The sequence below is a fragment of the Phaenicophaeus curvirostris genome, chromosome 8 (genome assembly GCF_032191515.1).
Source record: "Phaenicophaeus curvirostris isolate KB17595 chromosome 8, BPBGC_Pcur_1.0, whole genome shotgun sequence".
In the NCBI taxonomy this organism is placed as follows: domain Eukaryota; kingdom Metazoa; phylum Chordata; class Aves; order Cuculiformes; family Cuculidae; genus Phaenicophaeus; species Phaenicophaeus curvirostris.
This window is the reverse complement of record NC_091399.1, coordinates 16,461,335-16,599,920: the sequence shown is the minus strand read 5'-3', so window position 1 is coordinate 16,599,920 and position 138,586 is coordinate 16,461,335. Positions and strand designations below refer to the sequence as shown.

Genomic DNA, 138,586 nt, shown 5'->3' with positions numbered 1-138,586 from the left:
GTGGAGATGGAGAAGGCTCAACTGAAGCGGGACATGGACCAGCTCAAACGGGATCAAGAGGAGGTGCGGCTGCAGGAGGTCTCCTTCCAGCAGGATCTGGAGAGCCTTCAGACATCCCAGAAGGCAGTGGAGATGGAGAAGGCTCAACTGAAGCGGGACATGGACCAGCTGGAAGAGGATCAAGAGGAGCTGCAGCTGCAGGAGGTCTCCTTCCAGCAGGATCTGGAGAGCCTTCAGACATCCCAGAAGGCAGTGGAGATGGAGAAGGCTCAACTGAAGCGGGACATGGACCAGCTGGAAGAGGATCAAGAGGAGCTGCGGCTGCAGAAGGTCTCCTTCCAGATTTATCTGGAGAGTCTTCAGACATCCCAGGAGGCAGTGGAGATGGAGAAGGCTCAACTGAAGCGGGACATGGACCAGCTCAAACGGGATCAAGAGGAGGTGCGGCTGCAGGAGGTCTCCTTCCAGCAGGATCTGGAGAGCCTTCAGACATCCCAGAAGGCAGTGGAGATGGAGAAGGCTCAACTGAAGCGGGACATGGACCAGCTGGAAGAGGATCAAGAGGAGCTGCAGCTGCAGGAGGTCTCCTTCCAGCAGGATCTGGAGAGCCTTCAGACATCCCAGAAGGCAGTGGAGATGGAGAAGGCTCAACTGAAGCGGGACATGGACCAGCTGGAAGAGGATCAAGAGGAGCTGCGGCTGCAGAAGGTCTCCTTCCAGATTTATCTGGAGAGTCTTCAGACATCCCAGGAGGCAGTGGAGATGGAGAAGGCTCAACTGAAGCGGGACATGGACCAGCTCAAACGGGATCAAGAGGAGCTGCGGCTGCAGAAGGTCTCCTTCCAGCAGGATCTGGAGAGTCTTCAGACATCCCAGGAGGCAGTGGAGATGGAGAAGGCTCAACTGAAGCGGGACATGGACCAGCTCAAACGGGATCAAGAGGAGCTGCGGCTGCAGGAGGTCTCCTTCCAGCAGGATCTGGAGAGCCTTCAGACATCCCAGGAGGCAGTGGAGATGGAGAAGGCTCAAGTGAAGCGGGACGTGGACCAGCTGGAAGAGGATCAAGAGGAGCTGCGGCTGCAGAAGGTCTCCTTCCAGCAGGATCTGGAGAGCCTTCGTACATCCCAGAAGGCAGTTGAGATGGAGAAGGCTCAATTGAAGCTGGACATGGACCAGCTGGAACAGGATCAAGAGGAGCTGCGGCTGCAGAAGGTCTCCTTCCAGCAGGATCTGGAGAGTCTTCAGACATCCCAGGAGGCAGTGGAGATGGAGAAGGCTCAACTGAAGCGGGACATGGACCAGCTGGAAGAGGATCAAGAGGAGGTGCGGCTGCAGAAGGTCTCCTTCCAGCAGGATCTGGAGAGCCTTCAGACATCCCAGGAGGCAGTGGAGATGGAGAAGGCTCAATTGAAGCTGGACATGGACCAGCTGACAGGATCAAGAGGAGCTGCAGCTGCAGGAGGTCTCCTTCCAGCAGGATCTGGAGAGCCTTCAGACATCCCAGGAGGCAGTGGAGATGGAGAAGGCTCAACTGAAGCGGGACATGGACCAGCTCAAACAGGATCAAGAGGAGCTGCGGCTGCAGAAGGTCTCCTTCCAGCAGGATCTGGAGAGCCTTCAGACATCCCAGGAGGCAGTGGAGATGGAGAAGGCTCAACTGAAGCGGGACATGGACCAGCTGGAACAGGATCAAGAGGAGCTGCGGCTGCAGAAGGTCTCCTTCCAGCAGGATCTGGAGAGCCTTCAGACATCCCAGGAGGCAGTGGAGATGGAGAAGGCTCAACTGAAGCGGGACATGGACCAGCTGGAAGAGGATCAAGAGGAGCTGCGGCTGCAGAAGGTCTCCTTCCAGCAGGATCTGGAGAGCCTTCAGACATCCCAGAAGGCAGTGGAGATGGAGAAGGCTCAAGTGAAGCTGGACATGGACCAGCTGACAGGATCAAGAGGAGCTGCAGCTGCAGGAGGTCTCCTTCCAGCAGGATCTGGAGAGTCTTCAGACATCCCAGGAGGCAGTGGAGATGGAGAAGGCTCAATTGAAGCGGGACGTGGACCAGCTGGAAGAGGATCAAGAGGAGCTGCGGCTGCAGAAGGTCTCCTTCCAGCAGGATCTGGAGAGCCTTCAGACATCCCAGGAGGCAGTGGAGATGGAGAAGGCTCAACTGAAGCTGGACATGGACCAGCTGACAGGATCAAGAGGAGCTGCAGCTGCAGGAGGTCTCCTTCCAGCAGGATCTGGAGAGCCTTCGTACATCCCAGGAGGCAGTGGAGATGGAGAAGGCTCAACTGAAGCGGGACATGGACCAGCTCAAACGGGATCAAGAGGAGCTGCGGCTGCAGAAGGTCTCCTTCCACCAGGATCTGGAGAGCCTTCAGACATCCCAGGAGGCAGTGGAGATGGAGAAGGCTCAACTGAAGCGGGACATGGACCAGCTCAAACGGGATCAAGAGGAGGTGCGGCTGCAGGAGGTCTCCTTCCAGCAGGATCTGGAGAGCCTTCAGACATCCCAGAAGGCAGTGGAGATGGAGAAGGCTCAATTGAAGCTGGACATGGACCAGCTGGAACAGGATCAAGAGGAGCTGCGGCTGCAGAAGGTCTCCTTCCAGATTTATCTGGAGAGCCTTCAGACATCCCAGAAGGCAGTGGAGATGGAGAAGGCTCAGCTGAAGCGGGACATGGACCAGCTGGAACAGGATCAAGAGGAGGTGCGGCTGCAGAAGGTCTCCTTCCAGCAGGATCTGGAGAGCCTTCGTACATCCCAGGAGGCAGTGGAGATGGAGAAGGCTCAACTGAAGCGGGACATGGACCAGCTGGAAGAGGATCAAGAGGAGGTGCGGCTGCAGAAGGTCTCCTTCCAGCAGGATCTGGAGAGCCTTCAGACATCCCAGGAGGCAGTGGAGATGGAGAAGGCTCAACTGAAGCGGGACATGGACCAGCTCAAACGGGATCAAGAGGAGGTGCGGCTGCAGGAGGTCTCCTTCCAGCAGGATCTGGAGAGCCTTCAGACATCCCAGAAGGCAGTGGAGATGGAGAAGGCTCAGCTGAAGTGGGACATGGACCAGCTGGAACAGGATCAAGAGGAGCTGCGGCTGCAGAAGGTCTCCTTCCAGCAGGATCTGGAGAGTCTTCAGACATCCCAGGAGGCAGTGGAGATGGAGAAGGCTCAACTGAAGCGGGACATGGACCAGCTGGAAGAGGATCAAGAGGAGCTGCGGCTGTAGAAGGTCTCCTTCCAGCAGGATCTGGAGAGCCTTCAGACATCCCAGGAGGCAGTGGAGATGGAGAAGGCTCAACTGAAGCAGGACATGGACCAGCTCAAACGGGATCAAGAGGAGCTGCGGCTGCAGAAGGTCTCCTTCCAGCAGGATCTGGAGAGTCTTCAGACATCCCAGGAGGCAGTGGAGATGGAGAAGGCTCAACTGAAGCGGGACATGGACCAGCTCAAACGGGATCAAGAGGAGCTGCGGCTGCAGGAGGTCTCCTTCCAGCAGGATCTGGAGAGCCTTCAGACATCCCAGGAGGCAGTGGAGATGGAGAAGGCTCAAGTGAAGCGGGACGTGGACCAGCTGGAAGAGGATCAAGAGGAGCTGCGGCTGCAGAAGGTCTCCTTCCAGCAGGATCTGGAGAGCCTTCGTACATCCCAGAAGGCAGTTGAGATGGAGAAGGCTCAATTGAAGCTGGACATGGACCAGCTGGAACAGGATCAAGAGGAGGTGCGGCTGCAGAAGGTCTCCTTCCAGCAGGATCTGGAGAGCCTTCAGACATCCCAGGAGGCAGTGGAGATGGAGAAGGCTCAACTGAAGCGGGACATGGACCAGCTCAAACGGGATCAAGAGGAGGTGCGGCTGCAGAAGGTCTCCTTCCAGCAGGATCTGGAGAGTCTTCAGACATCCCAGGAGGCAGTGGAGATGGAGAAGGCTCAACTGAAGCGGGGCATGGACCAGCTCAAACGGGATCAAGAGGAGGTGCGGCTGCAGAAGGTCTCCTTCCAGCAGGATCTGGAGAGCCTTCAGACATCCCAGGAGGCAGTGGAGATGGAGAAGGCTCAACTGAAGCGGGACATGGACCAGCTGGAAGAGGATCAAGAGGAGGTGCGGCTGCAGAAGGTCTCCTTCCAGCAGGATCTGGAGAGCCTTCAGACATCCCAGGAGGCAGTGGAGATGGAGAAGGCTCAATTGAAGCTGGACATGGACCAGCTGACAGGATCAAGAGGAGCTGCAGCTGCAGGAGGTCTCCTTCCAGCAGGATCTGGAGAGCCTTCAGACATCCCAGGAGGCAGTGGAGATGGAGAAGGCTCAACTGAAGCGGGACATGGACCAGCTCAAACAGGATCAAGAGGAGCTGCGGCTGCAGAAGGTCTCCTTCCAGCAGGATCTGGAGAGCCTTCAGACATCCCAGGAGGCAGTGGAGATGGAGAAGGCTCAAGTGAAGCTGGACATGGACCAGCTGACAGGATCAAGAGGAGCTGCAGCTGCAGGAGGTCTCCTTCCAGCAGGATCTGGAGAGTCTTCAGACATCCCAGGAGGCAGTGGAGATGGAGAAGGCTCAATTGAAGCGGGACGTGGACCAGCTGGAAGAGGATCAAGAGGAGCTGCGGCTGCAGAAGGTCTCCTTCCAGCAGGATCTGGAGAGCCTTCAGACATCCCAGGAGGCAGTGGAGATGGAGAAGGCTCAACTGAAGCTGGACATGGACCAGCTGACAGGATCAAGAGGAGCTGCAGCTGCAGGAGGTCTCCTTCCAGCAGGATCTGGAGAGCCTTCGTACATCCCAGGAGGCAGTGGAGATGGAGAAGGCTCAAGTGAAGCGGGACATGGACCAGCTCAAACGGGATCAAGAGGAGCTGCGGGTGCAGGAGGTCTCCTTCCAGCAGGATCTGGAGAGCCTTCAGACATCCCAGGAGGCAGTGGAGATGGAGAAGGCTCAACTGAAGCGGGACAAGGACCAGCTCAAACGGGATCAAGAGGAGCTGCGGCTGCAGAAGGTCTCCTTCCACCAGGATCTGGAGAGCCTTCAGACATCCCAGGAGGCAGTGGAGATGGAGAAGGCTCAATTGAAGCTGGACATGGACCAGCTGGAACAGGATCAAGAGGAGCTGCGGCTGCAGAAGGTCTCCTTCCAGATTTATCTGGAGAGTCTTCAGACATCCCAGGAGGCAGTGGAGATGGAGAAGGCTCAACTGAAGCGGGACATGGACCAGCTGGAAGAGGATCAAGAGGAGCTGCGGCTGCAGAAGGTCTCCTTCCAGCAGGATCTGGAGAGCCTTCAGACATCCCAGGAGGCAGTGGAGATGGAGAAGGCTCAACTGAAGCGGGACATGGACCAGCTGGAAGAGGATCAAGAGGAGCTGCAGCTGCAGAAGGTCTCCTTCCAGCAGGATCTGGAGAGCCTTCAGACATCCCAGGAGGCGGTGGAGATGGAGAAGGCTCAATTGAAGCGGGACGTGGACCAGCTGGAAGAGGATGAAGAGGAGCTGCGGCTGTAGAAGGTCTCCTTCCAGCAGGATCTGGAGAGCCTTCAGACATCCCAGGAGGCAGTGGAGATGGAGAAGGCTCAACTGAAGCAGGACATGGACCAGCTCAAACGGGATCAAGAGGAGCTGCGGCTGCAGAAGGTCTCCTTCCAGCAGGATCTGGAGAGTCTTCAGACATCCCAGGAGGCAGTGGAGATGGAGAAGGCTCAACTGAAGCGGGACATGGACCAGCTCAAACGGGATCAAGAGGAGCTGCGGCTGCAGGAGGTCTCCTTCCAGCAGGATCTGGAGAGCCTTCAGACATCCCAGGAGGCAGTGGAGATGGAGAAGGCTCAAGTGAAGCGGGACGTGGACCAGCTGGAAGAGGATCAAGAGGAGCTGCGGCTGCAGAAGGTCTCCTTCCAGCAGGATCTGGAGAGCCTTCGTACATCCCAGAAGGCAGTTGAGATGGAGAAGGCTCAATTGAAGCTGGACATGGACCAGCTGGAACAGGATCAAGAGGACGTGCGGCTGCAGAAGGTCTCCTTCCAGCAGGATCTGGAGAGCCTTCAGACATCCCAGGAGGCAGTGGAGATGGAGAAGGCTCAACTGAAGCGGGACATGGACCAGCTCAAACGGGATCAAGAGGAGGTGCGGCTGCAGAAGGTCTCCTTCCAGCAGGATCTGGAGAGCCTTCAGACATCCCAGGAGGCAGTGGAGATGGAGAAGGCTCAATTGAAGCGGGACGTGGACCAGCTGGAAGAGGATCAAGAGGAGCTGCGGCTGCAGAAGGTCTCCTTCCAGCAGGATCTGGAGAGCCTTCAGACATCCCAGGAGGCAGTGGAGATGGAGAAGGCTCAAGTGAAGCGGGACAAGGACCAGCTCAAACGGGATGAAGAGGAGGTGCGGCTGCAGAAGGTCTCCTTCCAGCAGGATCTGGAGAGCCTTCAGACATCCCAGAAGGCAGTGGAGATGGAGAAGGCTCAATTGAAGCTGGACATGGACCAGCTGACAGGATCAAGAGGAGCTGCAGCTGCAGAAGGTCTCCTTCCAGATTGATCTGGAGAGCCTTCAGACATCCCAGGAGGCAGTGGAGATGGAGAAGGCTCAATTGAAGCGGGACGTGGACCAGCTGGAAGAGGATCAAGAGGAGCTGCGGCTGTAGGAGGTCTCCTTCCAGCAGGATCTGGAGAGCCTTCAGACATCCCAGGAGGCAGTGGAGATGGAGAAGGCTCAGCTGAAGCGGGACATGGTCCAGCTGGAAGAGGATCAAGAGGAGCTGCGGCTGCCGAAGGTCTCCTTCCAGCAGGATCTGGAGAGCCTTCAGACATCCCAGGAGGCAGTGGAGATGGAGAAGGCTCAACTGAAGCGGGACATGGACCAGCTCAAACGGGATCAAGAGGAGCTGCGGCTGCAGAAGGTCTCCTTCCAGCAGGATCTGGAGAGCCTTCAGACATCCCAGGAGGCAGTGGAGATGGAGAAGGCTCAACTGAAGCTGGACATGGACCAGCTGGAACAGGATCAAGAGGACGTGCGGCTGCAGAAGGTCTCCTTCCAGCAGGATCTGGAGAGCCTTCAGACATCCCAGGAGGCAGTGGAGATGGAGAAGGCTCAATTGAAGCGGGACATGGACCAGCTGGAAGAGGATGAAGAGGAGCTGCGGCTGCAGAAGGTCTCCTTCCAGCAGGATCTGGAGAGCCTTCGTACATCCCAGAAGGCAGTGGAGATGGAGAAGGCTCAACTGAAGCGGGACATGGACCAGCTCAAACAGGATCAAGAGGAGCTGCGGCTGCAGGAGGTCTCCTTCCAGCAGGATCTGGAGAGCCTTCAGACATCCCAGGAGGCAGTGGAGATGGAGAAGGCTCAACTGAAGCGGGACATGGACCAGCTCAAACGGGATCAAGAGGAGGTGCGGCTGCAGAAGGTCTCCTTCCAGCAGGATCTGGAGAGCCTTCAGACATCCCAAAAGGCAGTGGAGATGGAGAAGGCTCAGCTGAAGCGGGACATGGACCAGCTGGAACAGGATCAAGAGGAGCTGCGGCTGCAGAAGGTCTCCTTCCAGTAGGATCTGGAGAGCCTTCAGACATCCCAGGAGGCAGTGGAGATGGAGAAGGCTCAAGTGAAGCGGGACATGGACCAGCTCAAACAGGATCAAGAGGAGCTGCGGCTGCAGAAGGTCTCCTTCCAGCAGGATCTGGAGAGCCTTCAGACATCCCAGGAGGCAGTGGAGATGGAGAAGGCTCAGCTGAAGCGGGACATGGACCAGCTGGAAGAGGATCAAGAGGAGCTGCGGCTGCAGAAGGTCTCCTTCCAGTAGGATCTGGAGAGCCTTCAGACATCCCAGGAGGCAGTGGAGATGGAGAAGGCTCAACTGAAGCGGGACATGGACCAGCTCAAACAGGATCAAGAGGAGCTGCGGCTGCAGAAGGTCTCCTTCCAGCAGGATCTGGAGAGCCTTCAGACATCCCAGGAGGCAGTGGAGATGGAGAAGGCTGAAGTGAAGCGGGACATGGACCAGCTCAAACGGGATCAAGAGGAGCTGCGGCTGCAGAAGGTCTCCTTCCAGCAGGATCTGGAGAGCCTTCAGACATCCCAGGAGGCAGTGGAGATGGAGAAGGCTCAGCTGAAGCTGGACATGGACCAGCTGACAGGATCAAGAGGAGCTTCAGCTGCAGGAGGTCTCCTTCCAGCAGGATCTGGAGAGCCTTCAGACATCCCAGGTGGCAGTGGAGATGGAGAAGGCTCAACTGAAGCGGGACATGGACCAGCTCAAACAGGATCAAGAGGAGCTGCGGCTGCAGAAGGTCTCCTTCCAGATTGATCTGGAGAGCCTTCAGACATCCCAGGAGGCAGTGGAGATGGAGAAGGCTCAACTGAAGCGGGACATGGACCAGCTGCAACAGGATCAAGAGGAGCTGCAGCTGCAGGAGGTCTCCTTCCAGCAGGATCTGGAGAGTCTTCAGACATCCCAGGAGGCAGTGGAGATGGAGAAGGCTCAACTGAAGCGGGACATGGACCAGCTGGAAGAGGATCAAGAGGAGCTGCGGCTGCAGAAGGTCTCCTTCCAGCAGGATCTGGAGAGCCTTCAGACATCCCAGGAGGCAGTGGAGATGGAGAAGGCTCAACTGAAGCGGGACATGGACCAGCTCAAACGGGATCAAGAGGAGGTGCGGCTGCAGAAGGTCTCCTTCCAGCAGGATCTGGAGAGCCTTCAGACATCCCAGGAGGCAGTGGAGATGGAGAAGGCTCAACTGAAGCGGGACATGGACCAGCTGACAGGATCAAGAGGAGCTGCAGCTGCAGGAGGTCTCCTTCCAGCAGGATCTGGAGAGCCTTCAGACATCCCAGGAGGCAGTGGAGATGGAGAAGGCTCAAGTGAAGCGGGACGTGGACCAGCTGGAAGAGGATCAAGAGGAGCTGCGGCTGCAGAAGGTCTCCTTCCAGATTGATCTGGAGAGTCTTCAGACATCCCAGGAGGCAGTGGAGATGGAGAAGGCTCAGCTGAAGCGGGACATGGACCAGCTGGAACAGGATCAAGAGGAGGTGCGGCTGCAGAAGGTCTCCTTCCAGCAGGATCTGGAGAGCCTTCAGACATCCCAGGAGGCAGTGGAGATGGAGAAGGCTCAACTGAAGCGGGACATGGACCAGCTGGAAGAGGATCAAGAGGAGCTGCGGCTGCAGAAGGTCTCCTTCCAGCAGGATCTGGAGAGCCTTCAGACATCCCAGGAGGCAGTGGAGATGGAGAAGGCTCAATTGAAGCTGGACATGGACCAGCTGACAGGATCAAGAGGAGCTGCAGCTGCAGGAGGTCTCCTTCCAGCAGGATCTGGAGAGCCTTCAGACATCCCAGGAGGCAGTGGAGATGGAGAAGGCTCAACTGAAGCGGGACGTGGACCAGCTGGAAGAGGATCAAGAGGAGCTGCGGCTGCAGGAGGTCTCCTTCCAGCAGGATCTGGAGAGCCTTCAGACATCCCAGGAGGCAGTGGAGATGGAGAAGGCTCAACTGAAGCGGGACATGGACCAGCTGGAACAGGATCAAGAGGAGCTGCGGCTGCAGAAGGTCTCCTTCCAGCAGGATCTGGAGAGCCTTCAGACATCCCAGGAGGCAGTGGAGATGGAGAAGGCTCAACTGAAGCGGGACATGGACCAGCTGGAAGAGGATCAAGAGGAGCTGCGGCTGCAGAAGGTCTCCTTCCAGCAGGATCTGGAGAGCCTTCAGACATCCCAGGAGGCAGCGGAGATGGAGAAGGCTCAACTGAAGCGGGACATGGACCAGCTCAAACGGGATCAAGAGGAGGTGCGGCTGCAGAAGGTCTCCTTCCAGCAGGATCTGGAGAGCCTTCAGACATCCCAGGAGGCAGTGGAGATGGAGAAGGCTCAACTGAAGCTGGACATGGACCAGCTGACAGGATCAAGAGGAGCTTCAGCTGCAGGAGGTCTCCTTCCAGCAGGATCTGGAGAGCCTTCAGACATCCCAGGAGGCAGTGGAGATGGAGAAGGCTCAAGTGAAGCGGGACGTGGACCAGCTGGAAGAGGATCAAGAGGAGCTGCGGCTGCAGGAGGTCTCCTTACAGCAGGATCTGGAGAGCCTTCAGACATCCCAGGAGGCAGTGGAGATGGAGAAGGCTCAACTGAAGCGGGACATGGACCAGCTGGAAGAGGATCAAGAGGAGCTGCGGCTGCAGAAGGTCTCCTTCCAGCAGGATCTGGAGAGCCTTCAGACATCCCAGGAGGCAGTGGAGATGGAGAAGGCTCAATTGAAGCTGGACGTGGACCAGCTGGAAGAGGATCAAGAGGAGCTGCGGCTGCAGAAGGTCTCCTTCCAGCAGGATCTGGAGAGCCTTCAGACATCCCAGGAGGCAGTGGAGATGGAGAAGGCTCAATTGAAGCGGGACGTGGACCAGCTGGAAGAGGATCAAGAGGAGCTGCGGCTGCAGAAGGTCTCCTTCCAGATTGATCTGGAGAGTCTTCAGACATCCCAGGAGGCAGTGGAGATGGAGAAGGCTCAATTGAAGCGGGACGTGGACCAGCTGGAAGAGGATCAAGAGGAGCTGCGGCTGCAGAAGGTCTCCTTCCAGATTGATCTGGAGAGCCTTCAGACATCCCAGGAGGCAGTGGAGATGGAGAAGGCTCAGCTGAAGCGGGACATGGACCAGCTGGAACAGGATCAAGAGGAGCTGCGGCTGCAGGAGGTCTCCTTCCAGCAGGATCTGGAGAGCCTTCGTACATCCCAGGAGGCAGTGGAGATGGAGAAGGCTCAACTGAAGCGGGACGTGGACCAGCTGGAAGAGGATCAAGAGGAGGTTCGGCTGCAGAAGGTCTCCTTCCAGCAGGATCTGGAGAGCCTTCAGACATCCCAGGAGGCAGTGGAGATGGAGAAGGCTCAATTGAAGCGGGACGTGGACCAGCTGGAAGAGGATCAAGAGGAGCTGCGGCTGCAGAAGGTCTCCTTCCAGATTGATCTGGAGAGCCTTCAGACATCCCAGGAGGCAGTGGAGATGGAGAAGGCTCAGCTGAAGCGGGACATGGACCAGCTGGAACAGGATCAAGAGGACGTGCGGCTGCAGAAGGTCTCCTTCCAGCAGGATCTGGAGAGCCTTCAGACATCCCAGGAGGCAGTGGAGATGGAGAAGGCTCAATTGAAGCGGGACGTGGACCAGCTGGAAGAGGATCAAGAGGAGGTGCGGCTGCAGAAGGTCTCCTTCCAGCAGGATCTGGAGAGCCTTCAGACATCCCAGAAGGCAGTGGAGATGGAGAAGGCTCAATTGAAGCTGGACATGGACCAGCTGACAGGATCAAGAGGAGCTGCAGCTGCAGGAGGTCTCCTTCCAGCAGGATCTGGAGAGCCTTCAGACATCCCAGAAGGCAGTGGAGATGGAGAAGGCTCAATTGAAGCTGGACATGGACCAGCTGGAACAGGATCAAGAGGAGCTGCGGCTGCAGAAGGTCTCCTTCCAGCAGGATCTGGAGAGTCTTCAGACATCCCAGGAGGCAGTGGAGATGGAGAAGGCTCAATTGAAGCGGGACGTGGACCAGCTGGAACAGGATCAAGAGGAGCTGCGGCTGCAGGAGGTCTCCTTCCAGCAGGATCTGGAGAGCCTTCAGACATCCCAGGAGGCAGTGGAGATGGAGAAGGCTCAACTGAAGCGGGACATGGACCAGCTCAAACGGGATCAAGAGGAGCTGCGGCTGCAGAAGGTCTCCTTCCAGCAGGATCTGGAGAGCCTTCAGACATCCCAGGAGGCAGTGGAGATGGAGAAGGCTCAACTGAAGCGGGACATGGACCAGCTCAAACGGGATCAAGAGGAGGTGCGGCTGCAGAAGGTCTCCTTCCAGCAGGATCTGGAGAGCCTTCAGACATCCCAGGAGGCAGTGGAGATGGAGAAGGCTCAATTGAAGCGGGACGTGGACCAGCTGGAAGAGGATCAAGAGGAGGTGCGGCTGCAGAAGCTCTCCTTCCAGCAGGATCTGGAGAGTCTTCAGACATCCCAGAAGGCAGTGGAGATGGAGAAGGCTCAATTGAAGCTGGACATGGACCAGCTGACAGGATCAAGAGGAGCTGCAGCTGCAGAAGGTCTCCTTCCAGATTTATCTGGAGAGTCTTCAGACATCCCAGGAGGCAGTGGAGATGGAGAAGGCTCAACTGAAGCGGGACATGGACCAGCTGGAAGAGGATCAAGAGGAGCTGCGGCTGCAGAAGGTCTCCTTCCAGATTTATCTGGAGAGTCTTCAGACATCCCAGGAGGCAGTGGAGATGGAGAAGGCTCAACTGAAGCTGGACATGGACCAGCTGGAACAGGATCAAGAGGAGCTGCGGCTGCAGAAGGTCTCCTTCCAGCAGGATCTGGAGAGCCTTCAGACATCCCAGGAGGCAGTGGAGATGGAGAAGGCTCAGCTGAAGCTGGACATGGACCAGCTGGAACAGGATCAAGAGGATCTTCAGCTGCAGGAGGTCTCCTTCCAGCAGGATCTGGAGAGCCTTCAGACATCCCAGGAGGCAGTGGAGATGGAGAAGGCTCAACTGAAGCGGGACGTGGACCAGCTGGAAGAGGATCAAGAGGAGCTGCGGCTGCAGAAGGTCTCCTTCCAGCAGGATCTGGAGAGCCTTCGTACATCCCAGGAGGCAGTGGAGATGGAGAAGGCTCAGCTGAAGCGGGACATGGACCAGCTGGAACAGGATCAAGAGGAGCTGCGGCTGCAGAAGGTCTCCTTCCAGCAGGATCTGGAGAGCCTTCAGACATCCCAGGAGGCAGTGGAGATGGAGAAGGCTCAATTGAAGCGGGACGTGGACCAGCTGGAAGAGGATCAAGAGGAGCTGCGGCTGCAGAAGGTCTCCTTCCAGCAGGATCTGGAGAGCCTTCAGACATCCCAGGAGGCAGTGGAGATGGAGAAGGCTCAACTGAAGCGGGACATGGACCAGCTCAAACGGGATCAAGAGGAGGTGCGGCTGCAGAAGGTCTCCTTCCAGCAGGACCTGGAGAGCCTTCAGACATCCCAGAAGGCAGTGGAGATGGAGAAGGCTCAACTGAAGCGGGACATGGACCAGCTGGAACAGGATCAAGAGGAGCTGCGGCTGCAGAAGGTCTCCTTCCAGCAGGATCTGGAGAGCCTTCAGACATCCCAGGAGGCAGTGGAGATGGAGAAGGCTCAACTGAAGCTGGACATGGACCAGCTGGAACAGGATCAAGAGGAGCTGCGGCTGCAGAAGGTCTCCTTCCAGCAGGATCTGGAGAGCCTTCAGACATCCCAGGAGGCAGTGGAGATGGAGAAGGCTCAACTGAAGCTGGACATGGACCAGCTGACAGGATCAAGAGGAGCTTCAGCTCCAGGAGGTCTCCTTCCAGCAGGATCTGGAGAGTCTTCAGACATCCCAGGAGGCAGTGGAGATGGAGAAGGCTCAACTGAAGCGGGACATGGACCAGCTCAAACAGGATCAAGAGGAGCTGCAGCTGCAGGAGGTCTCCTTCCAGCAGGATCTGGAGAGCCTTCAGACATCCCAGGAGGCAGTGGAGATGGAGAAGGCTCAACTGAAGCGGGACATGGACCAGCTGGAACAGGATCAAGAGGAGCTGCGGCTGCAGGAGGTCTCCTTCCAGCAGGATCTGGAGAGCCTTCGTACATCCCAGGAGGCAGTGGAGATGGAGAAGGCTCAACTGAAGCGGGACGTGGACCAGCTGGAAGAGGATCAAGAGGAGGTTCGGCTGCAGAAGGTCTCCTTCCAGCAGGATCTGGAGAGCCTTCAGACATCCCAGGAGGCAGTGGAGATGGAGAAGGCTCAATTGAAGCGGGACGTGGACCAGCTGGAAGAGGATCAAGAGGAGCTGCGGCTGCAGAAGGTCTCCTTCCAGATTGATCTGGAGAGCCTTCAGACATCCCAGGAGGCAGTGGAGATGGAGAAGGCTCAGCTGAAGCGGGACATGGACCAGCTGGAACAGGATCAAGAGGACGTGCGGCTGCAGAAGGTCTCCTTCCAGCAGGATCTGGAGAGCCTTCAGACATCCCAGGAGGCAGTGGAGATGGAGAAGGCTCAATTGAAGCGGGACGTGGACCAGCTGGAAGAGGATCAAGAGGAGGTGCGGCTGCAGAAGGTCTCCTTCCAGCAGGATCTGGAGAGCCTTCAGACATCCCAGAAGGCAGTGGAGATGGAGAAGGCTCAATTGAAGCTGGACATGGACCAGCTGACAGGATCAAGAGGAGCTGCAGCTGCAGGAGGTCTCCTTCCAGCAGGATCTGGAGAGCCTTCAGACATCCCAGAAGGCAGTGGAGATGGAGAAGGCTCAATTGAAGCTGGACATGGACCAGCTGGAACAGGATCAAGAGGAGCTGCGGCTGCAGAAGGTCTCCTTCCAGCAGGATCTGGAGAGTCTTCAGACATCCCAGGAGGCAGTGGAGATGGAGAAGGCTCAATTGAAGCGGGACGTGGACCAGCTGGAACAGGATCAAGAGGAGCTGCGGCTGCAGGAGGTCTCCTTCCAGCAGGATCTGGAGAGCCTTCAGACATCCCAGGAGGCAGTGGAGATGGAGAAGGCTCAACTGAAGCGGGACATGGACCAGCTCAAACGGGATCAAGAGGAGCTGCGGCTGCAGAAGGTCTCCTTCCAGCAGGATCTGGAGAGCCTTCAGACATCCCAGGAGGCAGTGGAGATGGAGAAGGCTCAACTGAAGCGGGACATGGACCAGCTCAAACGGGATCAAGAGGAGGTGCGGCTGCAGAAGGTCTCCTTCCAGCAGGATCTGGAGAGCCTTCAGACATCCCAGGAGGCAGTGGAGATGGAGAAGGCTCAATTGAAGCGGGACGTGGACCAGCTGGAAGAGGATCAAGAGGAGGTGCGGCTGCAGAAGCTCTCCTTCCAGCAGGATCTGGAGAGTCTTCAGACATCCCAGAAGGCAGTGGAGATGGAGAAGGCTCAATTGAAGCTGGACATGGACCAGCTGACAGGATCAAGAGGAGCTGCAGCTGCAGAAGGTCTCCTTCCAGATTTATCTGGAGAGTCTTCAGACATCCCAGGAGGCAGTGGAGATGGAGAAGGCTCAACTGAAGCGGGACATGGACCAGCTGGAAGAGGATCAAGAGGAGCTGCGGCTGCAGAAGGTCTCCTTCCAGATTTATCTGGAGAGTCTTCAGACATCCCAGGAGGCAGTGGAGATGGAGAAGGCTCAACTGAAGCTGGACATGGACCAGCTGGAACAGGATCAAGAGGAGCTGCGGCTGCAGAAGGTCTCCTTCCAGCAGGATCTGGAGAGCCTTCAGACATCCCAGGAGGCAGTGGAGATGGAGAAGGCTCAGCTGAAGCTGGACATGGACCAGCTGGAACAGGATCAAGAGGATCTTCAGCTGCAGGAGGTCTCCTTCCAGCAGGATCTGGAGAGCCTTCAGACATCCCAGGAGGCAGTGGAGATGGAGAAGGCTCAACTGAAGCGGGACGTGGACCAGCTGGAAGAGGATCAAGAGGAGCTGCGGCTGCAGAAGGTCTCCTTCCAGCAGGATCTGGAGAGCCTTCGTACATCCCAGGAGGCAGTGGAGATGGAGAAGGCTCAGCTGAAGCGGGACATGGACCAGCTGGAACAGGATCAAGAGGAGCTGCGGCTGCAGAAGGTCTCCTTCCAGCAGGATCTGGAGAGCCTTCAGACATCCCAGGAGGCAGTGGAGATGGAGAAGGCTCAATTGAAGCGGGACGTGGACCAGCTGGAAGAGGATCAAGAGGAGCTGCGGCTGCAGAAGGTCTCCTTCCAGCAGGATCTGGAGAGCCTTCAGACATCCCAGGAGGCAGTGGAGATGGAGAAGGCTCAACTGAAGCGGGACATGGACCAGCTCAAACGGGATCAAGAGGAGGTGCGGCTGCAGAAGGTCTCCTTCCAGCAGGACCTGGAGAGCCTTCAGACATCCCAGAAGGCAGTGGAGATGGAGAAGGCTCAACTGAAGCGGGACATGGACCAGCTGGAACAGGATCAAGAGGAGCTGCGGCTGCAGAAGGTCTCCTTCCAGCAGGATCTGGAGAGCCTTCAGACATCCCAGGAGGCAGTGGAGATGGAGAAGGCTCAACTGAAGCTGGACATGGACCAGCTGGAACAGGATCAAGAGGAGCTGCGGCTGCAGAAGGTCTCCTTCCAGCAGGATCTGGAGAGCCTTCAGACATCCCAGGAGGCAGTGGAGATGGAGAAGGCTCAACTGAAGCTGGACATGGACCAGCTGACAGGATCAAGAGGAGCTTCAGCTCCAGGAGGTCTCCTTCCAGCAGGATCTGGAGAGTCTTCAGACATCCCAGGAGGCAGTGGAGATGGAGAAGGCTCAACTGAAGCGGGACATGGACCAGCTCAAACAGGATCAAGAGGAGCTGCAGCTGCAGGAGGTCTCCTTCCAGCAGGATCTGGAGAGCCTTCAGACATCCCAGGAGGCAGTGGAGATGGAGAAGGCTCAACTGAAGCGGGACATGGACCAGCTGGAAGAGGATCAAGAGGAGCTGCGGCTGCAGAAGGTCTCCTTCCAGCAGGATCTGGAGAGTCTTCAGACATCCCAGGAGGCAGTGGAGATGGAGAAGGCTCAATTGAAGCGGGACGTGGACCAGCTGGAAGAGGATGAAGAGGAGCTGCGGCTGTAGAAGGTCTCCTTCCAGCAGGATCTGGAGAGCCTTCAGACATCCCAGAAGGCAGTGGAGATGGAGAAGGCTCAACTGAAGCGGGACATGGACCAGCTCAAACGGGATCAAGAGGAGCTGCGGCTGCAGAAGGTCTCCTTCCAGCAGGATCTGGAGAGCCTTCAGACATCCCAGGAGGCAGTGGAGATGGAGAAGGCTCAATTGAAGCGGGACGTGGACCAGCTGGAACAGGATCAAGAGGAGCTGCGGCTGCAGAAGGTCTCCTTCCAGCAGGATCTGGAGAGCCTTCAGACATCCCAGAAGGCAGTGGAGATGGAGAAGGCTCAACTGAAGCGGGACATGGACCAGCTGGAAGAGGATCAAGAGGAGCTGCGGCTGCAGAAGGTCTCCTTCCAGCAGGATCTGGAGAGCCTTCAGACATCCCAGGAGGCAGTGGAGATGGAGAAGGCTCAAGTGAAGCGGGACATGGACCAGCTCAAACGGGATCAAGAGGAGGTGCGGCTGCAGAAGGTCTCCTTCCAGCAGGATCTGGAGAGCCTTCAGACATCCCAGGAGGCAGTGGAGATGGAGAAGGCTCAATTGAAGCGGGACGTGGACCAGCTGGAAGAGGATCAAGAGGAGCTGCGGCTGTAGAAGGTCTCCTTCCAGCAGGATCTGGAGAGCCTTCAGACATCCCAGAAGGCAGTGGAGATGGAGAAGGCTCAACTGAAGCGGGACATGGACCAGCTGGAAGAGGATCAAGAGGAGCTGCGGCTGCAGGAGGTCTCCTTCCAGCAGGATCTGGAGAGTCTTCAGACATCCCAGGAGGCAGTGGAGATGGAGAAGGCTCAACTGAAGCGGGACGTGGACCAGCTGGAAGAGGATCAAGAGGAGCTGCGGCTGCAGAAGGTCTCCTTCCAGATTGATCTGGAGAGCCTTCGTACATCCCAGGAGGCAGTGGAGATGGAGAAGGCTCAACTGAAGCGGGACATGGACCAGCTCAAACAGGATCAAGAGGAGCTTCAGCTGCAGGAGGTCTCCTTCCAGCAGGATCTGGAGAGCCTTCAGACATCCCAGGAGGCAGTGGAGATGGAGAAGGCTCAACTGAAGCGGGACATGGACCAGCTGGAAGAGGATCAAGAGGAGGTGCGGCTGCAGAAGGTCTCCTTCCAGCAGGATCTGGAGAGCCTTCAGACATCCCAGAAGGAAGTGGAGATGGAGAAGGCTCAATTGAAGCTGGACATGGACCAGCTGGAACAGGATCAAGAGGAGCTGCGGCTGCAGAAGGTCTCCTTCCAGCAGGATCTGGAGAGTCTTCAGACATCCCAGGAGGCAGTGGAGATGGAGAAGGCTCAACTGAAGCGGGACATGGACCAGCTCAAACGGGATCAAGAGGAGGTGCGGCTGCAGAAGGTCTCCTTCCAGCAGGATCTGGAGAGCCTTCAGACATCCCAGGAGGCAGTGGAGATGGAGAAGGCTCAACTGAAGCGGGGCATGGACCAGCTGGAAGAGGATCAAGAGGAGCTGCGGCTGCAGAAGGTCTCCTTCCAGATTGATCTGGAGAGCCTTCAGACATCCCAGGAGGCAGTGGAGATGGAGAAGGCTCAATTGAAGCGGGACGTGGACCAGCTGGAAGAGGATCAAGAGGAGCTGCGGCTGCAGAAGGTCTCCTTCCAGCAGGATCTGGAGAGCCTTCAGACATCCCAGGAGGCAGTGGAGATGGAGAAGGCTCAACTGAAGCTGGACATGGACCAGCTGACAGGATCAAGAGGAGCTTCAGCTGCAGGAGGTCTCCTTCCAGCAGGATCTGGAGAGCCTTCAGACATCCCAGAAGGCAGTGGAGATGGAGAAGGCTCAATTGAAGCGGGACGTGGACCAGCTGCAAGAGGATCAAGAGGAGCTGCGGCTGCAGAAGGTCTCCTTCCAGATTGATCTGGAGAGTCTTCAGACATCCCAGGAGGCAGTGGAGATGGAGAAGGCTCAACTGAAGCGGGGCATGGACCAGCTGGAAGAGGATCAAGAGGAGCTGCGGCTGCAGAAGGTCTCCTTCCAGATTGATCTGGAGAGCCTTCAGACATCCCAGGAGGCAGTGGAGATGGAGAAGGCTCAATTGAAGCGGGACGTGGACCAGCTGGAAGAGGATCAAGAGGAGCTGCGGCTGCAGAAGGTCTCCTTCCAGCAGGATCTGGAGAGCCTTCAGACATCCCAGGAGGCAGTGGAGATGGAGAAGGCTCAACTGAAGCTGGACATGGACCAGCTGACAGGATCAAGAGGAGCTTCAGCTGCAGGAGGTCTCCTTCCAGCAGGATCTGGAGAGCCTTCAGACATCCCAGGAGGCAGTGGAGATGGAGAAGGCTCAATTGAAGCGGGACGTGGACCAGCTGCAAGAGGATCAAGAGGAGCTGCGGCTGCAGAAGGTCTCCTTCCAGATTGATCTGGAGAGTCTTCAGACATCCCAGGAGGCAGTGGAGATGGAGAAGGCTCAACTGAAGCGGGACATGGACCAGCTCAAACGGGATCAAGAGGAGGTGCGGCTGCAGAAGGTCTCCTTCCAGCAGGATCTGGAGAGCCTTCAGACATCCCAGGAGGCAGTGGAGATGGAGAAGGCTCAACTGAAGCGGGACGTGGACCAGCTGGAAGAGGATCAAGAGGAGCTGCGGCTGCAGGAGGTCTCCTTCCAGCAGGATCTGGAGAGCCTTCAGACATCCCAGGAGGCAGTGGAGATGGAGAAGGCTCAATTGAAGCGGGACGTGGACCAGCTGGAAGAGGATCAAGAGGAGGTGCGGCTGCAGAAGGTCTCCTTCCAGCAGGATCTGGAGAGCCTTCAGACATCCCAGGAGGCAGTGGAGATGGAGAAGGCTCAATTGAAGCGGGACGTGGACCAGCTGGAAGAGGATCAAGAGGAGCTGCGGCTGCAGAAGGTCTCCTTCCAGATTGATCTGGAGAGTCTTCAGACATCCCAGGAGGCAGTGGAGATGGAGAAGGCTCAACTGAAGCGGGACATGGACCAGCTCAAACAGGATCAAGAGGAGGTGCGGCTGCAGAAGGTCTCCTTCCAGCAGGATCTGGAGAGCCTTCAGACATCCCAGGAGGCAGTGGAGATGGAGAAGGCTCAATTGAAGCTGGACATGGACCAGCTGACAGGATCAAGAGGAGCTGCAGCTGCAGGAGGTCTCCTTCCAGCAGGATCTGGAGAGCCTTCAGACATCCCAGGAGGCAGTGGAGATGGAGAAGGCTCAACTGAAGCGGGACATGGACCAGCTCAAACGGGATCAAGAGGAGCTGCGGCTGCAGAAGGTCTCCTTCCAGCAGGATCTGGAGAGTTTTCAGACATCCCAGGAGGCAGTGGAGATGGAGAAGGCTCAACTGAAGCGGGACGTGGACCAGCTGGAAGAGGATCAAGAGGAGGTGCGGCTGCAGAAGGTCTCCTTCCAGCGGGATCTGGAGAGTCTTCAGACATCCCAGAAGGCAGTGGAGATGGAGAAGGCTCAATTGAAGCTGGACATGGACCAGCTGACAGGATCAAGAGGAGGTGCGGCTGCAGAAGGTCTCCTTCCAGATTGATCTGGAGAGCCTTCAGACATCCCAGGAGGCAGTGGAGATGGAGAAGGCTCAGCTGAAGCGGGACATGGACCAGCTGGAACAGGATCAAGAGGAGCTGCGGCTGCAGAAGGTCTCCTTCCAGCAGGATCTGGAGAGCCTTCAGACATCCCAGGAGGCAGTGGAGATGGAGAAGGCTCAAGTGAAGCGGGACGTGGACCAGCTGCAACAGGATCAAGAGGAGCTGCGGCTGCAGAAGGTCTCCTTCCAGATTTATCTGGAGAGTCTTCAGACATCCCAGGAGGCAGTGGAGATGGAGAAGGCTCAACTGAAGCTGGACATGGACCAGCTGGAAGAGGATCAAGAGGAGCTGCGGCTGCAGAAGGTCTCCTTCCAGCAGGATCTGGAGAGCCTTCAGACATCCCAGGAGGCAGTGGAGATGGAGAAGGCTCAACTGAAGCTGGACATGGACCAGCTGACAGGATCAAGAGGATCTTCAGCTGCAGGAGGTCTCCTTCCAGCAGGATCTGGAGAGCCTTCAGACATCCCAGGAGGCAGTGGAGATGGAGAAGGCTCAATTGAAGCGGGACGTGGACCAGCTGGAAGAGGATCAAGAGGAGCTGCGGCTGCAGAAGGTCTCCTTCCAGATTGATCTGGAGAGCCTTCAGACATCCCAGGAGGCAGTGGAGATGGAGAAGGCTCAGCTGAAGCGGGACATGGACCAGCTGGAACAGGATCAAGAGGAGCTGCGGCTGCAGGAGGTCTCCTTCCAGCAGGATCTGGAGAGTCTTCAGACATCCCAGGAGGCAGTGGAGATGGAGAAGGCTCAACTGAAGCGGGACGTGGACCAGCTGGAAGAGGATCAAGAGGAGGTGCGGCTGCAGAAGGTCTCCTTCCAGCAGGATCTGGAGAGCCTTCAGACATCCCAGGAGGCAGTGGAGATGGAGAAGGCTCAATTGAAGCGGGACGTGGACCAGCTGACAGGATCAAGAGGATCTTCAGCTGCAGGAGGTCTCCTTCCAGCAGGATCTGGAGAGTCTTCAGACATCCCAGAAGGCAGTGGAGATGGAGAAGGCTCAATTGAAGCTGGACATGGACCAGCTGACAGGATCAAGAGGATCTTCAGCTGCAGGAGGTCTCCTTCCAGCAGGATCTGGAGAGCCTTCAGACATCCCAGGAGGCAGTGGAGATGGAGAAGGCTCAAGTGAAGCGGGACGTGGACCAGCTGGAAGAGGATCAAGAGGAGCTGCGGCTGCAGAAGGTCTCCTTCCAGCAGGATCTGGAGAGCCTTCGTACATCCCAGGAGGCAGTGGAGATGGAGAAGGCTCAGCTGAAGCGGGACATGGACCAGCTGGAACAGGATCAAGAGGAGCTGCGGCTGCAGAAGGTCTCCTTCCAGCAGGATCTGGAGAGCCTTCAGACATCCCAGGAGGCAGTGGAGATGGAGAAGGCTCAACTGAAGCGGGACATGGACCAGCTTAAAAAGGATCAAGAGGAGCTGCGGCTGCAGAAGGTCTCCTTCCAGCAGGATCTGGAGAGTCTTCAGACATCCCAGGAGGCAGTGGAGATGGAGAAGGCTCAATTGAAGCGGGACGTGGACCAGCTGGAAGAGGATCAAGAGGAGCTGCGGCTGCAGAATGTCTCCTTCCAGCAGGATCTGGAGAGCCTTCAGACATCCCAGGAGGCAGTGGAGATGGAGAAGGCTCAACTGAAGCGGGACATGGACCAGCTGGAACAGGATCAAGAGGAGCTGCGGCTGCAGAAGGTCTCCTTCCAGATTGATCTGGAGAGCCTTCAGACATCCCAGGAGGCAGTGGAGATGGAGAAGGCTCAACTGAAGCGGGACATGGACCAGCTGGAACAGGATCAAGAGGAGCTGCGGCTGCAGAAGGTCTCCTTCCAGCAGGATCTGGAGAGCCTTCAGACATCCCAGGAGGCAGTGGAGATGGAGAAGGCTCAACTGAAGCTGGACATGGACCAGCTGACAGGATCAAGAGGAGCTTCAGCTCCAGGAGGTCTCCTTCCAGCAGGATCTGGAGAGCCTTCAGACATCCCAGGAGGCAGTGGAGATGGAGAAGGCTCAACTGAAGCGGGACATGGACCAGCTGGAAGAGGATCAAGAGGAGCTGCGGCTGCAGAAGGTCTCCTTCCAGCAGGATCTGGAGAGTCTTCAGACATCCCAGGAGGCAGTGGAGATGGAGAAGGCTCAATTGAAGCGGGACGTGGACCAGCTGGAAGAGGATGAAGAGGAGCTGCGGCTGTAGAAGGTCTCCTTCCAGCAGGATCTGGAGAGCCTTCAGACATCCCAGAAGGCAGTGGAGATGGAGAAGGCTCAACTGAAGCGGGACATGGACCAGCTCAAACGGGATCAAGAGGAGGTGCGGCTGCAGAAGGTCTCCTTCCAGATTGATCTGGAGAGCCTTCAGACATCCCAGGAGGCAGTGGAGATGGAGAAGGCTCAATTGAAGCGGGACGTGGACCAGCTGGAAGAGGATCAAGAGGAGCTGCGGCTGCAGAAGGTCTCCTTCCAGCAGGATCTGGAGAGCCTTCGTACATCCCAGGAGGCAGTGGAGATGGAGAAGGCTCAGCTGAAGCGGGACATGGACCAGCTGGAAGAGGATCAAGAGGAGCTGCGGCTGCAGAAGGTCTCCTTCCAGCAGGATCTGGAGAGCCTTCAGACATCCCAGAAGGCAGTGGAGATGGAGAAGGCTCAACTGAAGCGGGACATGGACCAGCTCAAACAGGATCAAGAGGAGCTGCAGCTGCAGGAGGTCTCCTTCCAGCAGGATCTGGAGAGCCTTCGTACATCCCAGGAGGCAGTGGAGATGGAGAAGGCTCAGCTGAAGCTGGACATGGACCAGCTGACAGGATCAAGAGGAGCTTCAGCTGCAGGAGGTCTCCTTCCAGCAGGATCTGGAGAGCCTTCAGACATCCCAGGAGGCAGTGGAGATGGAGAAGGCTCAACTGAAGCGGGACATGGACCAGCTGGAAGAGGATCAAGAGGAGCTGCGGCTGCAGGAGGTCTCCTTCCAGCAGGATCTGGAGAGCCTTCAGACATCCCAGGAGGCAGTGGAGATGGAGAAGGCTCAACTGAAGCGGGACATGGACCAGCTGGAAGAGGATCAAGAGGAGGTGCGGCTGCAGAAGGTCTCCTTCCAGCAGGATCTGGAGAGTCTTCAGACATCCCAGGAGGCAGTGGAGATGGAGAAGGCTCAACTGAAGCGGGACGTGGACCAGCTGGAAGAGCATCAAGAGGAGGTGCGGCTGCAGAAGGTCTCCTTCCAGCAGGACCTGGAGAGCCTTCAGACATCCCAGAAGGAAGTGGAGATGGAGAAGGCTCAATTGAAGCTGGACATGGACCAGCTGGAACAGGATCAAGAGGAGCTGCGGCTGCAGAAGGTCTCCTTCCAGCAGGATCTGGAGAGTCTTCAGACATCCCAGGAGGCAGTGGAGATGGAGAAGGCTCAACTGAAGCGGGACATGGACCAGCTCAAACGGGATCAAGAGGAGGTGCGGCTGCAGAAGGTCTCCTTCCAGATTGATCTGGAGAGTCTTCAGACATCCCAGGAGGCAGTGGAGATGGAGAAGGCTCAAGTGAAGCTGGACATGGACCAGCTCAAACGGGATCAAGAGGAGGTGCGGCTGCAGAAGGTCTCCTTCCAGATTGATCTGGAGAGTCTTCAGACATCCCAGGAGGCAGTGGAGATGGAGAAGGCTCAGCTGAAGCTGGACATGGACCAGCTGGAAGAGGATCAAGAGGAGCTGCGGCTGCAGAAGGTCTCCTTCCAGCAGGATCTGGAGAGCCTTCAGACATCCCAGGAGGCAGTGGAGATGGAGAAGGCTCAACTGAAGCGGGGCATGGACCAGCTGGAAGAGGATCAAGAGGAGCTGCGGCTGCAGAAGGTCTCCTTCCAGATTGATCTGGAGAGCCTTCAGACATCCCAGGAGGCAGTGGAGATGGAGAAGGCTCAACTGAAGCGGGACGTGGACCAGCTGGAAGAGGATCAAGAGGAGCTGCGGCTGCAGAAGGTCTCCTTCCAGCAGGATCTGGAGAGCCTTCAGACATCCCAGGAGGCAGTGGAGATGGAGAAGGCTCAATTGAAGCGGGACGTGGACCAGCTGGAAGAGGATCAAGAGGAGCTGCGGCTGCAGAAGGTCTCCTTCCAGCAGGATCTGGAGAGCCTTCGTACATCCCAGGAGGCAGTGGAGATGGAGAAGGCTCAAGTGAAGCTGGACATGGACCAGCTCAAACGGGATCAAGAGGAGGTGCGGCTGCAGAAGGTCTCCTTCCAGATTGATCTGGAGAGTCTTCAGACATCCCAGGAGGCAGTGGAGATGGAGAAGGCTCAGCTGAAGCTGGACATGGACCAGCTAGAAGAGGATCAAGAGGAGGTGCGGCTGCAGAAGGTCTCCTTCCAGCAGGATCTGGAGAGCCTTCAGACATCCCAGGAGGCAGTGGAGATGGAGAAGGCTCAACTGAAGCGGGACATGGACCAGCTTGAACAGGATCAAGAGGAGGTGCGGCTGCAGAAGGTCTCCTTCCAGCAGGATCTGGAGAGCCTTCAGACATCCCAGGAGGCAGTGGAGATGGAGAAGGCTCAACTGAAGCGGGACGTGGACCAGCTCAAACGGGATCAAGAGGAGCTGCAGCTGCAGGAGGTCTCCTTCCAGCAGGATCTGGAGAGCCTTCAGACATCCCAGAAGGCAGTGGAGATGGAGAAGGCTCAGCTGAAGCGGGACATGGACCAGCTGGAACAGGATCAAGAGGAGGTGCGGCTGCAGAAGGTCTCCTTCCAGCAGGATCTGGAGAGCCTTCAGACATCCCAGAAGGCAGTGGAGATGGAGAAGGCTCAATTGAAGCGGGACATGGACCAGCTGGAACAGGATCAAGAGGAGCTGCGGCTGCAGAAGGTCTCCTTCCAGATTGATCTGGAGAGCCTTCAGACATCCCAGGAGGCAGTGGAGATGGAGAAGGCTCAGCTGAAGCGGGACATGGACCAGCTGCAACAGGATCAAGAGGAGGTGCGGCTGCAGAAGGTCTCCTTCCAGCAGGATCTGGAGAATCTTCAGACATCCCAGGAGGCAGTGGAGATGGAGAAGGCTCAACTGAAGCGGGACATGGACCAGCTCAAACGGGATCAAGAGGAGCTGCGGCTGCAGAAGGTCTCCTTCCAGCAGGATCTGGAGAGCCTTCAGACATCCCAGGAGGCAGTGGAGATGGAGAAGGCTCAATTGAAGCTGGACATGGACCAGCTGGAAGAGGATCAAGAGGAGCTGCGGCTGCAGAAGGTCTCCTTCCAGGTTGATCTAGAGAGTCTTCAGACATCCCAGGAGGCAGTGGAGATGGAGAAGGCTCAACTGAAGCGGGACATGGACCAGCTGCAACAGGATCAAGAGGAGGTGCGGCTGCAGAAGGTCTCCTTCCAGCAGGATCTGGAGAGCCTTCAGACATCCCAGGAGGCAGTGGAGATGGAGAAGGCTCAACTGAAGCGGGACATGGACCAGCTTGAACAGGATCAAGAGGAGCTGGAGCTGCAGAAGGTCTCCTTCCATGAGGAGAACTATTAGACATTCTCGGGGCCTGAAAGGGTCAAAGACAGAATAATGAAAGCCAAGAGCCTGGAGAGCAATATTCTGTCTGGCCTGAAAGGGTCAGGAACAGAATATCATGCCAACAACAAAGCTGCTCCTCCTGACAGGGAGGATGTGGACTATCAGGGCTCTTGGCAACATGCTTAGTTTCTCATCATTCCAGGGCCCGAGTTAAATATATTTCAAGAACACCTGCAGGTCTAAGATAAGACCAGCACAAACAGAAGAATGTGTGAATCCTTGAACAGACACGTAGTCCCTCACTTGTAGAACTTGCAGAACTTGTATTCTCACAGTAAGAATAGCCGTAATGTAAACAGCGCACTCAAGCTTGGTAGAAACTGACAAGCTCTCCCAGGAGAGTATAAAAACTCTGGTTGAGGAATAAAGAATTGCTACTTGCCACCAGAGCAGTAGTCCGTCTAGTCTCTCTAAGACGTCCCTGTGAGCTGGTCTCTGTCATTTGGTGCCGAAACCCGGGATACTCGGTTGCTAAAGGACAGGACGTCGCTCGCCTTCACGAGCCGCGGTTGGTAAGTTGGAATCAAGGGCGAGGACAAGGGATTTTGAAGCAGACGAAAGAAAAGAGAAAGAGAGAGAAGAATAGAAAGAAAGAGAAAAGGAAAAAAAGAGAAGAATAATAGAAAGAAAGAGAAAAGGAGAAAAAAAAAAGAGAGAGAAGAATAGAAAAAAAAAAAGAAAGAAGGTAATTTCTTTGAGTAATGAACGTAACATTTTTGCAAGTATGTTAAAGTCCCTGCTTTGTGCTAGGGGGGTAAAAGTTACAAGAAAACAAGTTGATCATTTTTTAGATTTCATACAAGAAGTTTGTCCATGGTTTCCTAAAGACGGTACAATTAATCTTGAAACTTGGAATAAGGTAGGAGATAAGATTCAAAGCTATTATACTAGTCATGGGCCTGAAAAGGTCCCTATTGATGCCTTCACCTTGTGGTCTCTGGTTAAAGAATGTTTAAGAGGAGACACAGGTGATGAAAAGTGGGTAAGAGAAACGCGCTCCTCCATTAAACGACTGTATCCTTCGCTTCCCCGTTCTAAATCTCTGGATGCTTTTCCTTCTTCGCCCCCCACCCCCCCCAGGGTCCCGGAGCTCCGCTCCAGCCGCTCACCACCACCACTGCCGCCACGAAACCAAGTGGTGCTGCAATCGTCTGCACTTCACACAATACCACGGAACATAAACGGACCATTGGGGGGTGGCTTTACTAACTTGTAATTAGAATGATTGTCAATAATTCGATTGGGAATCTTTGTTTTACCTGGGGTCATTGATGCCGGCTGTACTGGAACGATTCAAGCAAGAGTATGGATGCTGTCTCCACTAGTGTTATGAACACCATTTCCACTAGTATTAATACCAACAAACAGCCGGATAGTGTATTTAATTTTGTTCAAAGCAGCTGTGTTCCAAGCTGACTCTGTAGAGCGTGGCTCACAAAGATTTGAGTCCATTAGAATCCCTGAAATACATTTGGCTTAGTCCCTATAAACTCAGCCTCTTATGCTGAAGTGTAGTGTAACCCTTAGTTGTGCACGTTCCACTAATCTTGTGGGGGAGAGATGTGTTAAATGCAATGGGAATAGACATTGGAATTATGAACAAGTGAAAAATTGGGGACATGTCAAAATTTAGTGGAAGAGCAAATAGATCACGGGCATACAGTCCCATTTAATAGTCCTTGGAACATACCCGTATTTGTAATAAAAAAGAAATCTAGAAAATGGCATTTATTACATGACTTTTCTAGACAAACTACAACAGACCCTAGATAAGCAAGCAGACAATATCACCGCTAGATAAGTGTTGCTTAAACGATCAGCCTAAAAGAATGCAAAGATGGACTTAGTGCATTGTTAATTGCATTATCACCTGTTACAAAGATTGCTTGTTTTACCAGAATTGACTGATGCTGACTTTATGAGAGTGATGCAAGTAATAGCTTGATTGCCTATGCCTCCTGACTTTATATCAAAGGGCACTAGAATCATTCAACTGATTTGTTTTTCAGCAGTTGTACCCCATGAAGAGACAGAGGCTGTGGTTCAACTGACCAGTCCGTGATTCTATCAATACAGAAACTACAAAAGAGTACCATAAGTGAAATATTTGTTAGACAATCGACATAAGCCTTATTAGATAATGCATCTACGTAATTTAAGTGTTGTATGTTCCCGGTACCGTGTGTAATTTAAACATCCGTAACATGGAAAAATTGTGGATCCAATAGTAATAACCAACATTGTATGACTGTACTCGGCTAGCTGAGAAATGAACGGGTGTGAGTGTGTGTGTTTGAAGCGCTTCAAACGTTTGTAAGACTTAAAAATTGTTTTTGATTAACCTTGAAAATATATCTCTGGGACCTTTCAATCTCAAATGTCCACTAAGCCGGCAAACAGGTAGATTTACCTGGAGATCTTTGGAATGAAAGGCTTCAGAAGGAAAAGTTTTAAAATACCTAGTAAAAGAAAAAAGTTTTAAAATGCCTAGCAAAACGTGCAGCTGTATGTGTGTGAGTGCCCCCCCACCCCCCGCCCCCCCCCCCTTCTCTTTCCTTTCTAAGTTTTTTTTTCTTTCAGCTTTGCAGCAGTCTAAAGGAGTTAACGGTGTTATCTTTCTAGGAAAATGTTGTGAGAACGCTCTGCATTCCACTGTTGCTCTTCAGCAATTGCTGGGTCCTAGTGCAGACAACCTTTAGAGATAATTGAGGCAATAATAGATGAAAATTCAAAAGCTTCATTACAAATTATTGAGTGGATATTTTGCCACATTAACCCCAAAAACTATATTCACTAAAATTGAAATGATTATAATGATAATAACTAAAGGAAGAAAAAGAAGTGTTCAGTTATTAGGCCAAGGCTCAACAATCATTTATATCCCAATGATAAATGAATATGCTAAGTGCTGCATAGCAAATATTTTGAATTTATAAGTAGATCTAATAGATTATCCAGAAAGTATTGACATCCATTTACCCAGTCATGGCATTATTGAACCATCTACTTCTCCATGGACTTCTCCTATATTTGTAGTGAAAAAGAAAACAGGTAAATGGAGATTATTGCAAGATCTTCGGGCAGTAAATAAGACCATGCATCCTATGGGTGCTCTGCAACCTGGGCTACCTAGCCCTATGGCAATACCACCAAATTATCAGAAAATAATAATTGATTTAAAGGACTGTTTTTATACAATATTGTTAGATCCCGATGATTACCAGAGATTTGCTTTTAGTGTTCCTTCTGTCAATTACAGTGAACCTATGGACCGATATCAATGGAAAGTTTTACCTCAAGGTATGCCTAATAGTCCCACTTTATGTCAGAAATTTGTAAACAAAAGTCTTGAACAAACTAGATTGTGTTTTCCAACATTAATTTGCATTCATTATATGGATGATATTTTGTTGGCTGCTGAATCTGTGGAATTACTGACAGCAGCCTATTCTCATATGGAACAACAATTAGAGCGAAATGGGCTGAAGATAGCCCAAGATAAAATACAGCGAACTTTTCCTTTTAAATACCTAGGATTTCAATTGTATCCTAAGTATTTTGCACCACAGAAAATTGCTCTTTCAGTACAACATCTAACAACCTTGAATGATTTCCAAAAACTTTTAGGTGACATTAATTGGATACGGCCGTTTCTGAAACTCACCACTTCTGACCTCAGCCCTTTATTTAAGATATTGGAAGGAAACCCTGACCCTAATTCCCCTCGTGGCTTGACTGAGGAAGCCTCTCAAGCCTTGACAAAAGTAGAAAAGGCCATGACAGATGCGAGATCAAATTACGCTGACATAAATAAGCCTTGGGAATTAACTATTCTTCCCACTAAATTATCCCCTACAGGAGTATTGTATCAGGATGGAATCCTCTGTTGGATTCATGGCCGTCATGGTCAGAATGTTGTCTTAAAATCATACCCCCGTAAAGTTGCAGAGTGTGTGCAACAAGGTCGAAAATTAAGTATAACTTATCTTGGAAAAGAGCCAGTAAAAATAATCTTGCCTTATAAACCTGATCAAATTACATGGTTGCTCAATATGATGGATGACTTTGCCTTATCCCTTGCAAATTTTCCAGGAGAAATATCTAACAAGTACCCATTAAACAAATTACTCAGTTTTGCAACATATCACTCTATTGTTTTTCCCAAAATTGTAAAACAAGCACCTTTACAGGATGCTTTGACTGTATATACTGACGGATCTTCAAATGGTCGTGCTGTACTATTACCACCACCTGATCATTTTGTTTGGATTTTACAGGATGTTTCTGCACAAATGGCTGAACTACATGCTGTTTACCAGGCATTACTGAAATATGCGCAACCTTTGAACATTATTACTGATAGTTTGTATATTGTACAGGCTCTGTGTATGCTTGAAACAGTACCAATGATACATTCTAAGGTAACTTTCATTCAACAGCATTTAAGTCTTATACAGTCCCTGTTGCTGCAAAGGGCCTGCCCGGTTTTTGTGGGGCACATTCGTAGTCATTCTAATCTGCCTGGTCCTATGGCACAAGGCAATCAATTAGCTGATGATCTGACAAAACCACAAATATACAATATATGTAAGGCTAAACAACTCCATGAATTACATCACTTATCTGCCCGTACCTTAAGAAAAATGTGTAATATTACACGAGAACAAGCACGATTGATCGTTAAAGATTGCTCCTCTTGTGCTCCATTACTGCCTGCCCCTCACTACGGCGTTAACCCTAGAGGCTTGTTGCCTAATGATTTATGGCAAATGGACGCTACTCATATTCCAGCTTTTGGGAAACTTTCGTATGTTCATGTCACCATAGACACTTTTTCACATTTTTCCGTTGCACCTGCTCTGTCAGGGGAGAAATTATCGCACGTATGTACACATTTACTTCATTGCTTTAGTGTTATGGGGATTCCGAAAACGATAAAAACTGACAACGGCCCTGCCTACATTAGTCAAGGATTCAAAACCTTTTGTCAACAATTTTCTATTCAACACAAGACAGGCATTCCGTATAACCCGCAAGGACAAGGTATAGTTGAGAAATACAATCACCTTCTAAAAACTCAAATTAATAAACTAAAAAGGGGGACATGGGGAATAAAGGATACCCCATTTTCCTTATTATCGCATGCCTTATTTGTTCTGAATTTTTTTACATTGGACGAAGATGGTCAGTCTGCTGCTGACAGACATTGGGATTATAAAAATAACAATAAGCCTGAGATATATTGGAAAGATCCAACGGATGGAAAAATACGTGGTCCTGATCCGGTACTAATCTGGGGCAGAGGGTATGTTTGTGTATTTCCAACAGATGAAACCTCACCCCGGTGGATTCCAGAACGGTGCGTCCGACATGCCAAAAACAAAAATGGGAAAGCTGCGGAGACGAATGCAAAGACTGTCGTTGAGCAGAGACTGGGAGACGAGGATCCGGTTGGTAGCAATGCTGCTGAGCACCCTATGGCTGATACAACACGGATGTAAGGCAGAAACCTATTGGGCTTTTGTCCCCAATCCTCCTGTTATCCATCCAGTCACATGGGAAGAACCAGTGGACATACCTGTATACAGTAATCAGACTATATTTATGGGACAATATTCTGATAAACATATTATGGCCTTTACAGCAAACTTTAACTTTTCTGGAAAAATAGATGGAAATCCAATGTGTTTTCAGACTAATCGTACTGAGTTATTGTGTGAAGAAGTGATTGTTCAGCATGATTGGGATACTAATATGTTGGCAGGGATTCATTGGGCTTTAGATTTTTATTATCCAAATCTTACGAATGGAAGTAAAGGTTCTGGAGTACCCCCGACGCATATTCCCCCATGCCGAAATTTATCTCCTCCACAGATGGATTTTGCACCATCTTGGAGAGTGTGTCACACTAATGAAACAACGTGTTCAAATACATCTCTATGTGACTGGAATATAATTAATAAACAATTGCGGCCAATAAATTTAGTTTCTGGAATATGGACAAAAAATAATCGTACATTCTATTCTAATTTATGGAAGGCTGTTGCCGCCATGGGAAAAGTTAAGGCAAAAAAACTAAATATTACATGGACTCAAATAGAATCGGTATGGGCAATGAGAGAGACACAAAATGTCACTGAGTTTTATATGCGGGCTTGTGTTCCAGAACCTTATGCGTTCCTAAGTGGAATGTTGACCATTATTAATAATACAGTTAATTGTACCAACTGTCAAATTTCCAATTGCATGAACAGCACTAGTGATCCTTTCTTATTGGTAAAACAGCCTGATTATGTAGATTTACCTGTCAATCTATCGCAAAACTGGTATGCGGATAGAGGATCAGAAATATTGGAAAAGGCAACGCAGCAACTCATGCACCGGCATAAGAGAATGATTGGACTAATAATAGCAGGAATTGCAGCCTTAATTACTGCTATTACTGTAACAACAGTAGCCTCCATTTCTATGACCACAAGTATTCAAACAGCCACGTATGTCAATGAGCTATCAATAAACATATCAAAGGCATTCCAAAATCAAATCAATAGGGATGAGAAAATTGAACTACGTTTGAATTCGCTTAAAGACACTGTTGATATTATGGGGAGACAATTGCAGATTTTAGCAACTCGAGAATCCCTTTTGTGCCATGCAAAGTATCGTACTATTTGTGTAACTCCAGTGAAATATAATTGCACTGTATTCTCATGTCAGAAAGTCCAAAGTCACTTACAAGGCATTTGGGATAATGCCAACACTTCTTTGAACCTGGACGAATTGAGGCAACATATTCAAGATATGTTAAATTCTCATAAGATAGATCTATCTGTAGCTGAACAGACAGAAACTTTTGTCAATGCTTTAAAATCTGCTTTTCCGTCTTTTGAATCTTTCAAACAAGGGATTTATGGCCTGATTATAATTGCTGTTGTAATCTTGTTGGGACTACTTGTCTGTCCATATGTACTAAGACTTATCATAAAACAATTCCGACAAGTAATAGTAGATTTGAGAAAAATTAAATTGGAACATATTAGAGACAAGCCAATACCACTTTCAATTTAACAAACAAGAAAGGGTGGAATGAGGAGAACTAATAAACATTCTGGGGGCCTGAAAGGGTCAAAGACAGAATAATGAAAGCCAAGAGCCTGGAGAGCAATATTCTGTCTGGCCTGAAAGGGTCAGGAACAGAATATCATGCCAACAACAAAGCTGCTCCTCCTGACAGGGAGGATGTGGACTATCAGGGCTCTTGGCAACATGCTTAGTTTCTCATCATTCCAGGGCCCGAGTTAAATATATTTCAAGAACACCTGCAGGTCTAAGATAAGACCAGCACAAACAGAAGAATGTGTGAATCCTTGAACAGACACGTAGTCCCTCACTTGTAGAACTTGCAGAACTTGTATTCTCACAGTAAGAATAGCCGTAATGTAAACAGCGCACTCAAGCTTGGTAGAAACTGACAAGCTCTTCCAGGAGAGTATAAAAACTCTGGTTGAGGAATAAAGAATTGCTACTTGCCACCAGAGCAGTAGTCCGTCTAGTCTCTCTAAGACGTCCCTGTGAGCTGGTCTCCGTCAGATTCTTTATAGATCTCATTCAATATCTGTACCACGGGATTCCCGATGCTTCGTAGGTGTGGCATCCCGATCCATCAACAATTCAGAGCATCCTTCTCTCGGGGAAGGAGATTTCCTTTGGCAAGTTCTCAGCATCACCACGGACTGAGGCCACAGCTGGGATACAACCACCTCTCCTAAGAGCAAGGAGCGTGTGGAGCATCCGTGAAGTCAAAAATCAAAAAACCATTTCCCCACACAACGTCAAAACTGCTTGTGCACTGAGGGAGTGAGGGATAGGTAGCCCACTTCCCTCTCCTAAACTTAGAAGACATATAGCACAACGCCACACTCTAACGCAGTGCTTCAGAACAACAACCAAGAGCAATAAATCAGTACCAAATCAAACTGTTTTCCTGAAACATTAAACATTTCTGAACAAAGAAAATAACAGCGTGGTCATACCGGTGGCCTTTGCTACTCCAGGCAGCCTTCCTTGGCAGTTGCTCAGCCTTCTTCCCCTCTTCTCAAGTTCTTTCTCAGGCCGGGGAACCACTGCAAGTAGGAACCGCAAGTGGCTAAGCGAGCAGCTGGGAACAAGGCAGCTAGCGTGACAGGAGGGACAAGCAGTTTCAGAGACGGCGCTTGGTCACACAGCCCGCTGGCACCGCACAGGCCAACCTCGGCACTTCTGGGCAAGTCTGTTCCTCACTTCCTCTTTCCCTGCATAAGGAGGAACACAGAAAAGAAAGACGGCATCAACAATGGCAACTCTCAGAGCTCCACTTTAGACTGATGTCCCTTTTGCCTAGACCTTACCGGGTCACGGCGAGAGGGCTTTCTACTGCACATCTCTTCGGTGAGCCCAACGCAGTATAATCTGAGAGCCTCTCTCCCTCTCCTCCCAGTGCTGCTACTCAATTCACATCTGATTTCCCATCCGTTTCCCCGAGGGGGGAAGTCACATGTGAATTGAGTAGCTCCTGCCCAGAGAACCGGGCCTCCACTCCACAGAGAGCGCAGACAGATCTGTTCCGAGGCACAAACAACAGGCGCCGCCTTTGGCAAGTCAACTGGCCTTGTAAAATGGGCAAAGCTCATACAGGTTGGTGGATCCTTTCATCATTTGGAAGATGAACACCCACACAGGGACCTTACAAAGTTAAAAAACTGCTTTTGTCCCTTACCTCTGGCAGTCAGAGATTCAGTATGAAATGAACACGGGCTAGCATGGAGAAACAGACTTCTGCACGAAAACAGCCTGAAGTCTAGAAAAGACAGCAAAAATCAGAGAAATAACCCTCAATGCACTTGTTCCCACGAAAGACCAAACCGATGCATTGCACCTGGTTATTTACTATCGTCGTATCTCCACCCCACAGGAACACCAACGTTTCCACCTGTTCTAGCAAAACAGCAGCACTAGTCCCAAGGTGCCCAACAGCGACTGCAAGAGTCGCAGCACAGTTACAGGCTGCTCAGTTTTCTGCTGTGTTCAAAGTTTACCGACAAATCTATTCGTACTGTTATGGTCGTCCAGCATAAATGGCGCTGCCATAAGTAGAACAGCGGGATGCAGAGCAAGACGTTGGGCCTCGTTGGGAAATCTTTCTGTCCGATCAGGGTCATCTTGGCTCATTCCTCTTGGTTGCCTGGAGCAGGTATAAATGTCTTCCACCGACTTGAAGAAGACAACTGGTATTGAGGACTCTTCAAGAGAGGGAAGTGTCTGCAAAGGTATATCAAAAACTCATGAGAAGGCACGATTAGTACATTCGCTTCATCGGCTGCCCTGGTCTGTATCCTCTCTCAATTGGAAGGAGAGCAACTGGATAATTTAAAAACAAAACACCAGTAATTACTAACAACTTTGGCCAAAGGGCAGCTCTCCTGCACAGCAAGCTGGAAAGAGGGACACATTAGCACAAGATACAAATCACCATGTCTTAGCAAAGAGCGAACAGCTGGCTCACCTCTCGGCAGCCCCACGCAGAACAAATTATGGCAGCAGAGGGAGTTTCTGCAAGGGAGCGGGAACAGAGTCAGAGGCCGTCGCTCTGCATTTCTGCTCAAATTAAGCAAGTTCCAGGGACGATTACCCACCTTTCGGCCACAGACAGGTAATACAGCCAATGTTTGTATTTGTTAACGCAGCCCGGACGAGAAAAATAGCGAAACAACAGACAAGCAACTATTCCCCTTGCACAAGTACGGCTGTTCAAAAATCCGGTACTTGCTCTCTAGGCTTCTTCTGTTGTCAAGGCAGCAGAAGAGAGCCATCCATCCTCACAAGGGGTGAATCGCCATTCAAAGCTGCTTCACACTTGGGTGGAAGTGTGTTCAGAGGATTAGCCCACAACAAAACAATTGTTTTCACAAAAAAAAAAAAGGATTTAAACAACATAAACTGGCCTCCCCAGGGGACCACAAGGTGCTCCTGAAGCAGCACGGAGAGCTACACGGCTGGGCAGCAGAAATTCTGCGCTGATAGGACACCCATACAGAATAACCTGGGTGAGAGGTGAATCCAATTAACCAACCGGACTCTGCTCGATACCCACCAGCCCACTGTAAAATCCCCACCTGACATGCAGTAAAAATAAAAACTGTTAGGACAAGAGTTTAAAAAAAAAAAAAAAAGAACCAAACAGATGTAAAAGATGACTATCACCTCCTCTTGCCACCCATGCTATCCTCACTGGGACAGGCAGCATCACTGCCGCTCCACAGCAAAGCAGAAACAGACAGGGTGCAAGGGTGGACGCTAAAAATGTCTGTTAGCACACAAGAGGCAGATGAGAGCAGGTACCCTAGAGAGTGTTTGAGGAGCAGGGAGTAGCCAGGCCTTCTCTGGTCCAGTTAGCAAATCCCTATGCTTTGGAACTCGCCGTTTAATACTTGTGGGGAAGTACTTAAGTCAGCTCACAAGGACCCTATTGCTATCTGCTCATCTGCCTACTTCTCATCTCACCTCATCGTACTTTCTCCCCACGCTTCCTAGGAGAGGTTTTCCCTCCTCTCTCGTTCTCTCAAGGTCCCTTTCCAGCTTGCTTTCCCTCCATCCCCTTCAGGTAACATCTCCCAGCGCCACCAGTTCTTCCAGCTCTGCTTTAGACTATCTGAGAGCCAACTTCCCCCTCGTCCTTCTACAAAGCGCTTTGTCTCAGTCACTCTCAATCTCCAGATGGGTAAGGAGCTGCGGATATCCAAAACCTTGCAGGCACACTCCCATTTCCAGCTCTATAACACCTTCTGTGACTCGACAAACCCTGAGTGACACCGGCTCCCTGCTGAACCCAAAGGAGAGCGCAGGCCAAAGGCCATGCTGCAGGCCCGGCCAGACTCATTACCATTATCATTAACCACTATTTAAGCAGTAAAGTTGTGTTACTGGTGCCACACAATGCCTCAAAGCACAGCCCAAAATGCCACCCTCTCAAACCCATCCCCCTAACCCAGGGGGGACCTCTGAGTGATCCAGGAAAACCCCACAATGACTCCCAGTAACCCTCAGGACTGTGCATGAAAGAGAAAGAAGAGTAGTCTGCTTCCCACCACACCTCAATGCACCAGCAGAGCACTAGTCGAGCACCCAGAAACAACAGCAAGGAGGAAAACACAGCCCCGAGGCCATGCCAGACGCTTTAAAAAAAACAAAACAAAAACCACAGGTCAAAGCAATTCACACAACCTAAAACCAAGAATAACCCTCCTCAACTGCAATAGCTCTGCTCAGGGCTCTCACCTTAGCCTCTGTGATGAGCTCTGGAGGACTTTCTTTTGTATCCTCCTGTGCAGGTTCAGGGTCTCGGTCCGTTGTGCTTTGCACACTGGCTTCATCCAAAGCTGGCCACACATCCCCCTCTAACTCCTCCTCAGCAGAGAGGTGCCACTGCCAAGGAGACGGACAAAGCAAGGAAAGCTACTGACTCCCACTTTCATTTCTGTACTCCACAGGAAAACTTACCACCTGGAAAGGACAGTTTTATCTGAGCAATCTTTTCTGGTTATTGCTTGCTGCCTTCTGAGGAATTTCACCATGGAGAAGTGCCTTCACACAGCACAGCTGAGACAACTCGGCGTCCAGCCATTTCGCACTTAAGGGCAGAGGAGGGGGTCGAGTTAATCCTGACAAGGCAAATCTAGGATTGGACAACACAAAGGGAGTTCCCCACTGCCAAAGAGGAGTTCCCAGAAAACGCTAGCCGAGCAGTACCAAGAGTCAGACGTATTTCATCCCAGTTCTAAACACTTTGAGCAATTATTAGAGTTGATACTGATGGTGACATCGGTGATGCACCGAGGAGGAGAGGAATCGTTTCGAGCAACTAAACAGAATAGCAGAAAAGAGAGGATTACTGTTCCTGGAAAAGGATTCTAAGACCCTTCAAAACAGAAGAAAACCTGAAGGCACTTAACATTCCTCTAGTCTCCAAATTGCCAGCTCTGTCTGACGTTTACACACATGGATCTTGCTGCACTTAACCAGATTTTACCATAAAAATCACAATAAACTCAGATTTGCAGAGTCTCGGTCACATTCATTTCTCCCACATAAAGACGATGTTTGGGACCTTCAGTTCAGATGATGTATTGACAGTGCAAGCCCACCAATATCCAACACGTGCAGCTTATAGTTTCCCTAGCCCAGACACACAGTTGGCTAAAATAAAACCTGGCTAAAATGACCGCTTTACAAGTTACCGACACTACAGTAACTCTTACGTTTTTACGTTTCAGAGGAATGTCAGAAAAACAGCCCTGGAGCCGGCCCACTGCTGAACACTTCAACAGCTGACAGTTACTTGGCGTCAGTAGTAAAATGTGTCATGAAAAAACTACAATTTAAATCACACAAAAGTAGAGAGAGTGACCTGTAAAACAATACCCCTGGTGTTTCTAACGGTACCGTGCTAGACTGCGCCCAAGACCTGGATTTTACTCCCTGCTTAACCCCTCTGTTCATCATTCTTTTTCATCCATTAAATAATAGCAAAGGGCTCCTCTCTTCAACCTGCTCTGAAATCAAAGGCGTACAGCAGTATCCAGACCTGGGTATCGGTCGCTTTTAGAGTTAACTTTTAAAAAAAACTCCAGTCGTGTACAACTTTAACCCCTGTAACAACCAAGACTGCAAATGGATTCCTTTCGGAGAAGTTTAAAATGAGCAAGACCCTTAAGGCAAACAAGACATCACTAGTTCTTCTGCTCCTTTCCCACACGTAAATGACACCCCGAGTTATTACACATCCTTTGCCAAACCCCAGAGACACTAGAGGAGACCACACCACCTCTTGGCTCCTGGGGTGCAAACTAGGAAACTGCTAAGTCAAACTGATCTCAGGGATCTGGTACTGGTCTGAGTTCTTGGAGTCCATTCTCCCTCTAACTCAAAAACGATGGTGCGTATGGAAGGTTGGAGAACTCACTGAGCACAGACTCCCTGACGTCTGCAAAGGGATCAGAGGTCAAGCAGCGACGGACGTATTTATGGTCCACGTGTAATTGTTGTTACGTCACGGTTCTGCTTGCTTTTTATAAAAGCAAAGGAAAAAAAACCACTCCACAAGACACTGCATAGGACTAAGCCAACACATCTACTGATCCCTGGAGCCAATTCCACTGAACGATAGTCACACCGCAGCCAAACTCTCACCTGTTCCCACAGTTCATCCTCATCCAGCTTCGAGCTTGCTATGTCACTATTTACGTTCAAAGATTCCTGCTGCGAGCGAAGGTGTGGCTCCACGGGTTCAGCATTCTCCTGCTTTCTGCTGGGCTCAAGATACAAGGCTGAAGGATTCACTTCCTCAAATCCCTACGAACAAATAAAACCCCAACAGCTGAGTCAAGAAAAGTAAGTTGTCACCACCATAAAGAATAAAAAGAATTCTAATGGGTTTTACAAAGAAGCACACCACCCACAAGTGAGCTCTGAACTCTTGGAGAAATTGTCTTACTAAGAAAATCAACTCCCTCCAGCAATAAAATCACCCAGCAATAGCCCCCTACCCGCTAAATGGAACACACACACGCAAAAAGACAATTATTGGATTTAATCCTGCCAAAATACGCATTCTGCATCTGCTAAACGAAACAACAGATACAAGCACTCCGCGCTGCAAAGCCTGACTTTCTGCTGAGATACAAAACTGTTGCAGCACCTTTCTAAAGGTTTTCGTATCCACAGACTTCTTGCTGAAACGGAGCTGAGACATTCAGGCAACACTGATGGGCCTAAATCATAAATGCTCTCTGTGCTGGCTCACAGCTTCAATCTCTGCTCAAGGCACAACATGCAATCTACCCTGGTTACACCGTCCAGCACTATACACGTCACTGGCAAAGAAAGAGACTTTGTAAGCCAAGACCATATCTATAATTCAGTTTAACGGCACAACCAATCTCCGGGGCCTAGAGCAGGAAAGGCCAAAATTATTTATTTAACTACCCTGTTCTTCACTCAACTGCCCGTGCCTCTGGCTAGCAGAAAAAATGGATATCAGACTGGATATCAGACAAAAAAAATTTCACAGAAAGGGTCATCGGGCACTGGTAGAGGCTGCCCAGGGAGGTGGTTGAGTCACTGTCCCTGGAGGTGTTTAAAAGACAGGCAGACAAGGTGCTCAGGGACACGGTTTAGCGGCAGATAGGAATGGTTGGACTCTACCATCCAACCTGGCAATTCTACGATTCTATGCAGCGCTACTTGAAGCCAGACAGTAACATCTAATGGACTTGCTCTCATGGTCTGGATGACTCGGAGGCCTCAACTTATGACTAACAAAACCTACCGGAATTAACAATGTTTAGAAAAGTTACAAATACAACTCCTCAATTCCATCCCAGCTTGGCCTCATGTTCAGAACATCTATTTTCCTTTTCGGCAATATTAACAAGCTAATCCACTTTAAAAATCCGTACCAAAACCTTCTAATCCACTCTTAGAAGTCAGGATGAAAAGAGTTTGTTCTGCTAAACCAGAACATCTCTGCTGTATCATCGAATTCCACCTTAACCAAAAAGAAAGCCGTCACCATAGACACCGTGGGATACAGCCCCAAAACAGTAAATTGCAGGGAAGCAGGGAATACCGGTTTTGCTCTTCACAAAACTACTTGCTTCAAGGTAAAGATCTCTCCACTACAGGCACCCAACCAATCCTTTCCCTGCCTTTCCTGTCAGAAGCACACGCCTCCCTCCTGACCTGGGAAGGAACGTTCTTCCCACAGATGTCAGCACATCCCCTACTGCTCAAGACAGCGTGGAAGTAGATATCGTCCTTAGTGGCTGCGTCACACAGGAAGAGATGACAAATGCCATTCACATATTCATCCACGACGCCCACAAGTAGCTTGGAATCACACAGCTTCTTGAATAGGAGAATCGCATCATTGGACCGTGAACCCTGAAGAAGAAACAAGAATGTTGAGTTACTATAAACAGATCAACATCCAACGCCCGAGATTTGTCCTTGTGAGAACTTGTCAAGAAGGCAGTGAAGCCAGGTCAGGCTAGGGACAAATACAGGGAAGTCAGGCAGACAAGCTTCCCAGCACTGAAGTAAATCAAACTACCCCAAGGCCGCAGTGCTAGGCACACTGGGAAGCCCTTTCACCCTAAACGTCTGTTTTCAAACACGGTTCAATGGTGTTCACCGCTCATTTTTACCACAACTGCCTAAAATATTGTTGCGTCTTTCTTTTTTAATTTCTGGAATCACATAATTAGAGACTTTAAAAGTGTCAGGTTTTGGAAACTGCTAAGCTTCACTGCAAAGAAAATTGTGATTCTTTAACCCTCAAAAAAACAGAGGAAATAACTTTTTTAAAATAATGTCTTTACAACGCAGAAGAATCAACCGTGCTCATGCGCCTTCCTTCAGAGACTGTATTTCTCAGGTGTCTCGACCAAGAGGCTTCCCAGCACAGAGGAACTTGTTTTATGACCTCTATAATCCTACAGATCACTCATCCTGCCACTTACTTGTTTGAGGACATCACCCATATCTAGTGCTTGTCCTTCCACTGGCTCTGACTTCTCTTCTGCCGGCAGGTGAAACCACTTGGCATCACGGATGGGTTCCAAAGGAGGCATCTCAATTGCAGGTGCAGCTGTAAAGAGAGTTTACTTGTTATTCTTTATTTACATATTAAGCAGAAGGAGAATACACCTGGCCATGAAAGCGTACAAGTACTAGTGCCATTTTCCTCATCTCTTGTAGCACCCACAGTCACGGGGATTTGCTTGAGAGGCATCCTTCGCCGTACTAATAAATTCAAGCAAAATAAAACACACTTGCTCTTGCAAGCATGACAAGGGCTAAATAAATTCCTAGAACGATGCTAAGAAAAGTCAGGCATTTGGCAGGAACCTTATGCAATCCTCTGCTTTCTCTCATAGTTGTTAGGGGAACGCTGAGGATATCTACAGGCTCTTCTTCAGAGAAGCAGTATAGCTATGCCTTTCAGATTAGTGCTTCAGCCTCAAAAAGCGCATCTGGAAGGCTTTACCAGCCTGCGGAGCCGACGTGCCAGAGATCCTTCTAGTTTTATTACCTGTTGCCTGGAATTACTAGAAATTCCAGTCCTATACACGCATTCAGAAAGGGCCTTAACATCCCTTCTTTCACCTCGCACTGAAAAACAGTGGCAAACCGTAGAAAACTTCCAGTTAAGCTCTCTGCTACCACAACAACACCCTTCTAACAGCTGCTTCTACAGTACCTCGCAGCCCTTCTGCGCTAAAGCCTAGGGAAACCAGGACTACGACAGCTACTGGAAAGGCAGCAACATCACTTGAAACACAGCTGCTTGGCAGCTACATACTTCCAGTTAAATAATACCCTCCCTCACCTTCTGGCACCTCTTTGTGCGCCCCACCGTGCGGCACCTCTTCCTTCGCTGTCTCACCTTCCAGCTACTTCCTCAGGGTCAGCAAGGAACCTGCTTTTGTCTGCTCAACAACAATGATATCGGACACACTTTCAAGGACTTGAAATAGAGACAAATCCGTATCGCCTATACTGGAACGGCCGGCCAAAGCGTCTGCGATAGGCCCTCTCAAAGTTCCTGAGCAGAAGTGGTGAGGAACTCAGCAGATCCTGCAGCTCAGCCTTCCCAGTCGCTGCCAGGACAGGAGCACTGGCTTTGTGAGGGAGACACTTTGTGTTCCTAGAGGGAAAAGCAGCACGTGCCTTCACAGCATCATTCTTTCGTGACTTAACACTTTCCTCCTGCCTGGCAACCAGTTTTGCAATACCTTTGGTGGTCTCATCTGCAATGGCTACCAAAGAAAGAAAGAAAGAAAGAAAGAAAGAAAGAAATTATGAGATTACCAAGACAGCAAACTACTGAAAGCTTTATACAAGCAAAGGTCCTCCTCTTTCCTATTCTCCCCACCCTCTTCAGAAGCAGGCGTGTCTTTCAAAACCAATCACACTAGATCGCATTTCCAACAGGGTAACTTTTACTCTCCCTTTGTGAACTGAAATGAACCAGATGAAACAGCCAAGAACCAACCTGCACCCTCATCCCTAGAAATCCAGATCCAAGCAGAAAGGCGCGTCCAATTCTTGGATACAGGATCACAAAAGGAAACTCATCTGCTGCAAGTTTTGTTGGGAAAATGATAAAAGTTCTTTGATACAGACTGAACTTCCTATAGAAACGTTACTGCACTTTCTAAACCAAGAGCAGAGTGCAAAATGTACAAAAAGAACTGGAAGCCTCTGTTATTTTCCAGGAGGAAGGAGGAGAAAAGTACAAAAAGGCAGATTAAGACACAGTAAAAAACATCAACGGCAAAAAAATTAAACAGAGCTATATGAGAAAAAGAGTGACAGAGATACGTGACCTACAGCTCTGGCAATTCATTCTGCACCTCCTGGTTTTAGAGCATCGCTTCATACCAGTATGAGGTTCCAAACAACTCCTCCACTTTTACGGAAATAAAACCTCACCTTTGAGGATAAACGTGCCTTTCTCCTGAGGACAGATTCTGACAACGTCAGGCATTTTTGCCACCAGCTCCAAGGTGGATTGGAAGCCCAGGTCACATAGAGGGAGAGGTTTGCCCATCATGGCCATGTACTCCCCTCTCCAGCTGTGCTGGGGTTAAACCCTCTTTATCGGTAATAAGCAGCGACCTCACCTCCTTCTTCCAGGCGTGGGGTCTCCTTGCTCTGTCCTACGTGCTCCCTTGCCCCCCACAGAACTCCATGCATCTCTAATTCCGGGAAGGCGGATGCACCCTCGCCCCTCACAGACCATGAAGAACCTTCCCTGTACCCCCAAGCGCTCCCCTACTCACCACAGAGCTCCCTGGGCCCCTAATTCCCTCCTTCTCCTCCTCCTCCGCGAGGGCGGAGCCGCCGCCCTCTGGCGGGAAAATGGCGGGGTGGGGGAGGAGGAGGCGGGAATTTTCCCCTGTTGGAGCAGCCCCTGCGGGTCAGTGGCACCTGAGCCCCCCTTCTGAGGGGGGAAAGGCAGAGCCCGAGGGCCAAAAAGCACCAGCTGTGCTTCCCCGCTGGGCTCCACGTGCCCCCTTGCCCCTCGCACAGCTCCCTGCATCCCTAATCCCAGGCATGGGGAGGCCCCCCGTCTCCCTCACACAGCTCCCTGCATCCCTAATTCCAGCCCCACATGCTCCCTTGCCCCTCACAGAGCTCCCTGCATCCCTAATTCCAGCCCCACGTGCTCCCTTGCCCCTCACAGAGCTCCCTGCATCCCTAATCCCAGGCATGGGGAGTGCCCCCTGTCCCCCTCACACAGCTCCCTGCATCCCTAATCCCAGGCATGAGGAGTCCCCCCTGTCCCCCTCACACAGCTCCCTGCATCCCTAATCCCAGGCATGGGGAGTGCCCCCTGTCCCCCTCACACAGCTCCCTGCATCCCTAATCCCAGGCATGAGGAGTCCCCCCTGTCCCCCTCACACAGCTCCCTGCATCCCTAATCCCAGGCATGGGGAGTGCCCCCTGTCCCCCTCACACAGCTCCCTGCATCCCTAATCCCAGGCACGAGGAGTCCCTCCTGTCCCCCTCACAGAGCTCCCTGCATCCCTAATTCCAGCCCCACGTGCTCCCTTGCCCCTCACAGAGCTCCCTGCATCCCTAATTCCAGCCCCACATGCTCCCTTGCCCCTCACAGAGCTCCCTGTACCCCTAAACTCGGGCATGGGCATTCTCTGCCCCTCAGAGAGACCCCCCTACCCTTAATCCCAGGCGTGGGGTCTCCTTGCTCTGTCCTACGTGCTCCCTTGCCCCCCACAGAACTCCATGCATCTCTAATTCCAGGAAGGGGGAGGAACCCTCGCCCCTCACAGACCATGAAGAACCTTCCCTGTACCCCCAAGCGCTCCCCTACTCACCACAGAGCTCCCTGGGCCCCTAATTCCCTCCTTCTCCTCCTCCTCCGCGAGGGCGGAGCCGCCGCCTCCTGGCGGGAAAGTGGCGGGGTGGGGGAGGAGGAGGCGGGAATTTTCCCCTGTTGGAGCAGCCCCTGCGGGTCAGTGGCACCTGAGCCCCCCTTCTGAGGGGGGAAAGGCAGAGCCCGAGGGCCAAAAAGCACCAGCTGTGCTTCCCCGCTGGGCTCCACGTGCCCCCTTGCCCCTCGCAGAGCTCCCTGCATCCCTAATCCCAGGCATGAGGAGTCCCCCCTGTCCCCCTCGCACAGCTCCCTGCCTCCCTAATCCCAGGCATGAGGAGTCCCCCCTGTCCCCCTCACACAGCTCCCTGCATCCCTAATTCCAGCCCCACATGCTCCCTTGCCCCTCGCAGAGCTCCCTGCATCCCTAATCCCAGGCATGGGGAGTCCCCCCCACACAGCTCCCTGCATCCCTAATCCCAGGCACGAGGAGTCCCTCCTGTCCCCCTCACACAGCTCCCTGCATCCCTAATCCCAGGCACGAGGAGTCCCCCCTGTCCCCCTCACACAGCTCCCTGCATCCCTAATCCCAGGCACGAGGAGTCCCTCCTGTCCCCCTCACACAGCTCCCTGCATCCCTAATCCCAGGCACGAGGAGTTCCCCCTGTCCCCCTCACAGAGCTCCCTGCATCCCTAATTCCAGCCCCACGTGCTCCCTTGCCCCCCACAGAACTCCATGCATCCATAATTCCAGGAAGGGGGATGCACCCTCGCCCCTCACAGACCATGAAGAACCTTCCCTGTACCCCCAAGCGCTCCCCTACTCACCACAGAGCTCCCTGGGCCCCTAATTCCCTCCTTCTCCTCCTCCTCCGCGAGGGCGGAGCCGCCGCCTCCAGGCGGGAAAATGGCGGGGTGGGGGAGGAGGAGGCGGGAATTTTCCCCTGTTGGAGCAGCCCCTGCGGGTCAGTGGCACCTGAGCCCCCCTTCTGAGGGGGGAAAGGCAGAGCCCGAGGGCCAAAAAGCACCAGCTGTGCTTCCCCGCTGGGCTCCACGTGCCCCCTTGCCCCTCACACAGCTCCCTGCATCCCTAATCCCAGGCATGGGGAGTCCCCCCTGTCCCCCTCGCACAGCTCCCTGCATCCCTAATCCCAGGCATGGGGAGTCCCCCCTGTCCCCCTCACACAGCTCCCTGCATCCCTAATCCCAGGCATGAGGAGTCCCCCCTGTCCCCCTCACACAGCTCCCTGCATCCCTAATTCCAGCCCCACATGCTCCCTTGCCCCTCGCAGAGCTCCCTGCATCCCTAATCCCAGGCATGGGGAGTCCCCCCCACACAGCTCCCTGCATCCCTAATCCCAGGCACGAGGAGTCCCCCCTGTCCCCCTCACACAGCTCCCTGCATCCCTAATCCCAGGCATGAGGAGTCCCCCCTGTCCCCCTCACACAGCTCCCTGCATCCCTAATTCCAGCCCCACGTGCTCCCTTGCCCCTCACAGAGCTCCCTGCATCCCTAATTCCAGCCCCACATGCTCCCTTGCCCCTCACAGAGCTCCCTACACCCCTAAACCCGGGCATGGGGATTCCCTGCCCCTCAGAGAGACCCCCCTGCCCTTAATCCCAGGCGTGGGGTCTCCTTGCTCTGTCCTACGTGCTCCCTTGACCCCCACAGAACTCCATGCATCCATAATTCCAGGAAGGGGGATGCACCCTCGCCCCTCACAGACCATGAAGAACCTTCCCTGTACCCCCAAGCGCTCCCCTACTCACCACAGAGCTCCCTGAGCCCCTAATTCCCTCCTTCTCCTCCTCCTCCGCGAGGGCGGAGCCGCCGCCTCCAGGCGGGAAAATGGCGGGGTGGGGGAGGAGGAGGCGGGAATTTTCCCCTGTTGGAGCAGCCCCTGCGGGTCAGTGGCACCTGAGCCCCCCTTCTGAGGGGGGAAAGGCAGAGCCCGAGGGCCAAAAAGCACCAGCTGTGCTTCCCCGCTGGGCTCCACGTGCCCCCTGTCCCCCTCGCACAGCTCCCTGCATCCCTAATCCCAGGCATGGGGAGTCCCCCCTGTCCCCCTCGCACAGCTCCCTGCCTCCCTAATCCCAGGCATGGGGAGTCCCCCCTGTGTCCCAAGTGGGAAACACTCATTCACTGGTAAAACCTTGAAAAGGATCAAGTCTTTGAGGCAAAGTCAATAACATTTTTGTTTTCCAGTTCGGTGCTGAATTGGATGCCCTTCTAGAAAAAGGCCTCACGCTTTACAAAAGTAGTGGGTATATATACTAGTTTTAGGCAAAGAATAGTGTAAATCCTCAAAGAATGAAACGGAGGCAATGGCATTGCTGGACAGTGAGCAGCAAGAGGGAGGTATGCATCGGGCTGCATCCGAAGCAGTGTGGCCAGCAGGACAAAGAAAGGGATTCTGCCCCTCTGTTCCTCTCTGGTCAGACCTCATCTGGGGTATTATGTCCAGTTCTGGAATCCCCAACAGAAGAAGGAGATGGAGCTGTTGGAACAGGCCCGGAGGAGGCTCCAGAGATGATCCGAGGGCTGGAGCACCTCCCATGCGAGGACAGGCTGAGAGAGTTGGGGTTGTTCAGCTTGGAGAAGAGAAGGCTCCAAGGAGATCTTATAGTGACCTTCCAGTACCTGAAGGGGCTCCAAGAAAGCCGGGGAGGGGCTGTTCACAAAGGCTTGTGGTGACAGGACGAGGGGCAATGGGGATAAACTGGAGAGGGGCAGATTTGGACTAGACACTAGGAAGAATTTCTTCACCATGGGAGTGCTGAGGCCCTGGCCCAGGTTGCCCCGGGAAGCTGTGGCTGCCCCATCCCTGGAGGTGTCCAAGGCCAGGCTGGATGGGGCTTGGGCAGCCTGAGCCAGTGGGATGTCCCTGCCCAGGGCAGGGGCTGGAATTGGGTCATGTTTAAGGTCCCTTCCAACCCAAACTGTTCGATGATTCTATGATTTTATTCTCCATGGAAGGGCCTCCAGTCCCTCACAGTATTGTCAGCTCCTGTTCTTATGCCTTCTGGATAAATTCTGCTGGGAAATGCCCAGAGCCCAGAGGTTTCCCATTTTGGTTTCACTCTGCCAGCCTTGCCCAGCGCTCTGTCTCCACAATCGTATTTCTTTCCCGAGCGCTGGATCGCTGACTGCAGCGTTTGTAGGGAGGCATCGTGGCCTGGCTGCTGAAGCTCCTTTCCAACTTAGCTCCCTGCTCGTTTGCTCCGTGATCCTTCACGATGCTCTTCAACTCCAGCCTCGACTTCCACTAGTTTTGAGATTTGACAGCATAAGCCTCCCCGGGGGGAGACAGAGGAGGCAGGGAGCACAGTGCGCTCGGGTCTGTCCCCGCAGAGCATGGGGGCTCAGTCACTGGGGAGTTGTCCTCTTCTCTCTTCTGGGGGAGACCTGAAGCAGCCGGTCGCCAGCACAGACCATCCCGGGGGCAGGGAGCCCTCAGCATCCAGAGCACTCACAGAACGAAGGGGAAATTGGCTCAGGCATCAGGGTGAGGTGAAAAGTGAGGAGTACCCTGGTGATCAGTGTCTAGGGATCCCTGGAGCTCTGCTGGGAGAGCAGACGGAATTCCCAGAGCCTGTTGATGCAAACAGAAATCCCTGAAGGCATTTATCAACTTGAACCTTCCTGTAACCTTCCCTGTGACCGTTTGACCGTGGTTTCTGTTTCTCCTTCTAGGGAACAGCCCAGGGTCTGTAAAATGCGTTTCTACTTCCACGATGTTGTACTCGATGCCATCCCTGCATCGGTGGGGCTTCTTGGCTGCTGCTGGAGCTATTCCCGGAGAAAGAAGCAGGCAAAGAGTCATGCCAAAAGAGCAATAGCCCCTAAAGCAGAGAATCAAGAGGAAGTGACTAAGAGGAATTCATCCCCTGAACCAGCAGCAGGCGTTGCACAGCGCCTGCCACTCTCCTCAGAAGAGAGAAGCCAAGAGAAGGAAACCTCGACCTCCCTGCTGTCAGCAGAATCAATGGTGCCCGGTTCCCTCAGAGAGAAGAGGAGAGACGAACTTGAAATACGGCAGAAGGAGCTAGAGGTGAAGGAGGCCCACCTTGCCCAGGAAAACGAGGAGCTCCAGAGAATGTGGCAAGATCTCAAAAAGCATCAAGAGGAGCTGCAGCTGCAGAAGGTCTCCTTCCAGCAGGATCTGGAGAGCCTTCATACATCCCAGGAGACAGTGGAGATGGAGAAGGCTCAAGTGAAGCGGGACATGGACCAGCTGAAAAAGGATCAAGAGCAGCTGCAGCTGCAGAAGGTCTCCTTCCAGCGAGATCTGGAGAGCCTTCGTACATCCCAGGAGGCAGTGGAGATGGAGAAGGCTCTACTGAAGTGGGACATGGACCAGCTCAAATGGGATCAAGAGCAGCTGCAGCTGCAGAAGGTCTCCTTCCAGCGGGATCTGGAGAGCCTTCATACGGCCCAGGAGGACCTGAAGAGGGACAAGGAGCAATTCAGGCTTGACATGGAGCGATTCCTTCAAGCACTTCAGGCGCTTGACCAGAGGCAGGTAAATGCTGCTCAGGGCTGGGCTGCTGGGGACACCTGCCCCGCAGGGAACTCCTGGGTGCTCCTGCTCCATCTGCACGCCAGCAGCGATCGACTGGCACCCGCCCGGCCCCAGACAGTTGGGGGCTGCTCTTCCCGGCTCTTCCCTCACAGACTCTGCTCGCTGTGTTTCTCAGCAAGCTGAGGGTTTGGGGTTTATGCCTGTGCACACTCTGGCTGAGGAGAGCAAGCGTTCGCTGCCAAAACGTGGGATCAATGGGATCCTCAAGCCGGTTGTTGAATTGGTTTTTTGCTTTGTACCTTACTCCTTCGGAATGGAATTGGCTTAGAGCTGTAGCAAACTTAGTGAAGAGCTGTAGGATCGTAGCCTGGATCTGCTTTGGGCGCGTGGCTGGACTCCTTGTGGGGCTCAGCAGGGAGCTCTGGGAAGCAAAGCCTCAGAGCAGGGCTGCCTCCCTCCCAGCCGCTTCTTGAGGAGGCCAGAAGTTTCTCGAGTGCCCGGTGAAGCTGTTGCAGCATCGAGCCGCCGCAGCCATGGGGGGGGCAGGGATCCTGTGGGTCTTTTCTAACCTCGTGATTCTGTGATTCACACAGGACGTGGCGGAGGAGCCTCAGGATCGAGTGGTTGCAGATGAAGAGGACTCCCTTGCCAGCACCGACTACCAAATGTGTGAGGCACTGCGGATGCTGCTCACCAAGATCAGGAATGCCTACTCCTGCCTGGCCCAGGAAAACGCTCACCTCCGTAGGCAGGTGGGTTTGACAGAAGAGCTTCAAGGGGAAAATGCTGCCCTGAAAAGGAAACTCGAACAAGTGGCAGAGGTGCTGGAAGAGGTCGAGAACAACCTGAAAGACACAAGACAAGCAGTAGAAAGGAGAAGAGAGCTGGAGAAGGAGCATGAGGAGATCAAATCCATGCTCCTGAGGCGAATGTTTGAGGAGGGCTCAGACAGAAGAACGCAGGGAGCAGAAAAGACCCCTGCAAATGGTGCAAGAGAAGCTGACTGAACTGAAGGGTCGCTTTCTGAAGCATGAAGAACAATGCCAGCAGTTCTTTCAGGAACTGGGAGAGCTGGAATAATAAGGACCCAACCCTACCGTTTCCAGGCCACCCCAGCTGGGCACGTGCAGCTGAGTTTGGGCACGTGAAGCAAGAATTCCTTCTCCACCCATCAGCAATAAATACAGTGACCACATTCACTGGAGGTTCAGTGCCCCTAGGTGGAAGCTCACTAGAAATAGTGGAAACAACAGAAAAGTTTTGGCAGGTGGGCAGCCTCGAAGAAAAGTGCTCCAGCCCTCAGATCATCTCCGTGGCCTCCTCTGCACTCGCTCCAACAGCTCCATATGCTTCCTGTGCTGAGGGCTCCAGGACTGGACGCAGGGCTCCAGTTGAGTAGAATTCCTGGAGAAGTCATAGAATCATAGAATGACGAGGTTGGAAGAGACCCACCAGATCATCGAGTCCAACCATTCCTATCAAACACTAAACCATGCCCCTTAGCACCTCATCCACCCGTGCCTTAAACACCTCCAGGGAAGGTGACTCAACCCCCTCCCTGGGCAGCCTGTTCCAGTGCCCAGTGACCCTTCCTGTGAAAAATTTTTTCCTAATGTCCACCCTGACCCTCCCCTGGTGGAGCTTGAGGCCATTCCCTCTCGTCCTGTCACTTGGGAGAAGAGCCCAGCACCCTCCTCTCCACAACGTCCTTTCAGGTAGTTGGAGAGAGCAATGAGGTCTCCCCTCAGCCTCCTCTTCTCCAGGCTAAAAGCCCCCACCTCTCTCAGCCCCTTCCCCAGCGTCGTTGCTCTTCTCTGGACTCGCTCCAGAGCCTCAACATCCTTCTTGTGGTGAGGGGCCAGGGCTGAACACAGGATTCGAGGAGCGGTCTCACCAGGGCCGAGTCCAGAGGGAGAAGAACCTCCCTGGACCTGCTGGCCACACCGTTTCTGACACAAGCCAAGATGCCATTGGCCTTCTTGGCCGCCTGGGCCCCTGCTGGCTCCTGTTCAGTCCCTGTCAACCAACACCCCCAGAGTCTCCAGATGCGGAGACTCTGTGCCGCTGGACACCTAAGGATTAGGGAGAGCCCGGTGTGCACAGCAGCTCCCAGAAGCCGGTCGATGCCTCCAAATGCGGAGCCTCTGTGCCGCTGTTCCCCTGCCCAGGGCTCTCCAGCCGAGTCGACTCACCCAGAGCCTGTCCCTCACCTGCCGCAGGGCTCGGAGCCTTTCCACTGAGGCTCAGGATCTTTGCCTCTTCCACATCGAAGCCGTTCAGCCTCACTGCCCAGGCTTTCTGGCGCGCCTGTCAAGGCAGGTCGAACAGGACAGGTGACCCCAAAGCGACCAACGGAGGATTCCATCCCATCTACGTCACCCTCGCTTTGAAACCCAAAGACCACGAGGGTCGGCCCCCTCCTCTGTGACGGCCGCTGAGGACCTCGCCTCTCTGTTTGCCCCCGACCCTGGACCCGCGTGTTCCTGACTCCAGTTCCTGAGCTCAGCTCCCTCCTGGCTGTGGAGCCATTCCCTCGATTCTGCTCTGCAGGATCTGTGGTGACGTTGAGTCATCGAGGGCGCGATCTCAGATATTTGTGTATATATATATTACCACTCCTAATAAGATCAATAACCGTTATTATTATTATTATTATTATTTTAATTAAAGCTGCGGTTTTAGTTTCCAACTCACAAGTCTCTTTCCTCTCATTTCCCTTTCCCCCTTTCCAGGGGTGTGGGGAGTGGAGGGATTTGGGAGCACAACTGCACGGTTTTAGCTGCTGAAATCAGCCGGGCTGGGGCTAACCCGTGACACAGCTCCAAGGGTTTTTTCCTCAGACACCAGCAAGCTCTCCTGCTCACATCTGAGCACAGAAGAGCGGCCAGGTCAGCGTCTCACGGCCAGCGGACAAAGCCACAGCCACAAGGAACCAAATGCTTCCTACAGAGATTTCAGAACCCAGCAGACACGTTCCAGAGCGGCTCCCCACGCAGACATTGTGCTGGAACAGCTCCCGCCAGCAGTGTCCCTGGGCACAGGCTCACAGCCTAGGAGCTCTGTACCCTGGGCTGATGAGGCTTTAAAACGGAGCAAAGCTGTGTTTGGCTCCCACAAGGGCCAGAGGCTCTTCCCAGGGACACGTCCCTACAGAACAGCTTCACTCAGGGTCCCGCGTCCCCGTTCCATTCCCAGGCCCTACAGCTCCAACCTCATCCCCGGCTCCTCAAGGGCAGAGCTGGAGGCAGCGGCGCTCGGGGCTGTCAGCCTCACGCAACCACGCGACACAACTTACAGTTTGCTTCCCTGGGAAAGGCCGCGAGGGCGTTTGGGAGGGAGCAGCGCAGTCCCTGCAACTCAGCAACACGCTCACCTTCTTGGTGGGTGACACCAAGGCAGGGTCCTGCTCTTGGCTCAGGAGGAACTTGGCCACCTCCATCCTCAGAGCGCGACGGCTGGGAATGTAGCGATCTGGCCGAGCGGTCGTTTGGCTCCTCTGCATTTTGGATCCTCGTTTACCTGCACTCGCACGCATCAATATTGTCTGACAGCTACGCAAGAGCCCAGAGGAGAGCCCTCCCGAGGCAGCCAAGCCGGCGCTTTGCCACATCCCCCCTCGTAGACAAGCGGGACTCCCAGCGCTCCCAGTGAATTCTTTTACTAGGGGGCAATACATCTCCTCCCAAAAAGGAGGATTTTTTTGTTTTTGCAAAAGGGACTTCAAGGTTGCATGAGAACGCTCAATGATTGCCTGACCCGTTGGAGAATGTGGGATACCCGTAGTATGACGGATTCCCCATTGAACACAAAAACGTTTAAATTTTTGAGAGACATAAGCTGGCCCATTATCTGTTTTTAGCATTTGAGGTACCCCTAATGCCATTATAGCAGCATACATGTGTTTAATTACGTGTTTTGCAGATTCCCCGGTCTGTGCCGTGGCCCATATGGCCATAGAAAAAGTATCTACTGAGACATGCACATATTTCAATCGCCCAGACTCTGGAATATGGGTCACTTCCATTTGCCATAATTGTAAGGCTTGAAGCCCTCTGGAGTTTATTCCAAATCCTAACCCCATACCTTGTTTTTGACAATCTGGACAAGAATTGATTATACCTTGTGCATCAGACAGAGGAATATTAAATTGTCGTTATTAGGTTGATGGCTTCGTATATGAGTAATAAAATACTTATGCTCTCGTTGTTCCAACAGGTACAGCAATTGTAACAGTAAAGCATACAAAACCGCATTTTTAACTTCTATCATAGCCCGTTCTATTCTACAAACAGTACCTACAACATATAATGAATCAGAAACTATATTAATAGGCTGTGATGTATATTGTTGAAATACCCAAACCACTGCTCGTAGCTCCATAGTTTGTAATGAATCACCCGGCTGTGTAAATATTAACTTCTGGTTCCATTGTCCTCGCTTTTGCCAGGTAATAGCAGCCCTACCAGATTTCTTTCCTGCATCTGTAAAAAATGTAATGCCTTTCACTGGCGTTTCAGATCGCATCGGTATCTGTTCAAAGGTTTGTTTTGCATCAAAGGAATCAATTTGCTAATCGGGTATGCGTTGTTGATTTCTCCCATAAAATCTGCTAATGCAATCCTAATAGGTTCTGAATGTTCCATAAGCCAATCCAAATATCCCTTATTAATTGGCAGGTAAATTCGTGAAGGTTCAGTCCCAGACAATTCCAAACATCTTTTCCTGCCCTTCATAATCAATTGACCAAACAGCTCAAGTCTAGTGGTTATAGTATTTTTCGGTTGATACGGTAAAAATATCCATTCTATGATTTGAAACTTTTGTTCTGTCTGTCCCAAAAGACATAATGGGTGTTTCCGTTCCTGGCCAGAATTAATCAAAATTAATTCTAAAGGTTTATCTGCTATATAACGGACAACATTAGCTGTTAAGATTTTTTCCACTATTTTATCCAATGCTCTTTTCTGATTACTATTTAAATGCCGTTTATCATTTGTTGAACAAGTGGTTCCCAATAAATCCATTAATGGTTGAAGAGCATCATTTGTAATCCCTGTCAGTGATCGAACCCACTGGATATCTCCCATTAATTTTTGGACATCAGTTAATGTTTTTATGTTAGTATGTATAGTCACTTTCTGGGGTCTCACTGCATTATTGGTTATCTGCCACCCCAAGTAATTCCATGGAGATGATTTTTGTATTTTTTCCGAAGCTATTTTCAAACCCTTTTGCTCCAACATATATACCAAATCTGTTCATACTTGATCTATTTCCAATTGCTCCCCAGCTACTAGTATATCATCCATATAATGATACACTAATAAAAAGGGATATTTTTGCCTAAAAGGTTGCAAAGCCCAAGCAACAAAATTTTGACATATCATTGGAGAATTTTTCATACCTTGGGGCAATACTACCCATTGAAAACGTTTTGCAGGCTCCTGCTTGTTAATAGCCGGAACCGAGAAGGCAAATTTTTCTGAATCTTCTGGATGTAATGGGATTGTGAAAAAACAATCTTTCAAGTCCACTATAAACAAATCTCAGTCTTTGGGTATCATTACTGGAGATGGCAAACCAGGTTGTAACGCTCCCATATCCTGCATAACAGCATTAACGGCTCTAAGATCATGTAACAGACGCCATCTTCCCGACTTTTTCGGAATAGTAAAAATTGGGGCATTCCATGGGCTAGTTGAAGGCACTATGTGTCCTGCCTTTAATTGCTCATCAACTAATTGTTTCACTATTTGCAGCCTATCATGAGATAGCGGCCACTGAGCTACCCACACAGGGGACTTAACAAGCCATGTGAGCTTTAATAGGGGCTTGTCCGGCTGCTCATCAGTGGTCGCTCCCCAAAATTTGATACCAATCGGGCTCCCATTTGAGATAACACATCTCGACCTAATAATGCTACCGGCAAGTTGATTACATATGATCGTGTTGAAACTGACGTCCCATCTTTAAAATAAAATGCAATTTTATCCCGAGCTATCATTGTAGTTTGCATTCCCCCCACACCCACTATATTAGTCGCAGCAGGAACCAAATGCCATTGTTGAGGCCACAAATGCAAGGGAATTAAAGTAACATCAGCTCCAGTATCCACTAAGAAAATCAGAGAGACCGAAGAACCATTAGGATGTTTTAACAACACTTTTTCTTCTGGTTTTCCTTTTGAAATATCTATTGCCAATAAAACTTGAGGAAGCCCTGTAGAACCAAATCCCTTATCCTCTCTCTGATTAGGCATAACATTCGGTACCTGAGCTTGAAACGGAACTAATTGAGCTATCTTTGTACCTTTCAAAATAGTTACCGGTGGGGTTAAGGTGTATACCATAATTTTTATGACTCCAGTATAATCTGAGTCAATCAATCCAGGAACGACAAAAGTTCCCCTCTGAGATACAGAAGATCGCCCAATTCATAAAGCACTCAGTCCATGCCCCAATGGTCCTTTTTCTGTTGAATCTCTCAATACCCCACCTGAAGTGGTCAGCACCGTATCTATTGCTGTTGCCAGGCCCACTCCTGCTCCTGCTCCATCTGCACGCCAGCAGCGATCGACTGGCACCCGCCCGGCCCCAGACAGTTGGGGGCTGCTGTTCCCGGCTCTTCCCTCACAGACTCTGCTCGCTGTGTTTCTCAGCAAGCTGAGGGTTTGGGGTTTATGCCTGTGCACACTCTGGCTGAGGAGAGCAAGCGTTCGCTGCCAAAACGTGGGATCAATGGGATCCTCAAGCCGGTTGTTGAATTGGTTTTTTGCTTTGTACCTTACTCCTTCGGAATGGAATTGGCTTAGAGCTGTAGCAAACTTAGTGAAGAGCTGTAGGATCGTAGCCTGGATCTGCTTTGGGCGCGTGGCTGGACTCCTTGTGGGGCTCAGCAGGGAGCTCTGGGAAGCAAAGCCTCAGAGCAGGGCTGCCTCCCTCCGAGCCACTTCTTGAGGAGGCCAGAAGTTTCCCGAGTGCCCGGTGAAGCTGTTGCAGCATCGAGCCGCCGCAGCCATGGGAGGGGCAGGGATCCTGTGGGTCTTTTCTAACCTCGTGATTTCTGTGATTCACACACTCCTGCACTGCTGGTTGTAGCGGTGGCGCAGCGGTCCGAACACCCTGAGGTGTCCCTTGCATTTGTGTCGGCGCGCGGGGGGATCGTCCTGCGCTCATCAATCGCTTTCCTGAATTTCTACAAGCTGCAGTAGTGTGGAGAGAACTCAGACAATTACTGCACCGTTTTCTGTTGAATTTAAATTGTCGGCGCAGAGCACGGCATCGGCTGTAAAAATGGCCAGCTTTACCACAATTAAAACACGTTTTGTCCCGTTTATCATATTTCTCATTTTTTTCTTTTAGTGAAGTTCTAATAGCTGCAGCCATAACCGTAGCCTGATCTTGCACAGCCACTCTTTCCATAGCCTCTAAATATTGTGCAGTAGTTGCCTGTTTCGGCAGGGTAGCCAAAATTCGCTTAGTTTTTTCATTAGCATTATCAAAAGCCAACATGTCTAACATTTTTGGTTTCATTTCCCCTGACAATTCCGGATTTCTATCTATAGCAATATGCAATCGATCCACAAATTGCGCAAATGGTTCAGCCGGTCCTTGCCGAATTAACGTAAAGGGTGGACTCGGCTTCTCCTCTTTTACACTGTAAAGCGCTCTCTGGGCCAAAACTGCAACAAGCTCCAAAACTTCGTTACTCAAATTAGCTTGCCAATCAGTTCTACTACAAAGTCCTGCACCCATTAACATTTGAGTTTGAACACCATAAAGTGGATCCCCTTGCTGGCGTACTTTTGCCGCTTCCTGAGCACACAGATGTTCCCAAGCTTGATAAAAGGCAAGGCGCTGAGATGGGGATAATAGTAACAGAACTAGTTGCCGAATATCTGCAGGACAAAGGGTATGACCCGTAAATGTAAAATCTAATAAACCCTGTGTAAATGGTGATTGCAAACCATATTGCGTACAAGCAGCCTTGACTTCTTTTAGTAATTTCCAATCGAATGGTTCCCATTCACTCGCCCCTGTCTGTGTATTTAACAATACAGGATACGCTTCCACAGTTACCCCTTCTAGAACCGTGTCCCTAATTACCCCCTGCGAACGCGCTCCCGGCCCCCGCCACCTGGTCCCCCCAGTCCCGGTATCAAACCCCATCGGTGGCAGAGCCGGGGCAGTCGGGTCAGGCCGTGGCTGCATTCCTGGGCGATCGGGAGGTGGTTCAGGTGGAGGGCTCTCCTTTTCCTGGCGAAGTCGAATTTCTTCCAGCTTTGCCAGCAGTTTACCAAATTCTTGTCTGAAATTGGAGCACTCAGGAGAGGGCGACACAGGATGTTCAGAGTCCTCACTAAACGAATCCTCTAAGGAATTAATTGAAGGACTTTCTGGAGGAGGAGGCCAAGGAGGACCTTTACGTCCCTCACCTTCGGTAGCGTGAACCTCCTCATGTTCTTCCACTGGGGGAAATGGAGGAGAAGGCCAATCTTTGGAAGGTGGTGGTGGTGGTGGTGCCTACGTGGGTAAATTACTTTCACGGAACGATAATGCAGATGCAAATGAACCACCACTGTTCTCTTGATTCCTATGCAGAGCAGCATAAGCCGATGCCGCAACTTCTCGCTTGACTTTCATATCACACAACGTCTCTTTAACTAACCGCCAAAGAGTAAGACACCGCCAAAGGCTCTTATTTCCTTTCGAGCATTCATCAAACAGTCTCTGTCCCATTCTCTCCCAATTTCTTCCTCGAACAGGGCAGTGGTCGTTGTAACAACACCGCTTTGATGAGCCCATGTTAACATAGACTGCAAGGCAGCTTTTCCGTGAGTAATTCCTCTCACGGAGAGCACATGTTGGAGGAGCTTCTGCACAGATTCTGTCCGCGCCTGCCCCATCTCCTCCCCGGCTGCTCGCCTGGCCAGTGGCGAGTTTCCTCAATTCTTTAAGCTGCGCAGCCCTTGAAAATTTTTTCCCGAGTGCCGGGGACAGCACTCACCTACGGCCGGCTTTTCCATACCCTCTGCCGCGTCTTCAGTCGTTCAAGGCACCTTCGGCAGGCCGCCTGAGGGCCCCTGTTCGGGCGCCATTTGACGGAAGAAAATACAGGACGACACACACCGATCAATGTGATCCAAGTGAAGCCGTTTTATTTAGGGTTCGTTCTGCTTTTACAAACTTGTTTAACTTTAGCCGCCTTCAACAGTTACCTTCCTAATTTGCATAACACAACAGAGTCGTTGTAACCTTTTATAACCTTGAGGACCCTGGCTATGGCTTCCCAGCTCCTCTCAGCCACAGTGCTTGGGCTGCTCACTGTATGTTGCTACCCAACACTGCACGTCTCCCACTTAGATCTTCTCCAGCTCTTCCCTTCTTGCCCCTTTGCCTTTGGAGCTCTCTGCAGAGCCAGCAGGTCTGGAGGGAGGTTCACATCCCAAGAACCTGCGTGATCACTCTAGCTCTACAGCACCAGGAGGCTGTGAGGCTGGCTGGGGTCTCCCGTGTCTCACCCCAAGGAAAACTGTGTCTGTGCCAGGCGGGTGCGATGGCACTCACCGTGCGGAGTTATTCTGTGGCCGTACAGGGTCAAAGAGCCCACAGCTTTCCAGCCCTTCCCCTTCCATAATCCATACCTCCCTCTTGCTGCTCACTGTCCAGCAATGCCATTGCCTCCGTTTCATTCTTTGAGGATTTACACTATTCTTTGCCTAAAACTAGTATATATACCCACTGCTTTTGTAAAGCGTGAGGCCTTTTCCTAGAAGGGCATCCAATTCAGCGCCAAATTGTAAAACAAAAATGTTATTGCCTTTGCCTCAAAGACTTGATCCTTTTCAAGGTTTTACCAGTGAATGAGTGTTTCCCACTTGGGACACAGGGGGTGCTAGGAAAGTTACACTTAAAGTAGGATAAACACTGATCATCGACTAATCAAGAACTAAGACTGAATGTAAAATTGCATGATTCTGTTGATTCTTAACGTATCCTAGCAACAGACCCCGAGGTACTTGCTCAAAGGACCTCATGCAACAAATAGGATCCAGGTGTGCTTAGGAAAAGTACGTATTAACTACCCTACCCAAGTAGAACATACACCTGCAACAGCCAGAAGACCATCATAAATCTTGTGAAAGACAGAAGAATAGGTTTCAGGAGGCAAGAAAGATATGCCTGAGCGGTCAAGTGGAGATAAGTGCGGGTCCAGCCAAGAAAAACCGACGAGTTTGCCAAAAGAACAAGAAGTAATAAAGACAATGCGAGGAAGACTACTTACTTCATCTGAGGAAGACTACTTACTTCATCAGGACGACCACCAGAGGGGGGCTACACAGGCGCAATAGAGACTGATGTCGCAATAAGGCGATGAAGTAACCTACCTATGCATATGTATTAGATAATGAAGTAACCTGTTGAATATACAATAGATTGCAAAACTTTTAGAGAATAAAAAGCGGACGCGATGTGACGGTCTTTGGAACCAGATCTGGGTGCGTACCCCTGGTTCCCGGGGCCTCGAAATAAAGCACCACATATAACCTCCTAGTGTGGTTATGTGTTTGTTATTCTGCTAACAGGGGGATTAGGGATGCAGGGAGCTCTGCGAGGGGCAAGGGGGCACGTAGGACAGAGCAAGGAGACCCCGCGCCTGGAAGAAGGAGGTGAGGTCGCTGCTTATTACCGATAAAGAGGGTTTAACCCCAGCACAGCTGGAGAGGGGAGTACATGGCCATGATGGGCAAACCTCTCCCTCTACGTGACCTGGGCTTCCAATCCACCTTGGAGCTGGTGGCAAAAATGCCTGACGTTGTCTGAATCTGTCCTCAGGAGAAAGGCACGTTTATCCTCAAAGGTGAGGTTTTATTTCCGTAAAAGTGGAGGAGTTGTTTGGAACCTCATACTGGTATGAAGCGATGCTCTAAAACCAGGAGGTGCAGAATGAGTTGCCAGAGCTGTAGGTCACGTATCTCTGTCACTCTTTTTCTCATACAGCTCTGTTTAATTTTTTTGCCGTTGATGTTTCTTACTGTGTCTTAATCTGCCTTTTTGTACTTTTCTCCTCCTTCCTCCTGGAAAATAACAGAGGCTTCCAGTTCTTTTTGTACATTTTGCACTCTGCTCTTGGTTTAGAAAGTGCAGTAACGTTTCTATAGGAAGTTCAGTCTGTATCAAAGAACTTTTATCATTTTCCCAACAAAACTTGCAGCAGATGAGTTTCCTTTTGTGATCCTGTATCGAAGAATTGGACCCACCTTTCTGCTTGGATCTGGATTTCTAGGGATGAGGGTGCAGGTTGGTTCTTGGCTGTTTCATCTGGTTCATTTCAGTTCACAAAGGGAGAGTAAAAGTTACCCTGTTGGAAATGCGATCTAGTGTGATTGGTTTTGAAAGACACGCCTGCTTCTGAAGAGGGTGGGGAGAATAGGAAAGAGGAGGACCTTTGCTTGTATAAAGCTTTCAGTAGTTTGCTGTCTTGGTAATCTCATAATTTCTTTCTTTCTTTCTTTGGTAGCCATTGCAGATGAGACCACCAGAGGTATTGCAAAACTGGTTGCCAGGCAGGAGGAAAGTGTTAAGTCACGAAAGAATGATGCTGTGAAGGCACGTGCTGCTTTTCCCTCTAGGAACACAAAGTGTCTCCCTCGCAAAGCCAGTGCTCCCGTCCTGCCAGCGACTGAGGAAGTAGCTGGAAGGTGAGACAGCGAAGGAAGAGGTGCCGCACGGTGGGGCGCACAAAGAGATGCCAGAAGGTGAGGGAGGGTATTATTTAACTGGAAGTATGTAGCTGCCAAGCAGCTGTGTTTCAAGTGATGTTGCTGCCTTTCCAGTAGCTGTCGTAGTCCTGGTTTCCCTAGGCTTTAGCGCAGAAGGGCTGCGAGGTACTGTAGAAGCAGCTGTTACAAGGGTGTTGTTGTGGTAGCAGAGAGCTTAACTGGAAGTTTTCTGCAGTTTGCCACTGTTTTTCAGTGCGAGGTGAAAGAAGGGATGTTAAGGCCCTTTCTGAATGCGTGTATAGGACTGGAATTTCTAGTAATTCCAGGCAACAGGTAATAAAACTAGAAGGATCTCTGGCACGTCGGCTCCGCAGGCTGGTAAAGCCTTCCAGATGCGCTTTTTGAGGCTGAAGCACTAATCTGAAAGGCATAGCTATACTGCTTCTCTGAAGAAGAGCCTGTAGATATCCTCAGCGTTCCCCTAACAACTATGAGAGAAAGCAGAGGATTGCATAAGGTTCCTGCCAAATGCCTGACTTTTCTTAGCATCATTCTAGGAATTTATTTAGCCCTTGTCATGCTTGCAAGAGCAAGTGTGTTTTATTTTGCTTGAATTTATTAGTACGGCGAAGGATGCCTCTCAAGCAAATCCCCGTGACTGTGGGTGCTACAAGAGATGAGGAAAATGGCACTAGTACTTGTACGCTTTCATGGCCAGGTGTATTCTCCTTCTGCTTAATATGTAAATAAAGAATAACAACTAAACTCTCTTTACAGCTGCACCTGCAATTGAGATGCCTCCTTTGGAACCCATCCGTGATGCCAAGTGGTTTCACCTGCCGGCAGAAGAGAAGTCAGAGCCGGTGGAAGGACAAGCACTAGATATGAGTGATGTCCTCAAACAAGTAAGTGGCAGGATGAGTGATCTGTAGCTTTGTCATGTCTTCGTCCAGGGGGTGATAATTTTTTTCACTGCTTTTGTTTTTGCTTGGTTTGTATTGTTGATGCACTGTTGCTTCCAAAAAAAAATTGTACCTAGTTTAGATGAGGCTGGAGGTGACCAGAGTCATACTGACCTGATATATAACTCTATGTGCCCTCCAGCCTAGGTCTTTTTCTTGTCTCTTTCTGGTCTTGAGATCTCTGTTGGAGATCATCCAAAGCCAGTAAAGCATAATCTTGTTCCCCAATAAGAGTGGAGACAATTCTTTTTGTGTTCTTAATAGCCTTCTTCTGAGAGTAGCTGTGTGGCATTTCCCCTGCTGCAGTAGCATGGGTTTAAGTGTCTAGCAGCTACGTGGCAGAGCTGAGGAATGGTCCTTGGAGACCTCAGTGCTGTCGTTGCCACTCTGCTCTTTGGTTGGACTTGAAAGTTTTGTTGCTGTTGTTGTGGTTTAGCAATGTATTTTTAGAAAGGGATGGAGAAGTACAGAGGCTCTGACCTGCCAGACCTGCTTGGGAGAATTTCTTTGTGCCCCCTCTATTTTTTTTTCCTCTTTTGAGCATCTTTAGGCCTTTGTTTTCTCAGGAAAGTTCTCCTGCTGCGAATTATTTCCTCTGCCAAGCTCATCTGGTGGTTCTACACAACTGTACAGTTGGAGTACCTAGACAGGGAAAGGGTTGCAGGGATTCTTTCTGAATTTGGTGTGCTGTTCACTTAATGAACTTGAAAGCTTAGGGCTACGAGTCGGACTTTCTGCGGTGTTTCAAGAAACATACCCTTTAGAAAACTTTGGCAGACTCTTCTGATAAGACCTTGTCGTCTGGTGGGATGAAGTTCGTGGGGAATTTCCCTAGATCAAACAAAGTCTGCTTGTGGGAAGGGTAGAAAAGGGAGAGAGATGGTCCACGTAGCCCCATTTTTTTTCATCTTATGTGTCGCAAAGGGAATCTGTTTAAAGATTCTAGCAGGGCGAGTCTTGGAACGTGTTTGTACAACTCGTGTTTGCCATGAAGCACCAGTTTTGCTGGTTTGTTTTAAAAGTGCCCTAGAGAGGAGGAAAGTGAGCTGGAATGTGTTTGGGTAGGCAGTGAACCAAGATTTCAAGATGCTGCCAAGTCGAGGGGAAAGATGCGACCTGATTCCTGGCCTGCTGTAAGGTATGGAAGTATCTGGTGATGAGACGCCAATAGCGGAAGCGTTGTAAGGGACAAATGAGGGACAAGGGCCGAGTCAATCTGCTCGGCCCCGAGAAGGGTCAAATATATAGAGCTGCTGCTCTTGGCAGCTTTTTCTTGCCGTGCCGAGCAGAAGGAAAGTTGTCATCCACACCACTCTTGGCAGCTGCCGCTCTGGCTTAAGGCAAGGAGTTAGCCAGTCTTACGAGCCGTGCCTCTTCTAGGGCTAGTTTTACAGTGTGTTCGGTTGTTTACCTTTTTCTTATAATTTTCTTGCTATTTTGTGAAGGTGTTTTTTAAGTAGACATTTCTACGTCTTTCAAAGAAGTGTCTGTTGTCTCTGCCAACGTGTGAACTACGTGATAAACATCACGTGTGCCCGTAACAGTCTGACGTGAGGAGCTTTCATGGAGCAAACCTGTCCCTTGGCAATATCACTGTTGACTGGCACTTCTGGGAGGAAATCCATGAAATGTAAGGGGATTTTAGAGGTGCTGCTGCTGCTCAGGCAAGAATTCCCTCAGGTACTCTTTAACTCAAAAATGTTAACTGCCTGGTTAACTCAATGTTTTAGTCAAAGTTTTTAACAAAAAGAATTCAAGGGTGTTCTTCCTCGCTCAGTCTGCAGGAGAGACTCTAATCTGCTTTTTTAAAAAACGGTTCGAAGGGCTAGTATTGTCTCTCGGTTGACTGTAGCCGTGTAAGCAGTGGGGTGTGCTGGAAGACAAATTTCCTGTAAGTTGTCTGGTGTGTGATGCAGTGGTAACTCGTAGCATATTCACAATGAGTAAAACTGGAATAGTTTTGACTTCTGGACGCTGGAGGAGTGCTGTTTGTTGGCACAAACCGAATCTCTGGAGGCAGTGAAAGTAGCTGATGTCTGATTAAGGTTTCCATGCACGCTGGTTCAAGTGGAATAAAGTTTACAGCAGCTAAAGAATGATGCAAAATTGCAAGCTGTGCCAAGAACTGATGTACAAATTTGCCTAGAATGAGAAAAGAATAGGATTTGTAGCGTTTGTATGTTTTTATCTTTTGGGAAATAGCTCTGGTGTGTGTGAGATGCATTTGTGCCTTCTGTGTCTTGAATTGTTTTCAGATAGTTTTTCTACTTCAGTCATGTGCTCTTTCATGGGGACAGAAGATAGAAACAGCATCTTTGGGGTAAAATCCAACAAGCGGGTGGGTTTTTTTGGTGTGAGTTTTTGATTTTTTTTTTTTCTCTTTATCAGTAGCCATTCAATATCTTTGTCTAAATACATAACGTGTCATCGGTTCCTCTTCTTTATTCCTTGAAGGAATATGAGGAAGGTATTTTTGTTGCACCCCTCTTTACACAGGAGGGAGGAAAGAGAGAAGGAAGGTGGAGGGTGTGAAAATAGGTGTTAGGATCCCAGGGACAGTTTTAATCCGAGTTTGCGCTATTTGTTGGGATTCTCTGATCTTCAGTAATTCATGGGTTCCCAGGAAAGCAGAACTACTTTTTTACCTTAATGCAGAGGCCAGTTATGTGTGTTCAGGGCGTAGCAAGACTTCTGAGCGCTACTTTCCTCTTGTCCCTTTGTAGTGTCAAGATTTAGATTTGAAGCTGTCAATCTTCAATCTGGCAACGACTCCAGAAATTCCCCCTGATGCTGTTCAGGACAGAAGCCTTTGCGGTTTCCCACCATTGGAGCGCTTGTGTTTGGTGGGAGTCTTTGTGGAATGTATAATCTCTCCTAGCCGGTTCTACATCCAAGCGTGCCACGCAGAAACATCCGATAAACTCCAGGATATGATGTTTGAGATGAGTTGAGGACGTGCTATGCTGATTCTGTGCTATTACCTGGGTATTTGCACTGAGGGAACAGGGCACCCGGCTGTTTGTTACCGTCACTACAGGCTTGACTTCTGGATGTGGAGATGCCAGTGCCGTACTAAATCACATAATCATAATGCTTCCCCATTCCTTTTATCTAGCAAGCAGTAAGTATCGCTAATAGTTTGGCTGTGTCCTAGACGGCCTTAAACTTTAAAAGCCTGGAAAAGTTGTGGAAAGGAACTTGAGGGTTCTGTATTGTTGACATTGCTATTGCTGATGTGCTTGGTTAAGGCTTTTACTTCCATCTCCAGCACTTACCAAAAGCAGCAGGTAATAAGCGTTAGTCATATCTATATTTGAAAGCAAAACCCCATCAGTGGGTTTGTCTGTCAGGTACGTTGTGCGTTTGGGACTCTTCCACTACGCTGCAGTTGTTGTTAGTCGTGTGCCAAAGTAAATACTGGATGTCCGTGGGGCAAACGTGTGGTCGCAGGCTGCAGACAGGTACTGTGTGTGTAAGCCAGGACTCCGGAACCTGGCTCGTAAGAAGCCCTGTGCCAAGTCAGGGTAATGTTAAAAGTGAACGACTAGAATGGCTGTATTTAGTCGCTGATTAGCGCCCATTAGTTAACTTTTTGTTGGACCCCAAGAATACAATTTAAATGTTAAAAGTTTAGGTTTGTGTATTTATTGTCACTTGGTTTAAGTAGAACAGAAACATAAACTATCTATTAGAACAACTCCTGAAAATCCGTCTCGTGGAGGCTTTGAGAAATGAGGATTCTTCTGAACCCTGAAGTGTATTTCTGTTTATCCATCTCCTGCGCCCTACCAAGCACAGTTTTTCATTGTGATCTCTGGCAGACATTGTTACTTGAGTAAACTTGTTTCTGATCGTTCTGTCATGCCTGAGTCTTCAGTACGTCCTGGACAGCTTTGCTGTGTAACGGTCTCAAAATGGTGGTACCGCGTTATCATCCACCGCGTGATCAATGACCAAGAAGCAGAGGTGTTCTACGCAGATTACGGAAACCTGGGAATCATCCGAAGGTCTCGCCTGAGGTTCCTCAAGTAAGTAAATGGCACATGGGTGGCAGAATCGCAGAATAGTTGAGGTTGGAAGTGACCTCTGGAGGACATCCTCTCCAGCTTCTCTGGGCTCTCTAGAGCAGGCTGCACAGGACTGTGCCCAGAAGGCTTTTGACTATCTCCCAGGGTGGAGACTCCATGACCTCTCCAGTACCCTCCCCAAGGACAGGATTTTGTTGAACTTCACGAGGTTCCTGTCTGCCCCTTCTCTCTGTCCTGCCGAGGTCCCTCTGAATGGCAGCATGACCCTCTGGCATATCAGCCGCTCCTCCCAGTTTGAGATCATCAGCAGACTTGCTGTAGGTAGACTCTACCCCACCATCCAGATCATTAACGAGGATGTTGAGCAGTGTTGGACCTAGTATTGACTCTTGAGGTTCGCTGCTAGTTCCTGGCCTCCAGCAGAGCTGTACGAAGCAGTGCAACACTGATCGCCATGCTCCGGGCCTGCCCCTTGGGCCAGTTCTTTGTCTACCTCGCTGTCTGCACACTCAGTCCCCGTGCTTCACTGGGTTCTCTCTGAGGACCTTACAGGACATGGTGTCAAAAGCCTAATAGAAGCCAAGGTGTACAACACCACTGCTCTCCCCTCACCTGCCAGGCCAGTCGTTTCATCCTAGCAAGTTGGCAGGTTACTCAAGTGTGACTTGGTGAATCCATGCTGACTCTTCCCAGTTACCTTCTTGTCCTTCATTTGCCTGGAAATGGTTCTCAGGATTAGCTGTTCCATCGCCTTCCCAGGGATGAGGGTGAGGCTGCTGGGCCTGTCACTCTCCAGGAAGACATCCCACCACGCAGGTTTCCTAGAAAGTGTCTATTTGGATTTTTTTTTCCCGTAGCAGTGCCTTGCAGGTACTTCCTCGCTTACATGTTAATGCGTGAGGTGACGTTAAGAACAAGATCTGCGGTGCAGATCACTCCAAGCCCTTTGCTTATCATCGCTGTGGGCTAAACCCTTTCCTCTTCCTTTATTCACTCTTGCCCCTTTCTGTCACTTTCGAGCAAGCTCCCTAATCCTCTTCCCTGAGTTTTGTGAATGGACGTAAACATCTCTTGAACAGACATCCTCCCAGTTGGGAGCATTTGTGGTGTCAGAGGTACTCGTTCTCCTCTGTAATTCAGTACCTTCCCCATATTTGCTTCTGCCCTCTCATTTGCCTCTATTCATGCCTGGCCGTAGGCATTCTGTGTTTCAAAAGTGATTTTTCTCTGTCCATAACTTTCTTATCAAAAGAGGTTATGAGGAGAGGATGCTTGGGCAAGGGAAGGCGTAAGGGACCGGTTGTTATTGCTATTTCTGCTGTGCCCCTTCTCTGGCTACGGAGTGTTTTCCAAAGCTGCTGTCGGGCTTTATTCGTAAGCACAAAATGCGATATGTGCCTCTCTATTCCTAAGCTGATCTTAAAACCCAGAAGAGGAGGAAGTTCTGCTCTTCTGCCTGGTTTTGCTCCTTTACTCCTGTAACAGGTTTTGGTTTTTTTTGCGTTGTAGGCGGTGCTACTTGAAGCTCCCTGCTGAGGCCATCCCGTGTTCCTTGGCGTGGGTAAAACCCGTGGGGGTACGTGCTCACATGCAGTTTTCTTTGACGTATGCGTGACAGCCATCAAGTCGAGGTTGGCTTTTTCTCCTGACAAGGGCAAACCTTTGGAATAATTTGGGTCCTGCTGCTGTTATGTTCAGCGGAGTGTGACTGCCTAAGTGTCTGTCTCTGCAGGGGATTGCTCTTCCGCTGTCTGTTTTCCTTCCAGTCAGAGTATTCTTGCTCATATTGTTGCAGAAACAGATAGCTGCCGTTAAGCAAATGAACAGACTTGTTTCTTCCCCTGCCGGTAGTTCTCCCTGGTCCTTCTGAAGTCTTGCTAGCTCCAGGCCTCTGTTTTAAATCTGTCTTCTGTGACAGAGCTTTCTTTGAGTGAGTTGGTTTGATGCAGTCAGCGTAGCCAAAGGATTATAGAGGTCATAAAAAAAGTTCCTCCGTGCTGGGAAGCCTCTTGGTCAAGACACCTGAGAAATACAGTCTCTGAAGGAAAGCGCATGAGCACGGTTGATTCTTCTGCGTTGTAAAGAGATTATTTTAAAAAAGTTATTTCCTCTGTTTTTTTGAGGGTTAAAGAATCACAATTTTCTTTGCAGTGAAGCTTAGCAGTTTCCAAAACCTGACACTTTTAAAGTCTCTAATTATGTGATTCCAGAAATTAAAAAAGAAAGGCGCAACAATATTTTAGGCAGTTGTGGTAAAAATGAGCGGTGAACACCATTGAAGCGTGTTTGAAAACAGACGTTTAGGGTGAAAGGGCTTCCCAGTGTGCCTAGCACTGCGGCCTTGGGGTAGTTTGATTTACTTCAGTGCTGGGAAGCTTGTCTGCCTGACTTCCCTGTATTTGTCCCTAGCCTGACCTGGCTTCACTGCCTTCTTGACAAGTACTCACAAGGACAAATCTCGGGCATTGGATGTTGATCTGTTTATAGTAACTCAACATTCTCGTTTCTTCTTCAGGGTTCACGGTCCAATGATGAGATTCTCCTATTCAAGAAGCTGTGTGATTCCAAGCTACTTGTGGGCGTCGTGGATGAATATGTGAATGGCATTTGTCATCTCTTCCTGTGTGACGCGGCCACTAAGGACGATATCTACTTCCACGCTGTCTTGAGCAGTAGGGGATGTGCTGACATCTGTGGGAAGAAGGTTCCTTCCCAGGTCAGGAGGGAGGCGTGTGCTTCTGACAGGAAAGGCAGGGAAAGGATTGGTTGGGTGCCTGTAGTGGAGAGATCTTTACCTTGAAGCAGGTAGTTTTGTGAAGAGCAAAACCGGTATTCCCTGCTTCCCTGCAATTTACTGTTTTGGGGCTGTATCCCACGGTGTCTATGGTGACAGCTTTCTTTTTGGGTAAGGTGGAATTCGATGATACAGCAGAGATGTTCTGGTTTAGCAGAACAAACTCTTTTCATCGTGACTTCTAAGAGTGGATTAGAAGGTTTCGGTACGGATTTTTAAAGTGGATTAGCTTGTTAATATTGCAGAAAAGGAGAATAGGTGTTCTGAACATGAGGCCAAGCTGGGATGGAATTGAGGAGTTGTATTTGTAACTTTTCTAAACATTGTTAATTCCGGTAGGTTTTGTTAGTCATAAGTTGAGGCCTCCGAGTCATCCAGACCATGAGAGCAAGTCCATTAGATGTTACTGTCTGGCTTCAAGTAGCGCTGCATAGAATCGTAGAATTGCCAGGTTGGATGGTAGAGTCCAACCATTCCTATCTGCCGCTAAACCGTGTCCCTGAGCACCTTGTCTACCTGTCTTTTAAACACCTCCAGGGACAGTGACTCAACCACCTCCCTGGGCAGCCTCTACCAGTGCCCGATGACCCTTTCTGTGAAAATTTTTTTGTCTGATATCCAGTCTGATGTCCATTTTTTCTGCTAGCCAGTGGCACGGGCAGTTGAGTGAGGAACAGGGTAGTTAAATAAATAATTTTGGCCTTTCCTGCTCTAGGCCCCGGAGATTGGTTGTGCCGTTAAACTGAATTATAGATATGGTCTTGGCTTACAAAGTCTCTTTCTTTGCCAGTGACATGTATAGTGCTGGACGGTGTAACCAGGGTAGATTGCATGTTGTGCCTTGAGCAGAGATGGAAGCTGTGAGCCAGCACAGAGAGCATTTATGATTTAGGCCCATCAGTGTTGCCTGAATGTCTCAGCTCCGTTTCAGCAAGAAGTCTGTGGATACGAAAACCTTTAGAAAGGTGCTGCAACAGTTTTGTATCTCAGCAGAAAGTCAGGCTTTGCAGCCCGGAGTGCTCGTATCTGTTGTTTCGTTTAGTAGATGCAGAATGCGTATTTTGGCAGGATTAAATCCAATAATTGTCTTTTTGCGTGTGCGTGTTCCATTTAGCAGGTAGGGGGCTATTGCTGGGTGATTTTATTGCTGGAGGGAGTTGATTTTCTTAGTAAGACAATTTCTACAAGAATTCAGAGCTCACACCACTTGTGGGTGGTGTGCTTCTTTGTAAAACCCATTAGAATTCTTTTTATTCTTTATGGTGGTGACAACTTACTTTTCTTGACTCAGCTGTTGGGGTTTTATTTGTTCGTAGGGATTTGAGGAAGTGAATCCTTCAGCCTTGTATCTTGAGCCCAGCAGAAAGCAGGAGAATGCTGAACCCGTGGAGCCACACCTTCGCTCGCAGCAGGAATCTTTGAACGTAAATAGTGACATAGCAAGCTCGAAGCTGGATGAGGATGAACTGTGGGAACAGGTGAGAGTTTGGCTGCGGTGTGACTATCGTTCAGTGGAATTGGCTCCAGGGATCAGTACATGTGTTGGCTTAGTCCTATGCAGTGTCTTGTGGAGTGGTTTTTTTTCCTTTGCTTTTATAAAAAGCAAGCAGAACCGTGACGTAACAACAATTACACGTGGACCATAAATACGTCCGTCTCTGCTTGACCTCTGATCCCTTTGCAGACTTCAGGGAGTCTGTGCTCAGTGAGTTCTCCAACCTTCCATGTGCACCGTCGTTTTTGAGTTAGAGGGAGAATGGACTCCAAGAACTCAGACCAGTACCAGATCCCTGAGATGAGTTTGACTTAGCAGTTTTCTAGTTTGCACCCCAGGAGCCAAGAGGTGGTGTGGTCTCCTCTAGTGTCTCTGGGGTTTGGCAAAGGATGTGTAATAACTCGGAGTGTCATTTACGTGTGGGAAAGGACCAGAAGAACTAGTGATGTCTTGTTTGCCTTAAGGGTCTTGCTCATTTTAAACTTCTCCGAAAGGAATCCATTTGCAGTCTTGATTGTTACAGGGGTTAAAGTTGTACACAACTGGAGTTTTTTTTAAAAGTTAACTCTAAAAGCGACCGATACTCAGGTCTGGATACTGCTGTACGCCTTTGATTTCAGAGCAGGTTGAAGAGAGGAGCCCTTTGCTATTATTTAATGGATGAAAAAGAATGATGAACAGAGGGGTTAAGCAGGGAGTAAAATCCAGGTCTTGAGCGCAGTCTAGCACGGTACCGTTAGAAACACCAGGGGTATTGTTTTACAGGTCACTCTCTCTACTTTTGTGTGATTTAAATTGTAGTTTTTTCATGACACATTTTACTACTGACGCCAAGTAACTGTCAGCTGTTGAAGTGTTCAGCAGTGGGCCGGCTCCAGGGCTGTTTTTCTGACATTCCTCTGAAACGTAAAAACGTAAGAGTTACTGTAATGTCGGTAACTTGTAAAGCGGTCATTTTAGCCAGGTTTTATTTTAGCCAACTGTGTGTCTGGGCTAGGGAAACTATAAGCTGCACGTGTTGGATATTGGTGGGCTTGCACTGTCAATACATCATCTGAACTGAAGGTCCCAAACATCGTCTTTATGTGGGAGAAATGAATGTGACCGAGACTCTGCAAATCTGAGTTTATTGTGATTTTTATGGTAAAATCTGGTTAAGTGCAGCAAGATCCATGTGTGTAAATGTCAGACAGAGCTGGCAATTTGGAGACTAGAGGAATGTAAGTGCCTTCAGGTTTTCTTCTGTTTTGAAGGGTCTTAGAATCCTTTTCCAGGAACAGTAATCCTCTCTTTTCTGCTATTCTGTTTAGTTGCTCGAAACGATTCCTCTCCTCCTCGGTGCATCACTGATGTCACCATCAGTATCAACTCTAATAATTGCTCAAAGTGTTTAGAACTGGGATGAAATACGTCTGACTCTTGGTACTGCTCGGCTAGCGTTTTCTGGGAACTCCTCTTTGGCAGTGGGGAACTCCCTTTGTGTTGTCCAATCTTAGATTTGCCTTGTCAGGATTAACTCGACCCCCTCCTCTGCCCTTAAGTGCAAAATGGCTGGACGCTGAGTTGTCTCAGCTGTGCTGTGTGAAGGCACTTCTCCATGGTGAAATTCCTCAGAAGGCAGCAAGCAATAACCAGAAAAGATTGCTCAGATAAAACTGTCCTTTCCAGGTGGTAAGTTTTCCTGTGGAGTACAGAAATGAAAGTGGGAGTCAGTAGCTTTCCTTGCTTTGTCCGTCTCCTTGGCAGTGGCACCTCTCTGCTGAGGAGGAGTTAGAGGGGGATGTGTGGCCAGCTTTGGATGAAGCCAGTGTGCAAAGCACAACGGACCGAGACCCTGAACCTGCACAGGAGGATACAAAAGAAAGTCCTCCAGAGCTCATCACAGAGGCTAAGGTGAGAGCCCTGAGCAGAGCTATTGCAGTTGAGGAGGGTTATTCTTGGTTTTAGGTTGTGTGAATTGCTTTGACCTGTGGTTTTTGTTTTGTTTTTTTTAAAGTGTCTGGCATGGCCTCGGGGCTGTGTTTTCCTCCTTGCTGTTGTTTCTGGTGTTACGGGTGCTCGGGTGCTCGACTAGTGCTCTGCTGGTGCATTGAGGTGTGGTGGGCAGCAGACTACTCTTCTTTCTCTTTCATGCACAGTCCTGAGGGTTACTGGGAGTCATTGTGGGGTTTTCCTGGATCACTCAGAGGTCCCCCCTGGGTTAGGGGGATGGGTTTGAGAGGGTGGCATTTTGGGCTGTGCTTTGAGGCATTGTGTGGCACCAGTAACACAACTTTACTGCTTAAATAGTGGTTAATGATAATGGTAATGAGTCTGGCCGGGCCTGCAGCATGGCCTTTGGCCTGCGCTCTCCTTTGGGTTCAGCAGGGAGCCGGCGTCACTCAGGGTTTGTCGAGTCACAGAAGGTGTTATAGAGCTGGAAATGGGAGTGTGCCTGCAAGGTTTTGGATATCCGCAGCTCCTTACCCATCTGGAGATTGAGAGTGACTGAGACAAAGCGCTTTGTAGAAGGACGAGGGGGAAGTTGGCTCTCAGACAGTCTAAAGCAGAGCTGGAAGAACTGGTGGCGCTGGGAGATGTTACCTGAAGGGGATGGAGGGAAAGCAAGCTGGAAAGGGACCTTGAGAGAAGGAGAGAGGAGGGAAAACCTCTCCTAGGAAGCGTGGGGAGAAAGTACAATGAGGTGAGATGAGAAGTAGGCAGATGAGCAGATAGCAATAGGGTCCTTGTGAGCTGACTTAAGTACTTCCCCACAAGTATTAAACGGCGAGTTCCAAAGCATAGGGATTTGCTAACTGGACCAGAGAAGGCCTGGCTACTCCCTGCTCCTCAAACACTCTCTAGGGTACCTGCTCTCATCTGCCTCTTGTGTGCTAACAGACATTTTTAGCGTCCACCCTTGCACCCTGTCTGTTTCTGCTTTGCTGTGGAGCGGCAGTGATGCTGCCTATCCCAGTGAGGATAGCATGGGTGGCAAGAGGAGGTGATAGTCATCTTTTACATCTGTTTGGTTCTTTTTTTTTTTTTTTTAAACTCTTGTCCTAGCAGTTTTTATTTTTACTGCATGTCAGGTGGGGATTTTACAGTGGGCTGGTGGGTATCGAGCAGAGTCCGGTTGGTTAATTGGATTCACCTCTCATCCAAGTTATTCTGTATGGGTGTCCTATCAGCGCAGAATTTCTGCTGCCCAGCCATGTAGCTCTCCGTGCTGCTTCAGGAGCACCTTGTGGTCCCCTGGGGAGGCCAGTTTATGTTGTTTAAATCCTTTTTTTTTTTTGTGAAAACAATTGTTTTGTTGTGGGCTAATCCTCTGATCACACTTCCACCCAAGTGTGAAGCAGCTTTGAATGGCGATTCACCCCTTGTGAGGATGGATGGCTCTCTTCTGCTGCCTTGACAACAGAAGAAGCCTAGAGAGCAAGTACCGGATTTTTGAACAGCCGTAGTTGGGCAAGGGGAATAGTTGCTTGTCTGTTGTTTCGCTATCTTTCTCGTCCGGGCTGCATTAACAAATACAAACGTTGGCTGTATTACCTGTCTGTGGCCGAAAGGTGGGTAATCGTCCCTGGAACTTGCTTAATTTGAGCAGAAATGCAGAGCGACGGCCTCTGACTCTGTTCCCGCTCCCTTGCAGAAACTCCCTCTGCTGCCATAATTTGTTCTGCGTGGGGCTGCCGAGAGGTGAGCCGGCTGTTCGCTCTTTGCTAAGACGTGGTGATTTGTATCTTGTGCTAATGTGTTCCTCTTTCCAGCTTGCTGTGCAGGAGAGCTGCCCTTTGGCCAAAGTTGTTAGTAATTACTGGTGTTTTGTTTTTAAATTATCCAGTTGCTCTCCTTCCAATTGAGAGAGGATACAGACCAGGGCAGTCGATGAAGCGAATGTACTAATCCTGCCTTCTCATGAGTTTTTGATATACCTTTGCAGACACTTCCCTCTCTTGAAGAGTCCTCGATACCAGTTGTCTGTGCAGTAGAAAGCCCTCTCGCCATGACCCGGTAAGGTCTAGGCAAAAGGGACATCAGTCTAAAGTGGAGCTCTGAGAGTTGCCATTGTCGATGCCGTCTTTCTTTTCTGTGTTCCTCCTTATGCAGGGAAAGAGGAAGTGAGGAACAGACTTGCCCAGAAGTGCCGAGGTTGGCCTGTGCGGTGCCAGCGGGCTGTGTGACCAAGCGCCGTCTCTGAAACTGCTTGTCCCTCCTGTCACGCTAGCTGCCTTGTTCCCAGCTGCTCGCTTAGCCACTTGCGGTTCCTACTTGCAGTGGTTCCCCAGCCTGAGAAAGAACTTGAGAAGAGGGGAAGAAGGCTGAGCAACTGCCAAGGAAGGCTGCCTGGAGTAGCAAAGGCCACCGGTATGACCACGCTGTTGTTTTCTTTGTTCAGAAATGTTTAATGTTTCAGGAAAACGGTTTGATTTGGTACTGATTTATTGCTCTTGGCTGTTGTTCTGAAGCACTGCATTAGAGTGTGACGTTGTGCTATATATCTTCTAAGTTTAGGAGAGGGAAGTGGACTACCTATCCCTCACTCCCTCAGCGCACAAGCAGTTTTGACGTTGTGTGGGGAAATGGTTTTTTGATTTTTGACTTCACGGATGCTCCACACGCTCCTTGCTCTTAGGAGAGGTGGTTGTATCCCAGCTGTGGCCTCAGTCCATGGTGATGTTGAGAACTTGCAAAAGGAAATCTCCTTCCCCGAGAGAAGGATGCTCTGAATTGTTGATGGATCGGGATGCCACACCTACGAAGCATCGGGAATCCCGTGGTACAGATATTGAATGAGATCTATAAAGAATCCAGTAAGAAAAGGCTTGAAGCTTGACATTGGCCTTGTTTACGTAGCTCTTTGCCTGTGGCAAGAAATCCTCTTGGGCCTGAGTTTATTAATGCAGAGAAAAGTTGTGGGAAGAGATGTGCCCTGGCTGCGAATGCTGACATTCAGCTGCTTTGCTGCTGCCTGGACTGTTCTTCAGGGCTTCAGGGGCCACTCTGCCCACCCCGAAATGTGCCAGAGGTGTGTTTTGCTGCTGAGCCCCAAGAAAGGCTCAAGGTGGGATTTAACACGAACGCTGAAACGGTTAAAAGCCCAGCATAAGAAGTTTATTGATGGTATGAGACGGTCTTTAAAGCTGTCTTTCAACCCAAACTCTTTCAGGATGTTGTGACTATTTTGTTTTGATTTCAGCATTTGGGGGTGGATTTGGATGTGAAAGGGCTAAAAAAAAAAATGCAGAGAGAATCTGGGGCTTATTAGCAGGGAAAGCTAGTGAAGGAGATGGGAGCAGAGAGGTGGGGAGCTATGGCTTGAGCAGGCAGGGGCTGTACAACCCTGTGGGGAGGTTTCTGGCTTCAGACTGGGGGCTTGTCTCACACGTTTGTCGTCCAGCGAAGGGAGCGGATGAAAGGGAGCTGAGCTTGCTCGGAGCACCGGGCGATGGGGTGTTTGTCCCAACAGCACCCTTTCTGCTGCAGCACGTGGGACCTGGGGCTGGGCTGGGGTGTCCGAAGGAGACCCGTGTGTCCTCCCCTGCTTGTCCCCACTGCTGCCGTGTCCCTGCTGGGCTCCACAGCTCGGCTCCCTGCAGCATAGAACTCTTCTTCTGTGGGGGATGAGGAGCTGCAAAGACTGCTGGGTGGGCAGCAGCCCTGTTCCCAGCTGGGGTTGCCTCCATCCCCGTGCCCTGCCTGGGATGGAGTGGGTCCTGCAGCTGCCTGGAAGTGTTGCTGGGGGCTTTTGGGGACGGCTTCCGCTGCGGCTCAGCATGGGATGTCCCGGGAAATTGGGAACGGGGAGATTCTGTCAGGGTCTGGAAGACAGGGTGCGTGGACACCAGGGGCTTCTATGTGCAGCAAGGGAGCAGCCAGCAAGTATTAAGCAGCGTCGGGACATTGCCTGTGACTTGGGAGCACCCTAACCTGCCAGTCTGGGAGGGAGGAAGCATATTCTGGGCTGTTAGCACTGCACATCACTCTTCTTGCACACTCCTGGGTACCTGTTGGAGGCGGGCGCAGGGCTCTGCTGTGCTCCCATGTACCTTTGCTGGTGCTTCGCTTGTCAGGATAGCATGTTTTCCTACAAGCTTTTGCCATTCACGTGTCTGCAAGTGCTTGAATAGTTTTCCATGCCCTTTCAATCAAGAGAAAAGGTGCATGAGGAACTGAGCCTTAACCCTGAGCCTGGACCCCCTCAGCACGTGAGAGACAGAAAACCCACCCGGAGCTGCTCCCTGCTCCAGGGTGGCCTGGGCTGATCTTCCCAGCTATGTGGTGCCGTCTCCCTTCTCAGAGCATCTCAGCTCACATTTCCCATGCCTGGCAGGTCCCTGTTTGTACATTTGTTCCTTAAGGCACTGGAAAAAGAGAAAGGTGCCTCAGGGACCATAAAGTGACTGTGACCCCTCTGGAGATGAAACCCCCTCCCCCGTACCCCTGTGGGACCCCCAGGACCCCTCTAGGACCCCTCTTGGGTCCGGGGCGGGGGGGGGTCATAGAAGTATCCTGGGGTGTTCTAGAGGAGTCTTAGGGGTCCCTAGAGAGGTCCTGGAGATCTTTCCATGGGTTTTGGGGGTCACTAGAGGGTTCCTGGTTGTCCCTTGAGGGGTCTTGCGGGGATCTGGAGGTTCTTAGAGGGATTCGGGGGCCCTGGGGGGCCCTAGAGTGGTTCTGGGGTCCCTAAAGAAATTCTGCAGGTCCCTAGAGGGGCCCTGGGGGGGTCTTAGAAGGATCCTAGGGGATTCCAGAGGGGTCTTGGGGAATCCCTAGAGGGTTCCTGGGGGTCCTTAAAGGAGTTCTGGGGGTCCCTAGAGGGGTGCTGGTTGTCCCTGGAGTGGTCCTGTGAGGATCTCGAGGGGACTTGGGGCTTCTTAGAAGGATTCAGGGGGTCCTGGGAGTCCCTAGATTGGTCCTGGAGGGTCTAGAGAGATCCTGTGGGTCCCTAGAGGGGCCTTGGGGCTTCTTAGAGGGATTCAGGGTATCCTGCGGGGGCCTAGAGGGCTTCTGGGTGTCTGTAATTGGGTTCGGGGGGTTCTAGAGGAGTCCTGGGGTCCCTAGAGGGGCCTTTGGGGGTTCTTAGAGGGATTCAGGGTATCCTGCGGGGGCCTAGAGGGTTCTGCAGGGCTCTCGAGGGGTTTTGAGGAGTCTTAGAGTTATTCGGGGTGTCCTGGCGACCCCTAGAGTCGTCACGAGGATTCTAGAGGGGTCCTGTGCATCCTTAGATGGTTTCTAGGGGTCCTTAAAGGAGTTCTGGGGGTCCTCGAGGGGTCCTGGGGAGAGTGAGATGATGCAGGGAGATGGTTAAGAAAAGGTTTAATAAGAGGACACACAGAACCCCTCTAGAGCCCCCAGGACCCCTCTATGACCCCCAAAAGCCCTATAGGGAAGCCGAGGACCCCTCTAGGGACCCCTTCGAGCCCCTCTAGGAACCCCTAGAATCCCTGTAGGGACCCCAGGACCCCTCTGGAGTCCCCCAGGACCCCGTTAGGACCTCCTAGAACACCCCGGGGACCCAGAACCCCTCTAGGGCTCAACAGAACCCCTTTAGGGAACTCCAGGCCGCCTCTCGAGCTCCCCTGCAACAAGGTGGGGATCAAAGGGGAAAAGAGCGCCCCCCAGCTCAGTGCCGCCGCCGTGTGGCCGCATCGCGGTACTGCAGGAAGGGCTGCAAGAGGTTTTTTTTTCTTTCTAAGTTTAGGATAGAACCACCTAGAAGTTTCTAGACCCAAACAGCACATGCGCGTTACGCCTTAAAATCGCTTTATAAGGAGGTGTGGAAAGGGATTTTCCCACTGCGCATGCGACCTCCAAATCGGGCGAAGCGGTGACCACGTGGACTGCCAGGGCCTCAGACGCTTCTTGGTATTTTTCTTTAAAAATGTTGGTGTTAGTCCCCATCGTTTATACCCTTAGCGTTATAGCATTGATTCTCGTGTTTTGCCTTTGTATACGTGTATTTTTTCCTCATGAATGTCCGCAATGTAAACTATTGTGTTGTCGTGCTGACTCGTCGGAGGCATCAGAGGCGGGCCCGGAGGCATCAGAGGCTGGCCCGGAGGCACCGACGGTCAACGAATCGGAGGTTTAAAACTGTTTTATAAGATGTTGAAGCTTTGTCGAGTTGATTAGTTTTAGGATGAGATGTTACGGTTTTGTAGGCTTAAGTAGTTTTTAAGATAAGACTTGTGGGTTTGTAAGATGTTTATATTTGTTGAGGTTGTAATATTTGTTAAGGACATTGTCAAGAAGATGCTTGTGATTGTAAAATTTGCTGGACGTTTTGTTTGTTGTTGTATTGCGCATTCTTCTGGCCTTTTTCTCTCTCTGTCCTTCTGTCTTTCACACCGCCATGAAGCCAGCGATGTTGAGCCACGGGGCGGTGTAAGGGGCCGTAACCGTTGAACTGCTTTGGCTCAACATCGCTGCCAACCCCGCCACGATCTCGTAAGGGATCTTTATTGCAATGAAGAGCCGATCTCGTGAGCGCTGCCAAACTGTCCCCGACGGAAAAACCATGACATCCACCCGAAGTGCGCTTACCGAGTGGCACCTGGGCATTCCTGAAAATGGTTGGACTATTCGGGGAAACCATGGACCGGGGCGATAAATGGGGGAGCCTCTGGCTTCTTCGTTGCTCGGTGGGCTCAGGGTGCTTGACTTCCCCATTGCTCGGCAGGCTCGGGGTGCTGGACTCCTTCATTGCTTGCTTCTTCGTTGCTGGTGGACTCGACCTCGTGTGTGTTGCTGTGTGTGCCTTCGCCGGGCTTCCTGGAGCTTGGAACATCATCATCACCCCGTGGCTGTGTCTTCATCATCACCTGCACCGAGACCGATCCAACGGGACATCGCTGGATTCGTGGTGGTGGTAATTAGCCGCATCTCTACCGTCTTCTTGCTTAGGGATTCTAACTTTTCCTTTCTTTTCCTCTCTGTCCTGTCGCTGTGGTCAGTTGTTAAAATAAAGCTCACAAGATTGTACGGCATCTGACCTCGTTTGTGCCTTAATCTTGGTCTCTTGGGATCGTTTAAGAACCCTCCCTGATATTGGATCGGGACGCATCTCCGAGTGTCTTGTCTGCTCCTTAAACCTTTTCTCTTTCCTTCTCTTCCTGTATCTTTCCCACCACCGATCACACTTTCTATTACCCATGATAGACACAGACAACAAGAAAAGTGCCTGCAGAACTAACCGCACAAGAAATTTGGGATAAAATCTTTTCTTAACGATCTCCCTGCGTAATCTCACTCTGTCCTGCGTGTCCGTGAAGGGTAAGGACTGTGATCCAGCTCCCGGGCTCTGGCGTGGATGGACTGGGCGAGGTCTAGAGCCCCCCAGGACCCCTTTAGGACTCCTCAGGACCCCTCTAGGGGCCCCGTAGGACCTCTCCACGACCTCCAGGGCCCCTAGCGACCCCTAGGACCCCTATAGAGCCCTCTAGGGCCCCCACGGGGTCCCCCAGAATCCCTCACGAGCCCCGAAGGACCCCTCTTGGGACAACCAGGACCCCTCTAGAGACACCCAGGATCCCTCTAAAGCCACCAGCACCCACAGGACGTCTAAACAGCCACCCAGGACCCATTTAGTGATGTCAAGGACCCCTCTAGGGGCCACCAGGACGCCTCTAGCACCTCCAGGACCCCTTTACAGACCCTCAAGATGCCTCTCGACTCTCCAGGATGACTCTAGGACTCCCCGGGACCCCCCGAATCATTCTAAGACCTCCCTAGAGCCTTATGGGACCCCGCTAACACCATGCAGCGCTAGAACCCCTAGGAGCCCCCAGGACCCCTCTAGGACCCCCAGAACTCCTTTAAGGACGCCTAGAAATCATCTAGGGACGCATAGGACCCCTCCAGAACCCCCGTGATGACTCTAGGGGTCCCCAGAACCGCCCAAATAACTCTAAGGGTCCTCGAGACCCCTCTAGAGCCCCTCTAGGGACCCCAGGACTCCTCTAGAACCCCCAGAAGCCCTCTAGGCCCCCGCAGGATACCCTAAATCCCTCTAAGAAGCCCCAGGGCCCCTCTAGGGATCCACAGGATCTCTCTAGACCCTCCAGGACCAATCTAAGGACTCCCAGGACCCCCTGAATCCTTCTAAGAAGCCCCAAGTCCCCTCGAGATCCTCACAGGACCACTCCAGGGACAACCAGCACCCCTCTAGGGACCCCCAGAACCCCTTTAAGGACCCCCAGGAACCCTCTAGGGATTCCCCAAGACCCCTCTGGAATCCCCTAGGATCCTTCTAAGACCCCCCCCAGGGCCCCTTTAAGGACCTGCAGAATTTCTTTAGGGACCCCAGAACCACTCTAGGGCCCCTCAGGGCCCCCCTGAATCCCTCTAAGAACCCCCAAATCCCCTCTAGATCCCCGCAGGACCCCTCAAGGGACAACCAAGACCCATGTAGTGACCCCCAGAACCCATGTAAAGATCCCCAGGACCCCTCTAGGGACCCCCAAGACTCCTCTAGAACACCCCAGGATACTTCTATGACCTTCCCCGGACCATAGAGGGGTCCTGGGGAGGGGGGGAGTTGTGTCTCCAGAGGGGTCCTGGCCTTCCCTATAAGGATCCTGGGGTCCCTACACGGGTTATGGGGGGTCCTAGAGAGGCCCTGGGGGAGGGGGGGGCCTAGAGGATTCCTGGGCTTCCCTGTGGGCTTTTGGGGGTCCTGAAGGGGTCCTGGGGGGCCCCAGAGGGGTCCTGGTGTCCCTCGAGGGATTTGGGGGATCCTAGAGGGGACCTGAGGAGTTGCTAGAGGGGTTCTGGGGTCTCTAGAGGGTTCTGAGGGGTCATAGAGAGGGCTTGGGCAGCTCCAGGGGAGTTCTGGGCTTCACTCTAGGTGTTTTGGGGGTCCTAGAGGGGTCCTGGAGTCCCTAGAGGGGGCCCTGTAAACCCCACCAGCACCTTGACCCCCCACGACTCTCTTCCCCCTCCAGCCCCCCAGTTCCCCCCAACACACTTAGGGCTTCGCCCTAGCCCCGCCCCCAGGCCCCGCCGCAGCCAATGGGAGGGGCCCGTCCCCGCCCCAGCCAATGGGAGGGGCCCGTCCCCGCCGCAGCCAATGGGAGGAGCCCGTCCCCGCCGCAGCCAATGGGAGGGGCCCGTCCCCGCCCCAGCCAATGGGAGGGGCCCGTCCCCGCCGCAGCCAATGGGAGGGGCCCGTCCCCGCCCCAGCCAATGGGAGGGGCCCGTCCCCGCCCCAGCCAATGGGAGGGGCCCGTCCCCGCCCCAGCCAATCGGAGCCGCGTCCGCGCGGGTCCAACCGCTGTCGGGGGCTGCGGGAGCCCCAACCGCATCGCGGAGGTTCGGGCGGCAGCGGGTCCGGGGGAGGCAGCGAGCGGCGGGTCCGGGGGAGGCGGGGAGGGGCGGGGAGAGGGGGAGAGAGGGAGGGGAGGGAAGGGGAGAGAGAGGAGAAGGGGCAGGGGGCGAGAATGGGGGGAGATGGGGGAGGAGGAAAGGGGAGTGGCCTCACGTGCCTCCCAGGACCCATCTAGGACCCCCAGGACCCCTCTAGGGACCCCCCAGGACCTCTCCACGACCCCCAGGATCCCTCTGGAGCCCCCCAGGCCCCATCTAGGACCCCCCCCGGCCCCGTCTCGGGACCCCCAGGACCCCTCTAGGGACCACTAGGATGCCTCTATGTCCTTCAGGACCCCTCTAGAGCCCCCCAGGACCCCGCTAGGACTCCTCAGGACCCCTCTAGGAACCCCCTGAAGGACCTCTCCACCACCTCCAGGGCCCCCCTAGGGATCCCTAGGAGCCCCCTAGAGCCTCGGGACCCATTTAGTGATGCCAAGGACCCCTCTAGGGACCCACAGAACCCCTATAGAACCCCAAAAACCCCTGCAGGACCCCCCAGGACCCGTCTGGGGTTCCCGCCTGGGGGAATTGGGGTGGGAAAAAGGGAGAAGGAGCAGCTTGTGGAAGAGACTCTTGCAGCCCTTCCTGCAGTACCGCGATGCGGCCACACGGCGGCGGCACTGAGCTGGGGGGGGCGCTCTTTTCCCCTTTGATCCCCACCTTGTTGCAGGGGAGCTCGAGAGGCGGCCTGGAGTTCCCTAAAGGGGTTCTGTTGAGCCCTAGAGGGGTTCTGGGTCCCCGGGGTGTTCTAGGAGGTCCTAACGGGGTCCTGGGGGACTCCAGAGGGGTCCTGGGGTCCCTAGAGGGGTTCTGGGGTGTCCTATGGGTGTCTTGCGGGGGTGCCTAGAGGATTCCTGAGGTTCCCTCTAGGGGTTTGGGGGTCCCAAAGGGGTCCTGGGGGACTCCAGAGGGGTTCTGCTGTTCCTAGAGGGATTCGTGGGGTCCTAGAGGGATCCTGGGGGGTTCCTAAAGGGATTCTGGGGGGTCCTAGAGGAGCTGTGCAGAGGGAAAGAAAGGGAGAGGAGGAGGGAAGAGAGGGAGAGCAGGGTGGGAGGGAGAGAGGGGAGAGGGAGAGGAGGGATGGGAGAGAGAGAGAAAGAGGGGAGAGGGAGGGGGCAGGAGAAGGGGGGCAGAGGGAGAGGCCGGGCCAGAGGAGGCCTCAGTGCTGAGGGTGCTGAGGATCAGCCCAGGGCCCTGGCAGCCAGGCTGCAGCCCAGTCCCGTTGCTGCCTGCGCTGACGCCCTCGCCTGCGTCCCACGTGCAGTTGATGCTCGAGGCGACCCTTCCGCTCGAGGCGATTCCCGAAGCGATTCTCGAGGCGATTCCTGAGGCGATTCCCGAGGCGATTCTCGAGGCGATTCCCGAGGCGATTCCCAAGGCGATCCCTGCAGTGATCCCCGCGGTGCTGCTGCAGCCGCTCCCGGCGATCCCCGAGGCCCGGCAGAGCTCAGCCCCGGGCTCAGCCCCATCAGCCGCAGCTCCAGCGCGATGTGGTGCGGCGCAGCCGGTGAGCGGGGAGCGGTGGCAGAGGGGGGTGCGGGGAGCCGAGGGGCTCTGGAGGCCGGGGGCACAGAGCTCGGCAGCCTCTAACTGGTGCGTTAGACGGGGGGCAGAGCTACGAGCGAGTTGGGCTTTGGATGGCACGAGCGCTGGGAGTCCCGCTCGTCTGCGAGGGGGGATGTGGCAAAGCGCCGGCTTGGCTGCCTCGGGAGGGCTCTCCTCTGGGCTCTTGCGTAGCTGTCAGACAATATTGATGCGTGTGAGTGCAGGTAAACGAGGATCCAAAATGCAGAGGAGCCAAACGACCGCTCGGCCAGATCGCTACATTCCCAGCCGTCGCGCTCTGAGGATGGAGGTGGCCAAGTTCCTCCTGAGCCAAGAGCAGGACCCTGCCTTGGTGTCACCCACCAAGAAGGTGAGCGTGTTGCTGAGTTGCAGGGACTGCGCTGCTCCCTCCCAAACGCCCTCGCGGCCTTTCCCAGGGAAGCAAACTGTAAGTTGTGTCGCGTGGTTGCGTGAGGCTGACAGCCCCGAGCGCCGCTGCCTCCAGCTCTGCCCTTGAGGAGCCGGGGATGAGGTTGGAGCTGTAGGGCCTGGGAATGGAACGGGGACGCGGGACCCTGAGCGAAGCTGTTCTGTAGGGACGTGTCCCTGGGAAGAGCCTCTGGCCCTTGTGGGAGCCAAACACAGCTTTGCTCCGTTTTAAAGCCTCATCGGCCCAGGGTACAGAGCTCCTAGGCTGTGAGCCTGTGCCCAGGGACACTGCTGGCGGGAGCTGTTCCAGCACAATGTCTGCGTGGGGAGCCGCTCTGGAACGTGTCTGCTGGGTTCTGAAATCTCTGTAGGAAGCATTTGGTTCCTTGTGGCTGTGGCTTTGTCCGCTGGCCGTGAGACGCTGACCTGGCCGCTCTTCTGTGCTCAGATGTGAGCAGGAGAGCTTGCTGGTGTCTGAGGAAAAAACCCTTGGAGCTGTGTCACGGGTTAGCCCCAGCCCGGCTGATTTCAGCAGCTAAAACCGTGCAGTTGCGCTCCCAAATCCCTCCACTCCCTACCCCTGGAAAGGGGGAAAGGGAAATGAGAGGAAAGAGACTTGTGAGTTGGAAACTAAAACCGCAGCTTTAATTAAAATTACAATAATAATAATAATAACGGTTATTGATCTTATTAGGAGTGGTAATATATATATACACACAAATATCTGAGATCGCGCCCTCCATGACTCAACGTCACCACAGATCCTGCAGAGCAGAATCGAGGGAATGGCTCCACAGCCAGGAGGGAGCTGAGCTCAGGAACTGGAGTCAGGAACACGCGGGTCCAGGGTCGGGGGCAAAGAGAGAGACGAGGTCCTCAGCGGCCGTCACAGAGGAGGGGGCCGACCCTCGTGGTCTTTGGGTTTCAAAGCGAGGGTGACGTAGATGGGATGGAATCCTCCGTTGGTCGCTTTGGGGTCACCTGTCCTGTTCGACCTGCCTTGACAGGCGCGCCAGAAAGCCTGGGCGGTGAGGCTGAACGGCTTCGATGTGGAAGAGGCAAAGATCCTGAGCCTCAGTGGAAAGGCTCCGAGCCCTGCGGCAGGTGAGGGACAGGCTCTGGGTGAGTCGACTCGGCTGGAGAGCCCTGGGCAGGGGAACAGCGGCACAGAGGCTCCGCATTTGGAGGCATCGACCGGCTTCTGGGAGCTGCTGTGCACACCGGGCTCTCCCTAATCCTTAGGTGTCCAGCGGCTGAGGGGCTGTGTGACAGCTCCAGAGAACTGATTTACCAGAGCTGGTTCAGCAGTTCACCCCGGCAGTGCCGTTAGCGCCCTGCACTCTTCTGAGCGTGGCTCTGCTCTCAGGGCTGCATTTTCCCCGGGAGGGATTTCTCCTCGGGTGAGCAGGGCTTAGCCGGGAGGAAACGGGACCTCCGGTTAACAGAAGTGTTTCTCTGCACACAGGCTTTCAGAACAACGTCACAGCGCTCTGCGGTCACGAGGTGATGCCTGGGTGCGGCAGGAGGAAGGGCAGATACATTCCCTGCGCGCCAGAGGGGGTCCTGGATGCCCCAGACGTCCGTGATGACTATTGTAAGTGGGCTGCGATGTCGCGTGCTGGGCATTGAGATCGTTGTGTAGCGCAGTGCGGTTCCTAGGCCAGCGTGGTCTGAGGGACTGGAGCTCTGCCTGGGCTGTTTCGGTCTCTTCTGCCCTCGGGCTGGCATGGACCACTTCTGGGGTGAAGCCTTGTAGGAGCAGTGGTCCCGAGTGCTGGGCAGGTGGCTTGGACTGGGGCTGGGGGACACGCATACCTGGTGGAGGTGGAATAGGGTTGGACTCGGTGATCCGGTGGGTCTCTTCCAACCTGGTTATTCTATGATTCTATGATGAGCACCGGTGAAGGGCAGGGCTCTCCAGGGCAGCGCAGGGTGGCCTGCATTGCATTGCTCTTCCAAACGGTAGATCTGAATCTCCTGGACTGGAGCTCTCAAAACCTCCTGGCGCTGGCTCTGGACACCACTGTCTACCTGTGGCACCACGTCTCTGGGGAGATCATCAACCTCATGGAGACGGAGCACGTAGCTGATTACGTTTCGTCTGTGTCGTGGGGTAACGGAGGCAGCTGCCTGGCTGTTGGCTTGAGCAACGGTGAGGTCCAGGTGAGTGCAGGAGTCGAGCTGGAGCTGTTTAGGGGTTGCTGGAGCTGTGGGGCCTTGGGACGAAGGCTTGGCTGGCGCTAGAAGGATGCAACGCGCTCCGACTTGCCTGGTGTGGGCTGGAGATGTCCTCCGGCAGTGAGCAGCTGCGGCAGTGAGGCAGAGCTTGGGTTTGGGGTTCCTGACCCCTGGCGTTCTCCTTCCGTTCTGCGGGCAGGAGATACAAATAGTTCCCTGCTCCCAGAGTGAGCAGGCTGAATGGCAGAGCCTGCGCGCTGCGGTTTGTAGGGCAAAGCAACGGGGCTGGCGTTTCCTGGCCCTCTGGAGAACTTGTTGTTCTGCTTCCCTAGCTGTGGGACGTGGAGCGTCGGAAACGTGTCCGCACGCTGAGCAGCCACGTGTCCCGTGTCGGGTGTCTCAGCTGGAACAGCTACATCCTGTCCAGGTAAAGCAGTGGGTGGGGTTGGAAGGGCGGAGCGGAGCTGGTGCAGATCCTTGTGGATGTGCTCGGCTCACGCCAAGAGCCCGGATCTGCCGGCAGCACCGGTGTGAAACCCTGCGGCAGGTGCAGCCGTCCTGCCCCAGCGCCAGGATGGCTTTTCCCAGCACTGTGTGCAGCCTGACCCTGTGAGCCTTCTCTCTGCAGCGGGGCTCGCAGCGGCTGCATCCAGCACCACGACGTCAGAGTCGCTCAGCACCAGGTGGCCACGCTTGCTGGTCACACGCGGGAGGTGTGTGGCCTCAAGTGGTCTCCAAACGGCCGCTTCCTCGCCAGTGGTGGTGACGACCACGTGGTGAACATCTGGCCGAGCAGCCAGGGGGGCCGTGGAGGATTTGCTCCAGCGCAGAGCTTCCGTCAGCACCAGGGTGCTGTCAAGGTGAGCGCGGGGCAGCTGTGGGCTCGCGTTTGTGTGCGAGGCAGCCGTGCGGCACTGCCTGCGCGCAGGGTGCTCGTTGCACGCCTCAGGCTGACCCCTCTTCTGGCAGGCTGTGGCGTGGTGTCCGTGGCAGCCCAGCGTTCTGGCCACTGGAGGCGGAGGCGGCGACAAACGCATCCGCCTCTGGAACGTGTCTTCTGGCACCTGCCTGGGCAATATCGATGCCCGCTCCCAGGTGAGACGTGAGCGTCGGCTTGGATGTAAACAGCTTGTGGTGGGACGCCTGAGCGGAGCTGCTGGCTCCTGAGGCCCCGAGGCAGGGCCGAGGAGGGGGCCGTGCTCCTCTCGGGGTGCTGAGCATCGGCACGAGCAGCTCGTCTTCCCTGCATTGCCGCCTCCTGCCAGGTCTGTTCCATCGTGTGGTCGACCACCTACAAGGAGCTCATTTCGGGCCACGGCTCCGCAAAGAATCAGCTGGTGATCTGGAAGTATCCAGCCATGTCCAAGGTCACTGAGCTGCAAGGTAGGCAGGGCCCTTTGCCTGGGGCAGGGAGGGCTGCTGGCGGCTGAAGGAGATGTGATCCTTGGGTTGAGCGGAGCGGTGGCCCGAGCTGGAGCTCGGCTGGTGCGGGCTGCTGAGCAGAGGCGTGTGCTGCTCGAGGGAGGCCCTCCTGGGGGCTGCTGAAGGAACGCTGTTGGTGCAAATGCCCGCCTGGGCTGTGAATTCCTGCTGCTGCAGCCCGGTGCGGGGCCAGCTCTGCGAGCTGCTGGGGTTCCCGGGGCCCACGCAGTAAATGTGAGCGTGGTGGCAGAAGCAGAGGGAGCGGGGCGTGCGCCGAGCGGCCCGTCCCTGAGCGCACACCTCCTCTTCAGGTCACACGGCGAGAGTCTTGAGCATGGCTCTGAGCCCCGATGGCGAAACAGTGGCCTCGGCTGCTGCGGATGAAACGCTGCGACTCTGGCGCTGCTTTGCGGTGGATCCCATCAGGAAGAAGGAGAGAGAGAAGGCAGACATAGTCCAGAGCGGCTTCATTCGCCAGGCCATACGATGAGGGCATGGGGGTGGGGGGGGAGCGGGGAAACCTGGTTTCCCCTGTACATAGTTTCAATGGTTTCCCCTGTACATAGTTTCAATGGTTTCCCCTGTACGTAGTTTCAATGGTTTCCCCTGTACGTAGTTTACATGTTAATAAATGTTAATTAAGGTTTTAAAATTAACCAAGTGCTTTCCTTTGTCTTTTTTATGGAGTCTGCTGGAAGAGAAGGCCGTGGCTGATGGGAGCAAGCCCAGCGTGGATGCGGAGGACGAGTCCCGCGGTGTCCCAGCAGGACGGTCTCCAAGCCTGGGTCCCCTGCCTTCCTGCGCGCCGAGGAGGTTGCAGCGCCCTGCGCCCTGCGTGCTGCTCACAGAGACAGCCCTGGGGTGACGGCTGGGACGTCAGCGACTCGGGAGCGATCGCAGGGAAGCGTCTGCCGAACCGCCGAGCCCAGAGGCGTGTGGGAGCTGAGAGACCTCCTGGGAACGGCTGATGGTGTCGCCTGGGGATACCTCGTGACGGACTTGTGGTAAAGGCTCTCTAGAAGGCCCTTAAGGCCTCTGGGGAAGGGCTGCTCGTGTGGGGACCGGTGGGTCCTTTTCTAAGGAATTGAATAACGTGAGCCGGGGGTGGCCAGGGCCTGCGGGCAGCGGCGACACCGGTGCTCCTGATTCAAGGAGCTGAAAAGAGCTACGGGAGGAAATGCAGCTGCCTTTCTAGGGGTAAAGGTAACAGGGGAATTATCGAATCAGGACAGCTTTCAGAAGGTAAATAGATGGATGGCCTCCAAATACGCTTTGGGGTTGGTCCGTGCCCGTGGGGCAACGTGGAAAGGAAGAGGAGTGTTAACTGCACGAGGATCCCCCGTCAAGCACCGAGAAGAAATCCTGCAGTTGCGGGAAGGCGTCGGGCAACGGAGAGAAGCGGCGTTAATGCATCGCAAGGCTCCTCGGGTGGGAAAGTCCCCGATGAAGGTATGTAGTGGACTGGCAGAGCGAGCAGCTCGAGGGCAGCAGGAAAAGGTATCTTGGTATTAATCCCTTCTGTGGAGAGGGATCTGAATATCCGTTGTGGGGGGATGCGAATGCGTTTGAACAATAATCCCGTCCCTCTCAAGTGCCATTTCTAGCGATGCTGATCTGGAACTGGCAAAATCAGTGAGGGCGACAGCAAACGAGAGGGGGTGGATGGTGACCCCTACAAAAGAGGCTGTAGTTTCTCCCTGGTAGTGCTAAAATTCATTGAGAAAAAGCATCAAGAAACTCACTGGGGAGCAGAGGCTGTAATCGATGATTTAAGGGGACAAGTAGTTAGCGTGAGGATGGGCAGGCTTGCTAAATCCATTGTGGGGAGGCCTGAAATCTGTTTGAAAAATAATCCCGTCCCTCTCAAGCGCCCTCCCCTAGGAGTTGCTCGCAGAGGAAATGCCCCCGGTGATCCCTGGCAGAGAGATTTCTCTGAGCTGCCCAGACAGGGCGGATCCCGGGACCTGTGGGGACCAGGAGCCACATTTTGAGGCTGGCCAGAGGCATTGCCCTGCAGCACCGTCAAAGCAAGAGAGGTGACTCAAACCTCCTTGTAGGGAATTTGACCAAGGTTTGGAATTGCCATAGGTCTGTTGTCAGCTAGAGGTCCTCGCTTTCTAGCGGGGATTGTACAAGAGCTGAGCCGAGTCCGAGGAATAAAATGGGCCCTGCACCCGCCCTGGAGCCCCCAGAGTAGTGGGAAGGTGGAAAGGGTGAATCAAACTCTGCAGAGGGAAAAGGGTAAAATTTGTGAGGAGACTTCTTTGTGGTGGCCTCGAGCTCTTGTACTGGCTGTGCTAAGAACAAGGCTACAGCCGAGAGCTGAGACAAAGAGCAGTCTGTATGAATCAGTGTTTGGGAGGCCTTATCAAATGACCCTTTTTCCTCGAGACGTGCTGCTGGAAGGAGAAACAGAGCTAAAATCTTCTCTGCTGTTGTCGGGTAAAAGAGTGAATGACCTGGGGCGGTGCGTAACGTGTCCTGAGCCTCTCGCTTTAGATTCTCCAGGACGCCCCTTCCAGCCCGGAGACTCCGTCGACATCAAGCCGTGGGAGAGCGGAAGTTCCAGAAAGCTGGAAGGGACCCTTTCAGGTGCTGAAAACAACACGCAGCTCCAGGTCGAAGGAATCAACAGGTGGATCCGTTCCATGCGAGTCGAGTCAGCGCCGAGTTGGGAGTGGAGAACCGTCCTTGAGCCCAGGAAGCCTCTCCAGAGAAAACTGCAGAGAAGAACCAGGGACTGACATTTGAAAAGCAAGGAGGTGGGTTTTCGCCCGTGTCTGCGTTTGGTGTATGGATGCAGGCGACTTTCAGAGGTTGTTTCCACAGAGGGTTAAAGGCCAGAACGGGAGGGAACTTTTAGCCAGAGGGGTGGTAAGTAAGTCCTCCTTCTGCATGGGGTCAGGAAATCGGGTAGGAGAAATGTACAGCTCTTGGATAACAGGAGTTCCCACTCCCCTCAGCTCACTTACAAACTCTGCTTTTCTGGGGCTCCTAGAGTGTGCTCTGACAGGCTTCGCCCTGCCGAGGGTCCTTGGCGCAACATTCCTTTGCGCAGACGCCTAAAGCTCCTTCAGCACCGGGCAACTGCTGTTGCTTCCAGGGATGTAGGAAGCTTCTCTGTAGGAATGGAAAATCCCTGTGCCTCTGTTGTGGGTTACCTTAGGGAGTGAAAAATTAACTCCTGGGATTTATCCTCCTTTCTCCCCGCAGAGGGAGCAGTGGCTGTGGCAGAGATGTTCTGTGCTGGCCAGAAGGAATCGGTTGGTGGCAGTGATCAGCCAGTGACAGGTTGTTTAACTGATGAGGGAATATTTGAACGGCTCTTTTTTTCTTCCCTTAGTAATAATTTTCTGTTAGGTCTTCCCAGAGCGAGTGCTGTAATTGGATTCAAGTGTACTGTCTTCTCCTTCCAGAGATCAAAGGCGCTCCTGTCCCCTCTCTGGATTTAGAAGACCTGAGAAACCTCTTTGGATCAGAGGTATCTGGAGACAGCATGTGGTGTTCTGTGTTGAACCAGACTGAATGAAGATCTGCTTCAAAGCTTGTCCTGAAGGAAGCAGCTATGGTTTGTTTGTGTCAATTCTGACCTCAGCCCCCAAGAAACGCCATGGGATGAGAAGCTCTGGTGATGGATGCGCCTGCAGCCCAGAAGCCAACGGTGTCCTGGGCTGCGTCCAAAGCAGTGGGACCGGCGAGGGAGGGGATTCCAGCCCTCTGCTCCGCTCTGGTGAGACCCCACCTGGAGCCCTGTGTTCAGCTCTGGAATCCCCAACGTGCCACTGACACAGACCTGTTAGAGCGAGTCCAGATGACGGATCTGAAAAATCATAGAGAATTCCCCCCCAGTCTGGATCTGTGCTTATGGCTTCTGGAGGTCCATGGTGCATCATTGCCTTACACAGATGCCTAAAGGTTCCTTGGACGCAGGGCAACTGCTGTTGCCGAAAGGGATGTAGGAAGCTTCTCTGTTTGCAAGAACTGAAAATCCTTGTGCTTCTGATGCTGGTGACCTTAGCGAGTGGAAAATGAACTGCTGGGATTTACTCTCTTTTGTCCCCACAGAGGGAGCAGTGGCTGTGGCAGAGATGTTCTGTGCAGTGGGACCGGCGAGGGAGGTGACTGCGGCCCTCTGCTCCGCTCTGGTGAGACCCCACCTGGAGCCCTGTGTTCAGCTCTGGAATCCCCAACGTGCCAGTGACACAGACCTGTTAGAGCGAGTCTGGACGAGGGCTACAAAGATGATGCGAGGGCTGGAGCAGCTCTGCTGTGAGGACAGGCTGAGAGAGTCGGGGTCGTTCAGCCTGGAGGAGAGAAGGCTCTGGGGAGACCCTAGAGCAACTTCCAGAACTGAAAGGGGCTCTGGGAAAGCTGGGGAGGTACTCTTTACAGGGGCGTGGAGTGACAGTACAAGGGGGGATGGCTGTAAATTGGAGGGGGGACGATTTCGATTAGGCAGTAGGAAGAAATTCTTGGTGCTTTGGGTGGTGAGGCCCTGGCCCCGGTTGCCCAGGGAAGTGGTGGGTGTCCCATCCCTGGAGGTGTTCAAGGCCAGGTTGGAAGGGGTTTCGAGCCACGTGATCCAGTGGGAGGTGTCCCTGCCCTCGGCAGGGCGTGGAACTGGATTGTTCTGTGTCGGTGACTTACTGAGTGGAAAATTAACTGCTGGGATTCATCCTCTTTTGTCCCCACAGAGGGAGCAGTGGCTGTGGCAGAGATGTTCTGTGCAGTGGGACCGGCGAGGGAGGTGACTGCGGCCCTCTGCTCCGCTCTGGTGAGACCCCACCTGGAGCCCTGTGTTCAGCTCTGGAATCCCCAACGTGCCAGTGACACAGACCTGTTAGAGCGACTCAGTCTGCTCTCCCAGGCCGAGAGGGAGGCAATATTTGAGGGCACCTCATTTCCCGCCTGTGCCGGCAGGGCTCTCTCCGCCTGGGCACATCCGAGGGATTTGTCCAGTGTGTTTGGCAGAGGCCGAGCAGGGAGGCTGTTACCTTGACTCCGGCTCAGGGCAGAAAGAATTGCTGAGCGTGGTCTGGTTTTGAGAGAAAGTAATTTTGTCTGATTTTGAGATGTGGGACAGGCTCAATATCCAGGAGGTCACTGTAACTGACTTTGTCTCCCTTGTAAGTGAGCGTTCCCTGTTGCACTCCAGAAGATCTATTTAGGGTCACTGATTTCAGGCTAGGAAAGAAATAACGTTCCAAGTGCCTTCACTGTGAGAGGCTACAGACCTTTTGTGTTTCCAGCCCAGGGCTCTCCTGCTGTCTCCAGGAGTTGTGTGAACACTGCTGACCCAGTGGTCTTGCCCGGAGGGTGTGACAGTGGTTCCTTAGGCTGCACGTTTGTTGTGGGTGAAAGCATTCCCTAGTGTCCTTTCCCAGCTGGATCCACAGCGTGGGTCAGTGTGGAGAAGGAGAAAGAATGGCAATTAAAACTTCTTCCCTTAGTCCTTCCGTGCGTCCTGTCTCTTTGACATCAAAGCGGGAGGGGAGATGAACTTTCTTATGGATGTGATACCTTGGGCATGTTTTAACTCCATGGAATTTTTAATGGATTTGCTTTGTTGTTTAGTTTTCCTTTCAGAAACGTGTTTCCAAGGAAGTCTCTCAGGAGTCAAGGCTTGGCCAGTTCCAGGGATCGAGACAAAGCAAACATTAAAGAACAGCAGTGCCCGAGTACATTCTTGGTGTCCTTTCCTAGTAGCATTGCACTCCTCGTCCCCTGCTGTTACTCCTTACCTCCTCCCCCTACAGCTCCGTGGGGTCTCAGCATCTCCGCTGCTCTTCACACACACAGAATCACACACAGAATCACCAGGTTTTATAACCAGCTGGGGAAGGGGCTGGAGAAGAGGTCTTAGGAGGAGCAGCTGAGAGAGCTGGGGTTGTTTAGCCTGGAGAAGAGGAGGCTGAGGGGAGACCTCATTGCTCTCTCCAACTACCTGAAAGGAGGTTGTAGAGAGGAGGGTGCTGGCCTCTTCTCCCAAGTGACGGGGGACAGGACGAGAGGGAATGGCCTCAAGCTCCGCCAGGGGAGATTTAGGCTGGACATTAGGAAAAAATTCTTCACAGAAAGGGTCATTGGGTGACGGAAGAAAATATGGGACAACACGCAGTGATCAATATGATCCAAGTGAAGCCATTTAATCGAAGTTCCCAACACATTTTATACCCTACTTGCTGAAGCAAGCCATTGTTTTACAAGCTGATTTGACAATTCTCCATTTGCAACAAGTAATCGTTAGTTACGATACATTATTATGTTTTCCCATGAGAAATAGCTGTGTGAGCATTTCAGTCTACAAATTGATAGACTACAAAGTAACAAGTCAAGGACTACCGAGGAAAGCTTCCCCTGAGAAATGAGAGGCGTCTAGGGTAGAACGACTCTCTATTGTTGCAAAGAGAAACCTTGAAGACAGTGTGTCATTTACAGCAGCTGCTGCTTCTGCAAAGTTAGCTTTAATTGTGGTGCAAAAGCTGTGAGGCCTTATGCTAAGGTGCCTTTGTTTCATTTAGCATAAGCTGCTCAGTGCTTGGGGTGCTCATTAAATGTCCTCTGGTTCGTAACCATCCATCAATTGGGCACTGGAACAGGCTGCCCAGGGAGGGGGTTGAGTCCCCTTCCCTGGAGGGGTTTAAGGCACGGGTGGATGAGGTGCTAAGGGACATGGTTTAGTGTTTGATAGGAATGGTTGGACTCGATGATCCAGTGGGTCTCTTCCAACCTGGTTATTCTATAATTCTATGATTCTATGACTGGTACGTGAGGATGCCCCTGGAGCTCAGATGCTCGTGTGAGCAGAGAGACGCGAAGGGGGGGATTTTTTCCACTTCCCAGCCACTTGTGAGGGGCCTGGTTTGCGCGGTGCCCTTGCTGTGAAAAAGCCGGCAAGCACTCGCAGAGAGAGTATTATGGGAGCTCCGAGTGTTGAGGAGGCGACTCCAGGGAGCCGAGGGGTTGGTTAAATACAACGTGAGCCGGATTCCCCCTTGTCAGCTCGGTGGGAGCTGGTTCAATGGATCGCTTCTCACGCTTCGGATGCCCCTCAGCTGAGCTCTTGTCCTGCCGCACCCCCAGCGGAAGCGGGAGCAGCACAGCCTCCCTTCCCTCCAGAGAGCTGATGGACCTTGCAGGGAAGTGCCAGGCCATGAAGGCTGCCCCTTCCTCCTCTTCCCTTTCCTCTCAGCTCAGAACTAGGTACAAAATCCTTGGTTACCTGTGTGCGTTTGTGTGTGAGTGAAATCTCACGCCCGGGGCTGCACACGGGACCCAGCTTGTTCCCCTGTCCCAGGAGAACCTGCCTGTACACTGAGCCCCTTCCTGTTTCCAGGCTCACCCTGCACCATCCTCCTGCCTGTTTGGTTTGAGGACGGGGACGTTTATGTCTGTCCTTGCTGCGGAGGTGATGGATTGAAAGACCAGGCTCTAGGGTGTCAAGGTGCATCTGGCCCTGTGAAGGGGAAGGGATGACACCCATGTTCCCTCAGCCACTGCTCCTTACGCTCTATATTTTTCCCTTTCCAAAAAACCAGAGGCTTCTGGAACCATGCGCAACCCGCTTCACGTCACACGCCTGGGCTGCCTTCCCTCCTGCGTCCAGACCAGGACCCGCTGGTGGCTGCCAGTAGCCCAGCTCCACTCCGAGTGACCAGAGGCGGCGTGGGCCCCGTTTCTGGGACAGCTCTCAGGAATTGCCTCTCCTGCTCTGGAAAACAGGGGAGGGTTTCGCATGCAAAACTGCAAAGGAACATACGTGGGCTTTAATTAAGAGGCTGCTTCTGTGATGGGAAAAGGCATTAGAAGCCACTGGCCCTAAGAGGGAGCAAAGCCGTCCCGTCTCCTGTGTAGCTGTGCCTGCTTGGAGGGCACCAGCATGTGAGCTTCGGTTCCGCACGAGGAAGGGGAGTGACGCAGCTGGAGGGATCTCAGTAACCACCTTACCAGGCCCTCTGGCTTTGCCAGGAAGGAGACGCCCACGTCGGAAAACGATGGCTCTCTCATACTCCCGCACTACCTGCAGGGGAAACAAAAGCTGGATGCGCTGCAAAGGGAGGGTTTCAGCAGGTGTGAGCTGCCGGAGTTACCTGTCCCTGTGTCCCTTTACCCCCGCAGAGGACCTGACACAGAACTGCTGGCTGGCCTTGTGTGTGAGCAGAGAAGGAGCAGCCACGAGACACCCAGGATTTGGGAGAGCAGCCCATGTTAGAGGGGCCTGGGCTTTCCCAGGATGAGGCCAGCGTTCTGCTTCCTCAGAGCCTGGCCAAACTCAAACATCCTGAGCTAAAATTTTGCGTGCTTGTTGTTTGCCTCCGAGGGAACCGTGTGTGCATGTGCTCACCCCTGTGAGATCCGAGGGATGACACTGACACCCTTGTTGAGAGCAAGATTCACGTGAAATTTCCCCAGAAGTGGGAACCAAAATATGCCTACTCGTAGCCACGCTAGAAATGTGAGAAAAGGGGGAAAAGAGGGCAAATCCATCGGTACCTGAGAGACCAAACTCTCTTAACATTTTACATTCAAAACCTATTTACCTGCTGCTGCAGTGCCACTCTCTCTGGGCTGGGTGTGCTGAAGGCGATGTTTGAAAGTGAACAGACCTGCAAGCTGTTCAGCAAAAGAGAAACCTAAGCCCTTGCCTGCTGATAATTCAGCAGGAGTATTTGAGAGGTAGCGGAAGATCCCTGTGCGTCCCTTTGTTGCAGCAATGTGCGAGGAAGGAAAGTCAAAATTAACGATGGGTTGAAGAAGTGTAAATAGAACCTTAGACCCAGAAAAAGCTTTATGCTCACGTCCAAAACGTGCCGAACCAGTGAGTTACGTCCACATCAGACACCGACTACTAAGCCTGGGGAGGCCCCATGACCATTCTCACCTTCATGCAGAACCAGACAGAAACGGGGAAGGTCATTATGATGAACAGGAAAGACAAGATGGTCAGAAGCCACTCACAGATGCCCAGACCTGGAGACTTTACTCCTAGGGAGAAATACAAAAGGACTGTGTTAGCAGAGGCCAGCTCCCAAAATACCGACAGCCTGACAAGCGCCCGGGCCCGTCAGCTTCAGTGTTGGCCTTTGCCTAAACCCGGCGCGTGTGAACCATTTGCTCTCCCTGGAGCTGGCTCAGGTGAGCAGGAGCTGCCAGGACGCACCGACAGGTTTCGTCCCCGCTTTACTGCCAGAAATGGAGCCGTGCTTCCCCGTGGGGCCTCGACTGGAGAGCAGCCTTCAGACTGAAGACCTGCAGGCACCAAGCGGTGTCCAAGGGTTTGGAAGGAGCAATTTGTTGGCTGACCTGGGAGCCCAGAAGTCCGTCGGGAGAGGTGAGCTAAGGGCAAAGAGAAAGATGGCGAATAGGAAGTTGATTTCAACGTGCACAGCCTGAAGCGCCCTTCCCTGTCAGAGGATCTCAGGCCCTTTGGAACAGGAGTTCAGTCGCATCCCAGCTCCCTGATGCGGTGGGACCGAGCCGCTGGTGCTACTGAAATCTCCCTGCGCCCTCCAGCGGTCACACCGAGGCGTGGGGGCTGACTGGGGTGCTCGGGTCAAAATGACCTTCCCCATCTCCCCAAAGCCAGGACGGGGCGTCTTGACCTGGCTGACCTTTGTTGTGAGGGAAAACCTGCAGGTATGGCCTGGAAATAGATTCCTTCTGGGGTACCTAGACCCAGAGGGCGGACCAGCAGTGAAGTTAGCGTCCCTGCGCGTCTCCCACTTAGATCTTCTCGAGCTCTTCCCTTCTTGCCCCTTTGCCTTTGGAGCTCTCTGCAGAGCCAGCAGGTCTGGAGGGAGGTTCACATGCCAAGAACCTGCGTGATCACTCTAGCTCTACAGCACCAGGAGGCTGTGAGGCTGGCTGGGGTCTCCCGTGTCTCACCCCAAGGAAAACTGTGTCTGTGCCAGGTGGGTGCGATGGCACTCACCGTGCGGAGTTATTCTGTGGCCGTACAGGGTCAAAGAGCCCACAGCTTTCCAGCCCTTCCCCTTCCATAATCCATACCTCCCTCTTGCTGCTCACTGTCCAGCAATGCCATTGCCTCCGTTTCATTCTTTGAGGATTTACACTATTCTTTGCCTAAAACTAGTATATATACCCACTGCTTTTGTAAAGCGTGAGGCCTTTTTCTAGAAGGGCATCCAATTCAGCGCCGAATTGTAAACCAAAAATGTTATTGCCTTTGCCTCAAAGACTTGATCCTTTTCAAGGTTTTACCAGTGAATGAGCGTTTCCCACTTGGGACACAGGGGGGACTCCCCATGCCTGGGATTAGGGATGCAGGGAGCTGTGTGAGGGGCAAGGGGGCACGTGGAGCCCAGCGGGGAAGCACAGCTGGTGCTTTTTGGCCCTCGGGCTCTGCCTTTCCCCCCTCAGAAGGGGGGCTCAGGTGCCACTGACCCGCAGGGGCTGCTCCAACAGGGGAAAATTCCCGCCTCCTCCTCCCCCACCCCGCCATTTTCCCGCCAGGAGGCGGCGGCTCCGCCCTCGCGGAGGAGGAGGAGAAGGAGGGAATTAGGGGCCCAGGGAGCTCTGGGGTGAGTAGGGGAGCGCTTGGGGGTACAGGGAAGGTTCTTCATGGTCTGTGAGGGGCGAGGGTGCATCCCCCTTCCTGGAATTAAGGATGCATGGAGTTCTGTGGGGGGCAAGGGAGCACGTAGGACAGAGCAAGGAGACCCCACGCCTGGGATTAAGGGCAGGGGGGTCTCTCTGAGGGGCAGAGAATCCCCATGCCCGGGTTTAGGGGTGCAGGGAGCTCTGTGAGGGGCAAGGGAGCACGTGGGGCTGGAATTAAGGATGCAGGGAGCTGTGTGAGGGGGACAGGGGGGACTCCTCATGCCTGGGATTAGGGATGCAGGGAGCTGTGTGAGGGGGACAGGGGGGACTCCCCATGCCTGGGATTAGGGACGCAGGGAGCTGTGCGAGGGGCAAGGGGGCACGTGGAGCCCAGCGGGGAAGCACAGCTGGTGCTTTTTGGCCCTCGGGCTCTGCCTTTCCCCCCTCAGAAGGGGGGCTCAGGTGCCACTGACCCGCAGGGGCTGCTCCAACAGGGGAAAATTCCCGCCTCCTCCTCCCCCACCCCGCCATTTTCCCGCCAGGAGGCGGCGGCTCCGCCCTCGCGGAGGAGGAGGAGAAGGAGGGAATTAGGGGCCCAGGGAGCTCTGGGGTGAGTAGGGGAGCGCTTGGGGGTACAGGGAAGGTTCTTCATGGTCTGTGAGGGGCGAGGGTGCATCCCCCTTCCTGGAATTAAGGATGCATGGAGTTCTGTGGGGGGCAAGGGAGCACGTAGGACAGAGCAAGGAGACCCCACGCCTGGGATTAAGGGCAGGGGGGTCTCTCTGAGGGGCAGAGAATCCCCATGCCCGGGTTTAGGGGTGCAGGGAGCTCTGTGAGGGGCAAGGGAGCACGTGGGGCTGGAATTAAGGATGCAGGGAGCTGTGTGAGGGGGACAGGGGGGACTCCTCATGCCTGGGATTAGGGATGCAGGGAGCTGTGTGAGGGGGACAGGGGGGACTCCCCATGCCTGGGATTAGGGACGCAGGGAGCTGTGCGAGGGGCAAGGGGGCACGTGGAGCCCAGCGGGGAAGCACAGCTGGTGCTTTTTGGCCCTCGGGCTCTGCCTTTCCCCCCTCAGAAGGGGGGCTCAGGTGCCACTGACCCGCAGGGGCTGCTCCAACAGGGGAAAATTCCCGCCTCCTCCTCCCCCACCCCGCCCTTTTCCCCGCCAGGAGGCGGCGGCTCCGCCCTCGCGGAAGAGGAGGAGAAGGAGGGAATTGGGGGTACAGGGAGCTCTGGGGTGAGTAGGGGAGCGCTTGGGGGTACAGGGAAGGTTCTTCATGGTCTGTGAGGGGCGAGGGTGCATCCCCCTTCCTGGAATTAAGGATGCATGGAGTTCTGTCGGGGGCAAGGGAGCACGTAGGACAGAGCAAGGAGACACCACGCCTGGAAGAAGGAGGTGAGGTCGCTGCTTATTGCCGATAGAGGGTTTAACCCCAGCACAGCTGGAGAGGGGAGTACATGGCCATGATGGGCAAACCTCTCCCTCTACGTGACCTGGGCTTCCAGTCCACCTTGGAGCTGGTGGCAAAAATGCCTGACGTTGTCAGAATCTGTCCTCAGGAGAAAGGCACGTTTCTCCTCAAAGGTGGGGTTTTATTGCCGTAGAAGTGGAGGAGTTGTTTGGAACCTCATACTGGTATGAAGTGATGCTCTAAAACCAGGAGGTGCAGAATGAATTGCCAGAGCTGTAGGTCACGTATCTCTGTCACTCTTTTTCTCATATAGCTCTGTTTAATTTTTTTGCCGTTGATGTTTTTACTGTGTCTTAATCTGCCTTTTTGTACTTTTCTCGTCCTTCCTCCTGGAAAATAACAGAGGCTTCCAGTTCTTTTTGTACATTTTGCACTCTGCTCTTGGTTTAGAAACTGCAGTAACGTTTCTGTAAGAAGTTCAGTCTGTATCAAAGAACTTCTATCATTTTCCCAACAAAACTTGCAGCAGATGAGTTTCCTTTTGTGATCCTGTATCCAAGAATTGGACCCGCCTTTCTGCTTGGATCTGGATTTCTAGGGATGAGGGTGCAGGTTGGTTCTTGGCTGTTTCATCTGGTTCATTTCAGTTCACAAAGGGAGAGTAAAAGTTACCCTGTTGGAAATGCGATCTAGCGTGATTGGTTTTGAAAGACACGCCTGCTTCTGAAGAGGGTGGGGAGAATAGGAAAGAGGAGGACCTTTGCTTGTATAAAGCTTTCAGTAGTTTGCTGTCTTGGTAATCGAATAATTTCTTTCTTTCTTTCTTTGGTAGCCATTGCAGATGAGATCACCAGAGGTATTGCAAAACTGGTTGCCAGGCAGGAGGAAAGTGTTAAGTCACGAAAGAATGATGCTGTGAAGGCACGTGCTGCTTTTCCCTCTAGGAACACAAAGTGTCTCCCTCGCAAAGCCAGTGCTCCCGTCCTGCCAGCGACTGGGAAGGCTGAGCTGCAGGATCTGCTGAGTTCCTCACCACTTCTGCTCAGGAACTTTGAGAGGGCCTATCGCAGACGCTTTGGCCGGCCGTTCCAGTATAGGTGATACGGATTTGTCTCTGTATTTCAAGTCCTTGAAAGTGTGTCCGATATCATTGTTGTTGAGCAGACAAAAGCAGGTTCCTTGCTGACCCTGAGGAAGTAGCCGGAAGGTGAGACAGCGAAGGAAGAGGTGCCGCAAGGTGGGGCGCGCAAAGAGGTGCCAGAAGGTGAGGGAGGGTATTATTTAACTGGAAGTATGTAGCTGCCAAGCAGCTGTGTTTCAAGTGATGATGCTGCCTTTCCAGTAGCTGTCGTAGTCCTGGTTTCCCTAAGCTTTAGCGCAGAAGGGCTGCGAGGTACTGTAGAAGCAGCTGTTACAAGGGTGGTGTTGTGGTAGCAGAGAGCTTAACTGGAAGTTTTCTACAGTTTGCCACTGTTTTTCAGTGCGAGGTGAAAGAAGGGATGTTAAGGCCCTTTCTGAATGCGTGTATAGGACTGGAATTTCTAGTAATTCCAGGCAACAGGTAATAAAACTAGAAGGATCTCTGGCACGTCGGCTCCGCAGGCTGGTAAAGCCTTCCAGATGCGCTTTTTGAGGCTGAAGCACTAATCTGAAAGGCATAGCTATACTGCTTCTCTGAAGAAGAGCCTGTAGATATCCTCAGCGTTCCCCTAACAACTATGAGAGAAAGCAGAGGATTGCATAAGGTTCCTGCCAAATGCCTGACTTTTCTTAGCATCATTCTAGGAATTTATTTAGTCCTTGTCATGCTTGCAAGAGCAAGTGTGTTTTATTTTGCTTGAATTTATTAGTACGGCGAAGGATGCCTCTCAAGCAAATCCCCGTGACTGTGGGTGCTACAAGAGATGAGGAAAATGGCACTAGTACTTGTACGCTTTCATGGCCAGGTGTATTCTCCTTCTGCTTAATATGTAAATAAAGAATAACAACTAAACTCTCTTTACAGCTGCACCTGCAATTGAGATGCCTCCTTTGGAACCCATCCGTGATGCCAAGTGGTTTCACCTGCCGGCAGAAGAGAAGTCAGAGCCGGTGGAAGGACAAGCACTAGATATGGGTGATGTCCTCAAACAAGTAAGTGGCAGGATGAGTGATCTGTAGCTTTGTCATGTCTTCGTCCAGGGGGTGATAATTTTTTTCACTGCTTTTGTTTTTGCTTGGTTTGTATTGTTGATGCACTGTTGCTTCCAAAAAAAAATTGTACCTAGTTTAGATGAGGCTGGAGGTGACCAGAGTCATACTGACCTGATATATAACTCTATGTGCCCTCCAGCCTAGGTCTTCTTCTTGTCTCTTTCTGGTCTTGAGATCTCTGTTGGAGATCGTCCAAAGCCAGTAAAGCATAATCTTGTTCCCCAATAAGAGTGGAGACAATTCTTTTTGTGTTCTTAATAGCCTTCTTCTGAGAGTAGCTGTGTGACATTGCCCCTGCTGCAGTAGCGTGGGTTTAAGTGTCTAGCAGCTACGTGGCAGAGCTGAGGAATGGTCCTTGGAGACCTCAGTGCTGTCGTTGCCACTCTGCTCTTTGGTTGGACTTGAAAGTTTTGTTGCTGTTGTTGTGGTTTAGCAATGTATTTTTAGAAAGGGATGGAGAAGTACAGAGGCTCTGACCTGCCAGACCTGCTTGGGAGAATTTCTTTGTGCCCCCTCTATTTTTTTTTCCTCTTTTGAGCATCTTTAGGCCTTTGTTTTCTCAGGAAAGTTCTCCTGCTGCGAATTATTTCCTCTGCCAAGCTCATCTGGTGGTTCTACACAACTGTACAGTTGGAGTACCTAGACAGGGAAAGGGTTGCAGGGATTCTTTCTGAATTTGGTGTGCTGTTCACTTAATGAACTTGAAAGCTTAGGGCTACGAGTTGGATGAAGTCCGTGGGGAATTTCCCTAGATCAGACAAAGTCTGCTTGTGGGAAGGGTAGAAAAGGGAGAGAGATGGTCCACGTAGCCCCATTTTTTTCTTGTTATGTGTCGCAAAGGGAATCTGTTTAAAGATTCTAGCAGGGCGAGTCTTGGAACGTGTTTGTACAACTCGTGTTTGTCATGAAGCACCAGTTTTGCTGGTTTGTTTTAAAAGTGCCCTAGAGAGGAGGAAAGTGAGCTGGAATGTGTTTGGGTAGGCAGTGAACCAAGATTTCAAGATGCTGCAAAGTCGAGGGGAAAGATGCGACCTGAGTCCTGGCCTGCTGTAAGGTATGGAAGTATCTGGTGATGAGACGCCAATAGCGGAAGCGTTGTAAGGGACAAATGAGGGACAAGGGCCGAGTCAATCTGCTCGGCCCCGAGAAGGGTCAAATATATAGAGCTGCTGCTCTTGGCAGCTTTTTCTTGCCGTGCCGAGCAGAAGGAAAGTTGTCATCCACACCACTCTTGGCAGCTGCCGCTCTGGCTTAAGGCAAGGAGTTAGCCAGTCTTACGAGCCGTGCCTCTTCTAGGGCTAGTTTTACAGTGTGTTCGGTTGTTTACCTTTTTCTTATAATTTTCTTGCTATTTTGTGAAGGTGTTTTTTAAGTAGACATTTCTACGTCTTTCAAAGGAATGTCTGTTGTCTCTGCCAACGTGTGAACTACGTGATAAACATCACGTGTGCCCGTAACAGTCTGACGTGAGGAGCTTTCATGGAGCAAACCTGTCCCTTGGCAATATCACTGTTGACTGGCACTTCTGGGAGGAAATCCATGAAATGTAAGGGGATTTTAGAGGTGCTGCTGCTGCTCAGGCAAGAATTCCCTCAGGTACTCTTTAACTCAAAAATGTTAACTGCCTGGTTAACTCAATGTTTTAGTCAAAGTTTTTAACAAAAAGAATTCAAGGGTGTTCTTCCTCGCTCAGTCTGCAGGAGAGACTCTAATCTGCTTTTTTAAAAAACGGTTCGAAGGGCTAGTATTGTCTCTCGGTTGACTGTAGCCGTGTAAGCAGTGGGGTGTGCTGGAAGACAAATTTCCTGTAAGTTGTCTGGTGTGTGATGCAGTGGTAACTCGTAGCATACTCACAATGAGTAAAACTGGAATAGTTTTGACTTCTGGACGCTGGAGGAGTGCTGTTTGTTGGCACAAACCGAATCTCTGGAGGCAGTGAAAGTGGCTGATGTCTGATTAAGGTTTCCATGCACGCTGGTTCAAGTGGAATAAAGTTTACAGCAGCTAAAGAATGATGCAAAATTGCAAGCTGTGCCAAGAACTGATGTACAAATTTGCCTAGAATGAGAAAAGAATAGGATTTGTAGCGTTTGTATGTTCTTATCTTTTGGGAAATAGCTCTGGTGTGTGTGAGATGCATTTGTGCCTTCTGTGTCTTGAATTGTTTTCAGATAGTTTTTCTACTTCAGTCATGTGCTCTTTCATGGGGACAGAAGATAGAAACAGCATCTTTGGGGTAAAATCCAACAAGCAGGTGGGTTTTTTTGGTGTGAGTTTTTGATTTTTTTTTTTCTCTTTATCAGTAGCCATTCAATATCTTTGTCTAAATACCTAACGTGTCATCAGTTCCTCTTCTTTATTCCTTGAAGGAATATGAGGAAGGTATTTTTGTTGCACCACTCTTTACACAGGAGGGAGGAAAGACAGAAGGAAGGTGGAGGGTGTGAAAATAGATGTTAGGATCCCAGGGACAGTTTTAATCCGAGTTTGCGCTATTTGTTGGGAATCTCTGATCTTCAGTAATTCATGGGTTCCCAGGAAAGCAGAACTATTTTTTTACCTTAATGCAGAGGCCAGTTATGTGTGTTCAGGGCGTAGCAAGACTTCTGAGCGCTACTTTCCTCTTGTCCCTTTGTAGTGTCAAGATTTAGATTTGAAGCTGTCAATCTTCAATCTGGCAACGACTCCAGAAATTCCCCCTGATGCTGTTCAGGACAGAAGCCTTTGCAGTTTCCCACCTTTGGAGCGCTTGTGTTTGGTGGGAGTCTTTGTGGAATGTATAATCTCTCCTAGCCGGTTCTACATCCAAGCGTGCCACGCAGAAACATCCGATAAACTCCAGGATATGATGTTTGAGATGAGGGGAGGACGTGCTATGCTGATTCTGTGCTATTACCTGGGTATTTGCACTGAGGGAACAGGGCACCCAGCTGTTTGTTACGGTCACTACAGGCTTGACTTCTGGATATGGAGATGCCAGTGCCGTACTAAATCACATAATCATAATGCTTCCCCATTCCTTTTATCTAGCAAGCAGTAAGTATCGCTAATAGTTTGGCTGTGTCCTAGACGGTCTTAAACTTTAAAAGCCTGGAAAAGTTGTGGAAAGGAACTTGAGGGTTCTGTATTGTTGACATTGCTATTGCTAATGTGCTTGGTTAAGGCTTTTACTTCCATCTCCAGCACTTACCAAAAGCAGCAGGTAATAAGCGTTAGTCATATCTATATTTGAAAGCAAAACCCCATCAGTGGGTTTGTCTGTCAGGTACGTTGTGCGTTTGGGACTCTTCCACTACGCTGCAGTTGCTGTTAGTCGTGTGCCAAAGTAAATACTGGATGTCCGTGGGGCAAACGTGTGGTCGCAGGCTGCAGACAGGTACTGTGTGTGTAAGCCAGGACTCCGGAACCTGGCTCGTAAGAAGCCCTGTGCCAAGTCAGGGTAATGTTAAAAGTGAACGACTAGAATGGCTGTATTTAGTCGCTGATTAGCGCCCATTAGTTAACTTTTTGTTGGACCCCAAGAATACAATTTAAATGTTAAAAGTTTAGGTTTGTGTATTTATTGTCACTTGGTTTAAGTAGAACAGAAACATAAACTATCTATTAGAACAACTCCTGAAAATCGGTCTCGTGGAGGCTTTGAGAAATGAGGATTCTTCTGAACCCTGAAGTGTATTTCTGTTTATCCATCTCCTGCGTCCTACCAAGCACAGTTTTTCATTGTGATCTCTGGCAGACACTGTTACTTGAGTAAACTTGTTTCTGATCGTTCTGTCATGCCTGAGTCTTCAGTACGTCCTGGACAGCTTTGCTGTGTAACGGTCTCAAAATGGTGGTACCGCGTTATCATCCACCGCGTGATCAATGACCAAGAAGCAGAGGTGTTCTACGCAGATTACGGAAACCTGGGAATCGTCCGAAGGTTTGCCTGGAAATGGTTCTCAGGATTAGCTGTTCCATCGCCTTCCCAGGGATGAGGGTGAGGCTGCTGGGCCTGTCACTCTCCAGGAAGACATCCCACCACGCAGGTTTCCTAGAAAGTGTCTATTTGGATTTTTTTTTCCCGTAGCAGTGCCTTGCAGGTACTTCCTTGCTTACATGTTAATGCGTGAGGTGACGTTAAGAACAAGATCTGCGGTGCAGATCACTCCAAGCCCTTTGCTTATCATCGCTGTGGGCTAAACCCTTTCCTCTTCCTTTATTCACTCTTGCCCCTTTCTGTCACTTTCGAGGAAGCTCCCTAATCCTCTTCCCTGAGTTTTGTGAATGGACGTAAACATCTCTTGAACAGACATCCTCCCAGTTGGGAGCATTTGTGGTGTCAGAGGTACTCGTTCTCCTCTGTAATTCAGTACCTTCCCCATATTTGCTTCTGCCCTCTCATTTGCCTCTATTCATGCCTGGCCATAGGCATTCTGTGTTTCAAAAGTGATTTTTCTCTGTCCATAACTTTCTTATCAAAAGAGGTTATGAGGAGAGGATGCTTGGGCAAGGGAAGGCATAAGGGACCGGTTGTTATTGCTATTTCTGCTGTGCCCCTTCTCTGGCTACGGAGTGTTTTCCAAAGCTGCTGTCGGGCTTTATTCGTAAGCACAAAATGCGATATGTGCCTCTCTATTCCTAAGCTGATCTTAAAACCCAGAAGAGGAGGAAGTTCTGCTCTTCTGCCTGGTTTTGCTCCTTTACTCCTGTAACAGGTTTTGGTTTTTTTTGCGTTGTAGGCGGTGCTACTTGAAGCTCCCTGCTCAGGCCATCCCGTGTTCCTTGGCGTGGGTAAAACCCGTGGGGGTACGTGCTCACATGCAGTTTTCTTTGACGTATGCATGACAGCCATCAAGTCGAGGTTGGCTTTTTCTCCTGACAAGGGCAAACCTTTGGAATAATTTGGGTCCTGCTGCTGTTACGTTCAGCGGAGTGTGACTGCCTAAGTGTCTGTCTCTGCAGGGGATTGCTCTTCCGCTGTCTGTTTTCCTTCCAGTCAGAGTATTCTTGCTCATATTGTTGCAGAAACAGATAGCTGCCGTTAAGCAAATGAACAGACTTGTTTCTTCCCCTGCCGGTAGTTCTCCCTGGTCCTTCTGAAGTCTTGCTAGCTCCAGGCCTCTGTTTTAAATCTGTCTTCTCTGACAGAGCTTTCTTTGAGTGAGTTGGTTTGATGCAGTCAGCGTAGCCAAAGGATTATAGAGGTCATAAAAAAAGTTCCTCCGTGCTGGGAAGCCTCTTGGTCAAGACACCTGAGAAATACAGTCTCTGAAGCAAAGCGCATGAGCACGGTTGATTCTTCTGCATTGTAAAGACATTATTTTAAAAAAGTTATTTCCTCTGTTTTTTTGAGGGTTAAAGAATCACAATTTTCTTTGCAGTGAAGCTTAGCAGTTTCCAAAACCTGACACTTTTAAAGTCTCTAATTATGTGATTCCAGAAATTAAAAAAGAAAGACGCAACAATATTTTAGGCAGTTGTGGTAAAAATGAGCGGTGAACACCATTGAAGCGTGTTTGAAAACAGACGTTTAGGGTGAAAGGGCTTCCCAGTGTGCCTAGCACTGCGGCCTTGGGGTAGTTTGATTTACTTCAGTGCTGGGAAGCTTGTCTGCCTGACTTCCCTGTATTTGTCCCTAGCCTGACCTGGCTTCACTGCCTTCTTGACAAGTACTCACAAGGACAAATCTCGGGCACTGGATGTTGATCTGTTTACAGTAACTTAACATTCTCGTTTCTTCTTCAGGGTTCACGGTCCAATGATGCGATTCTCCTATTCAAGAAGCTGTGTGATTCCAAGCTACTTGTGGGCGTCGTGGATGAATATGTGAATGGCATTTGTCATCTCTTCCTGTGTGACGCAGCCACTAAGGACGATATCTACTTCCACGCTGTCTTGAGCAGTAGGGGATGTGCTGACATCTGTGGGAAGAAGGTTCCTTCCCAGGTCAGGAGGGAGGTGTGTGCTTCTGACAGGAAAGGCAGGGAAAGGATTGGTTGGGTGCCTGTAGTGGAGAGATCTTTACCTTGAAGCAAGTAGTTTTGTGAAGAGCAAAACCGGTATTCCCTGCTTCCCTGCAATTTACTGTTTTGGGGCTGTATCCCACGGTGTCTACGGTGACAGCTTTCTTTTTGGGTAAGGTGGAATTCGATGATACAGCAGAGATGTTCTGGTTTAGCAGAACAAATTCTTTTCATCCTGACTTCTAAGAGTGGATTTTTAAAGTGGATTAGCTTGTTAATATTGCCGAAAAGGAAAATAGATGTTCTGAACATGAGGCCAAGCTGGGATGGAATTGAGGAGTTGTATTTGTAACTTTTCTAAACATTGTTAATTCCGGTAGGTTTTGTTAGTCATAAGTTGAGGCCTCCGAGTCATCCAGACCATGAGAGCAAGTCCATTAGATGTTACTGTCTGGCTTCAAGTAGCGCTGCATAGAATCGTAGAATTGCCAGGTTGGATGGTAGAGTCCAAGCATTCCTATCTGCCGCTAAACCGTGTCCCTGAGCGCCTTGTCTGCCTGTCTTTTAAACACCTCCAGGGACAGTGACTCAACCACCTCCCTGGGCAGCCTCTACCAGTGCCCGATGACCCTTTCTGTGAAATTTTTTTTGTCTGATATCCAGTCTGATATCCATTTTTTCTGCTAGCCAGTGGCACGGGCAGTTGAGTGAGGAACAGGGTAGTTAAATAATTTTGGCCTTTCCTGCTCTAGGCCCCGGAGATTGGTTGTGCCGTTAAACTGAATTATAGATATGGTCTTGGCTTACAAAGTCTCTTTCTTTGCCAGTGACATGTATAGTGCTGGACGGTGTAACCAGGGTAGATTGCATGTTGTGCCTTGAGCAGAGATTCAAGCTGTGAGCCAGCACAGAGAGCATTTATGATTTAGGCCCATCAGTGTTGCCTGAATGTCTCAGCTCCGTTTCAGCAAGAAGTCTGTGGATACGAAAACCTTTAGAAAGGTGCTGCAACAGTTTTGTATCTCAGCAGAAAGTCAGGCTTTGCAGCCCGGAGTGCTTGTATCTGTTGTTTCGTTTAGTAGATGCAGAATGTGTATTTTGGCAGGATTAAATCCAATAATTGTCTTTTTGCGTGTGCGTGTTCCATTTAGCGGGTAGGGGGCTATTGCTGGGTGATTTTATTGCTGGAGGGAGTTGATTTTCTTAGTAAGACAATTTCTACAAGAATTCAGAGCTCACTTGTGGGTGGTGTGCTTCTTTGTAAAACCCATTAGAATTCTTTTTATTCTTTATGGTGGTGACAACTTACTTTTCTTGACTCAGCTGTTGGGGTTTTATTTGTTCGTAGGGATTTGAGGAAGTGAATCCTTCAGCCTTGTATCTTGAGCCCAGCAGAAAGCAGGAGAATGCTGAACCCGTGGAGCCACACCTTCGCTTGCAGCAGGAATCTTTGAACGTAAATAGTGACATAGCAAGCTCGAAGCTGGATGAGGATGAACTGTGGGAACAGGTGAGAGTTTGGCTGCGGTGTGACTATCGTTCAGTGGAATTGGCTCCAGGGATCAGTAGATGTGTTGGCTTAGTCCTATGCAGTGTCTTGTGGAGTGGTTTTTTTTCCTTTGCTTTTATAAAAAGCAAGCAGAACCGTGACGTAACAACAATTACACGTGGACCATAAATAGGTCCGTCGCTGCTTGACCTCTGATCCCTTTGCAGACTTCAGGGAGTCTGTGCTCAGTGAGTTCTCCAACCTTCCATGTGCACCATCGTTTTTGAGTTAGAGGGAGAATGGACTCCAAGAACTCAGACCAGTACCAGATCCCTGAGATCAGTTTGACTTAGCACTTTCCTAGTTTGCACCCCAGGAGCCAAGAGGTGGTGTGGTCTCCTCTAGTGTCTCTGGGGTTTGGCAAAGGATGTGTAATAACTCGGAGTGTCATTTACGTGTGGGAAAGGACCAGAAGAACTAGCGATGTCTTGTTTGCCTTAAGGGTCTTGCTCATTTTAAACTTCTCCGAAAGGAATCCATTTGCAGTCTTGATTGTTACAGGGGTTAAAGTTGTACACGACTGGAGTTTTTTTTAAAAGTTAACTCTAATAGCGACCGATACCCAGGTCTGGATACTGCTGTACGCCTTTGATTTCAGAGCAGGTTGAAGAGAGGAGCCCTTTGCTATTATTTAATGGATGAAAAAGAATGATGAACAGAGGGGTTAAGCAGGGAGTAAAATCCAGGTCTTGGGTGCAGTCTAGCACGGTACCGTTAGAAACACCAGGGGTATTGTTTTACAGGTCACTCTCTCTACTTTTGTGTGATTTAAATTGTAGTTTTTTCATGACACATTTTACTACTGACGCCAAGTAACTGTCAGCTGTTGAAGTGTTCAGCAGTGGGCTGGCTCCAGGGCTGTTTACCTGACATTCCTCTGAAACGTAAAAACGTAAGAGTTACTGTAATGTCGGTAACTTGTAAAGCGGTCATTTTAGCCAGGTTTTATTTTAGCCAACTGTGTGTCTGGGCTAGGGAAACTATAAGCTGCACGTGTTGGATATTGGTGGGCTTGCACTGTCAATACATCATCTGAACTGAAGGTCCCAAACATCGTCTTTACGTGGGAGAAATGAATGTGACCGAGACTCTGCAAATCTGAGTTTATTGTGATTTTTATGGTAAAATCTGGTTAAGTGCAGCAAGATCCATGTGTGTAAATGTCAGACAGAGCTGGCAATTTGGAGACTAGAGGAATGTTAAGTGCCTTCAGGTTTTCTTCTGTTTTGAAGGGTCTTAGAATCCTTTTCCAGGAACAGTAATCCTCTCTTTTCTGCTATTCTGTTTAGTTGCTCGAAACGATTCCTCTCCTCCTCGGTGCATCACTGATGTCACCATCAGTATCAACTCTAATAATTGCTCAAAGTGTTTAGAACTGGGATGAAATACGTCTGACTCTTGGTACTGCTCGGCTAGCGTTTTCTGGGAACTCCTCTTTGGCAGTGGGGAACTCCCTTTGTGTTGTCCAATCTTAGATTTGCCTTGTCAGGATTAACTCGACCCCCTCCTCTGCCCTTAAGTGCAAAATGGCCGGACGCTGAGTTGTCTCAGCTGTGCTGTGTGAAGGCACTTCTCCATGGTGAAATTCCTCAGAAGGCAGCAAGCAATAACCAGAAAAGATTGCTCAGATAAAACTGTCCTTTCCAGGTGGTAAGTTTTCCTGTGGAGTACAGAAATGAAAGTGGGAGTCAGTAGCTTTCCTTGCTTTGTCTGTCTCCTTGGCAGTGGCACCTCTCTGCTGAGGAGGAGTTAGAGGGGGATGTGTGGCCAGCTTTGGATGAAGCCAGTGTGCAAAGCACAACGGACCGAGCCCCTGAACCTGCACAGGAGGATACAAAAGAAAGTCCTCCAGAGCTCATCACAGAGGCGAAGGTGAGAGCCCTGCGCAGAGCTATTGCAGTTGAGGAGGGTTATTCTTGGTTTTAGGTTGTGTGAATTGCTTTGACCTGTGGTTTTTGTTTTGTTTTTTTTTAAAGCGTCTGGCATGGCCTCGGGGCTGTGTTTTCCTCCTTGCTGTTGTTTCTGGTGTTACGTTACGGGTGCTCGACTAGTGCTCTGCTGGTGCATTGAGGTGTGGTGGGCAGCAGACTACTCTTCTTTCTCTTTCATGCACAGTCCTGAGGGTTACTGGGAGTCATTGTGGGGTTTTCCTGGATCACTCAGAGGTCCCCCCTGGGTTAGGGGGATGGGTTTGAGAGGGTGGCATTTTGGGCTGTGCTTTGAGGCATTGTGTGGCACCAGTAACACAACTTTACTGCTTAAATAGTGGTTAATGATAATGGTAATGAGTCTGGCCGGGCCTGCAGCATGGCCTTTGGCCTGCGCTCTCCTTTGGGTTCAGCAGGGAGCCGGTGTCACTCAGGGTTTGTCGAGTCACAGAAGGTGTTATAGAGCTGGAAATGGGAGTGTGCCTGCAAGGTTTTGGATATCCGCAGCTCCTTACCCATCTGGAGATTGAGAGTGACTGAGACAAAGCGCTTTGTAGAAGGACGAGGGGGAAGTTGGCTCTCAGATAGTCTAAAGCAGAGCTGGAAGAACTGGTGGCGCTGGGAGATGTTACCTGAAGGGGATGGAGGGAAAGCAAGCTGGAAAGGGACCTTGAGAGAAGGAGAGAGGAGGGAAAACCTCTCCTAGGAAGCGTGGGGAGAAAGTACAATGAGGTGAGATGAGAAGTAGGCAGATGAGCAGATAGCAATAGGGTCCTTGTGAGCTGACTTAAGTACTTCCCCACAAGTATTAAACGGCGAGTTCCAAAGCATAGGGATTTGCTAACTGGACCAGAGAAGGCCTGGCTACTCCCTGCTCCTCACGACACTCTCTAGGGTACCTGCTCTCATCTGCCTCTTGTGTGCTAACAGACATTTTTAGCGTCCACCCTTGCACCCTGTCTGTTTCTGCTTTGCTGTGGAGTGGCAGTGACGCTGCCTATCCCAGTGAGGATAGCATGGGTGGCAAGAGGAGGTGATAGTCATCTTTTACATCTGTTTGGTTCTTTTTTTTTTTTTTTTAAACTCTTGTCCTAGCAGTTTTTATTTTTACTGCATGTCAGGTGGGGATTTTACAGTGGGCTGGTGGGTATCGAGCAGAGTCCGGCTGGTTAATTGGATTCACCTCTCACCCAAGTTATTCTGTATGGGTGTCCTATCAGTACAGAATTTCTGCTGCCCAGCCGTGTAGCTCTCCGTGCTGCTTCAGGAGCACCTTGTGGTCCCCTGGGGAGGCCAGTTTATGTTGTTTAAATCCTTTTTTTTTTGTGACAACAATTGTTTTGTTGTGGGCTAATCCTCTGAACACACTTCCACCCAAGTGTGAAGCAGCTTTGAATGGCGATTCACCCCTTGTGAGGATGGATGGCTCTCTTCTGCTGCCTTGACAACAGAAGAAGCCTAGAGAGCAAGTACCGGATTTTTGAACAGCCGTAGTTGGGCAAGGGGAATAGTTGCTTGTCTGTTGTTTCGCTATTTTTCTTGTCCGGGCTGCGTTAACAAATACAAACATTGGCTGTATTACCTGTCTGTGGCCGAAAGGTGGGTAATCGTCCCTGGAACTTGCTTAATTTGAGCAAAAATGCAGAGCGACGGCCTCTGACTGTGTTCCCGCTCCCTTGCAGAAACTCCCTCTGCTGCCATAATTTGTTCTGCGTGGGGCTGCCGAGAGGTGAGCCAGCTGTTCGCTCTTTGCTAAGACATGGTGATTTGTATCTTGTGCTAACGTGTCCCTCTTTCCAGCTTGCTGTGCAGGAGAGCTGCCCTTTGGCCAAAGTTGTTAGTAATTACTGGTGTTTTGTTTTTAAATTATCCAGTTGCTCTCCTTCCAATTGAGAGAGGATACAGACCAGGGCAGCCGATGAAGCGAATGTACTAATCATGCCTTCTCATGTGTTTTTGATATACCTTTGCAGACACTTCCCTCTCTTGAAGAGTCCTCAATACCAGTTGTCTTCTTCAAGTCGGTGGAAGACATTTATACCTACTCCAGGCAACCAAGAGGAATGAGCCAAGATGACCCTGATCAGACAGAAAGATTTCCCAACGAGGCCCAACGTCTTGCTCTGCATCCCGCTGTTCTACTTATGGCAGCGCCATTTCTGCTGGACGACCATAACAGTACGAATAGATTTGTCAGTAAACTTTGAACACAGCAGAAAACTGAGCAGCCTGTAACTGTGCTGCGACTCTTGCAGTCGCTGTTGGGCATCTTGGGACTAGTGCTGCTGTTTTGCTAGAACAGGTGGAAACGTTGGTGTTCCTGTGGGGTGGAGATACGACGATAGTAAATAACCAGATGCAATGCATCGGTTTGGTCTTTCGTGGGAACAAGTGCATTGAGGGTTATTTCTCTGATTTTTGCTGTCTTTTCTAGACTTCAGGCTGTTTTCGTGCAGAAGTCTGTTTCTCCATGCTAGCCCGTGTTCATTTCATACTGAATCTCTGACTGCCAGAGGTAAGGGACAAAAGCAGTTTTTTAACTTTGTAAGGTCCCTGTGTGGGTGTTCATCTTCCAAATGATGAAAGGATCCACCAACCTGTATGAGCTTTGCCCATTTTACAAGGCCAGTTGACTTGCCAAAGGCGGCGCCTGTTCTTTGTGCCTGGGAACGGATCTGTCTGCGCTCTCTGTGGAGTGGAGGCCCGGTTCTCTGGGCAGGAGCTACTCAATTCACATGTGACTTCCCCCCTCGGGGAAACGGATGGGAAATCAGATGTGAATTGAGTAGCAGCACTGGGAGGAGAGGGAGAGAGGCTCTCAGATTATACTGCGTTGGGCTTACCAAAGAGATGTGCAGTAGAAAGCCCTCTTGCCGTGACCCGGTAAGGTCTAGGCAAAAGGGACATCAGTCTAAAGTGGAGCTCTGAGAGTTGCCATTGTTGATGCCGTCTTTCTTTTCTGTGTTCCTCCTTATGCAGGGAAAGAGGAAGTGAGGAACAGACTTGCCCAGAAGTGCCGAGGTTGGCCTGTGCGGTGCCAGCGGGCTGTGTGACCAAGCGCCGTCTCTGAAACTGCTTGTCCCTCCTGTCACGCTAGCTGCCTTGTTCCCAGCTGCTCGCTTAGCCACTTGCGGTTCCTACTTGCAGTGGTTCCCCGGCCTGAGAAAGAACTTGAGAAGAGGGGAAGAAGGCTGAGCAACTGCCAAGGAAGGCTGCCTGGAGTAGCAAAGGCCACCGGTATGACCACGCTGTTATTTTCTTTGTTCAGAAATGTTTAATGTTTCAGGAAAACGGTTTGATGTGGTACTGATTTATTGCTCTTGGCTGTTGTTCTGAAGCACTGCATTAGAGTGTGACGTTGTGCTATATATCTTCTAAGTTTAGGAGAGGGAAGTGGACTACCTATCCCTCACTCCCTCAGCGCACAAGCAGTTTTGACGTTGTGTGGGGAAATGGTTTTTTGATTTTTGACTTCACGGATGCTCCACACGCTCCTTGCTCTTAGGAGAGGTGGTTGTATCCCAGCTGTGGCCTCAGTCCATGGTGATGTTGAGAACTTGCAAAAGGAAATCTCCTTCCCCGAGAGAAGGATGCTCTGAATTGTTGATGGATCGGGATGCCAGACCTACGAAGCATCGGGAATCCCGTGGTACAGATATTGAATGAGATCTATAAAGAATCCCGTAAGAAAAGGCTTGAAGCTTGACATTGGCCTTGTTTACGTAGCTCTTTGCCTGTGGCAAGAAATCCTCTTGGGCCTGAGTTTATTAATGCAGAGAAAAGTTGTGGGAAGAGATGTGCCCTGGCTGCGAATGCTGACATTCAGCTGCTTTGCTGCTGCCTGGACTGTTCTTCAGGGCTTCAGGGGCCGCTCTGCCCACCCCGAAATGTGCCAGAGGTGTGTTTTGCTGCTGAGCCCCAAGAAAGGCTCAAGGTGGGATTTAACACGAACGCTGAAACAGTTAAAAGCCCAGCATAAGAAGTTTATTGATGGTATGAGACGATCTTTAAAGCTGTCTTTCAACCCAAACTCTTTCAGGATGTTGTGACTGTTTTGTTTTGATTTCAGCATTTGGGGGTGGATTTGGATGTGAAAGGGCTAAAAAAAAAAAAATGCAGAGAGAATCTGGGGCTTATTAGCAGGGAAAGCTAGTGAAGGAGATGGGAGCAGAGAGGTGGGGAGCTATGGCTTGAGCAGGCAGGGGCTGTACAACCCTGTGGGGAGGTTTCTGGCTTCAGACTGGGGGCTTGTCTCACACGTTTGTCGTCCAGTGAAGGGAGCGGATGAAAGGGAGCTGAGCTTGCTCGGAGCACCGGGCGATGGGGTGTTTGTCCCAACAGCACCCTTTCTGCTGCAGCACGTGGGACCTGGGGCTGGGCTGGGGTGTCCGAAGGAGACCCCCGTGTCCTCCCCTGCTTGTCCCCACTGCTGCCGTGTCCCTGCTGGGCTCCACAGCTTGGCTCCCTGCAGCATAGAACTCTTCTTCTGTGGGGGATGAGGAGCTGCAAAGACTGCTGGGTGGGCAGCAGCCCTGTTCCCAGCTGGGGTTGCCTCCATCCCCGTGCCCTGCCTGGGATGGAGTGGGTCCTGCAGCTGCCTGGAAGTGTTGCTGGGGGCTTTTGGGGACGGCTTCCGCTGCGGCTCAGCATGGGATGTCCCGGGAAATTGGGAACGGGGAGATTCTGTCAGGGTCTGGAAGACAGGGTGCGTGGACACCAGGGGCTTCTATGTGCAGCAAGGGAGCAGCCAGCAAGTATTAAGCAGCGTCGGGACATTGCCTGTGACTTGGGAGCACCCTAACCTGCCAGTCTGGGAGGGAGGAAGCATATTCTGGGCTGTTAGCACTGCACATCACTCTTCTTGCACACTCCTGGGTACCTGTTGGAGGCGGGCGCAGGGCTCTGCTGTGCTCCCATGTACCTTTGCTGGTGCTTCGCTTGTCAGGATAGCATGTTTTCCTACAAGCTTTTGCCATTCACGTGTCAGCGAGTGCTTGAATAGTTTTCCACGCCCTTTCAATCAAGAGAAAAGGTGCATCTCAGAGCATCTCAGCTCACATTTCTCATGCCTGGCAGGTCCCTGTTTGTACATTTGTTCCTTAAGGCACTGGAAAAAGAGAAAGGTGCCTCAGGGGACTGTAAAGTGACTGTGACCCCTCTGGAGATGAAACCCCCTCTGGGACCCCCAGGACCCCTCTAGGACCCCTCTTGGGCTCTGGGGGGGTCATAGAAGTATCCTGGGGTGTTCTAGAGGAGTCTTAGGGGTCCCTAGAGGAGTCCTGGAGGTCTTTACATGGATTCTGGGGGTCACTAGAGGGGTCCTGGTTGTCCCTTGAGGGGTCCTGCTGGGATCTAGAGGGGATCTGGGGGTTCTTCGAGGGATTCGGGGGCCCTGGTGGGCCCTAGAGTGGTTCTGGGGTCCCTAAAGAAATTCTGCAGGTCCCTAGAGGGGCCCTGGGGGGGGTCTTAGAAGGATCCTAGGGGATTCTAGAGGGGTCTTGGGGAATCCCTAGAGGGTTCCTGGGGGTCCTTAAAGGGGTTCTGGGGGTCCCTAGAGGGGTGCTGGTTGTCCCTGGAGTGGTCCTGTGAGGATCTCGAGGGGACTTGGGGCTTCTTAGAAGGATTTAGTGAGTCCTGGGAGTCCCTAGATTGGTCCTGGAGGGTCTAGAGAGATCCTGTGGGTCCCTAGAGGGGCCTTGGGGCCTCTTAGAGGGATTCAGGGTATCCTGCGGGGGCCTAGAGGGCTTCTGGGTGTCTGTAAAGGGGTTCTGGGGGTTCTAGAGGGATGCTCGGGGGTTCTAGAGGAGTCCTGGGGTCCCTAGAGGGGCCTTTGGGGGTTCTTCGAGGGATTCGGGGAGTTCTGGGGAGCCCTAGAGGGTTCTGCAGGGCTCTCGAGGGGTTTTGAGGAGTCTTAGAGTTATTCGGGGTGTCCTGGGGACCCCTAGAGTCGTCACGAGGATTCTAGAGGGGTCCTGTGCATCCTTAGATGGTTTCTAGGGGTCCTTAAAGGAGTTCTGGGGGTCCTCGAGGGGTCCTGGGGAGAGTGAGATGATGCAGGGAGATGGTTAAGAAAAGGTTTAATAAGAGGACACACAGAACCCCTCTAGAGCCCCCAGGACCCCTCTATGACCCCCAAAACCCCTATAGGGAAGCCGAGGACCCCTCTAGGGACCCCCTAGGCTCCCTCTAGGACCCCTTCGAGCCCCTCTAGGAACCCCTAGAATCCCTGTGGGGACCCCAGGACCCCTCTGGAGTCCCCCAGGACCCCGTTAGGACCTCCTAGAACACCCCGGGGACCCAGAACCCCTCTAGGGCTCAACAGAACCCCTTTAGGGAACTCCAGGCCGCCTCTCGAGCTCCCCTGCAACAAGGTGGGGATCAAAGGGGAAAAGAGCGCCCCCCCAGCTCAGTGCCGCCGCCGTGTGGCCGCATCGCGGTACTGCAGGAAGGGCTGCAAGAGGTTTTTTTTTCTTTCTAAGTTTAGGATAGAACCACCTAGAAGTTTCTAGACCCAAACAGCACATGCGCGTTACGCCTTAAAATCGCTTTATAAGGAGGTGTGGAAAGGGATTTTCCCACTGCGCATGCGACCTCCAAATCGGGCGAAGCGGTGACCACGTGGACTGCCAGGGCCTCAGACGCTTCTTGGTATTTTTCTTTAAAAATGTTGGTGTTAGTCCCCATCGTTTATACCCTTAGCGTTATAGCATTGATTCTCGTGTTTTGCCTTTGTATACGTGTATTTTTTCCTCATGAATGTCCGCAATGTAAACTATTGTGTTGTCGTGCTGACTCGTCGGAGGCATCAGAGGCGGGCCCGGAGGCACCGACGGTCAACGAATCGGAGGTTTAAAACTGTTTTATAAGATGTTGAAGCTTTGTCGAGTTGATTAGTTTTAGGATAAGATGTTACGGTTTTGTAGGCTTAAGTAGTTTTTAAGATAAGACTTGTGGGTTTGTAAGATGTTTATATTTGTTAAGGTTGTAATATTTGTTAAGGATATTGTCAAGAAGATGCTTGTGATTGTAATATTTGCTGGACGTTTTGTTTGTTGTTGTATTGCGCATTCTTCTGGCCTTTTTCTCTCTCTGTCCTTCTGTCTTTCACACCGCCGTGAAGCCAGCGATGTTGAGCCACGGGGCGGTGTAAGGGGCCGTAACCGTTGAACTGCTTTGGCTCAACATCGCTGCCAACCCCCCCACGATCTCGTAAGGGATCTTTATTGCAATGAAGAGCCGATCTCGTGAGCGCTGCCAAACTGTCCCCAACGGAAAAACCATGACATCCACCCGAAGTGCGCTTACCAAGTGGCACCTGGGCATTCCTGAAAATGGTTGGACTATTCGGGGAAACCGTGGACTGGGGCGATAAATGGGGGAGCCTCTGGCTTCTTCGTTGCTCGGTGGGCTCGGGGTGCTCGACTTCCCCATTGCTCGGCAGGCTCGGGGTGCTGGACTCCTTCATTGCTTGCTTCTTCGTTGCTGGTGGACTCGACCTCGTGTGTGTTGCTGTGTGTGCCTTCCCCGGACTTCCTGGAGCTTGGAACATCATCATCACCCCGTGGCTGTGTCTTCATCATCACCTGCACCGAGACCGATCCAACGGGACATCGCTGGATTCGTGGTGGTGGTAATTAGCCGCATCTCTACCGTCTTCTTGCTTAGGGGTTCTAACTTTTCCTTTCTTTTCCTCTCTGTCCTGTCGCTGTTGTCAGTTGTTAAAATAAAGCTCACAAGATTGTACGGCATCTGACCTCGTTTGTGCCTTAATCTTGGTCTCTTGGGATCGTTTAAGAACCCTCCCTGATATTGGATCGGGACGCATCTCTGAGTGTCTTGTCTGCTCCTTAAACCTTTTCTCTTTCCTTCTCTTCCTGTATCTTTCCCACCACCGATCACACTTTCTATTACCCATGATAGACACACACAACAAGAAAAGCGCCTGCAGAACTAACCGCACAAGAAATTTGGGATAAAATCTTTTCTTAACGATCTCCCTGCGTAATCTCACTCTGTCCTGCGTGTCCGTGAAGGGTAAGGACTATGATCCAACTCCCGGGCTCTGGCATGGATGGACTGGGCGAGGTCTAGAGCCCCCCAGGACCCCTTTAGGACTCCTCAGGACCCCTCTAGGGGCCCCGTAGGACCTCTCCAGGGCCCGTCTAGCGACCCCTATAGAGCCCTCTAGGGCCCCCACGGGGTCCCCCAGAGTCCCTCACGAGCCCCGAAGGACCCCTCTTGGGACAACCAGGACCCCTCTAGAGACACCCAGGATCCCTCTAAAGCCACCAGCACCCACAGGACGTCTAAACAGCCACCCAGAACCCATTTAGTGATGTCAAGAACCCCTCTAGGGACCACCAGGACACCTCTAGCACCTCCAGGACCCCTTTACAGACCCCCAAGATGCCTCTCGACTCTCCAGGATGACTCTAGGATTCCCCAGGACCCCCTGAATCATTCTAAGACCTTCCTAGAGCCTTATGGGACCCCGCTAGAACCATGCAGCAGGCCCCTAGGGGCCCCCAGGACCCCTCTAGGACCCCCAGAACTCCTTTAAGGATGCCTAGAAATCATCTAGGGATGCATAGGACCCCTCCAGAACCCCCGTGATGACTCTAGGGGTCCCCAGAACCGCCCAAATAACTCTAAGGCTCCTCGAGACCCCTCTAGAGCCCCTCGAGGGACCCCAGGACTCCTCTAGAACCCCCGAGCATCCCTCTAGAACCCCCAGAAGCCCTCTAGGCCCCCGCAGGATACCCTGAATCCCTCTAAGAAGCCCCAGGGCCCCTCTAGGGACCCACAGGATTTCTCTAGACCCTCCAGGACCAATCTAAGAACTCCCAGGACCCCCTGAATCCTTCTAAGAAGCCCCAAGTCCCCTCGAGATCCTCACAGGACCACTCCAGGGACAACCAGCACCCCTCTAGGGACCCCCAGAACCCCTTTAAGGACCCCCAGGAACCCTCTAGGGATTCCCCAAGACCCCTCTGGAATCCCCTAGGATCCTTCTAAGACCCCCCCCAGGGCCCCTTTAAGGACCTGCAGAATTTCTTTAGGGATCCCAGAACCACTCTAGGGCCCCTCAGGGCCCCCCTGAATCCCTCTAAGAACCCCCAAATCCCCTCTAGATCCCCGCAGGACCCCTCAAGGGACAACCAAGACCCATGTAGTGACCCCCAGAACCCATGTAAAGATCCCCAGGACCCCTCTAGGGACCCCCAAGACTCCTCTAGAACACCCCAGGATACTTCTATGACCTTCCCCGGACCATAGAGGGGTCCTGGGGAGGGGGGGAGTTGTGTCTCCAGAGGGGTCCTGGCCTTCCCTATAAGGATCCTGGGGTCCCTACACGGGTTATGGGGGGTCCTAGAGAGGCCCTGGGGGAGGGGGGGGCCTAGAGGATTCCTGGGCTTCCCTGTGGGCTTTTGGGGGTCCTGAAGGGGTCCTGGGGGGCCCCAGAGGGGTCCTGGTGTCCCTCGAGGGATTTGGGGGATCCTAGAGGGGACCTGAGGAGTTGCTAGAGGGGTTCTGGGGTCTCTAGAGGGTTCTGAGGGGTCATAGAGAGGGCTTGGGCAGCTCCAGGGGAGTTCTGGGCTTCACTCTAGGTGTTTTGGGGGTCCTAGAGGGGTCCTGGAGTCCCTAGAGGGGGCCCTGTAAACCCCACCAGCACCTTGACCCCCCACGACTCTCTTCCCCCTCCAGCCCCCCAGTTCCCCCCAACACCCTTAGGGCTTCGCCCTAGCCCCGCCCCCAGGCCCCGCCGCAGCCAATGGGAGGGGCCCGTCCCCGCCCCAGCCAATGGGAGGGGCCCGTCCCCGCCGCAGCCAATGGGAGGGGCCCGTCCCCGCCGCAGCCAATGGGAGGGGCCCGTCCCCGCCGCAGCCAATGGGAGGGGCCCGTCCCCGCCGCAGCCAATGGGAGGGGCCCGTCCCCGCCCCAGCCAATCGGAGCCGCGTCCGCGCGGGTCCAACCGCCGTCGGGGCTGCGGGAGCCCCAACCGCATCGCGGAGGTTCGGGCGGCAGCGGGTCCGGGGGAGGCAGCGAGCGGCGGGTCCGGGGGAGGCGGGGAGGGGCGGGGAGAGGGGGAGAGAGGGAGGGGAGGGAAGGGGAGAGAGAGGAGAAGGGGCAGGGGGGGAGAATGGGGGGAGAGGGGGGAGGAGGAAAGGGGAGTGGCCTCACGTGCCTCCCAGGACCCATCTAGGACCCCCAGGACCCCTCTAGGGACCCCCCAGGACCTCTCCACGACCCCCAGGATCCCTCTGGAGCCCCCCAGGCCCCATCTAGGACCCCCCCCGGCCCCGTCTCGGGACCCCCAGGACCCCTCTAGGGACCACTAGGATGCCTCTATGTCCTTCAGGACCCCTCTAGAGCCCCCCAGGACCCCGCTAGGACTCCTCAGGACCCCTCTAGGAACCCCCTGAAGGACCTCTCCACCACCTCCAGGGCCCCCCTAGGGATCCCTAGGAGCCCCCTAGAGCCTCGGGACCCATTTAGTGATGCCAAGGACCCCTCTAGGGACCCACAGAACCCCTATAGAACCCCAAAAACCCCTGCAGGACCCCCCAGGACCCGTCTGGGGTTCCCGCCTGGGGGAATTGGGGTGGGAAAAAGGGAGAAGGAGCAGCTTGTGGAAGAGACTCTTGCAGCCCTTCCTGCAGTACCGCGATGCGGCCACACGGCGGCGGCACTGAGCTGGGGGGGGGCGCTCTTTTCCCCTTTGATCCCCACCTTGTTGCAGGGGAGCTCGAGAGGCGGCCTGGAGTTCCCTAAAGGGGTTCTGTTGAGCCCTAGAGGGGTTCTGGGTCCCCGGGGTGTTCTAGGAGGTCCTAACGGGGTCCTGGGGGACTCCAGAGGGGTCCTGGGGTCCCTAGAGGGGTTCTGGGGTGTCCTATGGGTGTCTTGCGGGGGTGCCTAGAGGATTCCTGAGGTTCCCTCTAGGGGTTTGGGGGTCCCAAAGGGGTCCTGGGGGACTCCAGAGGGGTTCTGCTGTTCCTAGAGGGATTCGTGGGGTCCTAGAGGGATCCTGGGGGGTTCCTAAAGGGATTCTGGGGGGTCCTAGAGGAGCTGTGCAGAGGGAAAGAAAGGGAGAGGAGGAGGGAAGAGAGGGAGAGCAGGGTGGGAGGGAGAGAGGGGAGAGGGAGAGGAGGGATGGGAGAGAGAGAGAAAGAGGGGAGAGGGAGGGGGCAGGAGAAGGGGGGCAGAGGGAGAGGCCGGGCCAGAGGAGGCCTCAGTGCTGAGGGTGCTAAGGATCAGCCCAGGGCCCTGGCAGCCAGGCTGCAGCCCAGTCCCGTTGCTGCCTGCGCTGACGCCCTCGCCTGCGTCCCACGTGCAGTTGATGCTCGAGGCGACCCTTCCGCTCGAGGCGATTCCCGAAGCGATTCTCGAGGCGATTCCTGAGGCGATTCCCGAGGCGATTCTCGAGGCGATTCCCGAGGCGATTCCCAAGGCGATCCCTGCAGTGATCCCCGCGGTGCTGCTGCAGCCGCTCCCGGCGATCCCCGAGGCCCAGCAGAGCTCAGCCCCGGGCTCAGCCCCATCAGCCGCAGCTCCAGCGCGATGTGGTGCGGCGCAGCCGGTGAGCGGGGAGCGGTGGCAGAGGGGGGTGCGGGGAGCCGAGGGGCTCTGGAGGCCGGGGGCACAGAGCTCGGCAGCCTCTAACTGGTGCGTTAGACGGGGGGCAGAGCTACGAGCGAGTTGGGCTTTGGATGGCACGAGCGCTGGGAGTCCCGCTCGTCTGCGAGGGGGGATGTGGCAAAGCGCCGGCTTGGCTGCCTCGGGAAGGCTCTCCTCTGGGCTCTTGCGTAGCTGTCAGACAATATTGATGCATGTGAGTGCAGGTAAACGAGGATCCAAAATGCAGAGGAGCCAAACGACCGCTCGGCCAGATCGCTACATTCCCAGCCGTCGCGCTCTGAGGATGGAGGTGGCCAAGTTCCTCCTGAGCCAAGAGCAGGACCCTGCCTTGGTGTCACCCACCAAGAAGGTGAGCGTGTTGCTGAGTTGCAGGGACTGCGCTGCTCCCTCCCAAACGCCCTCGCGGCCTTTCCCAGGGAAGCAAACTGTAAGTTGTGTCGCGTGGTTGCGTGAGGCTGACAGCCCCGAGCGCCGCTGCCTCCAGCTCTGCCCTTGAGGAGCCGGGGATGAGGTTGGAGCTGTAGGGCCTGGGAATGGAACGGGGACGCGGGACCCTGAGCGAAGCTGTTCTGTAGGGACGTGTCCCTGGGAAGAGCCTCTGGCCCTTGTGGGAGCCAAACACAGCTTTGCTCCGTTTTAAAGCCTCATCGGCCCAGGGTACAGAGCTCCTAGGCTGTGAGCCTGTGCCCAGGGACACTGCTGGCGGGAGCTGTTCCAGCACAATGTCTGCGTGGGGAGCCGCTCTGGAACGTGTCTGCTGGGTTCTGAAATCTCTGTAGGAAGCATTTGGTTCCTTGTGGCTGTGGCTTTGTCCGCTGGCCGTGAGACGCTGACCTGGCCGCTCTTCTGTGCTCAAATGTGAGCAGGAGAGCTTGCTGGTGTCTGAGGAAAAAACCCTTGGAGCTGTGTCACGGGTTAGCCCCAGCCCGGCTGATTTCAGCAGCTAAAACCGTGCAGTTGCGCTCCCAAATCCCTCCACTCCCTACCCCTGGAAAGGGGGAAAGGGAAATGAGAGGAATGAGACTTGTGAGTTGGAAACTAAAACCGCAGCTTTAATTAAAATTACAATAATAATAATAATAACGGTTATTGATCTTATTAGGAGTGGTAATATATATACACACAAATATCTGAGATCGCGCCCTCGATGACTCAACGTCACCACAGATCCTGCAGAGCAGAATCGAGGGAATGGCTCCACAGCCAGGAGGGAGCTGAGCTCAGGAACTGGAGTCAGGAACACGCGGGTCCAGGGTCGGGGGCAAAGAGAGAGACGAGGTCCTCAGCGGCCGTCACAGAGGAGGGGGCCGACCCTCGTGGTCTTTGGGTTTCAAAGCGAGGGCGACGTAGATGGGATGGAATCCTCCGTTGGTCGCTTTGGGGTCACCTGTCCTGTTCGACCTGCCTTGACAGGCGCGCCAGAAAGCCTGGGCAGTGAGGCTGAACGGCTTCGATGTGGAAGAGGCAAAGATCCTGAGCCTCAGTGGAAAGGCTCCGAGCCCTGCGGCAGGTGAGGGACAGGCTCTGGGTGAGTCGACTCGGCTGGAGAGCCCTGGGCAGGGGAACAGCGGCACAGAGGCTCCGCATTTGGAGGCATCGACCGGCTTCTGGGAGCTGCTGTGCACACCGGGCTCTCCCTAATCCTTAGGTGTCCAGCGGCTGAGGGGCTGTGTGACAGCTCCAGAGAACTGATTTACCAGAGCTGGTTCAGCAGTTCACCCCGGCAGTGCCGTTAGCGCCCTGCACTCTTCTGAGCGTGGCTCTGCTCTCAGGGCTGCATTTTCCCCGGGAGGGATTTCTCCTCGGGTGAGCAGGGCTTAGCTGGGAGGAAACGGGACCTCCGGTTAACAGAAGTGTTTCTCTGCACACAGGCTTTCAGAACAACGTCACAGCGCTCTGCGGTCACGAGGTGATGCCTGGGTGCGGCAGGAGGAAGGGCAGATACATTCCCTGCGCGCCAGAGGGGGTCCTGGATGCCCCAGACATCCGTGATGACTATTGTAAGTGGGCTGCGATGTCGCGTGCTGGGCATTGAGATCGTTGTGTAGCGCAGTGCGGTTCCTAGGCCAGCGTGGTCTGAGGGACTGGAGCTCTGCCTGGGCTGTTTCGGTCTCTTCTGCCCTCGGGCTGGCATGGACCACTTCTGGGGTGAAGCCTTGTAGGAGCAGTGGTCCCGAGTGCTGGGCAGGTGGCTTGGACTGGGGCTGGGGGACACGCATACCTGGTGGAGGTGGAATAGGGTTGGACTCGGTGATCCGGTGGGTCTCTTCCAACCTGGTTATTCTATGATTCTATGATGAGCACCGGTGAAGGGCAGGGCTCTCCAGGGCAGCGCAGGGTGGCCTGCATTGCATTGCTCTTCCAAACTGTAGATCTGAATCTCCTGGACTGGAGCTCTCAAAACCTCCTGGCGCTGGCTCTGGACACCACTGTCTACCTGTGGCACCACGTCTCTGGGGAGATCATCAACCTCATGGAGACGGAGCACGTAGCTGATTACGTTTCGTCTGTGTCGTGGGGTAACGGAGGCAGCTGCCTGGCTGTTGGCTTGAGCAACGGTGAGGTCCAGGTGAGTGCAGGAGTCGAGCTGGAGCTGTTTAGGGGTTGCTGGAGCTGTGGGGCCTTGGGACGAAGGCTTGGCTGGCGCTAGAAGGATGCAACGCGCTCCGACTTGCCTGGTGTGGGCTGGAGATGTCCTCCGGCAGTGAGCAGCTGCGGCAGTGAGGCAGAGCTTGGGTTTGGGGTTCCTGACCCCTGGCGTTCTCCTTCCGTTCTGCGGGCAGGAGATACAAATTGTTCCCTGCTCCCAGAGTGAGCAGGCTGAATGGCAGAGCCTGCGCGCTGCGGTTTGTAGGGCAAAGCAACGGGGCTGGCGTTTCCTGGCCCTCTGGAGAACTTGTTGTTCTGCTTCCCTAGCTGTGGGACGTGGAGCGTCGGAAACGTGTCCGCACGCTGAGCAGCCACGTGTCCCGTGTCGGGTGTCTCAGCTGGAACAGCTACATCCTGTCCAGGTAAAGCAGTGGGTGGGGTTGGAAGGGCGGAGCGGAGCTGGTGCAGATCCTTGTGGATGTGCTCGGCTCACGCCAAGAGCCCGGATCTGCCGGCAGCACCGGTGTGAAACCCTGCGGCAGGTGCAGCCGTCCTGCCCCAGCGCCAGGATGGCTTTTCCCAGCACTGTGTGCAGCCTGACCCTGTGAGCCTTCTCTCTGCAGCGGGGCTCGCAGCGGCTGCATCCAGCACCACGACGTCAGAGTCGCTCAGCACCAGGTGGCCACGCTTGCTGGTCACACGCGGGAGGTGTGTGGCCTCAAGTGGTCTCCAAACGGCCGCTTCCTCGCCAGTGGTGGTGACGACCACGTGGTGAACATCTGGCCGAGCAGCCAGGGGGGCCGTGGAGGATTTGCTCCAGCGCAGAGCTTCCGTCAGCACCAGGGTGCTGTCAAGGTGAGCGCGGGGCAGCTGTGGGCACGCGTTTGTGTGCGAGGCAGCCGTGCGGCACTGCCTGCGCGCAGGGTGCTCGTTGCACGCCTCAGGCTGACCCCTCTTCTGGCAGGCTGTGGCGTGGTGTCCGTGGCAGCCCAGCGTTCTGGCCACTGGAGGCGGAGGCGGCGACAAACGCATCCGCCTCTGGAACGTGTCTTCTGGCACCTGCCTGGGCAATATCGATGCCCGCTCCCAGGTGAGACGTGAGCGTCGGCTTGGATGTAAACAGCTTGTGGTGGGACGCCTGAGCGGAGCTGCTGGCTCCTGAGGCCCCGAGGCAGGGCCGAGGAGGGGGCCATGCTCCTCTCGGGGTGCTGAGCATCGGCACGAGCAGCTCGTCTTCCCTGCATTGCCGCCTCCTGCCAGGTCTGTTCCATCGTGTGGTCGACCACCTACAAGGAGCTCATTTCGGGCCACGGCTCCGCAAAGAATCAGCTGGTGATCTGGAAGTATCCAGCCATGTCCAAGGTCACTGAGCTGCAAGGTAGGCAGGGCCCTTTGCCTGGGGCAGGGAGGGCTGCTGGCGGCTGAAGGAGATGTGATCCTTGGGTGGAGCGGAGCGGTGGCCCGAGCTGGAGCTCGGCTGGTGCGGGCTGCTGAGCAGAGGCGTGTGCTGCTCGAGGGAGGCCCTCCTGGGGGCTGCTGAAGGAACGCTGTTGGTGCAAATGCCCGCCTGGGCTGTGAATTCCTGCTGCTGCAGCCCGGTGCGGGGCCAGCTCTGCGAGCTGCTGGGGTTCCCGGGGCCCACGCAGTAAATGTGAGCGTGGTGGCAGAAGCAGAGGGAGCGGGGCGTGCGCCGAGCGGCCCGTCCCTGAGCGCACACCTCCTCTTCAGGTCACACGGCGAGAGTCTTGAGCATGGCTCTGAGCCCCGATGGCGAAACAGTGGCCTCGGCTGCTGCGGATGAAACGCTGCGACTCTGGCGCTGCTTTGCGGTGGATCCCATCAGGAAGAAGGAGAGAGAGAAGGCAGACATAGTCCAGAGCAGCTTCATCCGCCAGGCCATACGATGAGGGCATGGGGGTGGGGGGGGAGCGGGGAAACCTGGTTTCCCCTGTACATAGTTTCAATGGTTTCCCCTGTACGTAGTTTCCCCTGTACGTAGTTTAAATGTTAATAAATGTTAATTAAGGTTTTAAAATTAACCAAGTGCTTTCCTTTGTCTTTTTTATGGAGTCTGCTGGAAGAGAAGGCCGTGGCTGATGGGAGCGAGCCCAGCGTGGATGCGGAGGACGAGTCCCGCGGTGTCCCAGCAGGACGGTCTCCAAGCCTGGGTCCCCTGCCTTCCTGCGTGCCGAGGAGGTTGCAGCGCCCTGCGCCCTGCGTGCTGCTCACAGAGACAGCCCTGGGGTGACGGCTGGGACGTCAGCGACTCGGGAGCGATCGCAGGGAAGCGTCTGCCGAACCGCCGAGCCCAGAGGCGTGTGGGAGCTGAGAGACCTCCTGGGAACGGCTGATGGTGTCGCCTGGGGATACCTCGTGACGGACTTGTGGTAAAGGCTCTCTAGAAGGCCCTTAAGGCCTCTGGGGAAGGGCTGCTCGTGTGGGGACCGGTGGGTCCTTTTCTAAGGAATTGAATAACGTGAGCCGGGGGTGGCCAGGGCCTGCGGGCAGCGGCGACACCGGTGCTCCTGATTCAAGGAGCTGAAAAGAGCTACGGGAGGAAATGCAGCTGCCTTTCTAGGGGTAAAGGTAACAGGGGAATTACCGTATCAGGACAGCTTTCAGAAGGTAAATAGATGGATGGCCTCCAAATACGCTTTGGGGTTGGTCCGTGCCCGTGGGGCAACGTGGAAAGGAAGAGGAGTGTTAACTGCACGAGGATCCCCCGTCAAGCACCGAGAAGAAATCCTGCAGTTGCGGGAAGACGTCGGGCAACGGAGAGAAGCGGCGTTAATGCATCGCAAGGCTCCTCGGGTGGGAAAGTCCCCGATGAAGGTATGTAGTGGACTGGCAGAGCGAGCAGCTCGAGGGCAGCAGGAAAAGGTATCTTGGTATTAATCCCTTCTGTGGAGAGGGATCTGAATATCCGTTGTGGGGGGATGCGAATGCGTTTGAACAATAATCCCGTCCCTCTCAAGTGCCATTTCTAGCGATGCTGATCTGGAACTGGCAAAATCAGTGAGGGCAACAGCAAACGAGAGGGGGTGGATGGTGACCCCTACAAAAGAGGCTGTAGTTTCTCCCTGGTAGTGCTAAAATTCATTGAGAAAAAGCATCAAGAAACTCACTGGGGAGCAGAGGCTGTAATCGATGATTTAAGGGGACAAGTAGTTAGCGTGAGGATGAGCAGGCTTGCTAAATCCATTGTGGGGAGGCCTGAAATCTGTTTGAAAAATAATCCCGTCCCTCTCAAGCGCCCTCCCCTAGGAGTTGCTCGCAGAGGAAATGCCCCCGGTGATCCCTGGCAGAGAGATTTCTCTGAGCTGCCCAGACAGGGCGGATCCCGGGACCTGTGGGGACCAGGAGCCACATTTTGAGGCTGGCCAGAGGCATTGCCCTGCAGCACCGTCAAAGCAAGAGAGGTGACTCAAACCTCCTTGTAGGGAATTTTACCAAGGTTTGGAATTGCCATAGGTCTGTTGTCAGCTAGAGGTCCTCGCTTTCTGGCAGGGATTGTACAAGATCTGAGCCGAGTCCGAGGAATAAAATGGGCCCTGCACCCACCCTGGAGCCCCCAGAGTAGTGGGAAGGTGGAAAGGGTGAATCAAACTCTGCAGAGGGAAAAGGGTAAAATTTGTGAGGAGACTTCTTTGTGGTGGCCTCGAGCTCTTGTACTGGCTGTGCTAAGAACAAGGCTACAGCCGAGAGCTGAGACAAAGAGCAGTCTGTATGAATCAGTGTTTGGGAGGCCTTATCAAATGACCCTTTTTCCTCGAGACGTGGTGCTGGAAGGAGAAACAGAGCTAAAATCTTCTCTGCTGTTGTCGGGTAAAAGAGTGAATGACCTGGGGCGGTGCGTAACGTGTCCTGAGCCTCTCGCTTTAGATTCTCCAGGACGCCCCTTCCAGCCCGGAGACTCCGTCGACATCAAGCCGTGGGAGAGCGGAAGTTCCAGAAAGCTGGAAGGGACCCTTTCAGGTGCTGAAAACAACACGCAGCTCCAGGTCGAAGGAATCAACAGGTGGATCCATTCCATGCGAGTCGAGTCAGCGCCGAGTTGGGAGTGGAGAACCGTCCTTGAGCCTGGGAAGCCTCTCCAGAGAAAACTGCAGAGAAGAACCAGGGACTGACATTTGAAAAGCAAGGAGGTGGGTTTTCACCCGTGTCTGCGTTTGGTGTATGGATGCAGGCGACTTTCAGAGGTTGTTTCCACAGAGGGTTAAAGGCCAGAACGGGAGGGAACTTTTAGCCAGAGGGGTGGTAAGTAAGTCCTCCTTCTGCATGGGGTCAGGAAATCGGGTAGGAGAAATGTACAGCTCTTGGATAACAGGAGTTCCCACTCCCCTCAGCTCACTTACAAACTCTGCTTTTCTGGGGCTCCTAGAGTGTGCTCTGACAGGCTTCGCCCTGCCGAGGGTCCTTGGCGCAACATTCCTTTGCGCAGATGCCTAAAGCTCCTTCAGCACCGGGCAACTGCTGTTGCTTCCAGGGATGTAGGAAGCTTCTCTGTAGGAATGGAAAATCCCTGTGCCTCTGTTGTGGGTTACCTTAGGGAGTGAAAAATTAACTCCTGGGATTTATCCTCCTTTCTCCCCGCAGAGGGAGCAGTGGCTGTGGCAGAGGTGTTCTGTGCTGGCCAGAAGGAATCGGTTGGTGGCAGTGATCAGCCAGTGACAGGTTGTTTAACTGATGAGGGAATATTTGAACGGCTCATTTTTTCTTCCCTTAGTAATAATTTTCTGTTAGGTCTTCCCAGAGCGAGTGCTGTAATTGGATTCAAGTGTACGGTCTTCTCCTTCCAGAGATCAAAGGCGCTCCTGTCCCCTCTCTGGATTTAGAAGACCTGAGAAACCTCTTTGGATCAGAGGTATCTGGAGACAGCATGTGGTGTTCTGTGTTGAACCAGACTGAATGAATATCTGCTTCAAAGCTTGTCCTGAAGGAAGCAGCTATGGGTTGTTTGTGTCAATTCTGACCTCAGCCCCCAAGAAACGCCATGGGATGAGAAGCTCTGGTGATGGATGCGCCTGCAGCCCAGAAGCCAACGGTGTCCTGGGCTGCGTCCAAAGCAGTGGGACCGGCGAGGGAGGGGATTCCAGCCCTCTGCTCCGCTCTGGTGAGACCCCACCTGGAGCCCTGTGTTCAGCTCTGGAATCCCCAACATGCCACTGACACAGAGCTGTTAGAGCGAGTCCAGATGATGGATCTGAAAAATCATAGAGAATTCCCCCCCAGTCTGGATCTGTGCTTATGGCTTCTGGAGGTCCATGGTGCATCATTGCCTTACACAGATGCCTAGAGCTTCCTTGGACGCAGGGCAACTGCTGTTGCCGAAAGGGATGTAGGAAGCTTCTCTGTTTGCAAGAACTGAAAATCCTTGTGCTTCTGATGCTGGTGACCTTAGCGAGTGGAAAATGAACTGCTGGGATTTACTCTCTTTTGTCCCCACAGAGGGAGCAGTGGCTGTGGCAGAGATGTTCTGTGCAGTGGGACCGGCGAGGGAGGGGATTCCAGCCCTCTGCTCCGCTCTGGTGAGACCCCACCTGGAGCCCTGTGTTCAGCTCTGGAATCCCCAACATGCCACTGACACAGAGCTGTTAGAGCGAGTCTGGACGAGGGCTACAAAGATGATGCGAGGGCTGGAGCAGCTCTGCTGTGAGGACAGGCTGAGAGAGTCGGGGTTGTTCAGCCTGGAGGAGAGAAGGCTCTGGGGAGACCCTAGAGCAGCTTCCAGAACTGAAAGGGGCTCTGGGAAAGCTGGGGAGGTACTCTTTACAGGGGCGTGGAGTGACAGTACAAGGGGGGATGGCTGTAAATTGGAGGGGGGACGATTTCGATTAGGCAGTAGGAAGAAATTCTTGGTGCTTTGGGTGGTGAGGCCCTGGCCCCGGTTGCCCAGGGAAGTGGTGGGTGTCCCATCCCTGGAGGTGTTCAAGGCCAGGTTGGAAGGGGTTTCGAGCCACGTGATCCAGTGGGAGGTGTCCCTGCCCTCGGCAGGGCGTGGAACTGGATTGTTCTGTGTCGGTGACTTACTGAGTGGAAAATTAACTGCTGGGATTCATCCTCTTTTGTCCCCACAGAGGGAGCAGTGGCTGTGGCAGAGATGTTCTGTGCAGTGGGACCGGCGAGGGAGGTGACTGCGGCCCTCTGCTCCGCTCTGGTGAGACCCCACCTGGAGCCCTGTGTTCAGCTCTGGAATCCCCAACGTGCCAGTGACAAAGACCTGTTAGAGCGACTCAGTCTGCTCTCCCAGGCCGAGAGGGAGGCAATATTTGAGGGCACCTCATTTCCCGCCTGTGCCGGCAGGGCTCTCTCCGCCTGGGCACATCCGAGGGATTTGTCCAGTGTGTTTGGCAGAGGCCGAGCAGGGAGGCTGTTACCTTGACTCCGGCTCAGGGCAGAAAGAATTGCTGAGCGTGGTCTGGTTTTGAGAGAAAGTAATTTTGTCTGATTTTGAGATGTGGGACAGGCTCAATATCCAGGAGGTCACTGTAACTGACTTTGTCTCCCTTGTAAGTGAGCGTTCCCTGTTGCACTCCAGAAGATCTATTTAGGGTCACTGATTTCAGGCTAGGAAAGAAATAACGTTCCAAGTGCCTTCACTGTGAGAGGCTACAGACCTTTTGTGTTTCCAGCCCAGGGCTCTCCTGCTGTCTCCAGGAGTTGTGTGAACACTGCTGACCCAGTGGTCTTGCCCGGAGGGTGTGACAGTGGTTCCTTAGGCTGCACGTTTGTTGTGGGTGAAAGCATTCCCTAGTGTCCTTTCCCAGCTGGATCCACAGCGTGGGTCAGTGTGGAGAAGGAGAAAGAATGGCAATTAAAACTTCTTCCCTTAGTCCTTCCGTGCGTCCTGTCTCTTTGACATCAAAGCGGGAGGGGAGATGAACTTTCTTATGGATGTGATACCTTGGGCATGTTTTAACTCCATGGAATTTTTAATGGATTTGCTTTGTTGTTTAGTTTTCCTTTCAGAAACGTGTTTCCAAGGAAGTCTCTCCGGAGTCAAGGCTTGGCCAGTTCCAGGGATCGAGACAAAGCAAACATTAAAGAACAGCAGTGCCCGAGTACATTCTTGGTGTCCTTTCCTAGTAGCATTGCACTCCTCGTCCCCTGCTGTTACTCCTTACCTCCTCCCCCTACAGCTCCGTGGGGTCTCAGCATCTCCGCTGCTCTTCACACACACAGAATCACACACAGAATCACCAGGTTTTATAACCAGCTGGGGAAGGGGCTGGAGAAGAGGTCTTAGGAGGAGCAGCTGAGAGAGCTGGGGTTGTTTAGCCTGGAGAAGAGGAGGCTGAGGGGAGACCTCATTGCTCTCTCCAACTACCTGAAAGGAGGTTGTAGAGAGGAGGGTGCTGGCCTCTTCTCCCAAGTGACGGGGGACAGGACGAGAGGGAATGGCCTCAAGCTCCGCCAGGGGAGATTTAGGCTGGACATTAGGAAAAAATTCTTCACAGAAAGGGTCATTGGGTGACGGAAGAAAATATGGGACAACACGCAGTGATCAATATGATCCAAGTGAAGCCATTTAATCGAAGTTCCCAACACATTTTATACCCTACTTGCTGAAGCAAGCCATTGTTTTACAAGCTGATTTGACAATTCTCCATTAGCAACAAGTAATCGTTGGTTACGATACATTATTATGTTTCCCCATGAGAAATAGCTGTGTGAGCATTTCAGTCTACAAATTGATAGACTACAAAGTAACAAGTCAAGGACTACCGAGGAAAGCTTCCCCTGAGAAATGAGAGGCGTCTAGGGTAGAACGACTCTCTATAGTTGCAAAGAGAAACCTTGAAGACAGTGTGTCATTTACAGCAGCTGCTTCTTCTGCAAAGTTAGCTTTAATTCCGGTGCAAAAGCTGTGAGGCCTTATGCTAAGGTGCCTTTGTTTAATTTAGCATAAGCTGCTCAGTGCTGGGGGTGCTCATTAAACGTCCTCTGGTTCGTAACCATCCATCAATTGGGCACTGGAACAGGCTGCCCAGGGAGGGGGTTGAGTCCCCTTCCGTGGAGGGGTTTAAGGCGCGGGTGGACGAGGTGCTAAGGGACATGGTTTAGTGTTTGATAGGAATGGTTGGACTCGATGATCCAGTGGGTCTCTTCCAACCTGGTTATTCTATGATTCTATGATTCTATGACTGGTACGTGAGGATGCCCCTGGAGCTCAGATGCTCGTGTGAGCAGAGAGACGCGAAGGGGGGATTTTTTCCACTTCCCAGCCACTTGTGAGGGGCCTGGTTTGTGCGGTGCCCTTGCTGTGAAAAAGCCGGCAAGCACTCGCAGAGAGAGTATTATGGGAGCTCTGAGTGTTGAGGAGGCGACTCCAGGGAGCCGAGGGGCTGGTTAAATACAACGTGAGCCGGATTCCCCCTTGTCAGCTCGGTGGGAGCTGGTTCAATGGATCGCTTCTCACGCTTCGGATGCCCCTCAGCTGAGCTCTTGTCCTGCCGCACCCCCAGTGGAAGCGGGAGCAGCACAGCCTCCCTTCCCTCCAGAGAGCTGATGGACCTTGCAGGGAAGTGCCAGGCCATGAAGGCTGCCCCTTTCCTCCTCTTCCCTTTCCTCTCAGCTCAGAACTAGGGACAAAATCCTTGGTTACCTGTGTGCGTTTGTGTGTGAGTGAAATCTCACGCCCAGGGCTGCACACGGGACCCAGCTTGTTCCCCTGTCCCAGGAGAACCTGCCTGTACACTGAGCCCCTTCCCGTTTCCAGGCTCACCCTGCACCATCCTCCTGCCTGTTTGGTTTGAGGACGGGAACGTTTATGTCTGTCCTCGCTGCGGAGGTGATGGATTGAAAGACGAGGCTCTAGGGTGTCAAGGTGCATCTGGCCCTGTGAAGGGGAAGGGATGACACCCATGTTCCCTCAGCCACTGCTCCTTACGCTCTATATTTTTCCCTTTCCAAAAAAACAGAGGCTTCTGGAACCATGCGCAACCCGCTTCACGTCACACGCCTGGGCTGCCTTCCCTCCTGCGTCCAGACCAGGACCCGCTGGTGGCTGCCAGTAGCCCAGCTCCACTCCGATTGACCAGAGGCAGCGTGGGCCCCGTTTCTGGGACAGCTCTCAGGAATTGCCTCTCCTGCTCTGGAAAACAGGGGAGGGTTTCGCATGCAAAACTGCAAAGGAACATACGTGGGCTTTAATTAAGAGGCTGCTTCTGTGATGGGAAAAGGCATTAGAAGCCACTGGCCCTAAGAGGGAGCAAAGCCCTCCCGTCTCCTGTGTAGCTGTGCCTGCTAGGAGGGCACCAGCATGTGAGCTTCGGTTCCGCACGAGGAAGGGGAGTGACGCAGCTGGGGGGATCTCAGTAACCACCTTACCAGGCCCTCTGGCTTTGCCAGGAAGGAGACGCCCACGTCGGAAAACGATGGCTCTCTCATACTCCCGCACTACCTGCAGGGGAAACAAAAGCTGGATGCGCTGCAAAGGGAGGGTTTCAGCAGGTGTGAGCTGCCGGAGTTACCTGTCCCTGTGTCCCTTTACCCCCGCAGAGGACCTGACACAGGACTGCTGGCTGGCCTTGTGTGTGAGCAGAGAAGGAGCAGCCACGAGACACCCAGGATTTGGGAGAGCAGCCTAGGTTAGAGGGGCCTGGGCTTTCCCAGGATGAGGCCAGCGTTCTGCTTCCTCAGAGCCTGGCCAAACTCAAACATCCTGAGCTAAAATTTTGCGTGCTGGTTGTTTGCCTCCGAGGGAACCGTGTGTGCATGTGCTCACCCCTGTGAGATCCGAGGGATGACACTGACACCCTTGTTGAGGGCAAGATTCACGTGAAATTTCCCCAGAAGTGGGAACCAAAATATGCCTACTTGTAGCCACGCTAGAAATGTGAGAAAAGGGGAAAAAGAGGGCAAATCCATCGGTACCTGAGAGACCAAACTCTCTTAACATTTTACATTCAAAACCTATTTACCTGCTGCTGCAGTGCCACTCTCTCTGGGCTGGGTGTACTGAAGGCGATGTTTGAAAGTGAACAGACCTGCAAGCTGTTCAGCAAAAGAGAAACCTAAGCCCTTGCCTGCTGATAATTCAGCAGGAGTATTTGAGAGGTAGCGGAAGATCCCTGTGCAGCCCTTTGTTGCAGCAATGTGCGAGGAAGGAAAGTCAAAATTAACGATGGGTTGAAGAAGTGTAAATAGAACCTTAGACCCAGAAAAAGCTTTATGCTCACGTCCAAAACGTGCCGAACCAGTGAGTTACGTCCACATCAGACACCGACTACTAAGCCTGGGGAGGCCCCATGACCATTCTCACCTTCATGCAGAACCAGACAGAAACGGGGAAGGTCATTATGATGAACAGGAAAGACAAGATGGTCAGAAGCCACTCACAGATGCCCAGACCTGGAGACTTTACTCCTAGGGAGAAATACAAAAGGACTGTGTTAGCAGAGGCCAGCTCCCAAAATACCGACAGCCTGACAAGCGCCCGGGCCCGTCAGCTTCAGTGTTGGCCTTTGCCTAAACCCGGCGCGTGTGAACCATTTGCTCTCCCTGGAGCTGGCTCAGGTGAGCAGGAGCTGCCAGGATGCACCGACAGGTTTCGTCCCCGCTTTACTGCCAGAAATGGAGCCGTGCTTCCCCGTGGGGCCTCGACTGGAGAGCAGCCTTCAGACTGAAGGCCTGCAGGCACCAAGCGGTGTCCAAGGGTTTGGAAGGAGCAATTTGTTGGCTGACCTGGGAGCCCAGAAGTTCGTCGGGAGAGGTGAGCTAAGGGCAAAGAGAAAGATGGCGAATAGGAAGTTGATTTCAACGTGCACAGCCTGAAGCGCCCTTCCCTGTCAGAGGATCTCAGGCCCTTTGGAACAGGAGTTCAGTCGCATCCCAGCTCCCTGATGCGGTGGGACCGAGCCGCTGGTGCTACTGAAATCTCCCTGCGCCCTCCAGCGGTCACACCGAGGCGTGGGGGCTGACTGGGGTGCTCGGGTCAAAATGACCTTCCCCATCTCCCCAAAGCCAGGACGGGGCGTCTTGACCTGGCTGACCTTTGTTGTGAGGGAAAACCTGCAGGTGTGGCCTGGAAATAGATTCCTTCTGGGGTACCTAGACCCAGAGGGCGGACCAGCAGTGAAGTTAGCGTCCCTGCGCGTCTCCCACTTAGATCTTCTCGAGCTCTTCCCTTCTTGCCCCTTTGCCTTTGGAGCTCTCTGCAGAGCCAGCAGGTCTGGAGGGAGGTTCACATGCCAAGAACCTGCGTGATCACTCTAGCTCTACAGCACCAGGAGGCTGTGAGGCTGGCTGGGGTCTCCCGTGTCTCACCCCAAGGAAAACTGTGTCTGTGCCAGGTGGGTGCGATGGCACTCACCGTGCGGAGTTATTCTGTGGCCGTACAGGGTCAAAGAGCCCACAGCTTTCCAGCCCTTCCCCTTCCATAATCCATACCTCCCTCTCGCTGCTCACTGTCCAGCAATGCCATTGCCTCCGTTTCATTCTTTGAGGATTTACACTATTCTTTGCCTAAAACTAGTATATATACCCACTGCTTTTGTAAAGCGTGAGGCCTTTTTCTAGAAGGGCATCCAATTCAGCGCCGAATTGTAAACCAAAAATGTTATTGCCTTTGCCTCAAAGACTTGATCCTTTTCAAGGTTTTACCAGTGAATGAGCGTTTCCCACTTGGGACACAGGGGGGACTCCCCATGCCTGGGATTAGGGATGCAGGGAGCTGTGTGAGGGGGACAGGGGGGACTCCCCATGCCTGGGATTAGGGATGCAGGGAGCTGTGTGAGGGGCAAGGGGGCACGTGGAGCCCAGCGGGGAAGCACAGCTGGTGCTTTTTGGCCCTCGGGCTCTGCCTTCCCCCCCTCAGAAGGGGGGCTCAGGTGCCACTGACCCGCAGGGGCTGCTCCAACAGGGGAAAATTCCCGCCTCCTCCTCCCCCACCCCGCCATTTTCCCGCCAGGAGGCGGCGGCTCCGCCCTCGCGGAGGAGGAGGAGAAGGAGGGAATTAGGGGCCCAGGGAGCTCTGGGGTGAGTAGGGGAGCGCTTGGGGGTACAGGGAAGGTTCTTCATGGTCTGTGAGGGGCGAGGGTGCATCCCCCTTCCTGGAATTAAGGATGCATGGAGTTCTGTGGGGGGCAAGGGAGCACGTAGGACAGAGCAAGGAGACCCCACGCCTGGGATTAAGGGCAGGGGGGTCTCTCTGAGGGGCAGAGAATCCCCATGCCCGGGTTTAGGGGTGCAGGGAGCTCTGTGAGGGGCAAGGGAGCACGTGGGGCTGGAATTAAGGATGCAGGGAGCTGTGTGAGGGGGACAGGGGGGACTCCTCATGCCTGGGATTAGGGATGCAGGGAGCTGTGTGAGGGGGACAGGGGGGACTCCCCATGCCTGGGATTAGGGACGCAGGGAGCTGTGCGAGGGGCAAGGGGGCACGTGGAGCCCAGCGGGGAAGCACAGCTGGTGCTTTTTGGCCCTCGGGCTCTGCCTTTCCCCCCTCAGAAGGGGGGCTCAGGTGCCACTGACCCGCAGGGGCTGCTCCAACAGGGGAAAATTCCCGCCTCCTCCTCCCCCACCCCGCCCTTTTCCCCGCCAGGAGGCGGCGGCTCCGCCCTCGCGGAAGAGGAGGAGAAGGAGGGAATTGGGGGTACAGGGAGCTCTGGGGTGAGTAGGGGAGCGCTTGGGGGTACAGGGAAGGTTCTTCATGGTCTGTGAGGGGCGAGGGTGCATCCCCCTTCCTGGAATTAAGGATGCATGGAGTTCTGTCGGGGGCAAGGGAGCACGTAGGACAGAGCAAGGAGACACCACGCCTGGAAGAAGGAGGTGAGGTCGCTGCTTATTGCCGATAGAGGGTTTAACCCCAGCACAGCTGGAGAGGGGAGTACATGGCCATGATGGGCAAACCTCTCCCTCTACGTGACCTGGGCTTCCAGTCCACCTTGGAGCTGGTGGCAAAAATGCCTGACGTTGTCAGAATCTGTCCTCAGGAGAAAGGCACGTTTCTCCTCAAAGGTGGGGTTTTATTGCCGTAGAAGTGGAGGAGTTGTTTGGAACCTCATACTGGTATGAAGTGATGCTCTAAAACCAGGAGGTGCAGAATGAATTGCCAGAGCTGTAGGTCACGTATCTCTGTCACTCTTTTTCTCATATAGCTCTGTTTAATTTTTTTGCCGTTGATGTTTTTACTGTGTCTTAATCTGCCTTTTTGTACTTTTCTCGTCCTTCCTCCTGGAAAATAACAGAGGCTTCCAGTTCTTTTTGTACATTTTGCACTCTGCTCTTGGTTTAGAAACTGCAGTAACGTTTCTGTAAGAAGTTCAGTCTGTATCAAAGAACTTCTATCATTTTCCCAACAAAACTTGCAGCAGATGAGTTTCCTTTTGTGATCCTGTATCCAAGAATTGGACCCGCCTTTCTGCTTGGATCTGGATTTCTAGGGATGAGGGTGCAGGTTGGTTCTTGGCTGTTTCATCTGGTTCATTTCAGTTCACAAAGGGAGAGTAAAAGTTACCCTGTTGGAAATGCGATCTAGCGTGATTGGTTTTGAAAGACACGCCTGCTTCTGAAGAGGGTGGGGAGAATAGGAAAGAGGAGGACCTTTGCTTGTATAAAGCTTTCAGTAGTTTGCTGTCTTGGTAATCGAATAATTTCTTTCTTTCTTTCTTTGGTAGCCATTGCAGATGAGATCACCAGAGGTATTGCAAAACTGGTTGCCAGGCAGGAGGAAAGTGTTAAGTCACGAAAGAATGATGCTGTGAAGGCACGTGC

At 52.6% G+C, this 138,586-nt stretch overlaps 4 protein-coding genes, 1 long non-coding RNA gene and 2 pseudogenes across 5 annotated transcripts; 6 read left to right on the top strand and 1 right to left on the bottom strand.

Annotated features, from left to right (window-relative positions):
• Positions 1–33,751: 33,751 nt before the first annotated feature.
• LOC138723324 (uncharacterized) lies at positions 33,752–44,419 on the bottom strand. The gene is given in 12 exon segments (XM_069862271.1): positions 33,752–33,951; positions 34,751–34,973; positions 36,990–37,136; positions 38,895–39,062; positions 40,452–40,652; positions 41,231–41,358; positions 42,100–42,239; positions 42,241–42,529; positions 43,206–43,338; positions 43,340–43,402; positions 43,556–43,623; positions 44,404–44,419. Coding segments are annotated over 12 exon segments (1,776 nt in total).
• A 13,187-nt stretch (positions 44,420–57,606) lies between these two features.
• On the top strand, positions 57,607–72,622 carry LOC138723323 (tudor domain-containing protein 5-like). Its single transcript, XM_069862270.1, has 11 exons — positions 57,607–57,660; positions 59,966–59,990; positions 60,651–60,743; positions 61,630–61,757; positions 64,538–64,760; positions 65,608–65,842; positions 67,352–67,418; positions 68,358–68,558; positions 69,953–70,120; positions 71,878–72,024; positions 72,461–72,622. Exons 1-11 carry the CDS (start codon positions 57,607–57,609, stop codon positions 72,620–72,622), a joined length of 1,503 nt encoding a protein of 500 aa, XP_069718371.1.
• A 6,804-nt stretch (positions 72,623–79,426) lies between these two features.
• On the top strand, positions 79,427–87,547 carry LOC138723322 (cell division cycle protein 20 homolog). Its single transcript, XM_069862269.1, has 11 exons — positions 79,427–79,435; positions 79,581–79,698; positions 83,250–83,398; positions 84,465–84,561; positions 84,923–85,051; positions 85,424–85,620; positions 85,968–86,062; positions 86,264–86,495; positions 86,605–86,730; positions 86,901–87,018; positions 87,369–87,547. The coding sequence occupies exons 1-11, from the start codon at positions 79,427–79,429 to the stop codon at positions 87,545–87,547; spliced, it is 1,449 nt and encodes a 482-aa protein (XP_069718370.1).
• A 908-nt stretch (positions 87,548–88,455) lies between these two features.
• LOC138723193 (uncharacterized) lies at positions 88,456–91,829 on the top strand. The gene is made up of 3 exons (XR_011337825.1): positions 88,456–89,819; positions 91,123–91,202; positions 91,752–91,829. It is a non-coding gene; the product is annotated as an uncharacterized lncRNA (long non-coding RNA).
• Positions 91,830–95,924: 4,095 nt separating this feature from the next.
• On the top strand, positions 95,925–113,842 carry LOC138723321 (tudor domain-containing protein 5-like; annotated as a pseudogene).
• Positions 113,843–120,564: 6,722 nt separating this feature from the next.
• LOC138723320 (cell division cycle protein 20 homolog) lies at positions 120,565–126,780 on the top strand. Its single transcript, XM_069862268.1, has 11 exons — positions 120,565–120,701; positions 121,094–121,170; positions 122,485–122,633; positions 123,698–123,794; positions 124,156–124,284; positions 124,657–124,853; positions 125,201–125,295; positions 125,497–125,728; positions 125,838–125,963; positions 126,134–126,251; positions 126,602–126,780. The coding sequence occupies exons 1-11, from the start codon at positions 120,565–120,567 to the stop codon at positions 126,778–126,780; spliced, it is 1,536 nt and encodes a 511-aa protein (XP_069718369.1).
• Positions 126,781–135,123: 8,343 nt separating this feature from the next.
• The window catches only part of LOC138723319 (tudor domain-containing protein 5-like), a 17,349-nt pseudogene continuing 13,886 nt past the window's right edge, over positions 135,124–138,586 (top strand).

What these genes read in the sequence shown, in the direction of transcription:
- LOC138723323 (XM_069862270.1), top strand. Translation starts at nt 57,607, where the DNA reads ATGGAGGAGAAGGCCAATCTTTGGAAGGTGGTGGTGGTGGTGGTGCCT. An exon ending in TGAGTGATGTCCTCAAACAA is followed by an intron (nt 61,758 to 64,537) that starts GTAAGTGGCAGG and finishes GTCCCTTTGTAG; the next exon opens with TGTCAAGATTTAGATTTGAA. An exon ending in GGATATGATGTTTGAGATGA is followed by an intron (nt 64,761 to 65,607) that starts GTTGAGGACGTG and finishes CGCCCTACCAAG; the next exon opens with CACAGTTTTTCATTGTGATC.
- LOC138723322 (XM_069862269.1), top strand. An exon ending in AGACGTCCGTGATGACTATT is followed by an intron (nt 85,052 to 85,423) that starts GTAAGTGGGCTG and finishes TCCAAACGGTAG; the next exon opens with ATCTGAATCTCCTGGACTGG. An exon ending in TGAGCAACGGTGAGGTCCAG is followed by an intron (nt 85,621 to 85,967) that starts GTGAGTGCAGGA and finishes CTGCTTCCCTAG; the next exon opens with CTGTGGGACGTGGAGCGTCG.
- LOC138723320 (XM_069862268.1), top strand. Translation starts at nt 120,565, where the DNA reads ATGGGAGGGGCCCGTCCCCGCCCCAGCCAATCGGAGCCGCGTCCGCGC. An exon ending in AGACATCCGTGATGACTATT is followed by an intron (nt 124,285 to 124,656) that starts GTAAGTGGGCTG and finishes TCCAAACTGTAG; the next exon opens with ATCTGAATCTCCTGGACTGG. An exon ending in AGCACCAGGGTGCTGTCAAG is followed by an intron (nt 125,729 to 125,837) that starts GTGAGCGCGGGG and finishes CTCTTCTGGCAG; the next exon opens with GCTGTGGCGTGGTGTCCGTG.